We start from the raw sequence: 144,179 nt of genomic DNA on the forward strand, positions 1-144,179 counted from the left end.
AGAGCACAACACATGAGATTACTGTTGGGTCGTAATTGGTGGAAAGGTAATTTCCCGTGAGTAGTAACTAACAAATCTTTATTTTCCTTACTAGTCTTTAACTCTTTATGTAGATTGCCATTGTTTTGATTGTTTTTTTACTATTGCAATAACCTTACCAACATTATTGAAGTTTCAAGTCTCTCTCACACACAAAAAAAAGATGCAATATTTTGTGTCATGAAACACTGTTGTGCGCCCCTTATGTTTCTGAATTAAACAATTTTAAAGTAATACATAAATCTTCATCCCCTATTCATGCCCTCTATCATTCAACCCAAGTCTTCTCTAGATTTCTCAAGGTCAAATTTTTATCTCTTATTTCCCCTTTTTTTTTTTTTTTTTTAACTTACTAAATGAAACTTCTTTTCTAGCTTTTGAGTTGTATTTCGGCTTAGAAATCAAAGTAATAATATAACTTGAAAACCATTTCTAACTTGAACAACTCTCCTATATAAATAATTAATAGTCTCTGGTATGTGGTGGTCAATGCATATTATTGGTCGCCACTTACCAGGTTCAATCACAAAAAATACTTATTACCTCTTACCAGCCAAACATGTATAACTTTGTTCTACATTAGTGCCATTAGAAAGTCCCTGCTATTATGGACCTTATTATGTTCATAGTGATTCTTAGAATATATAAGGCTCATACAAAGTTTAAGTTTTTGAAGTTTAGTCTTTTGGTTTACTAATTACTAAGAGTTGGGGATTCAACCTACTTGGACCAGTTGGATGTGCAAGGCGAGTAGTGTAACATCATGCTCGCGCATCTCAACCCAACTTGGAGGTTGAAGTTCCAATCTTTGATGACCAAGAGTTGGGGATTCAACCTACTTGGACCGGTTGGATGTGTGAGGCGAGTAGTGTAATATCACGCTCGCGCATCTCCATCCAACTTGGGGGTTGAAGTTCCAATCTTTGACGACACTTCGTCTCCATGATTAGATTGTAAAACAAAACCAAACCTTCCTCCAACACTCCAAAGTCTCTCACAAAAATAAAGTGTTTGAACATATCCTCTGTTCTCATAAACAACGTAGGACACCAATCTAATTGTAGAAGTTCAGAGTCAGTAGATATGAATAGCTAGGTTAATACTTTTAGGTATCTGATATATCTAAACTAATGATTAGTATTATTCTTCATGAAGGCGGAGGTGAGGTGATATTTTAAATCTACTCTTTGTTCTTTGTTTATTGAGAGGCCGAGTTCGGAAACTTAGTTAGAAAGTCTCTGCTGTTATGGAGCTTATTATGTTCATAACTATTCTTAGAATGTATAAGGCTCAGTCAAAGTTTAAGTTTTTGAAGTTTAGTCTTTTGGTTTACTTACCAAAAGTTGGGGACTCAACCTACTTGGACTGGTTGGATGCGCATCTCAATCCAACTTGGAGGTTGAAGTTCCAATCTTTGACGACCAAGAGTTGGGGATTCAACCTACTTGAAGCGGTTGGATGTGCGAGGCGAGTAGTGTAACATAACGCTCGCGCATCTCAACCCAACTTGGGGGTTGAAGTTCCAATCTTTGACGACCCTTCGTCTCCATGATTAGATTGTAAAACAAAACCCAACCTTCCTCAAACACTCCAAAGTCTCTCACAAAAAAAGTCTCTGAAGAAGAAAAATCAGTCTCCTCTTTATCAATCGATTTAAATCAACTCTTTGTTCTTTGTTTATTGAGAGGACGGATTCGGAAACTAGATACAACATCGTGTGCCCCTTATGTTTTTGAATTAAACAAAGGTCATCTTTTCTTGGATATGATAGTTGGCGGGGTTAAAGCTTTGCAGTATATGATTAATTACTGCTGACAAAGGGAAACCTCTATTTTTTCATGTGAGTTACCATCTCACTCTTTTTCTTTTAAGAATGGGATACTAGATTAAGATATTTTGAATAAACTGTGGGTTTGCCTTATAATACAATTTTTTTTGCATCTCTCCTTATGTTTTTGAATTAAACAATTTTAAATTAATACATAAATCTTCATCTCCTATTCATGCCCTCTGTCATTCAACCCAAGTCTTCTCTTGATTTCTCAAGGTCGAATTTTTATCTTTATTTCCCCTATTTATTTTTATTTTTTACTTACTAAATGAAACTTCTTTTCTAGCTTTTGAGTTATATTTTGGCTTAGGAATTCAAGTAATAATATAACTTGGAAACCATTTCTAACTTGAACAACTTTCCTATATAAATAATTAATAGTCTCTGGTATGTGGTGGTCAATGCATATTATTGGTCACCACTTACTAGGTTCAATCACAAAAAATACTTATTACCTCTTACTAACCAAACCTGTATAACTTTGTTCTACGTTAGTGCCATTAGAAAGACCCTGCTGTTTTGGAGCTTATTCTGTTCATAGTGATTCTTAGAATATATAAGGCTCATACAAAGTTTAAGTTTTGGAAGTTTAGTCTTTTGGTTTACTTACCAAGAGTTGGGGATTCAACCTACTTGGACCGGTTGGATGTGCGAGGCGAGTAGTGTAACATCATGCTCGCGCATTGTCACACCTCGAATTTCGACAGAATTCGGAAAAACAATATTTGTTCCCGACTCTTTGATTTTTGAGTTGTGATGCACTCTCAACTCCCAAAAACCTATAATCAGTTTAAATTCGCGGATAATTAAAAACTAATAAAAATTTCAAATAAACAAAAGTTCTCTTCATTACAAAAATTCACAAATCTGATTAAGTTACAAATCTCCTTTCAACCCTCTTTAGTTATAATTACAACTGAAAATATAAAACAGCATTCGTCTCTACTAAAATCTATTACACCTTAAGGGAAAACAAAACATATCCTGAATGCGACGTTAATGCAAACCACAAACAGCAACCAACCTTCTACAACATGAAACATGTCAAGACTTATCAACTATGTTCATTTAATGAACACACCCGATAAGCAAACATGCAAATCGGGTCAGCATTATAAACAATACTAGTGTGAGTAGCCCTAAAATACAATATATACTTATACATATATTTACACACTAAATAAGGCAGTTAGTTCCTCCACCGAGGCGCCTTAACATCCAACGAATAATATAACATCCTTAAGTACAATAATTAAGGCAGGTAGTTCCTCTACTGAGGCGCCTTAGCTTCCCAACAATAATGCAAAGGCATTTAGTTCCTCCACCGAGGCGCCTTAGGTTCTAACTAAACTACTAACCAGCCAAGCATATTCTATACTTACCGCATTTCATGCTCAATTACAGAGTGGGTCATCTCTGCACAAGTAATTAGGTTGACCCACCCTTCTGCAAAACCATATACAATCATATATTTAAAGATATATCATTAACCAACATATTACCATAATTATATTATTTAAGGCTTTCTTTGCGTGTCCTTAAAATCACGTCGTATCTATGTCTTACCTAGTTTCTCTGGCTACCACAATCGCTACCCAACGCCGAACATGTACATGCCTCCCCTCACATAATGAAGCACTCTGTGTGTAGCTACCCTAAGCGGGATATCGCATACCAGGTAACCCTCACACGAAAGCCATTATGTGAGTACTGCCACTATTCAGCATAAAATATCGCGTGTCTCGTTCTAATTTTGCGAACGGAATAATCAAGCCACTATTCGCTCGCCCGAAAGGGCCATTCAGATTCACTGAAACGCCAGAAGGGCCAATCAAATTACTTACGCCCGAAGGGCCATTCAGATTCACTGAAACGCCAGAAAGGCCAATCATATCAAATACGCCCTTCACATGGGCCAATCACATGAGTTGTGGTAGCTAGGTTCCAGGATTTTCGTTACGTAATTTATTCATGCGTCATATATTTATATCTCATAACCATTCCACTATATCACGTGCAGGTCAAATATCTTATTGCACTAAGCCACAATATTTAGAAATATCTCAATATATCTCATAATCACTTTCATTCTTTCACGTGCCAATATATTATTGCACTACGCCACAATCCCATGGGAAATATCCACAAATACTCTACTACCTCCTAGTAGCATCTCACAGATAAAAGTAATGGAGCGTTTATACATTTATTTCTCCAAAACTATTGCATTTAATATATATATCCCAACATATTATATAATGTCACAATTGCTTCAAACGTATCGCATAACATTTTTATAGTGTTTTAGGAATATTATATCTCCTAAAGTTTCTATCTCGTCACGTGTCAAAATATACACAATATCAACGTCAAATCTTTCTTAGATAATGACAACCAAATTTATACAAGCTTCCATAGCATTTTAGCATTTGATTTGTCCATACAATTTACAACATAAAACGTAGCACAATTAAATAGTCAAAAGTCTACAATCAAAGCCCAAAACCAAACCCAAAAGTCCAAATATCGAAAGACCCATTTGGATCTATATTAAGTCATATGGACTGCCCCAAACAATATTAGAAACTGGCCCCAAACAATTAAGTGATTCGGCCCAAATAAAGCTAATAGGTTTCGGCCCAAGCCAACAAAAAAATGCAACTTAAACTGGCCCAAAACTTTAATTAGTTCGGCCCACAAAACTGAACCTAAACTGGCCCAAAGGAAACTAAGGTGGTCCGGCCCAACAACAAACTAATAGAACTGGCCCAAACCAAACTGATTTAGTTCCGGCCCAACTAACAATACTAAAGGCTTTGGCCCAAAGCCCAAGCCCAACCGGTCATCTTCCTCACAGCAGCTCCACCATCGCACCAGCTCGCGCGCCGGCCACCTCCATCTCCACTCGTCCTCCCCTCTTAACCCACCGATTTTTCTCCTTAAGAAAACCCCTACAACTTTAACAAAAGTCAAAAACCTATAAGCATTAAATCAAACTCTTCATCAACCTAGATCTCGCGACCTCCATTAGTTGCTTCTACAAGCTTCGACAGCCCCATCCGATCTAGCATTCAATCACCCATCACTAACCAACCTCAAACCAACCAATTAAACATCACTACAACAACAAGAGTTCAAAATAAAAATAAAAACGGACAGGCGACGCCATTGATACCGGATTCCAAGCTTCGACCGCCCCATCTAACCCAACATTCAATCACCCCATTATAACCCATCATAATCCAACTAACCAACAACATAACCCACCAAAACAAACAACATAATAAAGGGCAGTACCAATTCGAGCTCGCGCCTCCATTAACGCCTGTTCAGAGCTTCAACATCCCACCCAATTTCAACCCAACAGCACCCAACCACCGATTCTAAACCCGACATCCATCTCTAAACTCCCTACATCAACCAAATAAAAAACAACCCACACAACAACAATATAACAATTTCAACAGTATACAGTACAAATGTTAGTTTGGGCTTCGGCGCCGCCCTTAACAGTCCCTTCGTAGTTTCGACAGTCCTACAATCTAACCAGTTTTAAACAATAACGAGACAAATAATGACTCTAAACTGAACGGAAACATTGTAATACAGTCAAGTTAAAGCTATCTCGGTGTACCGATGTGAAAATGAAAACTAAACTACTTACCTATCTTAAAACTCCACGAATTCATCATAGTCCGAACCGTTACGCTCCACTCTCTAGCAAATCAAGTTTCCTTATCTCCGCCTCCATTTTTATTTTATTTTTATCTAGAAAACCCTATTCTTTGGAAAAATATGAATATATACCTGGGTTTGAAACCTAAGCCCAACACAGACTCGGGCCCAGAAATCAGGCCCACGTATCCCAAATCCAGTCCAACAAATTTTAAATAAATAAATTAATAAATATGAATTTTAAATACGGGCGTTACACGCATCTCAACCCAACTTGGAGGTTGAAGTTCCAATCTTTGATGACTAAGAGTTGGGGATTCAACCTACTTGAATCGGTTAGATGTGCGAGGCGAGTAGTGTAACATCACGCTCACGCATCTCAACCCAACTTGGGGTTGAAGTTCCAATCTTTAACGACACTTCATCTCTATGATTAGATTGTAAAACAAAACCCAACCTTCCTCAAACACTCCAAAGTCTCTCACAAAAAAAAGTCTTTGAACATATCCTCTGTTCTCATAAACAATGTAGGACACCAATCTAATTGTAGAAGTTCAGAGTCAGTAGATATGAATAACTAGGTTAATACTTTTAGGTATCTGATATATCTAAACTGATGATTAGTATTATTCTCCCATGAAGGCGGAGCTAAGGTGATATTTTAAATATACTCTTTGTTCTTTGTTTATTGAGAGGACGGGTTCAGAAACTTAGTTAGAAAGTCTCTGCTGTTATGGAGCTTATTTTGTTCATAGTTATTCTTAGAATGTATAAGGCTCAGTCAAAGTTTAAGTTTTTGAAGTTTAGTCTTTTGGTTTACTTACCAAGAGTTGGGGATTCAACATACTTGGACCGGTTGGATGTGTGAAACGAATAGTATAATATCACGCTCGTGCATCTCAATCCAACTTGGAGGTTGAAGTTCCAATCTTTAACGACCAAGAGTTGGGGATTCAACCTACTTGGACCAGTTGGATGTGCAAAGCGAGTAGTGTAACATCACGCTCGCGCATCTCAACCCAACTTGGGGGTTAAAGTTCCAATATTTGATGACACTTCGTCTCCATGATTAGATTGTAAAACGAAACCCAATCTTATATCCTCAAACACTCCAAAGTCTCTCACAAAAAAAAAGTCTCTGAAGAAGAAAAATTAGTCTCCTCTTCCTGTTATTAATATGGAAAGTTATTTCTATTGCTTTTATTTTTGTTTTTGTTTCATGGCTTATCAATTGATTTAAATTAACTCTTTATTCTTTGTTTATTGAGAGGATGGATTCGGAAACTAGGTACAGCATCGTGCGCCCCTTATGTTTCTGAATTAAACAAATGTCATCTTTTTTTGGATATGATAGTTGGCAGGGTTAAAGCTTTTCAGTATATGATTAATTATTGCTGACAAAGGAAAATCTCTATTTTTTCATGTGAGTTACCATCTCACTCTTTTTCTTTTAAGAATGGGATACTAGATTAAGATGTTTTGAAGAAATTGTGGGTTTGCCTTATAATACAATTTTTTTTGCATCTCTTTTAGATTTGCTTAACATAGTGGAATGTCTTATTTATATTCTCTTTTCTCCGGAAATAATAACCCAAAAATAGAAACAAAACCCCTCATTTTCCTTGAATCTCCCTCTTCAGATTCCTCTCACTCAATCCATTGACGCAAAAATAATTCCAAATAAAAAAAATGGGTTTTGAAGAAAGAAGGTGAAACAGTGAATGGGTAATTTCGTGTTCTCATGATTGATAAGTGCTCAAAAAGTGCAATTTAACCCTCGATTATGCCTCTTGTTTAGCTATCTTAGTAGACTAATAGTGTTTGTAAGTTATGTTTTATGATTCTACAGGTGAAAAAGAGAGTTTTGTGGAATATTAGAGAAAAAGGGGTAAAACGGAGCAATTCGGAGCATTAAAGATCACATGGGAAGCCCGTGGACAATCATGGAGAAGGCCAAGGAATTGAAGCTATTAAATATGCGACTTGGACCTATTTTAAAGCCTATTTGGAAGCCCAAGGCCAAAGGATTCGTTGCTTGGACCAAAGCCCACAAAAGAGGATAGAAGGATAGAGCAAAAAAGGGAAAATAGACTTCCGCGTCTGGGACGCATGGATCGTGCATCCAGACGCATTGCTTGCATCTGAGATGCATGGATCGTGCGTCCAGACACATGAAACGACACTGTAGCCACTTCCTTCTCAGTTTTGGAGACGAAGTTGGACTCTGAAAGAAGTTGATTTGTATTAGGAAACAAATGGCGGTTTGGAATGCTTTTAGAACTCATTGTAACCCCTATAAATAGAAGGCCTAAGTGCCTCATGTAATGGGCCAATTCACTTATATTCTTTTCTCCAGAACTTGAGGCAAAGAGAGATTAATAATAAAAGATTCGGTTTTAACTAGCCGAGTCTTAATAAATTAGTCTTTCTAGTCTTATGTTCTTCGACTCTTCTTCTTCTCATTCTTCGTGTTCTTCCTTCTTTATAGAAGACTAATATTCTCCTTCAAGGGAGGAGATGAAGTCGGTGCTTAAGATGTAATGATTCTTTTGGTTCATGGTGTTCTTCGATCAGGTTAGTTATTTATGTTTTTAGTTATTAGTTCCATTGCCCACACCAGGGGATGGAAGTATAGAATAGGGTTTATGTTTTGCAATATTAATATCATGCTAGTGTTCTTTACTTTTCTTCTATTAGTATAGTTCTTTAGAGTTAAAGAAGTATTCTTTGTGTTACCTTAGAAGGAGTAGCTCAGGGAGTGGCTGCTTAGGGGAAATATTTTTTGTGTTTGTTTTAAGTGGTGATTCATTGAATTGCCGCCCTATTAGGAAGTACTCATTGATGTTGCTCTCGGTAATACATTGAATGGCTGCCCGAGCTTACATAGAAGAAAATAAGATATTAATAGCATAAACATAGGAACAACCTTAAGTAGAGTTAATTGATAACGATGTTTTGTCCAAGAGGGCATCGGCACTCGCTCGATTGCCTAATTATAGTCTACTTGTAAGAACAACGATGAAGCAGAAGGTCATAAGTCAAAAGTATTGGTGGATTCTAATATCTTGAATTCCCTCTTTTATAAATTCTCAATAGTTTAGTTAGTTTAGTTTAGTTTAGTATTAGAATCTAAAATCTCTACAATCATAGTTTTTTATCCCTCAAACCCCCTTTCCAATCTTGTCTTTCACATAACATACACTTAAAAGTGGAACGATACCCTATTCATCTTTTACTTATTGAGGGATAATTAGATTTTGCTACACTTCTATTTTGTTCAATGACTATCATCCATCTACATCATCTATCTACATCATCCATATCTCATCTCACAAACAAAAAGAGGCTAGGTCAATGATCACGACAAACAGACCCTGAAGAATGGACATGGAAGCTCAACGGTCCGTTTCTCTGCGGCTTAACCGTAGAGGGAAATGTTCACAAGTTCTTAGAGTTGAAGAAGAAGAAGAAGAAGAAGAAAAATGAAAGTGGGGTGTTTTTTTCAAAGAGTTCTAAGGATGGGTTTTCTACTATGGAAGATGAAAAGGGTTTGGAAGTGGGAGTGGGGAAAAGTAATAAGGAGGAGGAGATTGGAAATGGCCTAGTACATTTAAATTCTCAATCAGGTATCTTTTGTTTTATTCATTTTTTGATGTTTTGAATTTCATAGTGGGGATTTTTCTTTTTACTGTCACATTAAAAAGATTGAGAATCACTGTTAGAAATCAATCATAGAGAAGATTATATCTTTAAAAATAGATTAGTGCACAGTGAGGACTGATCAACAAAGTAATATCTGTAAGAATGCATATGTTCAACATATAAAGAAGCACCATTTTCAAGTCTGGATAGCTAAGGTGGGTGGTGGATTTTAATCATTCCTATTTTCATGTGCAACAGACGCAGGTGATATGGGGTGGCCTTTTGTTAAACTTTCAAGTCTAATGATCCTGAATCCTTCATCAATGGCTTTGTCAAGAGGTTAGTCTGTTTCTCTCTCCCTCTATTTCTGTCTAGAATTCATGAAAACATAGGTTAATGATTTCAAATGTTGTTGGCGTTTGATTGAAGATAAATGGCAACTAAAAGTGATGCTGGTATGCACTCACAACTTTGCTTTAGCATTGCCCTTTACAAATAATAGAAATAGTTTAGGCAAATTGGCATATTTCACCCTCGAACTTGTCAAGTTTTACCACTTACCCCCCTAAAGTTCAGTTTAGGCAATTTTAACCCTGTACTTGTAAAACGTATCCACCTTCATATTTCGGTACATTTCCGGCACCGAAGAGTGACGTGGAGGAGTGGAATTATATTTTATGACGTGGAATTTCTAATTTTGCCCGCGTGTCAAATTCTAATTTTGCCACGCCGAGAAAATATAATTCCACGTCACTTTTCAGGTGCCGGAAATGAACTGGAAAAATGGAGCTGGATACGTTTTACATGTCCAGGGTTAAAATTGCCTAAAGTGAAGTTCAGGGGGGTAAGTGGTAAAACTTGACAAGTTCGAGGGTGAAAATTGCCTTTTTGCCAATAGTTTATATAATTATTCAAAGCTGAATTTTTATCCTATTGAACATTGTTGAAGAAGCTACTCTTCAACACCAGTTTATATTGCATGGTGCCTTGGATATCGTTCAGGACCTTGCATGGACTACAAGTGTTATGTGAGTTGTCATCACCTGTTTCTTTATAAGATGTTATATATTATATAGTGGAGCTCTTAGACGGACACCCGCTTATGGATTCGACTCAAAAAATAGGAAATCATGTGGTTTTGATACTTTAAGTTTCTTTTTATATAAATGGATGAACAAATGGAACAACAATGTAAGTTCTTTGTTCTTTTGTTACCTCTGCTCATGTGCTACTATTTATTTGATTTTATGGGTGGTTATATATTAATTGTATTGGAGTTATAAGTTTACGGGTTTTTGGTTTGTTATTTTTGTGTTTTCTTAGTGTAGGATATTTCTATTGCTGTTATGCTCCCACTCATCATATAAGGTTGGGGCATGCACACCAATTGCCGGGTTCAAGTGGATGAAATGAGGTTCTTTTCACACTCATATTTTTCTGTTACATTTTCTATTACACAAATTTTGTACTTGGTAGTGTCGTATAATTTATCACTACTTGATTCACCTGCATGGTTAGAAGGAAATGGCTGGAGTCATGCAATAACAAGCTTTGCTAGAGAAAGCTGCACAAGACATAGCAGTTAAAGCAATGAGTGAATTCGCAAACCATCAAGCAAAGCATCAGGTGAGGATGCTATCAAGGCATGACTGTTGTGCAATTTTATGATTTTTTCAAATTGCTTATCTGTTCGCTTAATAAGTGCTACTTTCACATTTGTTTGCCATTTTCACATCCATTTAACTTTTTTTGAGCTTTTTTTCCCCCTAAATGTGCATTTAACCATTTGTATTATTTCTTACAGTCTCAAATTTTATGTAATGGGGTAATGGGGTAATTTGTTGATACTGTGATTCAATGGTTATTCAGTATTTTTTGGTTTCTAACTCGACAATTATTCTTTTAACATTAATTGAATTTCTTTTATTTTGATCAGATTGAATTTCTTTTATCAATTTGACTATTGTGAATTATTGTGGGGAGAAAATGCGGAAGAATTCAAACCCGAGGGGTTTTCAAAAGGAATTTCGAAAGTGCTGAAGAATCAAAAGGTAGATTAACTCTTCTTTCTTCTTGGTTGCTGTGTGAGCCAGTTTCATGACCACTAATATCACATGTAGAAGAGTTCCAAGAATATAACACTGAGAGAAAATAAAGGCACAAGAGGTGAACCCAAAAAGGAGTAAGAGAGATACAAGTGGACCTGGTATGGTATTTGGGCAAAGAGATGGGCCCAATATCATAGAGGTTCAAGGACTTTGACCTAAAAGGAAGAAGAGAGAGAGAGAGAAGGAAAAGAAAAAAAGGAGGAGGTGGCAAGAAAGGGAGAGAGAGGAGAGAGGAGATAGGAGAGAGGAGAGAGAAGAGAAGAGAACTACGAGATAGCTTGGTCCTCCTAGAAGTCTCGGGGGTACGTAGGCAGCCCCAAATGGATTCAGCTGAGAGGTTCAAAGTGGAGGATGTCCCATCTTCGCTAAGGGATAGAGGAGAGAGGAGATGTGAGGTTAAGGGGTATAAATTGGCTTGATTGAGGGAAGAGATAGGAGGTTAAAGGGTATGAATTGGGTTCACACAGTTGCAATTGGTTAAATTTCTTTTTTGTGTGTGTCAATGTTTTCTTATGTTCATAAATGTTTTGTTTGGACTTTTTCCGTGTGTTACTTCACGTTTTGAAACTTCTACATGTAGACTACACTAAATCACATAAGAAAATATTGGACATTTGATTTGTTAAGTACATGATTAAGGGTGTCATAGGATAGTTGAAGTTTGTGTACCATAGAATGTGTTGTGGAGTTTGCCTCAAGCACTAAACTATGCATTGTGAGAGTTGGCAACTATTTAGTGTTACATCTGGGGATGCCATCTAATGTGTCTTATTTTGGTGGGTGGAGAGTTCAAGTGTAAACCTCTTGATGAACTCTTAGTGTGAACCTCCTGAATCCAGTTTATTGACACTTCCAATCTTTTTATTTTTTCTTATTTGTCGACATTTTTAGACTTGGATAATCTAATGTGGTGTTCAAGTGTGTTTGCATTCAGTGACCAAGTATATATATCAATATTTAGAACCTATGGGACATGGTTGTGAAGTCATGAGCATGATTGTCTGTTACATATGGGAAAAGTATACGAGATGAAAGGTAGGCTTTCTACCTACTTTTGATTTTTCGTAAGTTTGAAAAGTAGGCTTTGTACTGTGTAGTATGTTTGTATGGCCGAATTGAAGTGTGAAAATATATATCAAAGACCAATAATATTGAGCAATTGAGAATGCTCCTAAGAAGCCATCACCACCCCTTTTTTCTCTAATGTGGACACGTTATCCCCTTTTTACTCTAACGTGGACACATCAATTTTTTTTAGATTCGGCAGGAAAAAAAGGAATTCCACGCCTTATTTATGTATTTTCAATTGTTTGCCCCTATTCTAGACCTACAAAACCTATTCTAAACCCAGACTTTTTACACCTAAAAAAAATAGCCGAATGGTCTTCTTCCTCTCATAAAAAAAAAACAGCATTCCTACGGAATGAGATTAAGAACTAAGTATTCAACTCCAGATTTACATTCTCTCTATTCTTCATCCAAAATTTGAAAAATTCATCATCGACAAAAAATGGTGTATGAAAGTTCATTCTTTAAAAGAGAGAGAGAGAGACCTATTTCGATGGATTATTTGTGCTATGTCTCGATTGATCCAGAAATCTTCAAATCCGTCAAAAGACTTTTATTTCTAGCTTAGGTGGAGCTTATTTTCTAAAATATACAAGGTTTGTCTTCTAATTCAAACTTTTTCTTCAATCTTCAATAGTATTAACTAATGAGCTAATTTTAGTAAATGGGGCTGTGTGAGTTTTTTATCTTTGGTGGTTTTATGTTGATTTCCAATTGATTTATGAGGTTTTTTTTTGAAATTTTATTTATTGTGATTTTCACTTCATTCCTTAGCTTTCTGTGATTTGTTGTAGCTCATTATAATTGAGTGATGCATGTTAACTCAGATGCATAAACAACCCACATTTGATCGTTTTTAATATAGTCTTCCTTCCTATCATTGTCAAAAACATAAAACTCTGGATCAGGCACTTCAATGCTGGCATTTGACTTACACGTGTCATCGATTTCGAATTCTTCATCGTTTTCCGAGCTCACAGTTTCTTCTCTGCTGCTCTTACATGGTTCAACTTTGGCATACCCATTACGAGAGATTTCTTCCAAAGGAGCACTTTCTTTTGGTTTCTTCAATTTCCTTTCCTTTTTGAAATCAACTGGAAAACCATCTGGCTTCACAGTTTCCGACCCCTCTTCTTTCGAAGTTGCTTCACTCTGATTTTCTACAACCGTTGATGGTTTAGTGTGCTTTTGAGAACCCACAAGGTCATTATCACTATCTTCATTATATATTACCTGGCGCTTCTGACGAGCAGACCTCCGAGTGTTGAGGCCTTCAGGGATTCCACAATTTTGGTCCACAGACTCACTGCCTTCTACATCATCAGGAACTTCAATATCATCACTGCTGCTGCTACTTGAAGTATCACAACTTCCACTTGATTCTGATTCTGACTTACTCCTCTTACTGCCCACATTGCATACTTCTGCTTCAAACTTGCACCTGCTTGGGCCTTCCATTTTTTTCTTCCATATTCGCATCCCTATCTTCTTTGCCTTTGGTTTTAAATACACCATTAACATTGGATGTGCCTGCTTTATGCCCTTGAAATCCTATGTTGGGCGGAAAATCCTGAACAGTACTTTGTGATCGCACTTTATGACCATCCTGCCCAACCACATTCTATTGGGGAGCTGCGGGCTGAGTGCAGGGAGCTCCTGATGGTACTCCTCTTGGTACACCTTGAACATTCAAATTATAAGCTATAAAGGGCTTGAAGCAATTTTGACATCGAAGAGCTCTATTTAGTAAATCATTGTAATATTGATATCTCATAGTACAGAAAGGACAGGCAATCCAGAAAGTCAGTTGCTCCTTTGTTGGTTGGGTCGGTTGCGGCAGTTGCAGCTGAAGGTTAACTTTTGCATATTGTGTTCTACCCCTATTCCCATAACTGTTACCTACCACATGTTGCTTACGAACAGGACATGGCCGTTGTTGGGGCAGTTGCGATCTTCCTTTAAAGGCCTTATATTTCATGTCAAAGAGTGATCGTTTCGCTCGATCTGTAAGCACCCTATGTGCTTCTCCAATTAACTTAAAAGCAGTGTCTGCACCATGCAAACTGTTTTTATTAGGATGGGGTAGGAGGGCAAGTTTCCTGTACTGCTTCTTAATGGATGCCTCATCTGACGTCACTTCAACTTGAAGGATACCATACCAATCCATATCATTACCCGCAACCTTTTATTCAGCAGAACAGTGTACATCACAGACTGTCATTATTTGGGAGATGCCATCTAGATACACCCATACCCCTTGCTTAGTATAAGCGTGTTTAGTAATCCCTCAATATTTATTATGACTTCAGGTACCTCATGTTGTTTCTCAAGTCCTAATATGTAACCTTTTCCCGGTCCTTTTCCCATATAATGTTTCCATATAGCCATGAGTGTTGATATTCCCCTTTTGATGTTCCATTGTTTTACTTATACCCACCCACTGACTGTGTGTTGCTATAGGTTGCGCCAAGTAATGTTCATGTGACGTGATACAAAATGTGGGCTGCTACTATCTGAATATAATTATGGTAAGTTACAAGTTCTTTGCATGTTATCCAATAGTTATTGGGAAATTGTACGTCGTGTGTGTGTGTGTGTATACTTAAAATCAATATACGGTGTATGCCATCCACGCAATGATCTTTTGTATTGGTTAGTAATTTAGAATTGTTGACTGGTTTTCATTGTACTTTGTGTGGTAGAAACTGGATTGTGGAATATATTGATCAACTTAGAGAACTACAAGAAATGATATTTGTGGCCTCTACTATTTACCTCCCTTCAAAACCTTATTAGGCTTAATTTACTTAATTTTCATGAAGTAATGCTCAACTATGAATTACTTAGAAACTTTATGTTTTTAGGCGGTCTCATCCACTCTATGTCTAAGAGGTTTAAACAAATGTGTTCGTAATATTTTTCAATTCCTATTTTCAGCCAATACTGCAATAAGAACGTGAAAGATGAAATGAAATTAAAAATACAAAAATCTAAAAATAGATTGTAAAAAACATATAGAGATGAGATGCAAGTATTTGACCATTTTATAAAATTGTTGTCAAAATTACAAATAAGTAAACAATAGCTGATGAAAAGGAAGAGGAAAAAACAAACAAATAGCCTAGAAAAAAAAACTACTTAGGGGTGTGATGGAAGATATACTATATCAACTTAAGATGGAAGAAAGAAAAAGAGGTGCAACTATTAAACTTACCGGTTTTGAACCACCTTGCAATATCAAAATATTGTTCTTTAGGTGAAAGCAATGTACTTACACCTTGACTTCTAATTAATCTTTTATTAAATTGAGAAACTGTATGTAAACCAAGACATCACCCAAAATCAATGGATAAATGAAGCCACGTGTATAAGAAACTTTACATCTCAATAGCATAAAACTTGGAAAACAAAAGAAATGCTGAGAATAGGAGAAGTGTATAACAAATTGGAGTGAACTTAGACAATAATCATTCAAAATGGCAGTAACAAAGCCATTTAATTAGTAAGCAATAAGTGACAAAAACACCTCGATAAATCAGCATTTTCTAGAAAACCTTCAAATTTTTATCATAGTGAAAATAGTTTAATAAATAGGCGTTCTGAATGTAAAAGAAGATGACTCAGTGTGTATATCAGCAGAACGCCTTGGCAACAACATGTGAAGAGATGAAAAACAACAACACAAACTCTTATTCCAATGATCGAAGAGATTGTGTTGTTTGTCCTAAACCTTGAAGACTTGGTGTTTTGAATCATTCCATGAACAATCCAATTAGAACTCTAAGATGACAACTCAGGTAAATATCCACACTTTTATGTTTTTTTTTTGGATGAATATGAAATTTTATAATTAAATTGTCTACTTCTTTTTTTGTGAAACAGTCACCAAGTTGAGCTTAACGAATCAAAAGCAGGAATGGATCTCATGGAGCTTATTCTCTCCAAAGTAAGTTTTTCCCTCCATTCTTCCAGAATAAAATGGAAACAAAACCATTCGTCAAACCTTATAACCTAAAAAGAAAAAATAAAGCAATCAATTTTGTTTTGTGATGACGAATATCAATTAGAAGGAGAAACAATTATAAGGTTTTTTAGCACAGGCCATGGATGTTATTGTTGATCATTAATGGTGATAATAATTAGTACAAAGTTTTTTTTTTTTTGATATTAAGTAACAAAAACTTAGTTGGAAATGGTCGGTTTGATCATGTTTGGGTGTCTTAGTGTTGGGCTGTTGTGGCTCAAAAAAGGCTAAAGAATGGAAACTACTATGATGAGCTCCAATATCGGATTGAAGTTCAAATGCTCAGCATTGCTTCCGATTGATCATCTCAGGCTCATTTGATGTAGCATATATGCTAAATATCAAAAGGCTTTTGGTTCAGCCCTACGTGTCCAATGCTAGCATTGCTTCCTGTATTAAAGGTAAAGAGCCATTAGAAATTATGACTCTATTGTATGTAATATTGTTAAGTTTTTCTTATAGGATCCATTAATGTTATTCCTCTTACAGGAGAGCTAGACTTTGTAACCTTCAGCAAGTACTTCATCATTGGTTAGAGTCTTCTTCTTTTTATTTTTTTATTTTTTTATTACCACTTCTCTTTTCATGTGTTCTAAGTATGCATTGACACCAAATTTATCTCCTTCATTCTAAGTATCATTGACATCATATCAGTATAGATGCTATAATTATTTCAGAGGTGTGTTAGCCACGGCAAATCAAAGTGTAAAAAAGGTTACGCAATACAACGCGACCACGGTGATGAGCTTGAGTCCACAAACTTTATTTATGCTTGAGTTGATTATTGAACCCAGCTATTTCCTGCTTTGGATATAAGATCAAGCTGAAGGGACAAACTTAAGAACCATTACAAGTAGTTCACGGATGGGTTCGGATATTGAAGCCCAATCTATAACTGTAACTTAGTTAAAGGAGATGAATACGACAAAAGGTGAAAATGCACCTAAGGTATTACATTTTCCATGTCCTAGCTATTCAAGTACGACGTAAGCAGTCATTCAATAAACATTCTAGATATTTGTTAAGTAACGTTTCATTCTATGTTTTCTGTTTGAGTAGGCAAGGAAGACATACACAATATCTAAACAGCGAGAAAGATGGACAGAGGAAGTGCATAAGAAGTTTCTCGAAGCTATGAAACTATATAGTCGAGCTTGGCGTCGAATAGAAGGTAGCATTTGATATGAGCTGATAATCTCTGGAAGCTTTGTTCCGCGTCCATACCATATCTCTAAATTGTTTTTCTTGACTTTGCAGAGCACGTGGGTACCAAAACTGCTATTTAGATTCAAAGTCATGCCAAAAAAATTATCTCTAAGATTTATTGCCCCTTCTTATTATACATGTTTCTACCATAGATATTTTAAGTAAATCGATATGATGCTTATGACCCGTGAACATTTTTATATTAGGCAGATATTTATGGGTGGTATATATGAGTTCTCATTGCTCAGTTTGATGTTATTGATCCAGGTGGTCAGAGAATATGACGTCACACAGTGAAGGATATCCATCTATTTCAGGTTAGCCATCTAAGGTAAGATGTTTAAGATCAACGATCTTTATGCAGAGGTCACACAGTTTCATTCCCCCTAAAGGCTATGGATCTTCTTGATTTACTTCTGCAGTCATCTGACCAAAGAAGCTCTGATCCCTGATTTATTTTTGTTAAACACTAAAATACCAATGTGTAACAAGAAACTGGCGACCAAATATGGCATCAAACATGGCACTTGAATAGCTACTAATATATGTTTTTTTTTTGCTTATAACAAAATATCCAATCGCTAATGGAACCATGTTATGAATAACTTATATACTTTTCTGCAGGTTACTACAAAGTCACCGATGCCTTTGGATTAACAAAGTTGCAAATCTATGTCAGAATAGGGAGTGTCAATTGTGCATTAAATAAATGTTACTGCCAAGGGAAGAGAAGAACTATGGAAGTGTCGAGCAAGGTATGCTTTGGTTTCTTAGTGGCTTACTTTTGGTCCCTCTTCAAAAACTGATAAAAACTAAAATATCTTTTTTTTAAAATTTATTTTATTTGTAGCTGGATTGAATTTTGTAAGTATATGTGTTGATTGATTCAAATGATGAGTTTTCCTATGAAACTGATGCCATTGTTGCACTAAAAGTTTGTTTTAGCATTGTTGATATATAATTAGGATTTCCGAAAGCAGTCAAAAATGAAAAATAAAACTAATTGTACCTAAATGCTAGACCTTCCTAGGTGTTGCAAGCTGCTAATGTTTATTGTCGTTTTTTGTTACTATTAAGATTTGAGGCCAAGGTCAATAGATCCTATGATATTATTTGATTAATGCTTTTAGTGAACTTAGTTTGTCTACACATTGGGCTAATTGTGCATTTCTCTTTCTATGTAAATCTTGAGTGGAGATTATTAATGATTTCATTAAAATGTATAATTGGTACAAGTTTAATTTATAGCATCAATCTCTTCCATGCTAAATTCAAGGTATCCCAAGTCTTTTTGATGCGTCTATCTCACCAGCTCTACGTCCTTATATGCGCAACACATGCATCTGACTTTTTAACTGAATATATACCATGACTTGACATGCAATGATTCTTTAGGTTGTCCGGATCACTCGCTATGTATAGTTATTTTTTTCATTTTTTATATATTTTAAGATTTCTATTATGTTAAGTCGATCCATATTACTGAATAAATTAGTTTGTTTTTTGGATTTAATTAGTGTTAGTGAGATAATTTAGTTTGTTCTTTGGATTTGATTGGTGTTAGTAGGTGATAAGAGCCCAAAACTGTAGTTTTAACCTCTTAGCAGTCATACTTTTAGACCAATTATGTGAGTAATAAGTAAGAGTTAATACCGATTACGTGTTTTATGTATTTCGGGCTTCAAAGTCAATTATGCGAGGAATGTGCCACTTTGATGAGATAAAGGAGCAATGGTTGGTTACTAAGGAGTTAGGTGATTAAAGGCCAAGATTCAAGAAGACAAAGCCTTTGTAAAGCACTGGTCAAAAGATGAAAAGTCAAAGTCCACGCAAAAGTAAACAAACAAAGTCAACAGAACTTAGAAGACCATATCTTTAGACTCGGACCTCGAATTGGGCCTACCTTATGTCAAAACGACCGGCTCGGAAAGAGCTTTCAAATGGTCCAAGCCTTGACCCAATAAAAGGAGCAGAAGTGGACGAAAAGTCTGTTGAAGCGAACTGCAGCTGAAGAGGCCTTTTGGATTTGAAAGAATTGGGTTTTGGGCACGATTCTGCGCCCAAAAAACATGGCTCCAAGCCCATGCACAATTTTTGGATCTGAATGTATAAAAACCAAAGCTTCACTCTTTGTTAATGGTAGCTAGTTAGACCTAAATTAAGATATAGAATTCTAGATCTAGTTTTATTAATTAATTAAGTTTTAGTTCAATTTCAATTCCTATTTTAGATTAAATCTTTGAATCATTGTTCCTGATTGATTAGATAAATAAAATAGTTAGTTTGTCAATTTCGAATTTGGTCATTTCCATTCTAGATCTAATTTCAATTCTTGTTCTTATTTCATTCCAGCCATTAAATTAGATTCATTATTGTTTAAGTAAGTAAATCTCAATTTCTTATATTATGTTTAGTTTTAATCTAATGGGAAATGTTAGTTTGATGACTCAAGGCTAAAACCTCCATTAGAGGGGTTGATGAAGCCTTGATGAAAACTTAGTGGTTAGTATAGAATTGGTTGTAGAATCTATTCCACTCTAGAAGGTCGTGTTTCGCCATGAGAATGGGTGGGCGACCTCACATGCTAGTTAGTACTTGGTAGAAATGCCATGAACACTAGGGATTAGACTCGAAATTCTTGCCGTGAACACGTAAGAATCGAGATACGACAATCTATACTAGGTTATTAAGTTGGAATCAAGGTGGATTTAATTCCCCTCTATTTCTTTATCTAGATTCAAACAATCGTAATTCCGTAGCTTTCGTAGATTAACTTTAGTTTATATTTTATCTTGTTATTTATTATATCTTGTTATTTAAATTAACGCGTCTTGTTAGCATAACATTTCGTAAAGCTCTCATTAGACTTAAGACTGATTTCTTAGACTTAGAAAACAATCCATGCTAGGGAACTAGGAGTGGAACGAACTTCCTACTCCACTTAGTGCAATTCGCATCGAGAGTAGAAGCTTTGATAATTGAGATTTAAAAGAAAAGTTTTAGTTTACTTACAGATTGAATTCATCGTTCATTTCGTAGGTAAACTATTCATTTTACAATTATTAGTAGGATGGTGGACGTGCTAAAGGAACCGGTGTATTATGGTGATATTACAATCACTTTCATTATGGGAATTGTACTTGATTAATTTTTGTGTGTCTTATAGGATTTGAATGAAGCAATTGTGAAAGGGGTGGTTAAAACTTGGCCTTTTTTACATAACATGAGAAAATTCTTACTGGAATGAATGAAGCAATTACCTCTATAATTTAAAGTTGTCGATGCTATGGTCTTCACAGTTCACACATGAAAGAGAAAACATAGATAATTAATTTCCAAGTACGAACATAACATGTCTCAATAACTCACATTTCAGTATGATGAGTGATTAGCGGAAAAAGGAAGATTTCTGAATTTGTCTCTAATTAGTCCACATCATCACAGGGCACAATCAAACAATTTATGGAGGCAACTGCAAACCAACTGCTTTTCTTTTGTAAATCTTTCATTGTTATGATAATAATTTTTTGTATCTTGAAAATGTGTCACGAGGACATTGTTGTGGGTGCTTCTGGAGACTCGGCGCCTACCACGTTAAAGTGGGCAATAATGAGATATGATGCAAAAATGCGGATATAATGAGGAAAGCCCAAGCATAACTAGAAGCAGTTGTAAGACTGAACAATGTGCTAGAAGACTCATTTGTCCAAGTTGCACTACTTGGATGCTATTTTGAAGGAGGCTTTCAGGTTGCATCCTGCAGTGCCTCTTTTGGTTCCTTAGAGCCCAAACAAGCGATTAATGCGGTTGGCGGTTATACTGTCCCTAAGGGTGCAAGAGTATTTTTCAACGTATGGGCGATGCACAGAGACCCCCAAGCTTGGGAAAACCCCTTAGTGTTTGATCCTGAGAGATTCCTAGTAGTAAAGGATGTAACTACAAGGGAAATTATTTTCATTATCTCCCATTTGGTTCTGGGAGAAGGATATGTGCAGGGATTCCCTTAGCTAAAAGAATGTTAATATATGTATTGGCTTCACTCTTGCACTCATTTAATTGGAAGTTGCTAGAAGGGACTAAGCTGGATTTATCAGAGAAGTTTGGGATTGTTTTAAAGAAAAGAATACCATTGGTTGCCATTCCTAGCACAAGATTGTTAAATCATAGCAGAACCCCTCTGACATTTGTGTCTTGCAAAATTCTTTCCAGGAGAATGTCTATCATAGAAGAGAGTTTTGGGTATCCTGCATAAATATTTCTTTGACAAAACTTGATGCGGTCACTACTAAAAATATGGTTTTTTGCCACGGTCAGTTGTGGTGGCAAAAAGCCCAAAATTCGTGGCAACATGTGTTTTGCCACGAAAAAACTTTTAGCCTCGCTCGAGGCAAAAAATGGTGTGGAAAGAAGTTTGTTGCCATGACTTTTGCCACTGCTGCAAGAGAGTGAACATTTAGCCGCGACCATGTCGTGGCAAAACATTGTTTTTTATTTGAATTAATTTAATTGTCAAAATAAATTAATTTATTTTTGTCACAGGCACGACCGCTGCAAAAAGTATTTATTGCCACAAGTCGTGGCAATAAATGTTTCTCCCGCCATTATTTTTTGTTTTTTTTGCAGCAAATGGCCGTGGCAAGACATTCTTTTGGTTTTTTTTTGCAACAAATGGCCGCGGCAAGAGATTATTTTTGGTTTTTTTTTTTGCAGCAAATTGCCGTGGCAAGACATTCTTTTGGGTTTTTTTTTGCAACAAATAGCCGCGGCAAGACATTATTTTTGGTTTTTTTTGCAGCAAATGGCCGTGGCAAAACATTACTTTTGGGTTTTTTTTTATAGCAAATGGTCATGGCAAAAAGTGTTGTATATATAATAATAATAATAATAATAATTTGTGTACTAAAACCACATGGAGTTATGAATGAGAATCTAAACTTAAATTTCATTTCACATGGAAGCTACATAAACCAATTCCAATCACTACCAAAAATAAGAGAAATAACAATCCATCTTTCGAGTATTTCAGTATCACACAAACAAAAGTATCAAACTATCTACACAAAAATTCTTGTGATGAAAAGTCCAAAACCAAACGAAGACGATAATAATAGTGCCATATTCAGCCTATTAAGCCAAAATCATAAAAACTATGAAGTTTCGAATCAATCATGCATGTACAATAAGCCATCGTTGTGCATTTATTTTTCTGCGTAAACAAACAACAAGAAAAGTTTAGAAATAACAAGAAAGACATAAACCGAAGACAATAATTAAAAGTTTATCACTCCAACAGTGCTTAGTCATCTACCAAGCTTAGCATATGCTTCATTAGTGTCGACTCTATAAACCAAAATGTTCACTATAAGTTTTGTAGCTATTTCATACCTATGACCCGAAAGACCAAGGATGATAGCCACTCCCTGCCCTTTTTTCTCACCTGCCCAAAGGAAAAAGGAACAAGTCAAGACCAATCGCTACTTGTAACATATCTAGAATTCTAGATTCTAGACAAAACAGAGTAGATGTAGATGCAATTCCATAATTAGAAACTGAATAATACAAATAGATAATATTATAATGTAGCAAACACATGGATTATGACGTAGTTGACAATACCCAATAATCGGCCTTAAACCCCATCAGTTATTCTACTTTAAGTAGTTGAAAACAAGATACTACACAAATAATCACCGCAAATGAAACAAGATACTCTTTTTGCATGCGACTTCCGTAAATGAAAAACAAAAGGTAATTTATACAAAAAGATCAAACTTCTTCTTTAGCCAAAACACTTTCAAATCGAAACAAAACTTAGGAGGCTACCCAATCTCATTATCAGTCTCTGTATCAGTTATAAAGGTGATCATTTCAGTAAAAGAATATATATTACTTTGCTTCTTTGTATTATTGTAAACTATAATAAAAGTATTGCTCCATCCCCCCTTTCTTAAAACCAAGATCAACCAGACATTGCAAACAATGCCTACTTATTAATCGTCTACCCAATAACTTCTCAAATTACGGAAGTTTTTCAATAAGATAGGTCAATTGATGAACAAAACAATAACCGCGACTTCAAAGTAAATCCCTCAAAGTTTACCTTTTCAAGTTGTAAATATCCAAAACTATAAAATAGTAGATAACTGAAAACATAGCAAATCTAGAGAGCATAAGAGAAAAGGTCCCAAGGGAAACTCTTGACAAGAAACAAAAACGACAAAAATGCATAATGGATCGGTGAACTATCTCTAATCATCATTCTCATCATCATCTCGCTCTGCGGCAGCAGAGTTCAGCAGCATTCAATCTTTTTTCGCGGGGCGGACGGCTCTATCTTGATTCCACTTCAAGTATGGATCCCGATTGATTGCTTTTTCTCTAAGATCTGTTTTCACAAATCGATGCTCGTGTACGGGCAAAATTGGGCATTGAGACATCGAGATCACCGAGATTTGTTTCATGCCACCGCGCTTAATAAGTCAAATCGCTTTCTACCCACAAAAAGGCGGGGTTTGATAAACATAGGTGCTTTCAAACGGCGGTCCATTCAAAGAAAGAAAGTAGATGTCCCGGGTTGAATAAACTTCTTGCTTCTTCAATCCTACGATCTCACAAGAAGGCAATGCGGCAGCCGTATTAAACTTACTTCCCTCCCTGTGAAGAAGAGCGGGCTTGACAATCGGTCGCGTGACCCGATCGAAGGTCTCCTCTCATCATATGTTAGCTTCTTCAAGTTGAACCTCTTGTGTGCCTACGGAGCCTCTTTCTCCGATTTCTATGCTATTGGATCAGCACGAATACCAGCATGTACCTTTCTGTATAGTTCTTCTATCCCATCAGCTTCAATGCCTTTCTTGATGTACTCAGAGAAATGGGTCTGGTACTTCTCTAGCTCATCCTCTATTAGCATCATCATATAAGCAGCAACATGGCCACCATAGACATACTTTCGGTGAACCCCTGCATCCAACTGCTTATTCTCTTTCTTAAATCCAGCAAATCTCTTGTCACTGTGAGGAATGTCAAGCCCACCATCCAATGCACTCTTAAGTCTAGTTTCTAATACTTGGCGACTAGCACGAACGGTGGATGCATTTGTGTATTTGCAAGGGTTAGTAACTTAGTATTGCTCTACCGCAGGTAAAAACTTAGCATGGACATATTGAAGATTACAGCGACTGCATCGCAGAACTCACTAGACCTTCCGAAGTTTCGCATTTCTTTCCTAGGCGACAAATGAATGAAACTACATAACCAAAACAAGAAGCCATAACACAATAAAATTGCCCAAGCATAACACAATATTGTTTTGAACAACACCTAGATTGCAAGATTGAGCTTCGACTTCAAGAACAGTTGCACCGATGCTTGAGGCCAACAAAAAATAACATACTAAACAGAAGTTCCCTTTCATCTTCTACTTCTCTTACCTTCCCAGATCCTAAGTGCAAGTGTTGTAATGCCCACTCGCAGAGAAGGGGCATAAGTGAGTCTATATACAAGGAACAAACTCGCCTCTAAATCGAGATTATTATCTTATCACGCGGTTAGATGAGCTTTTGAAATCGATAACTATCCCAGTAGCTAAAATACCATAATAATAATTACATAGCAAGATGCCCTCCGGTGCATTCGTTACTCTATATCAATTTAATCTAAGATCCTGGTGTTCATCCCGTTCCCCACAATTCCTGACTACACCACGAGAATATAAAAAAGCTTCTATAAAAGCACCAAGACAGCGTCATAGTCAACTAGTCTCAATCAAGAACATAACAATAGCTTACTATATTTTAAAGGCATCATGGCAACAGACTGATATGTGTGGCACATGAATATCTAGAAGTCAAAGACTCTATGTGAGAGTTTTACAAGACCAGTTTTGTTCCCGATATGCCGGTTAAGTATCCCATTGTTCGATGTTATTGAAATTGGGTCATCATTTTCTTCATGAAGAAAGCCAGCAAGTAGCTTAAACGAGACTGCGATAGTAGTTCAAGCACAACCCTGCTCTAGCACCTCTTCCCAATTGAGTAGGAGTACTGAAACTTCAATCCAAAAAAATGGGTTTATACTCAAGGAACTATTAGGCCATCATAGTATTTCAAACCAGTAATATTCGTGTATTTGTATGTATTAATTATACTTAAGGAAAAAAAAAAACACACACACACACACACACACACACAACAACAACAACAACAACCAAACTAGCTAACTAACACTAATTAGGTGAAGGTCTGTAGGGCACAATTATGTTTGCCAATAGAGTACCCAGTGAAATGCGAACCAACCCTTGTAACGATAAAATAGTAACTCTAGCTTGCTCTAGACATGGACACCACCTGGCACATGGTTAATAGTAAAAACTGATATAAGTTACTTATGTGAATAGGTATACATAGTATTTACTAGTCTAGATCATCGTACATACTTATCATTATTGTAATTGATTTTAAACCACATTAATAATGTGTGAAGCAACTTTCCTTTTTGCATAAGTAATATAAGGTAAGTATAAGCAGATCAATACCTGCTATCTTACACTATCAACTACCCACAATCAAATCTATGATCATCCTTGTGTCTCCTGGCTAAAACACGATCCAAGTTGTCAGAAGGGGGTTGTGAAATAAAACTCAATTCAAGTTACTGGTTACAGACTTACAGGTCCCAACATAGCCTATTTTGAAAACCTACCCTCAATTATTCCAAAGATAGGTCTCCCTCAGAATCTCCAACCAGTGCTCCTCCATGCTAGTACATCAAGACTGCTGTTCAAGGATCTAGTATCAATTTTTTTTTTAAACTACTAGAGGTGCACAACTTTATTTTTTTTATTTTCTCTCCCAAGTTTCTCTTTATTTTTTCAACCAACTTACTTGCTTTTCTTTTGCTTGTTTACTCATTTGTGGTTGTCTTGCTTTCCCTATTTTTTCACTTATTTATTTCTCCATTTGGTTCTATTACTTCTGCAGTTCTCTTAACTTGGGTGCTCAATTCTATTTAGAGCAATCGGTTCAAATCATCAACAAAACAACTTTAAAATCCATATACTACAATTGTCTTTTTGTGTGTATATTGGACTTGAATGCAAACCAAACCAGGTTGCAGGGTATTGAGTTTATGTGGCCTTTCAATAATCTAAAATAAGTTTTACAACATTATAGACCATTTCGAGCCATTTTAAGCACTTTTGAACCACAGATCTCCTGCATTTGGGAACTGTAATAGAAATTTAAGGATGAAGTGCTTCTATCCCATTAAATTTTCATACAAGAGTAGGAAACTACGATCAACACCGAATTTGAATAACAAGAGCAACTTAAGCAACTACTAGAGCTGGAAAACGTGGAATGAAAGAATGTTTCATAATAAGATAACTTACATTCCAAAATTGGTGAAATCAATGATAGAGGATACAAGGATTAAGTTGATGGCATTTGACATAAAGATGGAGAGAGGACCAGAAACATAACAGTTCATGGATACTTGGAATGTTGATGATCAAATCGAGAGGAAGCAACAGAAATTATGCAGTTGGAACAAAGCAGAAGTGGCTGTAAATAATCTCAACACAGATGGTCCTCTTCAAGGGATGTTGGGTGGATGGGCAGCAGTCATTTGCAATGAGGAAGAAGAAGTGGCTGCAGCAAGTCATGGAAAGGCCAGCAAGAAATCCATAGAGCTGATTAAGATGCAAGCGATTGGAGGCGAGGGACTTCGGTAAAGGCACGGCATCAAAAAAGATTAGGGTGCAAATTGATTCGGGACCATGATATTTTTCTTAACAAAGGAAATCAGAACATCAAAAGTTGATAAGGAGGGTCTTAAATATAGATTCCGACATGGACCAGGATATTTTTTGCCTCCATTCTCATGAGGGAAATAATCAGAACAACTTGTAACCCATTTGTTTGCTATTTATACAAAATTACCCTTTAAAAAAAAAAAAAGTTTTAGTATGTGGTTTTTAACTAGGCCGTCGAAAAAGGGATCAAAATGGCTATTTCAGGGAATCGTGAAATATCGTGATGATTCATTCAGCAAATGTAATCTCTTTTTCAAAATGAAATCGTTACCCATCCATTCTGAGGAGCATTACCCAAATGAGAGAGAAACTAGAGAAGTTCACTATTACTCATGTATATCGAGAAACAACTTGTAACCCATTTGTTTGTATTTACGGTTACTATGTAGAATTAGTTCCTAGCCCTTTTTTAGGATGTAAAGAAAATCATAAAAAAACTTTATTTGTAACAAGCTTATTAATCTTTTATTGGTTTAGGGGACCTCTATAACAACCTCGCTTGCCCATCAAAAAAAAAAAAATTATTCACATCGGAAATTTTATCTAGTTGGCATCACAATTGTCAAGTGGTGCGCCACTCGACTTCTATTTGATATAAGCAGTTTGATCAATCTACTGAATTACATTCTTAGCTAGGGTACAAAAGGGAAGTTTATTGAAACCCGGTGTATCGGGTTTCGACTTGAACTCTAAGCAACTACTTAAATACTATTTGGACTCAAAGTTGCAAGTACTTGATATGCATCCGGGAAGGTTTTTAACAGGGGTGAAGATAACTTCTGAGACTCTAAGAGACCATTTCAGATTATAAAGAAAAAGAACATTCATAGACAAGAAACTAAGCATGTTTACGCATACCCTCATTGATACCATTTGGGCAAAATTAGCCACCTTTTGCATAAGTCGTGTTTCCATGTCCAAGATCTCGTGCATCCACTGCCTCTTCATCTCATCTATTTCATGTAAGCCTTTGCTCATCTTTCTCTTGTGCTTGCCTCTTAATCTCTTCAATCTCAAGTCGTCTTTCCTCCTCCTTCTCTTGTGCTACTCTTTGCATTTCAGCCAACCGGCTTTTCAGGTCATTCACACGATTGTCCGAAGATAGTCGGAGCCAAAGTAGGCTGGTTGGGGTTACACCTCGTCCCTTCAACCTCACACGCCCATGCCGCTCACGGAGGCATCACTTCCCTATAGATCTCATCTGAGAGAGGTAGTTGTGTCCCATGTTCATCTATACCTGCTAGGTCTTTCATTTTGTGCTTCGTATTCCAAAAAAAAATTACACACAGGATATTAAATACAGCCGAGTATGATATTTAAACTGAAGCTATTACTAAGATGAAATTGTTACATACAATGTATTCTCTTGATTGATCATCAAGAGGCGTCATGCGTTGTGAACTTGTGTGAGTCCTCACAAAAGATCTCCTAGGGAAGGGGTGCTCGGCCTCGACTCTAACCAAATATAAAGAAATTTATTAATTGTTAATCACTAGTCAAATTCAATGCCGCAGTAGGAAAATAAAAATAATAAGCATATGTACCATTATCTCTTCAAACTGGGGAAAACTTATTCTTCCAGCAGCATGCTTCGCTATTTGCTTAGCACGGTTAGCCCTGTTACATTTAGAAATTGCCTATACAAAAAGATCTCCTAGTTAGTATTGTACCCTATAAAATACTTAAGCTAAACATTACACTTTTTCTTACTTGATGCTCCGGAGTATCCCAAAACTCCATAAGTTGAACCCACTCCTGTTGCGATAGTTGCTCTGGCCTATGGCTTATACGTTCTTCATATGTGGCATAGCAGGTATAAAAGTTCCTTTTCCATTTACTCTTTTTGTTTCTGAATTCGTCCCCAGAAATCAGAGCCAAAGTGGGCTCCTTCCGGGTCTTATCAAGTTCCCATTTATCCTAAAACGAGAGACAAAAAGATCTACTAAGAAATGAAATAGACAGTTTTTTTAAATTAGTGCAAGTGTGTGCAGATCCAAATGTCCATACCTTAATGTTATCCCATAACCACTCTTTGTCGCCTACATCTTGGAGCTCCCAATTTTTTGTCCAATCAAATCGATGTGACGTTGCCATTAATACTCCAAGAGATTCAGAGAACAAGCTTGGATGTTTCCGAGGTCCCACCGGTTGTCTGCGCCTTTCCATACCAATTCCAACTTTGAGCCATTTGGTTGGTCAAATACCTTAGGAAGGGTAGAAGTGCCCTTACCCACTTTCCAGCTGTACACAAGCCCAAAGCTACATTAATTAAACATAAGACAATAATGAACTAGAATGTTTAGTTAAACTTACCGCTCTCGTCACCATTAGGATCCTCTCGAAATCGTTTGACCATTGCACCTGTCTAAATTGTCACATAAAGCAATTCATCAAGTAAATCCATCAAGGAAGACACTAGATAATAACCACTCCCAAAACAAAAAAAAAAAAAAAAAAAATAGCACAAAAACGAGTTTGTTCCCACAAAAAAAAAACAGCACAAAAAATAAGTTTGTTCCCACAAAAAAAAATAGCACAAAAAACTACATATAATCATCGTCACTGTCATTGTCTTCATCACAATCACTATCAATATCTTCATCACAATCACTATCATTGATGAAGTCTTCATCACATTCGACACCGTCAATGATATCTTCATCAATAGTATCCGCAACAACTTCTACTCCAACAATCTCACTCCTAGTCCAACCGTTAATGTCGTGTGTGTTGTCAACTATGTTATCCACATCTTGCTGCATGCAAGACGTGTTATCTTCAGTTGACTCAACTACTGAACCCATATCATACAAGTCCCTTGGAAGCGTCTTTAACACAACTTCGCCAATTATCATCCAAATTATCTTGGAGATAAAAAATTTGTTCAACTTGAGATGCTAAAATAAGCGGTTCACTTTCGTAGCTAAGGTTCGTGTAAAGTTCACGATGAGTGAACCCATATTCATCTATTTTCATTCTGCTTGGCGAGTCATAACATCCCACCAATCACACTTGAACAGAAACACTCTATTCTCCTTGCAATAACGCAACTCAACTATGTCATTCAACACACCATAATAACCCACACTACCGGTCTTTGGGTTCATGTCTTTCCTTTCATAAAGCTTGACCTTTCTGCCGATACAAAAACTCCACTATTCTGAGTTTTCCTTCGTGACTCACGAGCTTTTGTGTGAAATCTGTATCCATTTGCAATACAGCCCTTGAAACAAGAAGCAAATCAACTAGGACCATATGCTAAACTCTCGAAGTTGCTTTTGACCAACTCCCCATCCTTTTTCATTTCTTTGGACCTATTCAGGATAAGGAGAAAAAAAAATAATGTTGAACCGGTAAACATAAGCAATCAAGTAGCAAGTAGCTCAATCAAAAGAAAGAAGACAAAAAATGGCTTCTTTTGCAACAAACAACATGGTGAATATTGGACTTTTATTACAAGGTTTGAGGCTCAGACCTCAGAACACTCTATCTCAAGCAGAATATAAATTGTTGTACATGAGTAATTATTATAAGGTTTGAAATTTTGAATAGCCCTAATAACTTTACTACTATTGATAACACAACTAGATCAAGTAAAGCCATTATAGTAGATCGACATTAGATCAAGATATACTTTGAAGCAAAGAAAAAGAGCTATTACAACTAATTACTCGGTAATGCAGAGAGACATTCTCTGTCTTCCACTCTCCAGGACCCAAAAGAAAAGGAAACAACTAATGCAGGAGGGAGGGGGAGAGAGATTTACTAACATCTTCCTATTTTTTCCTTGTTCTTTGTGTTAGACAGACTAATTACCAATGCTCTAGGAACCTGCAACTAAATTCCAAGTAGAACAAACATCCCTAAATAAGAAACTAAATCTAAACTGTACTAAACATCCTCTAAATATCCTTAAATCAGCTAAACATAAATATAAATAAAACAAGTAGAATCCTTCTTGAGGCATGTTACTAAACTGTGAAATCATATTGCTATCTACAAAACTACTTTGGAAAAAAGTAAATAGAGTACATAAACTGATATACATAATCTAACTGCATACAATTAACACTTACTTGGTTTTCAAACCATTTACCAAACCGTTCATTATGAATACGGTCCACATTCCTAGCACTTGCCCGCCGCCCGAGCTCATCCCTAATCACTTGTTTGTGTTTCCTGTACAAAACATTATTGCATTTACGACATAGGTTTATAAATAATATTTCTTTTAACTAAGGCACAATTTCAATAAAGTGGACTTACTCAATAAATGGTACCACTTCCTCATAATTGATTAGCACATACAAACGAGCTTGTTCCCACTCATCGTCTGTTAAAGTCCTAAACGTTCCTTTCCCAAAAGCACGACTGTATCCTGAAAAAATAGAAAACTGTCCATCCAATCCAACAACTCGGAACTCTTCATTCCTCCCTATCCGGTTGAACTTAGTCTCCATCCCATCATCTAAGTATCTTGAGCAGAAAGTCATTCATTCATCGCCAAGATACCCTTCAAAGAATGGATCCCTCCTCGTCTACTCTTATTACGAACATACTTCTTCAAAGTGTACAAGTACTGAATAAATATAAAAGATGACAAAATTTAAGTTCAAATTTTAACAAAATACAAACAAAAGTAACCATTACTATTATCTTTACTTCATCGACCTTTTCGATTGGGTACATCCATCGATAGTACACTGGTCCACCGAGCTTAGCTTGACCAGCTAAATGAATAGGCAAGTGCACCATAACATCAAAAATGATGGAGGAAATATCATTTTCATTTTGCATAGTGTGTGTGACAATCGGTACTCAAGGCGTTCCAACTCGCAACCCATAATACTTTTGAACACAACTGCTTGTAGAAATTAGAGAGTTCAACAAGAACTAATGTAACTTCCTTAGGTAAGATTCCACGTATTGCAACCGAAGCGGTTGTTGCACTAGAACATGCCAATCATGGCTTTTTAGGCCGGTATTTTGCATTCTTTCACTGAACATGACGCGATATATTTGATGAAAAATTATCCGAACTTTAATACCTTTCAAGAATTGACAAAGCTTCCTCTTCTCACCAAGGACAAGGTAAAGGGGAGGGGGGGATATAGTATTTGTTACCCTCTTTAGCTATCGGATGAAGTGACTTTCGCGATACCCATTAACACCAAATCTTGTCTTGACTTCAGTTATCCTTTGATTTCTTCTCTAAATTCAGCAGTGTCCCAAGCCAACTTTCACCGTTGTTCTTTTCAATGTGCATGACATCTAGATTATGGAGTAAACAAAGGTATTTCCAATATGGGAGCTCAAAAAATACACTAATCTTCTTTCAATTGTGTGGCAAAGAATTATCCTCTCGACTTCTCTTTTGTCCAATAACCTTATCACTATTCACCTTACCAAATGTGATTTGGTCGAATCCATCTAATTGAGCAAGTACATCACTTCCAGTAAAGGGGCTTGGGGCAACTCCCATTTCTGTCTTGTTATCAAAAGAACTCTTATTCTTTCGATATCTATGATCAAGTGGCAGGAATTTACGACTTCCCATATAACAAAACTTTTTCCCATTTTGTAACCATTTTGAGCAAGTCTTCTCATGGCAAGAGGGACAGGCAAGTTGTCCTTTAGTGCTCCATCGGACAAATTAGCAAATCTTTGGGAAGTCATTAATAGTCCACAAAACAGCTGCATGCATTTTAAAATTTTGTTTTGAAGAGGCATCATCATACGTCTCAACTCCCTTCTCCCACAACTCCTTTAACTCATCAATCAATGGTTGCAAGTACACGTCAATGTTATTTCCGAGGATTGCTAGGGCGAGAATTAGCAATGACATGATGAGAAAAAGGTTGCTTCATACACATCCAAGGCGCAGATTATACGGAACTAGAATAACGGGCCAAGTGCTATGAATAGAACTAAGACTACCAAAAGGATTGAAGCCATCACTAGCCATTCGAAGTCCGACATTGCGAGATTCTAAACCAAATGAAGGATATCTTTGGTCTAAGCTTTTCCATTCCTTGAGTCAAATTTGGATGCCTCAAAGCACCATCTTTCGTGACAATCATAAGCATGCCATCTCATATCTTTAGAAGTTTTTTGAGCACATAAATAATCTTTGGAGTCTTGGCTTTATAGGAAAGTATCGCAAAACCTTAGCGACCTTTTTCTTAGGTTTTGCAGATGAACTAACTCTATTTTCTGTACACTCAAGTCGTGATCCATCTTGACTCACCACATACATCACAGCTTATCCTTGTCCATGACTGGTTTATTATCCTTCCAATACAACATACAATCATTAGGACATCGTCTATCTTAATGCACTCCATCCCAAGATCCCGAAGTTGTTTTTTATTCATAATGATTCTTGGGCATATTGATGTCATTTGGAAGTGAATCATTTAATACCTCAAGCAACATGTCAAGCGAATGATTACTCCGGCCGTTAAGACACTTTACATGAAGCAATCGTACTAGAAAAGACAATTTTGAACTCTTAGTACAGCCAGGGTACAAGGGTGTGTCTGCTTCCTTCAACAACTTGTAAAACTTATGTGCTTCTTCATTTGGCTCATCCGTTCGAGTGTCACTGGAACTAGACTCATTTGTATTCGAACTAGGTGGTATGTCATTGTCTATACCAACCATGTTTTGAAATCCTAATGCATCTTGCAACATTGTATTCATATTATCACCCTGATTAGACTCGGTATTTACCTCCACACTCTCCCCATGCTTTGTCCAACGGACATAACTCCGTAGTATACCACGATTCTTTATATGATGTTCCACTATATGTTTAGGCAATAACATTAGATTAAGGCATCCTACACATGGGCAGTAAATCTCACCACCAAGTTCCTTAATTCGATTATTCCAAGCAAACTCGATAAATTTCTCACAACCAAGTATATACTTACGACTGCATCTTCCTAGAGTCGGATCCATCCAACTTTTATCCATTTAAAAACTGAACTACAACTACATAAAAAAAAAATAAGACAATCTTGTTCAAAGAAGAATATCATATCCTACATCAAGTTCAAAAATTAATATATTCACTAACATATCCTAACATAACATAGGAGAACCAATAAAAAAAAAAGACTGTGACAATGCCATATTAACTGTCCAAATGTGGGATTTACCACCAAATATTGGTCTCACATAGAAGAAAGCAATAGCCATGAAAACATAACTAGAACTCAATACGAGGAAAGCTAAAGCTTTAAATTTGAAAAGTCGAACTTTTTATCCAAAAATAACGTAAATTGGATTAAAACCTCATATATATATATACAATATTCTAACAATAGAAAAGTCGAATCAATTGATCAAATATTCTTACGATATTTAGATTTAAATAAAATAATGAACTGCTTCAAATCACAAAAAAATATACGATTTCTTAAACAAATCTCTAAAATAAAATGTGGGGAAGAAGATGATGGATTACCTGAAGGTAAAGTAAGCAATGGAGAAGGAGGCGTATGAAGAAGAAGAAGAAGAAGAAGAAGGCAACGGCGGTGAAGAAGAAGGCAAAGCGGTGGCAAAGAATCGGGTGAAGAAGAAGGTGGGTGTGTGGCCCGGTGAAAAGTATTTGGGTTTTCGGTTTCTTCTTTTTCTTTTGTTATTTGAGATTCAACTTTCACCAAAATAAACGAGCGAAAGAACCGCGGGAACGCTAACATCTATTTTCTATTTTCTGATTTTTTTTTTTAATGAAAATAATTATTTAATGTTTTAAATAGCCTTTTTGCAGCCATCGACGCCAAACACTTAATTAAAGCCTCGTACAAAATTTGTTCGCTACGAAAGGTCTGACTTAAAGCCACGACCACATTGAAACGGTTGCAAAAAATGCACCTTTTGCAACAAAAGGATAATCACGAGGCAAAAAGGTACTTCTTGCCACATATTTAGTTTGTCGTGGCAACAAGTAAGATATAGCCACCAAACCCCTAGCCGCGGCAATATGTCCGAGGCTAAAAGTCACTTTTTTGGTAGTGTGAAAGCAGACTTCATTTGGTTAGAAAAAGATTTCACAATTGCTCCCCAAACACGTTCAGTTAACATCAAATCACCTTCCTGCACCAGAACACCTGAATTTCGTAAAACCATAGAAACCACCCTGAAGCATAATTTTGGAGGGTACATTGGATTTAACAACATCATACAGGCGATCATAGAGTAAAATGGCACTGTCGTGAAGCTGTGATAAAAAAAACACAGGCGTTTATTTTGAGTAGGAAAAATAGTGAATTCTATAAACTGTCCACAGCTCAAACTAACTTCGGGTATTGTGAACTCATCTTAATACCATAGTACGTGGCATAGTGTCATAATCAAGGAAATCGGTCAATTCTCCAGCAACATGACCATAATCGACATGGATGTGTTGCAATCTTTCGTATCATAATCTCTATGATAATCAGGAGTTAGGAATTCAAGGTAGCAGAATCTTAATTTCATAACCTATGTCGGAATCTTCAATTCTTCACCAACATAACTATATGGATGCCCCAATAAAAAAAAACTATATGGATGTTCTTGAAAATAGTTGGTTCAGTACTGATAAGCAGGCAATCCTGGTATACATCCAACTATGGTAGTTATATGTAATAGCTGAACACAAATATTTCAATGACTTGAGTACCATTTGAAAAAAGTGTCAATATAGACATACATCCAAGTTAAATGAGGATATCATATCCCACCCATCTTGCAACTTGAATCCAATCGAAACTCTCTATTCCACTATAGAATTCAGTTGGGTGAGATTTCTAATCATGTGTGACCTTTGGGATCTTGGCTTAAGGTCCCTCTCTATGGAGACATTATTTGTATTTTTTATGATGAAAAAAACTAAAATACAAGGTAACACCGTAATTGAAAATTACCTGATTTAATGGTACGGTTTAATTGAACATTACAATATTAAACCTCTAATGGGTAAATTGAACGTACCCGTATTTGACTGTTGGACACAACATTTAAGTTCTTACTGATCTTAGAGAAATGCATTTAGGGATACAAATGCTCAATTTCTTTTGAATATTGGTTTTTGACTAAGTAGCGAAGAATGTACATATATTAGATATTCAAGTAGACTTTCGGCTATTGAATTGTTAGCTATCAATGTAACAGGCCTGGCCAACAAAATCCTAATCTCCAATTTACATCTAATTTGGAATCAAGATTTACTTAAGTATTCTTCACTTTCTTCACTTTCTTTGGTAACGACTATATATTAGCATATCGAGTTGGGGTTAGAATATCATTATACTGTATCTTTTTTAATATTTTTTTTTCAATAATTAATTGAATATTTGAATTTAATATCAATTGCACCTATGACTCTTGAAGTATTCTAATTGGCATACATTGATCAAACAACCACATTGGTAGATTTATAGGTTCAAGCTATCTAACATATTTTTCATTTTCGTAATTTCGTAAATATCAACTTCTAATCATTACGTGTTATGGAACCATTGTGCGCAATGAATATAATTCGGTTATCCCTTAAACATATGGTATGTTTTGAGTACGTGTTCTATTCTTTGATTGTTGCGTTATATTTTGATGTAGTTTATATAGGTGAGGATGATAAGCATTGTTATATATCTTGGACAATAATAACCCAAAAATAGAAATTAACTTAAACCCTTCAAACAAAATATACAATGAATCATTAGCTATCAATATAAATATATTATTTATTCAAGTGGACTCTAGGCTTTTGAGCCATTGACTATCTATGTAGTAAGTCCGGCCATTTGCCAGGCCAAATGATTAGTATTGTAAGTTATGAAACTTTTTTTTTTTTTTAATTTTTACAATGAGCACCAAATAAAGATGTAACAGCGCATTGGCGCCGGTCCGGAATGCTAGTTATTATTATTATTATTATTTGTAAATAAAAGCCCACATTCAACGTTTCTCTTCTTACCTTTAATTATTGTAACTAACCCTGGGGTTGCCAGAAAGCCTAGAATGAAAATTCTACAATTTACCACTGGCAAGATGATGGACGGTTAAAGTTTGCATTTTAAATTTATCTTTTTCTTCAAAACATGAATCTACCACAGCGATGCGAATATATAATACTTTAAAATCGAATTAAAAAACCAAAAAAGTCACTAGACCCTACATGGGATCGTCACAAATTTATAACATATATACCGTTACATTGTTTAGTTTCGAAGACATCTGAAGTTCTAAAAGATTTTTTCCTCTTTGTTGCCGAAATTCTCCATATCAACCTTGAAAGCAGGCAAGGCTGTCTTAGGCAATGACACTAGAACCTTAAAGCCATCCTTCTTTATCTCATTAATGGAAGAATAAGGTAAGAAGAAACAAATCTCACTGCTGCCAAGAAGGTTCCGCGAGAGTGGCAATACAGTCACAGGACCTCCCCATCCAAAATCCACAGTAGAATGGCCCAAGTGTCTCCAATCTGTGAACCCACTCACTTCTTTCCCCGCTGTAATCCCCTCTTCATAATATAACTCTTGAAAGTCAATAAATGATCTTACATATTCTTCGGTACAGTTGCGCTTGCTCTTCTTGATAAGTTCAGCTGTTGTCCATAGTGGTTGCCCGACAAGCTCTTTGGCACTGAGTTGTACATACATTGTGACACACCCGTTTCCCCAGTAGCCTATAGGTAGCGAAGGCTTCAGTAACTTTCGTATGTTCATTGAGTAAGCAAATTTTACCTTGTGATCTTCTGGTATTTCAGCGGCTCTCACTCTGCTCCAATTCAACCAAATACAGCAAGTGAAAGCATTATTAGACAAAAATGAAAGCTAAAAAATTGTGCGGAATAATATGTCCTAGTTACCAAATACCAAGTCATATACATCCAATGATCTATATCCCCAAAATCTATAGTATAAAGAAGACTCTTGGAAAAAATTACATGCATATGAACACTAATTGTATATTTGACACTTACAGTAGAATGTTTTCGTGGAACATGTCTCACTCACACAACTGAGTGAGTTATAGTCGACATATTCTAAAATGTTAATTACTTGAGAGACTTCATAACGTATGCTACCATAGAAATCCCTGTCTAAAATGTATAATTTGCAATTTTACTGTTTTAGAAAGCAATTAGCAGAAGCACGTAAATGATATCTTCATATAGCCTATTAATATTCGAAATTGTGCATAAGTATACTAAATGCAGTAATCTCATCTGATTCTTGCATGTGTAATTTGTGCATAAGTATACTAAATGCAGGAATCTCATCCCTTGTGTGATGGAGGGCCCAGATTCCATACCGCAGGTACACCCTGCGTATACTAGATTTTGCAATTAAAATTAACAAAAACTGTATTCTAGCTAGTTACTCCCCCTATTGCTTTTGACACCAATATAATTTACCCCTATCCAAAATTGCACATAGAAAATGAGATTCGACATTAGCACATCACACCATAGTACAAAATATCGCGATATTTCACAAAATATTGCGATATATATCGAGATTTCAAAGAAGGATATGATAATATCCAGGATATGTGAATTATACATTCAAATAACTCAAGTGTAAATATCAATGATATATCCTCAAAAATCGCGATATATTCACGATATGCCGATATTTTACAAATATTACGAAATTTACAGATTTTTTATTCTAACAAAATTGACAATTACTCTTCAATTTCTCTTCTTCCTCACTATTTTACACTTCAAAAACTGAAAGACCTCAAGACATACTTAATTAGCTATCTTCCAAGACTCAGAGTCAAAATTTCGTCATCTTCTACTAATCTTATTGATCTAAAAAAGAGAAACAAGTTAGAGTTTGTGATTGGTTGAATTAAGAGGAGAAGAAAGTTGGAGTTTTTGTTAAGTTGAATAAAAAGGAGATTTAAGGCTTATTGATGAAGAGATAATATATAATTGAACCCCATCTTCTCTTTCAATTTTTTTTTTTTTTTTCTTTTATTATTATTTTTTTGAATAAAGCGAAAAGTTCATTTTTTTTCTTATTTTTTGGATCTGATCTAAAACTCCAAAGTTTTGATAGACTTGAATTAATTCAATTCTATTTTATTTTTATTTTATTTTGAAAATCCGGATCAATCCATTGATAGATGCTAAATATTTAAAAACTTTCTATTATTTTTTATAGAAAGACTAATTAACAATCACATTAATAATTTTCTTTCCTTATTTTTAATCTTTTCCCTTTTATTCTTTTCAATTATCTTTTTGTGTTTGAATCACTTTCTTACAATAGAACCTTTTGATTCCAAATGCATCCTTCTAAAGGAACTAAGAATCTTTGGATTCAATTGTTCTGTTTTTTTTCCCCATTACATGTCAATATTTTATACTATGCCATGATATATTGTCGATTTTTACAAAATTATTTATGTAAGATATCGACACAGGGAGCGATATATCGACGATATATATCGTCATTTCGTAGTTCTATATTTACCCATATCGTGTTACTTTTTTTTTTGAAATATTTAGAGGCCTAAACCCACACCGATTACATTGAAAGACCCTAGCCCGAAGGCTTACATTGCCCGAAGGCTCATCAACTCCAAAAGGAACCTAGCCCGAAGGCTCTCGCTGATGCGCCAGTTTTTAGTAGACCTAACCGCCTCCACCTTGTCTATGAAGATTTGCTTTTGCTTCTTGGTCCACCCATCGTAGCAGCATCTTGTCTCTAGCCCGAAAGCTCACTTGGCCCAAAGGCCTATCACATAATTACACAAAAAAAAAATCCTCTCCCATGAGAAGAGGGGTACACAACCAATTGAGCTAGAAGCTCTTGTGTATATATCGTGATACTTTGTTCTATGCATCGCACAACAACTACTAAAAGACTACAAACAAAAGAAGGTCCACTAACAACTAGCTTTTAGTATAGCTAGTGATGTGGAATGGCTATAACTGCCTCCACCTTGGCTAAGCTAATGGACATCCTAGAAAAAGAAAAAAAAGACATATAAAATATATATATATATATATATATATATATATATATATATATATATAGGGCGCGCAGGGTGTACAAATGGGCAGGCATGAGAGCCCTTGGAAGTTGTTTTTTGGAGCAATACACCAGTACTCTCTGCTGATATGAGTGGCCTAGATGTTATACGCCACTCTCTCTCCTGCGCACACTAGTTTATATATATTCTACGTTGTAATGAAGCGCAGGAGAGCTGTGGAAAATCTGTGCGCACAAAAGACTTCATTTATATTTCTTAGGACTTTTTTGTCTCGAGTATCCATCGAAAATTATAATAGAGTCAGCTAAATATTATTGTAATATTGAAGAGGTTGTAAGGGCTAAAAGGTAAATATGAAGGCTGATTATTATTGTAATATTAAAGAGATTGTAAAGGCTAAAAGGTAAATACGAAGGCTAACTTGATAATTGGCATGGGCCAATTTTTTGATTGAGTTGTCTCAATCAAGATAATGTCTTTAGACTATTCTATTTCTATTTGGCATCTTAAATTATAAAATAAGTATTTAGATATTATACTAATAATGGGTATACTTTAGGGGCAAAAATGTCTTAAGATTTTTGTGAAATTTTTGGAAAAAGTGTAAAACAGACGAATTGTAGTATGTGCTCAAAATAATATATATATATATATATATATATATATATATATATATATATATATATATATATATATATATATATATATATAGTTCGTCTACTCGAGGATATCCTCAAAAACAAATTCATATTCTCTCTCTTTCTTTTTGTTTTTGATTTTCGGACTGTTGGATCTCAGATCCAAGACACACTCATTCCTACAGGGATATCTTTGGGGTAGCCCAAATCATATATATATATTATGATATGATTTGATGTTGATTACCGAAAAAGAAAGAAAGAAACAACTAGCTTCATAAGATAGATCTACACCATACCTGGCCCGCCAAATAAAAGCACCCAAAGCTTCAAAAGTAGTAAATCTTGATCCAGATTTCTCATAAAGAATCGCCTTGAATAGCTCCACTGACTCATCACTCACATGAAGGCATTCCCGAACTACATGCTCACTTGGTTTACTATAAGCTGAAAACTCTTTGTCCAACCTCAAAAACTCATGAAATGGCACTTCAACACGTGGTGGGTCTCTAGGCCCGAGTAAACTCGCCCGGTTCCATACAGCTTCAACCAAAGGCTGAGTTGCACCGCGAGCAAACTCAGCCATTACGTTAAAAAACTGGGTCGACCCAAGTCCATCACAAATTGAGTGATAAATCGACGCACCCAAACTAAAACCCCCACATGCAAAAACCGTGACCTGGAGAACAAACGGGTGGAGTAATGCATCTACTGAGTTCGGATCGGGAACGAGTTGTTCAAGAAAAGGATCGGCCGGGTTATCTAGATAACTCACTGAGTCAAGTGTCCGGTTCGTAGTGGCATGTATTAGTGGTGCACCTTGCCCAATGGTGCAAAATAGCTCAAGGCGGGAATCATTTGTACGGTGACGAAGTGTTCCAGCGAAGGGGTAGTAGTGGAAAAGAGCCTTGGATAGACATTCAGTGATGACGTGGACTGGATTTGCTGAGTTGGCATGGGTAGTAGTGTTAGCGTAGGCACGGACGTATCGGAAGTTTACTTGAACGTTACGATCGTTGTCGATGTGGGAAAGAGTGAGAGTGTGCTCTTGATCAAATGGTGGATGAGAGGGGGAAACGAGGATTGTTTCTTTGATTTCTACTTCCATTACAAAATGCAAGATTAGTACATGGATATTTTTTGGTTGTTTTGCGGTGGTATTTATAAGTGGTTGTGTTTGGTGCGCATCACCTACCGAAGAAGTATATGTATGGTTTTAATAGTAGTTGGAGCGATGTGGAACATGCCTTAACCTCACCTGCTGTTAGTGCAGACTGTAAGGTCAACCAACTTCACAAAGGTGCTCACAAATGACAAGAAATTAAGAAATTGACAATAGAACTACCATGACTTTTGAAGTTTTGAGCCATGTACTTGTTTTGAAGGTGCTTACTATGTATAATCTCTTTGCTGTATTTTAATGAATGAAGTCTTTTGGTTGAGCTATGTACTTGTTGATTTACCAAACATTCGAATGTTATGATTGCCAATTGCATGAAATTTCTGTTGTTCGAAAAAAAATGTGTTTTCAGGTCTGGTATTGTGGGTTTGGACTTTGGACTAGTGAATCACCAATCTTGTCCAGAATAAGTTATTGGACCGGGCTTACTAAATGGGCTTGGACCAAAAATAAGGACAATTCGGTCACTTAAAAAAGTCTAACTATAACAACAAATGCGCCTCATTTCTTCTTCCGTCTATAAATAAAGAACTGATTTGAAGCACATCCTCATTTCTTTTCCTTCATTCTCCATTCTTCTTCTTCAGACAACTCTCAAAACTCCACTCACCGTATAAATCTCAATTCAACAAACCAGGTAACTTTCACTGAACACAGATCATTTTATAATTCTAGAACGTTTTTAAAAACTTGAATCCTTCACAGATCATTTCAATTTACCGATTTATCTGGTTTTTTTAAGAATCATATCGTTTCATAGATCACTAGTGAAATTTACTAAAGAAATTAGAATAAATCGTTTGTTTCACCTGATTTTTGTATTTGTAAGTCATAGATGTTGTAATTTTCTTTGTTAATTGCATAGATCAGACGAGTTTTAGCTAAATTTGAGAAAATATATGAGTTATATATACCGTATTGTTTCATGAATCAATTGATATGTGATTTGGTTAGTTTCGGTTCAATTTTAGTGTAATGGAAAATGATATAGATCGGATTGTTTCGTTAGTGAAGAAACTGTGATTATAGGTTATGAATAAATGTAATGTTGTTGTGATTTGTAATTTATACGATTTATACATGATTCTTGTTTGAGAATTTCGGTAATTGAGTTCATAGACTACATAGAGATCTGTAAAAATCTTCATTTGTTTGAGAAAAGGAAAATGATGGTTTGTGCTGTGTCATCGTTAATTTTGGATGTTAATTGTCTCAGAATTTATGGCTCTTTGTTGGTTTTTCCACTAGTTGACCTTGATAACATGTAGGCGTAGCAAAATATCAACCTGCTTTTGGGTGAAATGGCGGAATCAAAGAAGGAAGATACTTCAGCATCAAAACCACAGAAGAAAAGTTCGATTCTAGGTTTGTTCTCTTACATCAGTGTATTCTTATCTTGTAAATGTGTTGACTTTACAATCGTGAAACATTGGAAATAAGTCAATAACTGATGATTTTAGAGACTTTGGTTAAGATGAATGAAAATAAAATATCACGTTCGTTTTTGTTTTCACTTAGAATGGAAGCTAAATAGTTTGTGTTTTTGATGTTGGAACTGACTTTGAAATTGTACTGAGCTACCTCTAGATACAGATGATTTTGGAAAAGAATTTCTCAGCTCCTGGAAAACAATGTCTGTGTCTGAAGATGATGGGTTGGATTTTAAACAAGAGGCTGTAACAAAGGGAAAGAAAAGCGCTTTTAATTTTGACAAACTGTGAGTATTTCAAAATATTGATGGTATTAACTTTTCTTGCTATCAATTATGTTAAACTTGTAACCCTCCACAATAAGAAAGTTAGGTATTGCGATATTTCAACCGAAGTGTGTTGTTGGATCTGTTAGGAAGCTGCTCATTGACATTGTTTGTCATTTTATTTTCTTGATTTCCATTATATATGAGATGATTGTGAAGTACTTTTTAAGTATAGTCCCTTGTTGTTTCCTTTGACACTGTGTAAGCCATAGCTCTTGCTTGGAGATGTGTTTTAGAAAAACTACTTAAAAAACTGATATGCAATAGTTTAATGAGATTTTAACGAGGGAACATTGCATTAGAAGCTTTGGTGGTTATCACCATAACAAGGCTGATTATTAAGGTGAAGAAACATGGATTCGGTGATCGTCATTGTCAAAATTAATGTTTACAATCTTCTTGTGATCAATATTCTGTTTGTGGACTTGCATCTCTCCATAATAAGAAATTTAGGTATTGGAATATTTCAGTCGAAGTGCATTGTTGGATCTGAGATCTGTTAAGAGGGCTGCTCATATGCGTTTTTGTCAATATATTTTTCTTGATATCCAATGTATAGGGTACTTTCGAAATACTTTGAAGTATACTGTCATGATGTTGCTTTTAATACTTGTAGAACATTTGCTTTAAGATGTGTCTAGAAACACTACTTAAAAAACTGATATGAATTAGTATAATGACATGTTACACGAGATGGAATTTTATCATAAGTTTTGGTAGTGATGGCTGTAAATATTACTTATAAATTAATACTGTGAAGAAAGTAGAGACTGTTCGATACATGACACTAACCTACTAATATGTTCTCCAGGGATATGGATTTTTCTCTTGATGGGGATTTCAGCAAAAAGATGTCGTCATTTAATGTAGACATGTCAGACCTAGATTTTTCTAGCCCACCGAAGAAGCTTTCGAAACCCAAGGAAAGAAGCACAGAAGAATCTATCAATGGAAAACAGGGAGAGAAAAAAAGCCGCTTCTCCTTTTCTTTTGATTTCAATGAGTACGTATCCTATATGGCTGTATGACCGAATGATAGTTTGTATGTCCGATTCTAAGCTAATCAAAATGTTCTTCTGGTTTAAAGTTTAAACAAATTCGAGCATTGAAGTTCAATTATCATGTAATTAACAGTTTGCAACTCATTGAATCAAGTGAGTCTAACAGGCCTTAATAAAGCTCAACTTTTGGGTTTCTGTCTTATATACAGGTTGGACAGCTTTGATTTTGGTTCAGACTTGATGAAAGGTGAAAAGAAATCCGACAAAGCTTCAGATAATAAAGGATTCAATTCTCCAGGAAAAGAAGATAGCGTTCAAGCTCTCAGAAGCAAACCTGTTGCAAGTATCGATGCACCTGAAGATAGTGACACACATAAATTACCTACATCACAGAATGCAAGCAGTTCAGAATCTGAGCAGTTGATTGGAGGCGTTGGAAAATTTAATTCCACAAATGGTTCTCCTTCCACATCTGCCAATTTTGGAAATGTAAGCCCATCTCATAGTACAGAAGCATCTCTAGAAAAAGAAATAATTGTCAGTGAGAAAGAAACAAACCAATGTAGTCAACAGTCACAGAAGACGGTCTCCACCGAATCAAATGCTGAAGACACTATCCAGGAGTCATCTATTGAATTGATATCTAAGGCAGGTTTTGATCAAGAGGCTAATCCTGAACTAGAGGGAGAAGTTTGCTCTTCAGCCACAGCAGAGAATACCAATCCAGTTGAGGCACTGAATATTAGCGTCAAATTGTGTAACCAGGAATCTTCACCCACAGCACGCATGTCAGGACCCAAGAGCACTAAGAATGATTGTGATAAGATGTTGGTAGACCAAAGTGGTGTGGAAGATACACCAGGAGATCAATCTATGCAAGGTAGTAAAGATATTAAACATTCTACTGGTGGGAATTTTGCACAGAAGATGCTTCACAGCACAAGAACTGCAAACGAAAGCAACGCAAAAGCCAAGCATCTGCTTGCACCAAGGTCAGCCACGGTCAATTTTTTTTTCTTTTGCTAGCATGCGTGTACATTTTATTTTGGTTTACCCAATGAGAAACTAGCATTTATGAACTAACAAAATTAGAGAACTAAAAGATGTGTCAGTACTCGATACAATATTATTGTTTTGCTGGAATTAGCTCTTACAAGTTATGATGATAAGCAGGGTTCAGTATTCTTGTAATTCCTTCTGATATTATAACTTAATGCAGTCTACGCAAAGTTCATCAGCCTACTAAAGAAAAGGAAAGCGGAATTATACAGTCAAAGTATTTCAATAGACCAGTAGATACTGTATCCCAACAGAATGCTGCATCAAATTCAAAGAACACCTCTTCTATCGGAAACAAAAAAATTGAGAGTCTGCTTTTAAGTTCTGCAGATCCAAGAAGGTGCTCTTTTTTTTTTTTCTTTTTATTCTGTTGTACTTAATTTTCTTTATTTGCTATGTCATGGTTCTGATGATATTCTTCATCACTTAAACAGGCAGGAAGGTAATGCTAATGATGCACAAGCTGGGAACCCGAAGGTTGATACATCAAAATCACATGATCCAGCTGTAGCAAAAGGCAGCTCTGTCATATTGGGAAATGGAAACAACGATAATGATCATGAAATTTCTAGTGGGTAAGCCATACTTTAGTTCTAATTTCTACACACAAAAATGATGACCTATCCTTGCATGATTATGGTTGATTTCAATCATATCAGATACCATGTTTTCTAAAGTTGTAGTCCTGAGTTCCTGACTACCGAGTTTGATAAACTATATAGTGTAAGTTTCTAGAGGAATGGACCAAAAAGTAGAGAGAACTCTTCCATCATAGTATTGGTTATTTAATTAAGTTTTTGGGTGTATAACGCTTCCTGCTCAATAGAAGAAAAGAAGGTTATTTCCAGTACATGAGTAACTAAGCTCAGTTCGTTGTTTTCATCTTATCTTATTGAAGTTTTAAGAATGTGTAAAGGGATGAGAATGCTAAATTTCTAATTGAAGGAGAGGATGGCGTACTATGTCTGGACAGTGAAACTAGAGTGTTAAACTAGAGGTCCTTTTGAATTTTCACTTTCAGTAAGTTTCTGATATTTCAAATGTGTGGAAAGAAGTTTGCTTCGATGCACTTTCGCTCATCTTACAGTTGCTGTGAATTAATTCCACTAACGTTTTTCCGCGGGGTCAGAGTTACAGTTGTTTGTGAACCTTGCAATGGATGAAGATACAAATGTCTGAACATGCCTCTTGCAATTGTGCTAGATACCATAACTGCGGTTATTGAGGAGCACGTCATTGCACTCTTGATCACCCTGAACATACCTTTTGCAGTTGTGGATAACATCACTAAATACCATTATTATGGTTATTGCACTTTTGATCAGATAAGACATCTCTCATGGTTTGTTTCTACAGCTTGGCCAGAAGAGTATTTGTCAAGAATTTACGTAATAAGATTAACTAATGTTTCATTTTCAGAACGTAGTTACATATTGCTCTATGCTTTTATAGTAATTGTCCGTCTTGCTCTACACACATAAAAGTTTTCATTTTGTTGTTGACACACTTGATGAAGAAACATCATTTTCTTGATAGGAAAGTAGTGAGCCTGATTCAAGTTCTTTGCAGTTTTCAAGTTCATTCAACAAGCATATCCGTCCAGACAACAAAATTGAGTACTCCAAAAAGTCTCAATTCAAAACTTGTTTCCAGCATTGCATCGATCAGAAGCTCGAAAAGCATTCTTGATGAAGGGAATAAGCTTTCTCTTCTGCATGTTGCCAAGAAGACGCTAGAATCAAGCTCTTTGAAGTTGCCAAAGTATGCATGGAGTTTATTCTTTTCGTGCCAATATATTTCAAGTCTTCGGGAAGTTGATTGGTGTCTGCATGCTTCTACAGGCTTGTACCACCGATCGATCAGTCACATTCTAAGGTCCAGACAGAAATAAAGTCAATGACATGCTCTGGGAGAAATTCAGAAATTCCTTGTGCAACAGCTAATATGGATCGTACTGTCACTGTAGAGATCCAACGAATCTCAAGTCCATCAATGAAGCGAAAAATGGTTGAGGTACTTATTTTATTATTGTTATTATTAGTATAATTTTTTTTTTTTTTTTTTTTTATACTTTTTTTCGTGTTATGCCTTTATAGTATTTTTGCAGCTCTATTTTATCTTCTAAATGCTTCTGAGTAGTACACTAGTACTACATTAACTTCTGAAAAGGCTGTAATTGCCAAATCGGCATGGGATCATGGACGTGTAGTTCCATCTAATCTACCTGTGTTAAAATCTTATCTTACTTTAACTGATGGAGACCCCAACACTAGTAGGTGACATTATCATGGAAAAAGAAAAGAGTTCGTGTGGTAAGAATAATATTTAAGCCACTTTTCCCCAAGAATTTATAGTATTAGTATAATTTTTTTTTTTTTTTTTTTTATACTTTTTTTCGTGTTATGCCTTTATAGTATTTTTGCAGCTCTATTTTATCTTCTAAATGCTTCTGAGTAGTACACTAGTACTACATTAACTTCTGAAAAGGCTGTAATTGCCAAATCGGCATGGGATCATGGACGTGTAGTTCCATCTAATCTACCTGTGTTAAAATCTTATCTTATTTTAACTGATGGAGACCCCAACACTAGTAGGTGACATTATCAAGGAAAAAGAAAAGAGTTCGTGTGGTAAGAATAATATTTAAGCCACTTTTCCCCAAGAATTTATAGTATTTATCACATTGCATCAGCTCGTCATCTGATTTAACTTGTGTGAATTGTAAATCCACGTTAGTTGTGAGAAGAAGCTGTCTTTATTGGCTTCTACGAATAACATATGCCAAGTGCGATTCAAACATGTTTATGTCAATCAGTACAGATGGTCTAATGTGGTTAGAAGTTACAATTCTTGCAAAAAACAGTCGGTCAACATAAAAAAAACAAATAAAAAAAATGGAAATAAAGCCTATATATCAGTATATGAGATTGTCATTATCAATCAATTGAAACAACAGAACAAATGCAAGTTTGATCACCCATGCAAAAGGTAAAAACTTTTCCGGCATTCTGGCCAAGTTGCCTTCAAGTTTCTGATATTTAAGTTGCCAAAAGACTAGAGAAAACATTAAAGTTACTGGATGAGGGAGAGGCTTGGAGGGTGGAGGAAGCAAAAACGATAACTTGGTCCGATGACAATCAGTACGATGATGATTTGGAGGACGATGAGGAAGATAGCATAATCGATTTCGAGTACTCATGGCTAGGGGTGTGCACAGGTCGGTTCGGGTTGGGTTTGGGACTAAACCGACAACCGAACTGACCCTATCGGTTTTCACATATTCATAACCGAACCGACCAGAAACTGACCAGTTCGGTTCGGTCGGTTTTGTCGGTTTTATGCACACCCCTACTCAGGGCTTTCAGGGGTGGAGGAGTGGGACATGTAGTAGGTATGGACGTATGGTTGTTGTGAATTTGAGGAGGGAGGAGGGACTGAATGGGGGGACTGCGTCAGGAAAGGAAATGACACTTTTCTGATGTTCCACCATGGTGTGGTGGTTCCTAGGTTTTTGCACCCTTTCTGTTTTCGCTTTCAGGCCTTCTCTGGCTACTGTACTCTGTTTGTTTTCTTCGTGCGTTTGCTTTTGTTTCTACCTTATTTCGACATGGGGGGATTGGATGTACTTATTTTGGGTTTGGTCTTTCTTAGCTAATGGTCTTGGTGTTGATGTAATGTCTACAATTATGCCAATTTACTGTCTCTTACTTATCAACAAAAAGCTTTTGATTAACGTATCCAGTGTAAACGCCTTTATAAAAAACATATAAATTGTCAGTAGTATAAGAAGGATATTGCATAATTGGAATTGACATGACATGGTAAATTAGCAAATGATCTTGACTGTTTATGTGCTATGACAGCATGATGGGCATATATTCTTGATCGCCATCAATTGCTTACAAACTATAGAGTCACATGTGCTTTTACTTACCCATATGATCACCCCTCAATTGCGTACAAACTGTCCAGATCATGTGTGTGTCTGTGCAGACACATGCAAATATTTTCTGCTAAAATAAAGTGACCAGGAAACTGAAATCATCCAGGTTCATGTTAGTCCATGCTAATTTTGATCTGATTTTCCAGTTCCTAAAAATTATTGGTATCATCCTTTTTTCGCTGAAAGCTGATTAACGATTTTGCAGGAGTCAAAAGAAGATCCAGTGACCTCATTTCCGTCGAAAAGAATTACATCATCACCCACTGAATGCAGGTAGGTGGATATCATTTATCGTGTATTTAATAAATTATGTCTTTTAATTGATAAACTTTCTCAATTTTGGAATCTATAGGGATACTCGGGGAAGTTTAGACAGAGTTGCTACAAAGCGGGTAACTCTTTAATTAGAATTGTGCATTCTTCTGCAAAATACTGCTGATATAATTTAGGCTTTATAAGTCTGAAGCCTGTTATCCAATTGAACTTTGACCATCTTTGTCTCCTCTGCTTAGGTCCGCAGCTCTGAGAATCTGCTAGATGGGTACAACTCCTCCCCAACTTTTGATGTTCATCGAGACGAATGTTTGAAAGAGCTAGAAGTTCCTCTATTGATTGAAAATGATGGAAATGTCGAAAAGGCCGAAGCGTATACAAAGGAACTTGAAGATGTAAGTAACCTATGGACTTTACACTGGTTATATTATGTTGCTAAGGGTGTAAAGACATCAAGTATTGAATAAATAAGTTTGGGAGAAACTTCCAAACTCATAGTTTACTATTATTTTCTTTCCATTTTCCCTTTCTTCTTTAATTGCAAGTAAACTTGTAGTCATTGAGGAGAAGGATCCTGAAATATTAATCTGTTTCAAGGTTTTAAAAGTAAGTATTGAAGAGATCGGTAAAACCTTTGGGTGATGATACCAGAGGTCTGGGGAACCCCGCCAGCATCAAAGAGTTACTGATCTCATTTAAAACAGGCTTACCAATCAAAAAAAAAAAAAAATCATTGGTTCAAGACTTCAGGCCAAATATTCCATACTTTCTATCTATCGTTTCAGAAAAAAATTGTTCAAGATGGACTTCTCCACATGTTGTTCTGTTTTGCTTGCAAGCAAGCATTTGAAGGATTTGGTGATACTTGGTGTTCATTGCAGAAACTTTGACAAAATATTGAGATAAAAATGCATGCTCATCTGCGCACCTGCATGCTCATCTTCTAAGTCATTCCAATCTGTTTTTTGTTTTTATTGTGTTTATGTAGACTGCTTCAACATATTATATAAACTCATGCTATCTGTTCATGAAGTATTTTATATTTTATATTTAGTATTCGTAACTTATTCGCACAAGAAATAGCTGGATTTTATAGTTTTACAGTGTTGCAATATCAGATCTGATTTTATTCTTGCAGATATGTAACATGTTGAAAAAGAAACACGAGGAGGCCAAGGAGCTACTGGTTCGTGCTATTGTTAGCAACAATAATCTGCTGATGCTGAATCATCCCATCTATGAGGAGAAGATATCCTTCTATATATTTACTTTTCGTATATATGTAGTTAAACAAATCATTTTTTGTAAGGTGTGAATTTGGTTTTCCCTTGACAAACTAAACATCCGCATGATCCAGAGGTTTGCTGCTCGCATATCATCTCCAGTGCTACAAAGTTGATCAGCTGATATAACCTTTTGAATTTGAAGGTACAATTCACGTTCATGCATTTTTTTAAGCCCATTTTTTTCTTAATACTGACACGTAAACCTTATTGCTAGTGCTAATTATACACACCTCTTTCCTTCTGTAGGTCTGCTGTCCGTATCAAATTTTGTTTTGTGCAGTACTTGAACCTGGCAGAGGTTCTTTTACAAGAGAGAATTGTTGTGGAGAAGCACTGAATTTGAAGTGGTTCCGTATTACACAAACATTACTTAAAGGTTCGCCATTTGTGATTGATTTGATTAGCTTAGGAATTTGGTTGACTCTTGCTATACCTTTGTTAAGTTCCTTGGTTGTGGCATAAGCATTCACCAAAAGCACAGAACAATGTCATTTTGGATAAATAAGAAAAAGTTACTGAAACTTGAGTTTTCGTACCTGGTTCATAACATAGTGAGTTGTCTTTTAGGGATTCTTTAGTTCTGTTAGCATGTCTGAATGGGAAAACAGGTCGTATCTGGGTATCTGTTAGTGTGAACTTCTTTCGATTCTTTTGTCCCTTATTTTAAGTTTTGAAATGTCAGAACAGTGAATATCTGGTTCCCCAAAGAACATAGATATTGGCAATATAATGGTGATATATTCATAATTGGTTACGCCGTATATATACTATACTGGGAAGACCAGAAAATGGTATCCGCAATAATAACCATAATTCTGTAGTTTGGAGTCAAAATCATGTTCCTAACACCATTTGTCCTTCAAGATGAACTAAACATAGAGAATGATGTTGGAAATACTCAAATGCATGCAACTGATGTGATTGTGATTTCCAATGTCTTTTAGATATGATTTACGTCCTCCCTGGTTGCCTGATGTCATATGTCAACTCTCTAATCAGGATGTCAATTAGCATGTATGTTGTTTAAATGGTGCTTCCAATCGGAATGTTGAAGTTTTGAATAATATGTTATCGCTTGAGGATGTTTTAATATTGCTGGAGATCTTTCCTATACCCCAGAGGTCTTAATGAGTGTCAAAGGCTTGGCTTGCATGCATGATTTTTTACTTTTGTGGTTTACCATCAGCCATCTGAAGCAAAGTATGACATATAGACAGCAAAGGTTGGCAAATATAATCAAACCGACTGTCCTGCTATAAATAGCTGCTACAAGGGCTCGGTTTTCTGTCAGAATATTCCGTTCATCCTGGATTCTTGATCCGCGCAGTTGACATTTGACCTTTCTTACATAGTTACATCCATATCACTTGTTCTTGGTTATCCCCTTATTTGTGTACCCTACGGCTGTTCTTGCCTGGAAATTTTCTATGTAAACTTGAACTAAACTGGTCAGGTTTCAAGTAGTTAAGGACTTTAAGGGAGTTTGCTGCCAAGGTGCAAAGCAAGTGAAAAACCTTTGTTGTAATTTCAAACCTAAAGACTTAGGACATCACGGCCATCACCAATGCAGAGCTTCCAAACCCAGGACCATGTCAGTTGTTTGGAGGGCAACTCAAGAAGAAGATAGAGTAGTGAAATTCTATATTGGTGGCTGTTCTAGCGGAGAAGATAAGTGCTCCTCTAAACCAGTGAAATAAGCAGTGTTATCAGACCCGGCCCAGCTGGCTGAACCAGTGACCCGCTCCTTAAACCGGGTTGGGTTGATGAATAGATCGCTTAATCAATTGACCTAGTGCTAATCCGTCAACTCATCCGGGTTTTTGTGAAAACCGACAACCCAAACGGTTGTTATAAACCCAGGTGGGTTACTAAAGTCTTGAATAAGAAGTTAAAAACGTGGGCTGGACTAAAAATAAGAAGTTAATGAAGTTCTTCTGTTCTTGGCTACTTCTTGCCACTCATGGAATAAAATAATCACTCATGGAGATTTCATCAGCTATCATCACACTTGACTAGTAGGTATTAATCAATGTCTTCCATTTAATTTTTTAAAACATGCAGTCATGCACTATTAAATATTTAAATATTATATAACGCCCCGAGACCTATCACACATCCCGAGAATGTGGAGATGAATCTCGAGGCGGTTGCTATCCCAATTCTATTGAAATTTCGGTAGAGTTTTCTTTGTTTAATCGACGTTTCATATACGAAAACCTGTCATAAAACCTGGACATCGCATAATACCCTTCCAACAACTATATATATGTAAAATCTTAACTTTATACACAACAGTGATGTCCATATACATATAAAAAAATGTTTAAGATTAACTACACTCCAATACATCGGTTATTACATCCAAAATGAGCTAGCTCTCAATATATACAACCAAAGCATAAACTAGACTCTATACAACCCAAAATGAACTTGACTCTGCCCCTCGTCAAGCATAGGGGAAACTATCCAAATCCCCATAACCATCCTCACTAGTGGTAGGGAAAGCCTCCTCCGCATCTGGCTCGGCTGAAATGTTAATGTAGGATGAGCAAACAACTATGCCCAGTAGAAACGCACATAACCAATAAATAGACTACTTATAGCAAAACATTTAAAACATGCAGGTTTCCATAATAATATCCAAATATCGTGACTATATAATACATCACTAACTAGCAGAAATCATTTCGATATGCCTCGTTAATATTCAAAATATAGTTTTCACAAACATCATACAACTATTGTGGCCGCTGCATCCTATTAGAATGGTGAGGGTACGACTGGTACTCAGCCCCAATCACAGGCATATCTCGGTTCAGTACTTCCCAGTGTGAACCATGCACCGTTGTTTTCCTGATTTTATCTAAGGGAAATCGAATGTTTGTTGTTCCTACACACAAAATCCCCAAAGTTTTTAGGGCTTCGGTGGGCCTTGTGACCCTTTAACCCTATCTCACGGCTGTCACCTAACTTACGGTGGTCAACCGTTCGGACGACCGTAGACCGCTTCGGGATCGATACACATCCAGGAGTGGACTAAACTCTCACTCCTCGCGTCGAAACCTCATCGAGGTAATATGTAACCTCACACAAGCTAAGCACCATACAGCGTGACACGTACAAACATGGTTATCTAGAAAAGTAGAAAAGGAATTCCCGGACTACATCCAGTGATGCATCCTTTTAAAGGTGGCCCACCACCTCGAAAGGTATACACCACAGTTGGAATCCTAGAGCGAACTGTCGTCTCTGAAAATGCGACAACAGTTCCTTCTTTATAGGAATTTACAATTCCTTTTCTAAATTCCCTCGTAATAAGCATAGTAATATATATATATACTCGTATTACCGGTTATTTCCAAATACTATAGATACATATTTAATTTTTCTTTTAAAATTGTTGGTTCTGTATGTGTGAGTTTCTGGATTCCCCACCGTCGATTCAATACAACCTATGACTCCCAAACGGGCCAGTCATAGTAAGTGACAACCGATGATTCCCAAACGGCGAATCATCGTAAATAACAACGAACTATCCATGGAATAATCCAGAACCTCACACATAGTTACAAACAACCGAGTAATCCTTACCCACATTACAAAATCCATCTCTCTGTCTCCTTGCTGAGACAAGAGATGAGAACCCTTCCCAAAACCAGTTTTTTTCTTTTAACGAAAGAAAACAATCCCAGCTACCCAGATTTCACAAAAATTCATTTCACACGAAAACTATCCATATATCTAGTTTATATCGGGGAAAATAAAATGCAAAACATGAATATCACATATACATACATGGTTGATATGCAAACTATCTCTTATCAATTTAAACAATTCAAATCATGCATGAAAATAAGCAGGCTATATATTGGTATGTAGGTTCCTACCTTAGCAAGCTCCGTTCTTCTCAAGCCCACTTAACCGAATCAAGCCCGCTTCACTGAATCCAGTCTTATTTAACTCCTATAACATCATATACATATACGGCGGTTATTAGAATTTATCGAACGAACGAGAACTTCTTATCTAACGTAAGTCGAAAAGAATCTCGACGCTAAGAATTTGGTTTTAGGAAATTTTTCCTCTAACTACAGTTAGCAGAGCTACAAGCCATTTCTAGCACTGTACCTCACGTCAACACCAATCCTATCCATTCCAAATTCCAACTACAACAAATTCAACCCCCTTCAATTTGCATTAATTCTAGCAATATTTACTGTTGTATTCCTTATCAATCGTTTATTACTCAATCTATTCTTAAACAATTATAAACCGGCATGAACTGCTCAAAAATAGAGTGGATAATCAAAATTCTTACCAAGTCAGTAAAAATCGCTCCTTTAGCTTTCTTCTCCACAAATTCGCTAAGCCATATCCCTCGAATTAGCTATTGCCGACATTAAAAACCACCCCATTTCAATTATCTTTCATCAATACAACCAACTCCATCGAAATCGAGTTTAAACTATTTACTGGAGGCGAAATTAAACTCACCTTTCGCTTGATTTCACTTTGGTACGCTGGAAATTCGAACTTCCACACTTAAGTTTAAGGTTTCTAAGGATTGGGTGTAAAAAATTTGGGTTTGAATCGATGAAATTGGGAGAATTGATTCTCTCTCTCTTAGGGTTTAAGTGTTGGGCGAAATTGGAGAAATTGGGTGCGATAGATTTTTGGGCGATTTTTGGTTTGTGTGATTTTGTTCTATTTTTGTCTTTACCTGTTTAGTTAGTTAAGGCCCAAGCCTAAAATGTCTAAATTAGGCCTGAAGTTATAATTAAACTCCTAACTGCTAACTAATTTGACTTAGCGTCGTAAATATTTTTTCGGCCCATCCAGCTTAATTTAATTTCCTACATTCTATCCCACCGCATGCTATAACGATAACCCACTCATGTATGTAAGCTGTTAACTCGTGGTAGCATCTAACGCAGAAAAGCCACTAACCGACATTTTGTCTAATTTTCGCATATGAGTTGCTTACCTCACGTGGCTTATGAGTCGGATTTAGGTTTCATTAAGTTATGTAAGTTTGAAATGTAAACCCGACCGACCAAGTACCTAATTGTCCCTAGGTTTGATATGTAATTTACAAAAATACCCTTAACGAGAATTTGAGTCTTTACATATTAGCTTTAAATATTAGTTACTATTGTTCTCTTTCTTTTACGTTCTCTTTTGTTCATTTAATTTTGTTTTTGAACCATATTAATCGTATTAGTAGGGTGCTTTTGAACTTGAGTTTTGAAATCAAGCCTTCGTGCTAAAACTGTTTGACAAAATTCCTATGTGAAATGCTCATTCTATTTTATTCGGAGTTTCGACATAGAGTTATAATGTCTTCTCCTGGTTCAATGCCTATTGATTCAACTTCGACACCAAACCCAATCTCAACCCAAAGTGGAGGCCGAGGCAAGACTGATCCTGCATGGGCATATTGTCGAGAGGATTCTACCTCCTCAAAAAAGGGAAAGAATTTGATATGTATATATTGTCAGAAAATTGTTAGGGGTGGTGGTATCAATAGAATCAAACACACTTGGCATGGCTTAAAGGCGAAATTGAAGCATGTCGTAAATGTCCTTCACATGTTACATTCCAAATGAATTCACACTTGGAAGAAACTGCCAAGAAGAAAAAAAAAAAAGAGAAAAGTTCAGGAAGAGTATTATGGGTCGGGGCTAAAGGATCATGAAGAGCAAGAGTACATGCAAACAGATGAAGATGTTCAAGAAACTCCACCATCATCTGTGCCACATATTTCTAAAGGAGGAGGCGTTTCTACTAAAGGAAGTCAAAGTAAACAAATACCCATGACTGATAGTGGAAGGAAATTTAACTAATTGGCTTTTACTTTCCTCCGAGGACTACTCCAGGTTCCCAGCCAACCATTAGAAGTGTACAGCAAAGTAAGGAGGTGAAAAAGAGATGTGACCTTGCAGTGTCAAGGTGGATGCTTGACACTTCGATTCCCTTTAATGCTGCTAATTCAATGTTTTATCAACCTATGTTCGACGCGGTTACATCTTATGGCAGTGGCTATAAGGGACCTGGTTTCCATAACCTTCGTGGGCCTTTGCTTAATGAAAATGTTGAAGAGGTTAGAAAATTTGTCGATAGTTTTCGCAGCACATGGAAGGAAACTGGTTGTACAATCATGGCTGATGGGTGGACAGACCAGCGTAGGAGAACCCTCATCAATTTTTTGGTGTATTGTCCTTGTGGTACTGCATATTTGAAATCCGTTGATGCTTCTGATGCTTCTAAGACAGCACCTATGCTATACAAATTATTTCGAGAGGTGGTCTTATTTGTTGGTGCAGAAAATGTGATGCACATTGTAACTGACAATGCTGCAAATTATGTTGCTGCTGGGAGGTTGTTAGAACGAGAGTTTCGCACGCTATATTGGTCACCTTGTGCAGCTCATTGCTTGAATTTGATGATGCAGGATATTGGAAAGCTAGTTGAGGTATGTGAAGTGGTGTCCCACACTTCCAAAATCACCAAGTATGTATATAATCATTGTTATCCTTTACACTTAATGAGAAAGCACACCGGTGGAAAGGAAATACTCCGTCCCGCTCCTACACGTTATGCAACCAATTTCATTGCTTTGCAAAGCATTTTGGCACAAAAAGATGCTCTTCAGGCCATGGTAACGTCTAGAGAGTGGAGTAGCTCAGCATATGCCAAGGAGAAACAAGCAAAAGAGTTTGTGAAAAATGTATTGGATCCAAATTTTTGGAAAGAATGTGCGATTATTGTCCAACTCACTGAGCCCCTTGTTAGAGTGTTGCGGATTGTTGATAGTGATGATAGGCCAGCAATGGGCTATTTGTATGAGGCTATGCGTAAAGCTAAGGAAGAGTTGCTTAAAATATTTAGAAAAAAGAAGAGAAAGGTAGATCCTTACATAGTGATCATTGATTCTCGTTGGGACTACCAACTTCACAAAGATCTGCATGCTGCTGGTTATTAGTTGAACCCAAGTATACAATATAGTGATGGGATGGATAAAACCACTGTTTTAGGGCTTTTGGATGTCATTGAGAGGTATTCCTATGGAAATTCTAATTTGAGAAGTAAATTAACAAAGGAATTGAAGACATTTAGAAATGCAGAAGGAAACTTTGGGCGGATAAGTGCTATTTGTGCTCGCAATAAAGAGATACATGGTAAGAGATTTCTTTTCAAATCTTCTAAAATACATTCTACATACTTGAAGTTTATTTGATATTAATGTTTCAATTGTGCTTGTTTATTACTTTGTTGTAGATGAATGGTGGCTTTCTTATGGAACTAGTGCTCCTAATTTACAGAAATTAGCAATTCGTGTTCTAAGCCAAACTTGTAGTTCTTCGGGTTGTGAACGAAATTGGAGTGTGTTCGAGCACATCCACACCAAAAAAAGGAATCGATTGGAGCATCAAAGGCTTAATGACCTTGTTTATGTTCGTTACAACCTAAGATTGCAGGAAAGGTACACATGAGTTTTACTTCTTTACTGCTATTTTATTATTTTGCTAAACTTTGGTTCATTAGTTGACCTCTAAGGCTCTAATGGTGTATTGCAGAAATTACATGAAGGGTAGGAATTATGATCCAATAGAATTTGAGGATTTTGCTGAAAATTGGGTTTTAGAAAATCCCTCCACACTTTTAACTGTTGATGAATTGGAAAGTTTTCGGCAAGATTTATAGGCATGCACTCTTCAAGCTAACTTAAGCAATGGTAATTCACTCATTCCAATGCAATGTTTAGTACTTTAGTCTTTTTTATTATGAGAAATACAAAACTTAATAGTTTGTCTTTGTCTATTCTATTTGAACCTATGTAGTTGAGATTTTAAACTTAGATGACTTGGATGGCATTGATGACAATGATGATGGTGGAGATGAAGCTAGAGTTGAAGAGGAAAATAGAGATGCAGTTACTGATCTTAATACTAATGCTCAAGACTGAGTTGTTGGAGATGATGGAATTACTGATCTCACAACAAATGTTCAAGACTGGGTTGGTCAAGGTGGAGGTGTTAATGGAGTTGTTAATCCATCTTTTGGTACCACATAATGGAACAATTTTAATCATGCATAGATTCATAGTGCACTTGGCAGTGTCCTTACTGTTTGAGCTTTCTTTTAAAATGATTATACTACAATTACATAGCAAACATTTGTGTTTTTGTCACATTTCAAATAGTTTCATAACTATTATTATTTATTAAAAATTTAATTAACAACCCGCTGGTTGGACCAGTGACCCAGTGGCCCAGACCGGCTTGGGTCTAATAAGTAATAACACTGGAATTACTGATCTCACAACAAATGTTTAAGACTGGGTTGGTCAAGGCGGAGGTGTTAATGGAGTTGCTAATCCATCTTTTGGTACCACATAATGGAACAATTTTAATCATGCATAGATTCATAGTGCACTTGGCAGTGTCATTACTATTTGAGCTTTCTTTTAAAATGATTATATTACAATTACATAGCGAACATTTGTGTTTTTGTCACATTTCAAATAGTTTCATAACTATTATTATTTATTAAAAATTTAATTAACAACCTGCTGGTTGGACTAGTGATCTAGTCCCTAGACTGAGTTGATGCCCGGGTTGGGTCTGATAACACTGGAAATAAGACCAAAAGAAAATGAAGTCCCCTTGTGGAGTTAAGTGAGGTCACGTGCTTTGGTCTTTAATTAGCCTTTTAAGTCCTTTAAAACCATAATTAGCCTTTAATTCCTTTAAAACCATTAGAAATGAAGTCAGTTATCTAGGATTATAAATTTGGAGGCCCATTTAAGGGCTGAATTGGAGGCTGTATATTGGAGTGGTCCTCCAAATTTGAAGATAAAAGCCCGGATACACCCCGTTGGTGATTCCCTTATACGTATGTTCCTATTTCCAAATTCCAACTTTTTAGGGAGTGAGTTTGGATGTATAGTAGGCAGATCCTTACATCCCTATCCTAGTCCATCATTATCCCCCTGTTCAACACTTCAACCTAAATTTACTGGGAAAAACTAGCACAGCCAACTAATAATGCCGATATGTAGGGGTGGAATTTGAGCTATGTGAAAAGTGAAATATCAAGTATGAAACTCGACATCATTACCAACTCAAAACAGTCAAAAATCTTTGGATTCCCGGTTTACTGTCATCCCGCGCAAGCGCGCGCAACCTTTGTAAAATAAGTTGACGTAGAAATCGAAGTCAAAACTACCGCGAAATTTTCAATTCCCTTCTTTTGGCTCTTCTTGCTGCCAAAATTGAACATTATTTTCGCTCTCTCTCCATTAATTTCAAGGTTGAGAGATTCACTATTAAATGAAAATTGAGATTTCAAACTGAAACAAAAAATTTCACTCTTTCACTTAAAAAAAATGAAACCTCTCAAAAATAAAATGCAAATTCAATCTCACCTCCAAAAGAACCCAAACTCGCCATTAGAAATACCCCCCTCTATCTTCATAGCTCAAGCATCTCTCTTCTCCCACTCCCTCTAGTCTCTATTCAGTCTATTGTTTGCATCAATGGAGCTTAAATCTCTTTATGAACACAACAACAAAGAAAACCTCCCTCCTCTATGTTCCAAGCAAACCAACCCCATTTCTTCCATCCACAAGAAGAGAATACCCAGAAGGCCTCTTGAAGACATTACCCATCTCTTCTACCCATCTATTCAACAAAAACCATCTTCAGAAAATATTAAGTCTTGTTCTTTATCTAGTTTGGGTACCTTTTCAAATCCTCGGAAGGGAAAAGCAATTCAAGTTAATACTGATTCATTGCGTAGAACCCGTTCAGAGTCTTTGAGGAAAGGCTTTAGATAATGAGAAAAAAATGTACTGGCAAGAGAAGTTGTGTGTGGGTTGGGGAGAATAATGAGATATTCACATTGTTCACCATTTAAAATAGGACGTTGAATGGCTTTTTTATACGAAACCAATACATACATTAAAGAAGTGTAAAACTCATTTTGTTTAGATTTTAGTTATTTACAATAATAATAACTTGTTGAATGATGTGATACAATTTCTTTTCTTTAGGGCATCTCCAATGGGGGGTGTAAAATTACACTTCCACCTAGGCTCCACGTAGGTGCCATTAAGATTTTACACCTCTAATTATATAGACAGATAACTCATAAATATCCACATTCTATACTTTCCAATGAAAAGAGTGTAAAAAATTTCACATTTTCCAAGTGACGCCCCTCTTTAATTTAAATGGGACGCTTGTTGAAGTTAAAAAAAAAATAAAGTGAGTGGCGTACAAGTTTTAAGTTAAGACCAGACGTTATTTTTGACGTCAGGGCTTTTTATTACCATATTATCTCTCTATTATTAATACACTATTACCTAGTTTAACACCCCCATTGGAGGAGAGTTTTTTGATATTTGAGGTGTAAAATTTCCACTCTATACGGTTTACACCCCCCATTGGAGATGCCCTTACCATATTATCAATTTATTTTTCAGTCATTCTTTTCCGGGCAATTTCTTTTCAATGTTTGCTTCAAATCTTGAAAACCATGAGAGTAAATTGGAGAACGATTGCTTTCTTTCTTGTTGATTCCAAGGATCAACAATTGCCAGACGTATTTGCTGAATATAATTGACTTGATTAAGAATTCAACACGAATATTCTGGCATGCAACTCCTAGCATTAGTAGCCATAAGTTACACATGGATGCAAAAGAAAGACTAACTCACAGCGTAGTCCAACATTTTCCACGTCATGAATTCCAATTAATGCGAAAAGACATTTAACTGTCTAAATGCCAAAAGTCCAGATGTTTGAACGTTGAACGGTCCTTATTACTCACAAGTCACAACTAATCCAAATTCCAAACTCTTTCCCGGCAAAACCCAACCCTTCTTCATCTCCTCACCTCAAGACTGGAGAAGAAGAAGAAGAAGATCAGCCTCATAGTAATAGACCGAACCTTCAAATGATCGATATACCCTCCAAATTCCCCTTCTTCGTTCTTTTCTTCCTCCATCTCTTCTCTCTACCCTTTCCCGTCAACTCTCAATCCATAAACCAAGAAGAAACAATTTTACTGAAACTAAAACAACAATGGAACAATCCACCTTCAATCAGTTCATGGAACACATCCAAGTACTGCAACTGGACAGGTGTCACATGTACAGACAATTCCATCACTGGACTTACACTCAGCAACATAAACATCACGGACAAAATACCACCCTTCATTTGCGACCTCGAAAACCTCACTCACATCAACCTCTCTTTCAACTACATCCCAGGAGAATTCCCAAAAGCATTTTACAACTGTTCCAAACTTCAAACTCTAGACCTTTCCCAAAACTACTTCGTTGGTCCAATTCCAGCTGATATCAGTCGCCTTTCTACGACGCTACAATCTTTGAATCTCCAAGCGAACAACTTCTCGGGTGATATACCAGCGTCTCTAGGCAATTTACCATATTTAAAACAACTCTTTTTAACTCAAAATCAGTTCAATGCAACTTTTGCAAGGGATATTGGTAATTTATCGAATCTTGAGGAGCTTGGTATTGCTAATAATAGTTTTCTTCCCTGGGAAATTCCCAAGGAGTTCAGCAAACTGAAGAAATTGAGGTATTTATTTATGGCTAATACAAATTTGATCGGCGAGATTCCGATTGAAATCGGTGAATTATTCGATCTTGAACGATTAGATCTATCGAGGAATACTTTGACAGGGGAAATTCCCGATAGTTTGTTTTTATTGAAGAACTTAACATATTTTTCTCTATATGAAAACGAATTATCGGGTGAGATTCCTAAAAACATTGAAACGATGAAACTGGTCGAGATTGACCTTTCGGTAAATGAGTTGATCGGAACTATACCTGAAGGTTTTGGTAAATGTCAGCATTTGATGTATTTCCAGCTGTTTTCGAATCGATTAAGTGGAGAAATACCGGCTAGTATTGGTCAGATTCCGTCGTTGATAGGTACCCGTCTTTTTAAAAACAATTTGAGTGGCATTTTGCCTCCAGAGTTTGGACTACATTCGATGCTTGAGGAATTTGAAGTGAACGAAAACCAGTTTACTGGCAATTTGCCAGAGAGTTTATGTGCTAGAGGTGTTTTGGTTGGTTTGGTGGCCTTTTCGAATCAGTTGACTGGAGGTTTACCGAAATCGTTTGAGAACTGCAGTAGTTTGTCGGCTGTCCAGCTTTATAATAGTAGGTTTTTGGGTGAGGTTCCTGTTGGATTCTGGTCATTGAAAAATTTGTCAGTGGTGATAATAAGCGATAACGCCTTCTATGGCGAGCTTCCTAAACGTTTGTCAATGAGTTTGTTACAGTTGGAGATCAGTAACAATAGATTTTCTGGTAGAATCCCCTCGACGATCAGTTCTCTATTGGTGTTCAAGGCTAGTAACAACCTCTTTGCAGGTGAGATCCCACAAGTATTGGGCAGTGAAGGAGGGTTACTCACTGTTCTCGATTTATCTAACAACCGTTTATCAGGAGCCATTCCACCTGAAATCTGGGGTTTAAATCTCGCTTGGCTCAACCTCTCTTCGAACAAATTCACTGGGAGGATCCCCGTCGGATTAGATAATTCAGTGTATGACAAAAGCTTCTTGAATAACAAAGGACTCTGCGGTCGCAACTTGCGCAGCAACTGCATTTCTAAACCCCAACTCCTCCCCATGATTCTAGTTCCTTCTGGAGCTATTCTGCTAGCAGTGTTCCTGGCTTTGTTCGCATTCAAATGCCACCAGAGGAGAATGCACGGAGGAGATCTTTCGTCCTATAAGCTGACCTACTTTCAAAAAGTAGACTTCACAATATCAAACATATTATCTAACTTGACTGAGAACAATCTGATAGGAAGTGGAGGTTCAGGAAAGGTATACCGTGTTGAGACAAATCGGAGTTCTGTTGCTGTTAAAAAGATTTTCAGTAACCGGACCTTAGATCTGACACTGGAAAAAGAATTTGACAGAGAGGTTCAGATCTTGGGGACGATTCGCCATTCCAACATAGTGAAGTTGCTTTGCTACATTTCAAATGAGAAGTCGAAGTTTATAGTCTATGAATACATGGAGTGTTAGAATAGTTGTATGAACACAGCAACTAAAGTAGAACAGAAGGAACAGTAGCAATGAAGAAACAAGGACGGCAGATGAATCGGGAATAACCAAGGCTTTTGCGGATTTAGTCCTTAAGGAAAGATTTCACCCCTTCCAATGGTGCGTAAAGGCAAGCAATGATGGCGTTTTCCTCACAGATTCAATGGTTAACAATGTTTGATCGACTTTGCACTAGAACGCACTACCTTCAGAAACAAGAATATAATTTCTCAAGGCGGCGGTGAAGAAGAAGAAAAAAAAGGGCTGGTTTGAGTTTTACGTTTCTCCGAGTTGAGTTTCGATCAAGCAAAGTCTATTCTCTCTATGGACTCACATAAAGTCCTATTTATAGAGGTTAGGAGGAAGAGAGACCAACTCTAATAGAACACCGAAACTTGCCGCTCAAGAAAAAAGGCAAAACAAGTTTAAGGCTATTGGTCAAACCACTACCCACAATAGTAAGCCCAAGCCCGGGCCGAACCCTACCCGATGTGGTGGATAACCAATGTGGGACTATCTACTATGCACTAAAGTAGAGAGAACACCATTTGTTCATCTCCTCCACTTTGCACCACACACTAGTATTTAGAAATACACAAGAGATTCCAACAATCCCCATTATTTCAAAATACTAATAGTCCCCATTATTTTGGAATAGAATATTACAAAAAAGAAATGGGTTAACGAAATGCCGAGAGAATCGAAAAACAATGCATAAGATAAGATCTTGGTGATTTACGGGCTTGAACGGTCATAGGGTAACATGTCTTATAATACGTGAAAGTGGTGGATTTAAAAATCTTTGAACCAACATTCCCTTATAGTAAAATAGAGGACATGCACCCACATTTGCTCTTTCATTATATGCCCGTCTCAGGGCGATTGTTGCTTTTTTGCCCCTTCAAACTCTGTGTTCCATGAATGCTCTAGAGTACTTGCACGAATACTCATAAGAACCGACCAGTTCTACATTCACGTAGGTGGATATCCATCAAGTGTACATTGCAGGTTAAAATACAATATCTCATTATAAAAAAATGGACTATGGATTCCAATAAGAGTAAAATAACTCATCCTTTCTCATTGCAATTCAAGTTATACTAAGTATACAAAAAATGCTATCTAGTCATAAGGTGGGACGTCTCAAAGAAAGACAATAGCATACCGGGTTTGGCGAGGTGACTTGTTTTTCCCTTTGAACCTAATTCATGGGATCTCCAATCACATAGGTGGGGTTGACCTTTCGAGTAAATGTTAAGCCTCTATCTAAGGCAAAAGTCCCATCCCCCTCGACGTATAACCACTTGCCTCCAAAGAAGTGGTGCGGTTAGACATGTGGCCAAACTAAGTCCAACCTAACATAATCTCTAGTAGCTGCTTGATTAAGTTATAGCTCAACTTACATGTATTCTTTTCCCATTGCACATAAGATAACATGTCTTAGCTATTGCAATGAGACAGTTGCAAAACATATACACATCAGGAGGCTGTTTAGAGCCAATGAGAAGATTTGCCAAGAGGTTGCTAACCCACTCGGCATCATCACATGCCTTTTCTAAAGGCGATTATTTTTGAATGATATCCAAGATACTCAATTTCCACCAAAGGTAAACACATAAACATTCTTTGGATCCGGTTTATAACATATTACCCTTCTAACAATGATGGAAATCTACTAAATAATCCATAATCAATGGCTCTGCTATAGTACTTGGATAATCGACAATATACATCAAAGTTCCTTATAAGGACACAATGGGTTATCAGTTCAATTATGCCATTAATGTAGGCAATGTCATGTCTCACATACATTATCCATCAAGTACAATTGGCTACCATTGATATTGACATATTTAGTATGAGAAAACACAAGGAGATTATTTTTCATAAGATGGATATTTGCCACAAAAAGATGTTAACACATGCTTACTATCATAATACCCATACTTTTCAATGAAAAATATGGCTACTAAGTGCTATAACAATATAATGAGACCAACATGAGTTTTAATTCCTATATTCACGGTCATTCAATTCTCAGAAGTGCCCGAAATTCCCTATACCATCCGCCGGTCCTGGTTTAAGGATGCGATGTGGCCTTCAACCATATTCAAACGTCAACATCTTGACAATGGACTCCGCTAGATTCTGAGAAATGAGTTTAACAACATAATAAACTATCATTTTCAATGACGGTTTATGATGTGTTTCAAATAGAATTTCTCTGTCTCATACACATTCTCAATGCTAGCACTCATGATATTAAATCATCTAAACAAAAGAGATTAACACATATGTCTTGCTTTTACTCTAAAGAAAGTACACATTTTTTTTATCAACAACGGTACTTTGACATCCATATGACACTAATATGTTGTTGAATTGCTCATTCCATTTATAGGCTTGAATCAACTTATACAAAGATTTAACTAAATTATATACCTTGACTCATCGGTACTATTTGGTATCAGTAGTTTCGACAACCTTTCAACTAGAGTCTTTAGAATTCGTAGAAGAAATTCTAGTTATATGAGCAAGGTTTCAAAATAGTATAAATCTTGTCTCGATTGAAACCCCTTGGCTATTATTATTAACATTGTATTTTGCAATACAACTATCACATTTTAGTTTTCTCTTAAAGATCCAATTCAACCTATAGATCCCCCAATAAATCAAGAGTCCGGTTTAGAGGAGTTGTATCCTTCAAAAAGGACACTACTCATGCCGAAACAACTTCCTTATAGGTTAATGAATCTTCCTCAAGAAACATATAAACATCATCACCGTGAATGGTGGAAATATTCATTGATAGTCTTCCAAATTTCTTGTGCAGAAATAATGGGATTATCTTATGTAGTTCATTATGAACATTCAACCACTTTATGCCAATTTCTCAGAAAACACAACCTCAAATAAAATCAGCATATAAGACATTCAATAATAGTGTGGTATCTACAAAATTGTTATCACTCAAGACAACTGAAAACAAACATCACTATTATGAGTTTCACCAATGAACATCTACTAGATAATTCTAGGTCTCAAAAAGACTTCTTTTAGATTCATTCACAATAGCCTTGGCAAGACACCCCCCACATTTTGAAGCATTTTTGGATAGGCCCAAGACTTTTCCATACTTTGTAGTTCAATGTCTTTCCAATTATCTTGTGAGATGAACTATGGTAAAACAGTGTTATGCATATAGGTTACCACCCCCCACAGTTCAATAGTTACTCAACCTAATCAAACTTACATGTAAAACACATTATATCGCTACAAACACTAAAAGAAACAACAACAATAAAATGCACTCTTATGACAAGAATATACTTTACTCAAGTCTATGATTCTGGATCATATTAAACATAGTCATATTATGTTCATGTTATCTATATGAAAGGAAATCCACAAAAGATTCTAATGAATCTTAAAGAATAGAAGAATTAGATGAAAAGGGTTTTACCCGAGATAATATCATTATCATCCTTCTTTTCATCATTCAACATTCCAACTGTCATAGGGAGACAATCCACGCACTTGTACATCACCTTGGCTATTTATCCATAGTCATAGGAGGATAATGCCTAATAAGACAATCTACAAGCGTTACATCTCCTTGTCTATGGAGGATATTGTCTAATTAAGAAGACAAACCATTACCTTACATCTCCTTGACTAAATTAGGTTTAAGAGGATATTGACTGTTTCCCATATTGTTTCCTCTCATAGACAATGATGCTCATTACTTAATAATATATGACATGGTTAAACTTCATGTCAAAGTTAAATAATGCATTCATGCCAAACATGGTAAATATCATATCATAGGTTCAGGAAAAGTAAATTTTAACTGTACCCCTCACAACAAAAAGTATACGATATTTAAGCAAATCTAGCCACTGAATATGCAAAACAACTGAGGACTCCACCTCCTCTTTTTACATGAGCTCAAGTAAGATAGAATACCTTATCAACAAGACCTCAAGTACTACCACAACATCTAATGACTCAACCCATTAATGTTTTCAACTAGAAAAATTTACCAATAAACTATTATTAAGTTTAAAGTAAATCCACGATGATTAATATCCAAAACTAGCATGCTACACAACTTTAACATATGCTATATTGGATATAAGCTACAAGTTACTTCATCTAACATGTATTTTCACAACAGTACAATTATAATCATCGTCTAACAACACGTTTACTCAATAAAGGTAAGCAATTATGCAATGAATACATTATAATTACTATCTAAGATTTGAGTGTGGTTGATATTAACTATCTTAAGGTCTCTCTTAGACCATCTACATACATCTACATATGTACAAAGAAAATTAATATTAAACTACTTCTAGTCAAACCAATTAATTTCTTAGTGATAAACACGTATAATTTGTTGACTAGGTTATTAAAGAAGTTTAAGCTTAGGGATTTCCCTCCTAAGAAAACTAGCATGCAACTCAAGGCAAGAATATCACCATATAATCAAACCAAAAGAATTGCAAAGAGTGAAAGAATACGATACCTAACCGATTGAAAAACCGGATTACCATATTTTTCTCATTCTAGAAAAATAGTTCAAAAGAATTGTAATTCTAAACCAGCTCAGGACGAATTGGGTATCAAGCCTTATACCACTGGAAAGCTCTTTGAATCAGCTATCCAACACAAGAAGCGGATTGCAAAACCGAGCTCTGAGCTAAAAGTTATAGCAGTTTCCGTAACGAGTGACCTTGGCTGTCAAAAAAGACGAACTTTGACGTTTTTCTTGATAGAAATCTCATATTTGACTCCCATAAACGTAGGAGAAAGGTCTACAACCATATAGGGTTTGATAAACCACAAAAGATCAATAAATATTCAATCTTTAATTGGTTTCCCTACCAAAAACGAAATTATTATAAAATTTCTAAAGTCATAACCCAATAACACAAACAATAACTCAAAGTAAAAGACTTATCTTTTGATTGTCGATTAAAGCACTCTCCTTTGTTCTACTACAAAACTCTTTCCTTAAGATTGTTAGAATAGTTGTATGAACACAAAGAACTAAAGTAGAAACGAAGGAACAGTAGCAATGAAGAAACAAGGACCAAAGATGGCAGGAATAAATCCAAGGCGGATTTAGTCAGCCTTAAGGAAAGATTTCGCCCCTTCCAATGGTGCGAGAAATGCAACAGTGGCGTCTTCCTCCACAGGATTCAATGGTTAACAGCAGCCCGACTTTGCACTAGAACGGACTACCCTCTAGAACGGCAATATAACTCTCTCGGGCGGCCGGGGAAGAAGAGAAGAAGAAAAATTTGGTTTGAGTTTTCTGTTTCTCTGAGTTGAGTTTCTGATCAGGTCTATTGTCTCTATGGACTCACACTCCTATTTATAGAGGTTAGGAGGAAGAGAGACCAACTCCTAATAGAACACTGAAACTTGCTGCTCAAGAAAAAGGCAAAACAAGTTTAGGCTATTGGTCAAACCACTACCCACAATAGTAAGCCCAAGCCCAGGCCCGAACCCTACCCGATGTGGTGGATAACCAATGTGGGACAATCTACTATGCACTAAAGTAGAAAGAACACCATTTGTTCATCTCCTCCACTTTGTACACACACACTAGTATTTAGAAATACACAAGAGATTCCAACATGGAGAACCGCAGCTTGGATCGATTGCTCCATAGAAAGAAAAGGGCGCCACTTCTTACCAATTCAATTCGCCGTTCTGTGCTGGATTGGCCCAGGAGGATGCACATTGCAGTAGGAGCTGCCCAAGGCCTCTGCTATATGCACCACAACTCCTTTCCATCAATCATTCACCGAGATGTGAAGTCGAGCAATATTTTGTTGGACTCTGATTTTAATGCGAAAATTGCAAATTTTGGCCTTGCGAAAATGTTGGGAAAGAAAGGGGAAGCATATACAATGTCCTCCTTCGCAGGCTCTTTTGGATACATGGCTCCAGGTACGTGAGGCTAGTTTAAAATATAAACCACTTTCCCCTTTCTCTGGTTTTTTATGATTCCCTTCACTCATTCTTCTGATCTGGGTTCCAGAGTATGCTTACACAACCAGATTAACTGAGAAGATCGATGTTTATAGCTTCGGAGTAGTGCTCTTGGAGCTAGTGATCGGAAGGGAAGCCAAAAAAGGAGATGAACATACATGTCTAGCTGAATGGGCGTGGCGTATGTTCCAAGAAGGCAACGTGATTGACAGTGCACTCGACGAGGACGTGAAAAAACCTTGTTTCTTGGATGAAATGAGATTGGTTTTCAGATTGGGGCTAATGTGCACTGGGACACGCCCTCAAGTAGGCCTTCCATGGAAGTTGTATTGCAAATTTTTCAGTCTGGCTCTTTAATAATGGTCTACAAAGAAAATAAAGTTCAGATTGAGAATAATGATGTTGCGACTACTCTTCTGAATGCTACCACTGACGACTTCGCTAGTGAAAAAGGAAATCAGAGGAAGCAATTTTATAGCGTGTAATGTTTGAGCGTTCTTTACATATCTTGTTTGAGATGACATGGCTGTGCAAGACAAAGTCAAGCGAGTCTTGGCTCCAATATCCCTTTTTTAATATCTACTATCTACTATCTATATACTAAGGGTGTGTTTGTTATGATGGAAACACTATGGAAAGGAAAGGAAAATAAGAGTGGTCCACCTTTTCCATAGTTTTTAATGCGTTTGTTTACCCATGGAAAGGAAATGGGCTTTTCCATATGGAAACAAATGGAAAAGGTTTTGTTTCTTTAGCTAACCCCTGAAAATTTTGTGGAAAGGAAAGGAAAGGAAATAGATAGATAGGGACTTACTACTAATACACCCCACCCAACAATACAATTATTCCTTTCCATAGCTTTTGCAAACAAACATGATTATTCCTTTCCACAGTTTTTACTTTCCTTTCCCCAATTTACCAAACACATACCATTTAAAATTATTTCCTTTCCATTCCATTCCATAGTGGACCACCCATTTTATTTCCTTTCCTTTCCATGCGTTAAAATTTAACAAACACACCCTAAAGCAGAGACCTCTAGGTGAGATTTTTCTCTCTCCTAGGTGGCACTCTAATATCAAAGTTTTTGAGTATGGTACGCCACGTGGCACTCTAATATCAAAGCTTTTGAATCTAATTGAAACCCTTCCTACACTAATTGAAACACACGTTTAATTAAGGAATACAAGTCTAAATCTGCTAAAATATAGGTCTAAAAAATCTACTTAATTTGTATTAAATATACGTTTAACCCATCTGCAGCTTGGGTCCAGGCTTGGAAGGAGGCACTGTTGAGGGCCGGAATTTGAGTTCCCAACTTGATCAGCATGGAGAAGGTGTTCCACATCCAAACTATCGGTTTTTGAAGTGCTTAACTTCAGTGCTGTCAATCACTTTTTCTACAGCTACAGAAGATGGTGATTCTCGGTTAATGTCAGGCAACTCTTCTGTCATTCTGCTTCCAACTTTTTCTCTCTGCTTTGTTGGGTTAACCATTACTAGATGTTGTCTGACATTGGTAACCTGCAAATTTGAAGATGGTTATGAACGAATTTTGAAGCTTTACTGAAAAACCCACACATGCACCAAGCTTGAGAGTGTAAATGGGGCATGTTTCTGGTGAATTGAAGGTTTAGGAGGGGGAGGAAGACATGGTATTGGAGTCTAGAGGTGTTGGAGTTATAATTGGTGGATATGTAACTGGAGGTGTTGGAACATAAGGTGGAGTCACCACAAGAGGGTTGAGCACCACAATTGGTGGAGATGGTGGACTCACAGGAGGTTTCGGCAAATAAGGTGGCTTTACCACTAGAGGAGGCTTAGGTGACTGTGTCGGTGGAGGTGGTGGCTTGATGATAGGACGCTTTGCCATGTTTGGCGGCTTCACTATTGGAGATGTTTAGGGTACTGGAGGTGGTGGGCACATCTTGACTACTACAGGATGTTTTGGCACATATGGTGGCTTCACCACCGGAGGCTTTATGGGCACATGAGGTGGCGTCATTACAGGGTGTTTGGGTACATGAAGAGGCTTGACGATGGGTAGTTTCGCTACTGGAGGGGGCTTATTTGGTGCTTTTTGTGGCTTTGATTTTGTGGGATGTTTAGGAGGCAATTTTGGCGGCAACGTTGCATGTTTAGTAGTGGGGATGGACAAGGACAAGGACAAGGACAAGAAAGAAATGTGAGAATAGCACCCAATAAGTTCAAGAGGATAAATAGGAAATGAGCCAAAACAAAATTCCCCATAATGAAGATCAAAAGAATTACACCAAGCTTTTAGATTTGATATACGTTACATTTGTTATTTGTTGTGGCCTTCGAAACTTTTTGTATATATAATCCTATTACATTTTTTTTAATCATATTACAAAAGACTTAATAAACTTGAATAATATTTTAAAAATTGATATCAATCAATTATAGATGCAACTATGCATATTGTAAGAAGTGTCCTTTCTAATGACCATTATATAGTCGCGCGTTAATTCTTAGCATTCAATTACAAATTTTAATTTATATAAAAAAATGCAGTTAGAAATCACTGATGATCCCACATAGCAATAATTCTACACTACTAACACAGAAAAGCTGACACAGTTGATTGACACAATGACATGACACTGCAACATCAGTGTTGCACCATAAAGACCCACAACTGCAACATCAATATTGTACCAAAAAATATCACCGCAACATCAAAACTGTACCATGAAAACAACTCCAACATTAATATTACACTGAGAAATATCACTGCAGCGTCAATATTGCAACATGAAAAATCAATGGAATGGATGGTTTACTATGAAGAAAAGATGAGAATGGAAAATAGAAAAATAGTATTGGAAAGATGATATTTGAAAGAGAAGGAGCGTTTTGAGAGAGAGAATAGATTTTTGGCTCCTATTTTCTCCACTGCAACATCAATGTTGCAACATGTCGCGTCACTGTGTATTGACTGTGTCATTTTTCCTGTGTCAGTGTATTAGTATTACTATCCCATATAGTGAATCATGTATAATTTTTTTTTTATGGCATGTTTGCAATGACACTATAGAAGGATCGATAAAGGTTAGTATTACACACCACTTTGGATAAGCATTAAACTAACGTCAAAAAATAATTAACAGGAAATCGTACAACTGCATTGAACTAACCTTAAAGAATAATTAATAGAAAATAAAAAATGGATGTAAATGCCTTGAACTGTTCTCAAATACTAATTAACGGGAAATATGAAACTGGATGCAATAGCATTTGACTAACATAAAAAAATAATTAACGGTAAATTGGAAACTGGACATAAATACATTGAACTAACGTTAAAAAAAAGTAATTAACGGCAAATCGAAAATTGGATGTAACTACATTGAACTAATCTCGAAACAGAATATTTAATGGAAAATCGAAAACTGGATGCAACTGCACGGACCTAAACTCGAAGAATAATTGGAAATTGGATGCAAATGCACTGAATAAACCTAAAAATAAATAAATAAATAACAACAAAAAATGGAAACTAGAAGCGCACAACTGCGTTGAATTAACTTCAAAGAATAATTAACGGGGAGTTGGAAACTAGAGGCAAATGCAAATGTAATGAACTAACCTCAAATAATATTTAACAAGAAATCGGAAATTGGTCGCAAATGTATTTTACTAAACTCAAAGAATTAATAACTAATGGGAAATTGGAAACTGGATGCAACAAAATTGAACTAACCTCAAAGAATATTTAACAGGAAATCGGAAACTGGATGCAACTGTATTGAACAAACCTCAAATAATAATTCATGAGGAATCGGAAACTGGATGCAACTGCATTAAACTAACCTCAAAGAATAATTAATAGAAAATTGATCAGAAACTGGATGCAACTATAGTTAACTAACCTTAAAATAAATAAATAAATAAATAAATAAATAAAATAAAAATAATCGGAAATCATAAAGTGGATGCAACTTCACTGAACTACTACCGTCAAAGAATAATTAATGGCAAATCGAAAACTAAATGCAAACACATTGAACAAACTTCAAAAAAGAATAATTAACCGCGAATCAGAAACTCAATGCTACCATGAACTAACCTCGAAGAAGATTAATTAACAGGAAATCGGAAACTGGGTGTAACTGCACAAAACTAAACTCAAAGAATTATAAACGGGAAATAAAAAAACTTGATACAACTACGTTGAACTAACCTCAACGAATAATTAACAGGAAATCGAAGACTAAATACAACTGCATTGAGCTAACCTCAAAGAATAATTAACAATAAATCGGAAACTAGATGCAACTGCATAAACTAACAGTTAACGGGAAATTGGAAACTGAATGCAAATTGCATTGAACTAACTTCAAAGAAAAATTAACAGGAAATCGAAACTGAATGTTAATGCATTGAACTGACATTAACCTCAGAGAATAATTAACAGAAAATCGGAAATTGGTTGCAAATGCATTGAACTAACCTCAAATATTAATTAATGGGAAATCGAAAACTGAATGCAACTGCATTGAACTGACCTCAAATAATAATTAACAAGAAATCGAAAACTGAATGCAAATGCAATGAACTAACCTCAAATAATAATTAATGGAAATCATAAACTTGATTCAAATGCAATGAACTAACCTAAAAGAATAATTAACGGAAATCAAAAATTGGATGCAACTACTTTGAACTAACTTCAAAACATAGTTGTATTATATGTAGTGGGAATGTCTCGACAAGTATAATTTTGCATTTAAAATAATGTTTATCATATCTCTTTTTATATAATTGGGAATGTTTTACTATTCAAGTAGCTTCAATAATATATTCACTTCATTGGATATTCTCACAAAACTTTAATCAAACTTCTATTATTAAACAACAAAAAGAAGTCCATTTGATTATTAGATTGTTCAAATCTAAAAATTAATGGCCATTACTCATTTTACCCACCCAATCTTACGTTAACATGCACTTTGACATGTTCACATTGACGAAAGACATATATAACGACATGATCTTCTCAGTTATTCATGTTGAAATTGAATAAGTATATTTTGTATGTATACAAACAATCACCTAGAAAAAGAGAAAATACTTGGGGGAGTATTCTAAGTAGGTGAAGGCATTTTCTTGAAAGATAAATTTTTTTTTGTATTCATCGATTCATTGTAGAACATGTTCATGTGATAAATATTTTCAAGTGGGAGTAGTGTATTCTTTGAGGATATGGAAACAATCAATCTGTTTTAATTTAGTGATTTGATAGATACATATTTTAGTGATTTGTACACATTAGTAATTAGAATGACATTAGTAAGCCGAGCGATGACGATTTACCGCTAAATCATTATAAATCTAAGAAAACTATTATACAAGCTAGATTGAGTGTAAGATAATTCAATTTGAAAATTAGAAAATTACAGATTAATATCCTAGACCACAAAGTGAAGATGCTATTTCAATTTGATCCCTTAGTTGCCAAGTACTTATGCACCATAATCGCTGCTCATTAACATGTTTATTTTGAATAAAAATATGTTCTGATTCGAAAATTTGTGTGAGACATTTTGTAAAGCATTTTTAGCACGCAAAATATTTAATAGATCCCGGGTGTATGCCTGGGTCCAAAATCTAGTTTTATCTAATAAAAAGGTTTGGTGTGGAGCCGTAAAACCCATCTAAAATGTTAATTTGAAAGAATGTTGATTTGGTCAACAATGACTACTTTGTGGGTGTGGGCTCAGCTTTTATTATTCGGTTGGTTGGGGGTCTTTTGGGCCTAATTTGAAACAATGTCGTGGGCACGGGCTATATACTAGTATCTAATAAAAAGGCTTGGTGTAGGGCCATAGGCCCCCATCTTGCGGCTATAATGTTTCTCACCCATCTTGCGGCTATAATGTTTCTCACAAGTTATGACATGACAGATCCAAAGTCTTATAGGATATGTACAGTTTAAAATGTTAATTTGAAAGAGTACTGGATAATGATTGTTTTGTAGGCTGGGCTTTTATCATTCGGTTGGTTGGGGTTCTTTTGGGCCTAATTTGAAATAATGTCGTGGGCATGAGCTATATACTAGTATATATATAAGATAGAAAAGTAGTTGTTCTATATGAAGAAATCCGCCTCAATCTACTCATGTTTTCAGTCCCATATGAAGTATCTAGACAATATAATACAAAATATCGCAATATATCGCGAAAATATTGAGAAATCAGAGATGGGCATATAAATATTACGATATTCATTTGGATATATACCAGTGTGAATATCGGCGATATTTGTGGATATATCATGATATTTTGATGATACAGTGGGTATGACAATATATATCACCACATAATTGAATTTATTGAGATTTTGCTACGATATAACAAGTTTTTGTTTTTATCCACGATATTTTCAAATATAATTGGTGGTGCTGGTGGCGATTGGAAAGAAAGTGGAGAGTTTATTGCAAACCGACGAACGAACTCTAAAGGCTAGAAAAAAAAAATGTTTTCCTACTCTACCCTCTCCCACACTAGTTTGCCAAAATAATTGCAAACCAACAAATTTTGATGGCCAGAAAAAGGTGTTCTCCTTTTTCTACACTCTCCCACACCTCTCAAATCAAACTCAAACTCGATCAAGTGAGCACGAATCGGCTTTTCCAAGCTTACTACATACCGAAATCGTTTATTTATGAATTATTGCTTTGTTCAGAGGTAATTGGGTGATTTGTCAACTTTAGTCAATGTTTCATTTTTATTTGATTTTTCTAGATATCAAATCTTCATTGATGCCAGAGGTTTTTCATATCATCATTTTCCTTCTGGTAGAACACCAATCCGAAAGTGTGATTGTTGTAAGTCCTGACTTTTGATTGTAAAAGTTCATTTCGTTCTATATATGTTAATTTCATGGATGCAGCTCCTTGTTACACAACTTTAATGTGTGCATTTCGAATTTTCAACCGAGCTTTGTTTTCGCTATATTAATTTATTGAAAATGTTCCTTGTTACAACAACTTAGAGGATGTTTGGTTTCGATCTGTTGTCTTGTGTTTCGGCTTATGGTCAGTACTTTGCAATGAAGTTCACTCCTTAGTTCCATTTGGCTCACTTCTGTTTGGGTGGGAAATTGAGCAAATAGTTGACGTCTAGTACAGATATACTTCTAAAATTTCTATGAGAAACTCACTGCTACCACTTATATAAATTTGTATCTAGACAATCCTCTCTCTCTCGCCTTTTGCATGTCCTTTTTAAATTTTCGCCCCAGTTATGATCTCATTAGTGATGATTATAATTTTGTGTAATTTCTTAATTTTGAGACTTATAATTTGGTGCAATTTCTTTTACACTGGAAGATAGTTTGTTTTTGTTTTTCTATTTTATTCTCAACAACTTTGTCGTGTTAAATAATGTAGTTTTGTTTGTCAGTAATGGTCTAAATTTTGAATTGGCCGGCTATGGAGTTGAATTTTTAGTTATCTCTGTCTACCAGCTTATGTTTATGTATAGTTGTCTATGTCGCGCTCAAGTTATTGACCTGATGAGCAATGGTACGGTTGCGTTGTTTCTAGTTAAAGAAAAATCTATGTGCTAGTCTTATACTAATTAATATTTTTTTAGGTTATGATGGCCAATTCATTGTTATATTTGGTTAGCGATTAGTCTGTTTAGTCGATTCCATAGGCTTACCAAACTTTCTAAGGTGGTGTCTATTGTGTGAACTATATGGGTTGTCATTAGGTAGTTGGTACTTGAGGTCGGATGGTGAGATGGGGATGCATGAAAAGTTAGTCTCAAATAGTTTATATTTGATACGCAACTTTAAGTTTACTGTGGATCGTATTAAAATAGTTTTAAGTTATGGAGTGATATTTGAAACTTCATATCAAAGTGGAATCTTGGTCTTTCTGATTGAATCCAATTCTGGATGATAGTTTAGTGAGTCGTCTATCCAACGCAGCACGTCTCGTTCAATTTGGATGTGGGTGGAAAAAGAAATGCACTCCAAAATACTGCGCGTAAGAAAATTTTGCTAGTTAGAAAAACTGTTTCTGCACAATGTTAGACCTCAGTTTTGATATGTCTAGAAGGAGAGATAGGTTTTTGGTAAAACATGAAAACTTAAGATCCGTGAGTCTACTTTCTAACCCAATTGGCCTCAACACGTTCTGAGGCCCGTGGAGATAAATATGGCACCTAGACGTTGGGTTGACAGAAAAACAGTGTGTCAGAAATCAGTTTCTTCACACTGTGTTCGAGCCAAGTTTTCGCTTATTTAGAATGAGATCAAGTTTATTTGTAAAACATAAAGAAGTAAGTTCTGTGTGTTAGATTTTTAACGCAAAAAGCCTTGATGCTTTTGGACATCTGTGGAAAGAGTTGTGCTATCCCAAAGATATCCCGTCAGAATTTTCGTTTGTTAAAAATTAGGATTGTTACCAAGTTTGCGCTATAATTATTTCTAGTTAGGCTGAGATTGGGACATCAGGTTGTACATGAAAAAGTAAGTGTATATATCATAGTTTTCAAATAATCAAGTGAGGTATCATTTGGTTGACTGTAGGAAAAGTTATTGTATTGGTAAGTCAGTTAAAAAACCTACTGTGTTCTATTTTTCATATGCATGAACTTAATTTGAGAGATATTTCTAAAAATGAACTAAGATTTTCTTCAATCATTCTTGGATGTTTTGTACGCTGTTTGTAACCTACTTTTAGATAGTGGTTTTCATTTGGAACAACATGGTTCATAAGATAGTTTTTGGTGACCCGAAGATATAGTATAATTCATTTTTGAGCAATTTTGACTTATAGGTTCATTGTGCATCATTAGGGATAGAACTTCATTTATTTTATAGTGGTACTATTTGGAGCTTATTTTTATTCGTTTTGAGATGATATAAGTTGTTGGTTTCTTTAAGTGTAAATGTTATGATATGATATAGCGCGCAAACGTATATAGATAATGTCTTCTCGGTGTTTTGTGGTCCTAGTAGATATCCCGACAATGATGGATGCCTGTTACTGAGAGTGGACATGTGAGTCTAGCAATCCATAACGAATGCACAGACTCGAGCTCTTCCACATGTGAGTCCAGAATGTCACCAAAGTAGTAATTTGTTGTATTTCATGTACTATAATTTTATTTTGTATCAAATATTTTATTTCATGTAGTGTAGCTTTCCTTTATTTTATTTTGTTGTGGAAGTAGATATGTAATGTTATTTATGTGTTTGTTGAATATCTTGGAAGTGGATATGTAAGTTGTATATATGTAATATTTATTTTATTGTTAAAGTTGAGTAGTGGAGTATATATATATATATATATACATATTTTGGAAATGTTGATAAATGAGAATTGTATTGTTTTAATTTTCAGGTTATGACTACAGAATTTACGTATTTTAAATATAAAAAATACAGAGGAGACTCTGCCGGATTTTATATATAAAAAAAATGATGATTTGTCGTTGATTTTAATTAATGAAAATTGAACGTAGTCCTATTAACGCCTTGTAATTTTTTAATCCTGAGGCGTTACAATCCGTGATTATGAACGTAGTCGGTGGATATTTGTAGATATTTATCGATATATCTACGATATTTGCAGATGCGCAATTTAAATTATGTAATATCCCCATAAAATAAAAGGGGATTATCCGTGATACATATAAATCAGGATTTTGTACTGTGTATATGTATCCTTGGCAAATTGGTGGGGGGACTGGGGGCATCCCGAAGGTACGGAAACGCGATTTGTTAGTGAGGTGCATGTGTGCAACTCAGAGCGTTGTTTATTAAGCACAAGGAAACTGATGGTGCAAAAAAGGTTGTACGCATCCACCAAAAAATGTTCCTCTCTCCATCTCTCAATCCAATACTCCATTTCCATCAATCTCCTCCTTCACCGAAACAAGTTTCATTTATCACTACACTTCATTCCCATGCAAAAATTCCCCATTCTTCTTTCTCCTTTCTCTCTCGTTTAAAACTCTCCAAACACTTGTCCATTTCCTCAACAATAAAATGTTTCTGCACGTCTTCGAATTCATTCGAACTGGAGCTGGGGCGTTTATTATCTTTATTACCTGTTTATATGAAGCAGAAAGTGTGTGAGCATTCAGAGTTTCATCAACTTATTGAGGTTGTCTTGGATTTGGGTCGAAAGCCTCTTGCCCGGTTCCCCTCTGGAGATTTTGTATTATCGGATAAACCAATTAGTTCTCGGGATATCGAGTATGCTACATCTCAGGTAATATATTAAACTGATATTGACACTATCTATGAACCATAACATGTTGTGCTGTCGACTGTAACATCAATAATTACACGAGTGAAGAGGGGAAAGCTTGGGTGCTTTGCTTTGTATTGCATTGTGAATAAAACTGGAGAGTTTCATCGAAGAGTTTATATAAATTAAGTTAGAAATAATTCCTTTAGATGTTAAGGTGGTTAGATTGGGATTCCCTTCTATGTTATGTACTTGGTTTAATCATGTACCTTTTGGCCCAAGGGCATTTCTTCCTATTAAGAGATTGTCATTTGGGCAGGAGAGTGGGTTTAATTTGTTGATGGGATATTACAGCCATCAATTTTGAGGCCAATTTTAGTCTATGACTTGAATTTTTATTTGAATCGTGTGTGGCATAACAAGTCTACATAGGTTCAACTGTTCAACAGGGAAGCAAAAATAGAGAACATAGAAATCAATAAATTTAAAAGACCTCCATCCTTCTTGATCAATCCCCTCCTTGCTCCTTCCCAAGTTGTCATAGCTCATAACTATGAACTATTAATTGATCATATACGACTGCATAAGATTCAGCGAAATTGTACTTCTGCTTGAAAGTTTGATAACTTCGGCATAGCCTTTTGTTATTGTAGTCAACTTATCCACAAATAATTCATGGGTCATTCTTGAAATCATTGAAACTCTGTAGCTCTTCTTATTAGTATTATCTTCCAAGATACAAGAAGATACGCTGTGTTTTTTTTCATCCAACAATGTTTTTATTTTTATATAGCTCGAGGTACAATCTGCTTATCATCCCTTAAACCCAGTGGTTTTTGTAAAATAAAAGTATTGCCACAGCATATATGATTAACTTGGTAGTACCTTATATTGCAGGTTGGTGACTTTGCCATTGACAACCGTGCTGGCATCAGCCGAACATTACATCGCATCAGTGCCATCCGAAACCGTAAGGGTGCAATCATTGGCTTAACTTGTCGTGTTGGTCGTGCAATATCAGGAAGTGCTAATTTGTTGAAGGATTTGGTTAATGACGGATCTTCTCTATTACTCATAGGACCTCCAGGAGTCGGAAAGACCACAATTATTAGGTAATTGTTATTATTATGTTTTTGATTTACCAGCTGCTCAAGCATTTCCACTTATTAGCTGTTCAAGGGGTTTATAATGCACTGTTGGTTGCGTATCAAATGTAATGGTAGGCTTTTAGAGTTTCCGTTGTTTACAAACTATAGTGCTTTATCTTGACTTGGAGGAGTTTCTCATGCATTTCTACATGCTTCAATAATTTCCTAGTAAAAGAGCATCTGGCTAAGTATGCATACTGTACCTTACTATGTCCTAATTGTAGGAACTTCGCATTTGGTCTCTGGTAAATGCAGGCTGTTAGTTAACGGTAGATCTAAATATTGTTGGCTGAAATCTACAATTACATTTTTGCAGGGAAATCGCTCGTATGATTGCAGATGAGTACAAGAAACGTGTGATGATTGTTGATACCTCAAATGAGATTGGAGGGGATGGTGATATACCTCATGCAGGAATTGGTAACGCTCGGAGGATGCAAGTGCCAAACACTGATATGCAGCATAAGGTCTACTAAATATAAACAGCTATTTGTTTGTTATGTACATGCCACTGTGTATCACGATATCTGTCATACAGAATCCTGCTATTCATCTAATGGAAGAAACTGCATAGCGTGTAGACATGCCTCTTGCATGCTGCGTGGGACATGCGCCCAATGAATCTATTAGCCCCCTTTTTCGTTTTTTCCTTTTTTTTTAACATACATCATTTGGTGATTGAAGATCCTGATGACTACCACTAGATATGCTCTTTATCAAAAACTGATTTGTGAATCTAAAGTTATGGCATTTAGTAATATAAAATCTGTTCTACACTTCTACAGAGGTTCTTGAATGATCTGACGTGTTGAACATATGTGCCTTAATTTAGCGTTTTGCCAAGCATATGCACCTTGTAATTTTTTTTCTTGTTTGGGAATTGTACGTAATTTTTGTTTCTTGAAGGTTTCAGTTTCATTTGACGATTTTCTGGCCCCATGTTATCTAATAACAACCTAGTGTGTTTTAATTGACTCAGATGTCCTCAATTGGTTTAACTTCTTAACTTATTACAAGACCTGGGTTGACATCCACAAGGCAATTTTTACTAGTATAACTTAGATTATTATATGTATAGTTATAGGATGAAGCTGAGCCCTTTGTTCTATAGGCAGCTAAGCTCCTGGATGCCCATGTTTCAGAAATGCTCTTATGCCTTCGTTATTCCTTTGTTGTTAATTTTGTAATAAATGCTAGAGTATTTTGTAAAGTAGAGGTCATCAAATGTCAAAAAAATTTAAGTTATCATTCATATGTTGCCTTTTCTGATGTATGTTTCATGTCATACAATCCAGGTATTGATAGAAGCAGTGGAGAATCATATGCCCCAAGTGATTGTAATTGATGAAATTGGTACGAAACTAGAAGCAATGGCTGCAAGCACAATTGCACAACGTGGAATTCAGCTAGTTGCCACAGCCCATGGAGTAACCATAGAGAATCTGATAATGAATCCTTCTCTAGAAATGCTTGTTGGTGGGGTACAAGTAAGAAATTTGTTGTCCGTTGATGCACGGATTTTAATTTTTACTTGTATCAACTTAAAATATGTGGTGCGTTTGGATGCATGTCTTCTACTTCTGTCTTAGGGTCTCAAACAATTCACAGTTTAGGATTTCACCTAAGTTTACTATAGTCTTGATCAGGCAAATTGGTTAACGACATGAATTTTTCCATCTAGTCTCGTTTGCACCTGTTATTCTTTTTCTTCCTTCTGCTAGAGTTCTTTTACATGCAGACATTTATTTCCTTCGGGCGTAATGTCCCATAAGTAAAAGAATTCTACATCCTTCAATATCAACAACTCGGATAGACAGTGTGGCAAACAGGTCCTTGTTAGTTTGTTGAATCCCGTTCAAGCTTGGTACTCAAGTAATTGCTTGTTAGTATTAATCATAATCATATTTGAATTCGAGAGTTCTAAAGTAATTCCCCCATGATCTATATAGTATAAGTGTATAACCTATTAGAGTTCATGATGTTTCTTGCTTTTGTTCTCACCATAATTGTTGGTTTCTGTGCAAGAGTGTCACACTAGGGGATGATGAGGCTAGCCGCAGGGGTGTTCAGAAGACTGTGCTTGAGAGGAAAGGGCCCTCTACGTTTGCTTGTGGTGTGGAAATTATTTCCAAGACTGAATTATGTGTTCATCGGAATTTAGAAGCAACGGTGGATGCTGTCCTATCAGGTGATAGTTTTTTTCAACTCTAGTAGTCTTACTTATGTCTCTTATATCCTCTGGAAAGTGGGCGTTACATTATTCTATCGTCGCCTTATTATTTGTTATGCCAATTTATTTTGTTGACAAAGGTCGATCAGCAATGTTTGAAGTACGCAAAACAAACACTGATGGAGCAGCAGATCAAACATTCACTCTACAGAGGGAACCACTGAATGACAATTTCTTAACAAAGCAAGATCTGGTCATGGCTGATGAGCTGATAGAGATGGATGAAGAATTAATGATGATAAACGAGTTCACTTCCGAATCTGCTGCAGACATGGTTGAAAGATCATTCAAACAGGAGGCATCTATCCGTCTGTATGTTTACGGGGTAAGATCTTAGTACATTGGAATATCTTTAAAATTTTTGTTTTGTGGGAAATGGCATTACCATGGAAGAATTTTTTGAAACACACACTCTCCCTCTCTCTCTCTCTCACGGTGTTCCCTATTTGCAATTCATCTTTACACATTTATTTATGCTGGTTCTCTCATATTCATGTAAAGATTGGCCACAAGTATACTTTGCATGCAGTTGGAAGCTTGTCCCACTTTTTCGGAAGAAGAATGATTTTTCTTGTCAATGTTTTGCAGTAGGTTATGGGTAATAAAAAACTGTTAAAAGTGGAACTTATAGGGTGCGCAGTTATTCTAGATCCTGGAGACAAGCGTGATTCAAGGGATTAGACAACTAAAGGAAGATGATGCGGTTGAGTTAACTGACAATATTAGTGAAGCAGATGCAATGCTTGCGTTGCAGTCCAGGCTCAAAAAGAATACTCGGATTCAAGCTGTTGCTAAATCTCACAATATACCCATCTATGTGACCAAGGTAATACTGCATTTTTATTTGTCTCTCTATTTTTCTACTTCTTTTTATTATTCAATTGTCAATGTGATCATCTTGACTTTATGTACTTTTCTTTACAGACAAGCTCATTGGTGCAGATAACTAAGGCCATACGAGTATTATTGAGTGAACATGCAGATGGAATGAAGTATGTTGTAGCAGAAGACAAGATGTCTTCATCAGAGCAAATTGATGCATTAGAGGTAAGCATTACCTTTTCAATGAATTAGTTTGGATAAAATTTGCTTCTAGCAGGTTCCTGTGTGATCTGTTTAAATATTATCAATGACCATAAACACAGATTTATTATTTTGTTTCAATTATTATAAAATTACATTACCTTATAAGGTTTGTCTGGCGCCAACTGTAATAGTCATGTTAGTCGTTTGTACTTGGAACCTTGGTGACACTGTTTTTATTTTGCAGGAGGCCAGATTGGCTATTGAACAGGTTGTTATTCCTAAACGAGAGCCTGTTGAGCTGCTCCCAAGGTCGCTCTGTATTATGTCTCTTCAGATGGAGCTTATTCAAAAATATCAGTTGCAGTCAGAGAAAGTTGGTAAGGAAACAAACATTCGACTACGTATACTTCCACTTCAGGCCAAGACTGATAAGGACAAACAAGGTAGTGAACAGATGGAGCCAGATAGAAGACTTGATTATAGTGGTCTAAGTGGTGACCTGAACGGTTCAGTCTACAATGTGGAGAGATTACCTTTGCTACCTGATTAACTCCAAAAATGTATTCCGTATAACAGTTTTTCAATTGTAATTTTAGGAGCAGCCGTTGTCGATTTTGTTGGCCATGGTTGTCTACCACAATGTCTGTCCACTTTATGTTGGGGTTGGTATCATCATTAATTAATACAAACAAACAATTGTAACAGTCTTGCTGAAAACATCAAAGGCCAATAGGTGCAATATAGAGTCTATTTCCGTAAATGTTGGACCAGAATTCGTCTTCATACAATTAATCTTTGATAGATAAAACATCTTCAAGCAAAGTGGCAAAGTCAGTAACAGATTTGTAATGATCTTCGTTTTAACAAAGCAACTAGCGTCCTGTCCAGGCACCTTAAGACGATGTAGCCGACCTTGCTTCGATAATGGACAAGAGGTATATAAAAAGTTGGATAGAACAATGTCATGTAACCCATGAAAGTGTGAAACACCCGTGAATGCCACAAGGAATGGAGACGAATCGAAAAGAGCAATTTCACTAAAGCGTAGCTCGTCGAGCCTCCAATATTTAAATTTTATTGTTTCTTTAAGGTTTTATAACCCTAAAGAATAACACATAGGATACAGGTTTTTTGAGCCACTCCATTGGAAGTGAATCTATTTGCGATCACTGAAGATGCAGCAACGGTTTGATGATTATGACATCTTCACAGGCGGGCATTATTTGACTAGATATTTCACTTCGTAAACACAATGCCTGAGGGGAACATCGGCCTTCCAGATTCATGTACATTCAGAACAAGGTTTTTTTTCCAACTTTTACCCAGATTTGAAGTTTTAGCCTATTGTAATCTTTGTCTTTAATGAAAATGCCAAGAAAGTATATTGAAAATCTACATTTTAGCATGATCAAAGTAGTTTCTCTTTAACTTCTTATTCATCGTTTCTTGTCCTTATTCTATAGCAAGTCCTTGTAAGATTTGTTGGTTTGGTAAGTAAACAAACCTCAGTGCCTACAAGTCATTGGCAGAAAGAAGCTGCTGACTGTGAACTGAAAAACAAACATAACTACTTTGGAGATAAGAAAGGATCTAATCAATCTTTTCTGGATACCCTTTATTGTAAACATAACTTTCATTGTAATCTCAATCGAAAACTTTGTGTGTGCTTAACTGCTTATTAACTTTATTCTTGTCTCGTTCATCTGCTTTTAAAGATCGATCATTCTAGGATTCTACCTCGTACATTTTGGAAAAACACTATACTTAAATGAGATGAAATAGCTTGACCAACCATTTTAAAGAATATCAAATTGCACATTATTATATTGTACTAGACTATTAGGTCGACTTTTTTTTTTTTTGGATGATTATTAGGTCGACAATATTACTAACTAATGATAAACCAATTAACTAACATTATAAACAGTTTCCTGCTTCCACTTTAATTTCTGTAACTAATAAACCATAGAAACGATGTTGCTTTATCAAAATAATCAGAATGGTGTTGTTTGACTGCATACAACTAAACAAGGTTTAAAGGTTTATGTAAATGGAACCATTCACGTGTCACCGGGTCACATTAAGAGATGAACAAAGAATGGTGTATAATGAGAAGGAAGATCATTGAAAACCAATGGTAATTCACGTCCATAAAAATATCAATAATGGACAGCTCATATGAGCAAAAAGTTGGTGGAATTTCTCTTAGAAAGATCACAACATAATACTACAAGACAAGCGTAAATTAACTCCAATTGAAACAAGAGGCCGCATTTTTGTTCGTTTATAAATTTCTCTCAGTTACACTAGCTAGTAATTAATAGCTTTGAGAAAAATGACAAGATTGAAAGTCTTGTTGTGTATTATCGTAATCATGCTTTCAGTTTATACATCTGAACCGCGCCCTCTCAATCAGTCTTCAGAGAGGAGGAGGATGGAATATCTTCGTGAGCTAATTGATATTGGAGAAGTAACTAATTATGGGACGAAAACTAAGAGCCTGTGCGAGCCCAAAAGGCGAAGTCCTGAGGGACCAGACCCACAACATCACTCAGAATTCAGTCCTTAATTAATCTACTATCTATATACTAAAACAGAGACCTTTAAAGAAGGATTTTCTCTCTCCTATGTGGCACTCTAATATGAGAGTTAGCTTTTTTTTTTCTATCTTATGTTAAGACTCTAATATGAAAGATAATATTTTCTAATAGTCTCCCCGTAGATGGAACTTTTGGAGAGTTTGAGTGTATTTCTAATTATATTATATTTTCAGAGTTTAAGTGTATTTTCAATTCTTATATATTTGATCAAATAAAAAAATTACTAAAAAAATAGGTGATTTGTAGAAATCTGAATCAAACACTTTTAGTGTTCCAATTCTTATATATTTGATCAAATAAAAAAATGCTAAAAACTAGGTGATTTGTATAAACTAATTTCCTATTACAAATCATACAATTTTAGTATTTATGATAAAACACCTAATTTATTTGAATATATCCTTAATATGGCTTCAAAACATAGTTAAAAACAATTATACAAAATATATAATAGAAAATGAAAAAAAAAATAACGCAAAGCAATAATGATAAATATTTTAAAATATATATAATATTGAATGAAACTAACGACAAAAACAATTAATGGGGGAACGGAAAACTGGATGCAAATGCATCGAACTAACCTCAAATAATATTTCGGAAATCGAAAATCGGATGCAAATGCAAGCATTAAACTAATCTTTAAAAAGTAATTAATATAAAATCAAAATATGGATACAACTGCATTAAACTAATCTCAAAGAATAATTAACAGAAAATCAAAACTTGGATACAAATACATCAAACTAACATCAAAAAATAATTGTCGGAAAATCGAAACCTGGATGCAAATGCATTGAGCTAACCCTCAAATATTAAATTAATTGGGAAATCGTTGGATTTAAATCGTATTGAACTAACCTCAAAGAAAAAAATTAATTATAAATTGGGAATATAATGCAAATCGTGGAACTAATCTAAAAAAAATAATTAACGGAAATCGAAAACCGGAGCTGCATTGAACTAATCTCAAAAAATATATTGGATGCAAAACCTCAAAAATAATTAACGGAAATCGAAACCTGGATGCAAACTCGTTGAACTAACCTCAAACAATAATTAACGGAAATCGGAAACTAAATGCAAATGCAACTTTATCAAATAATAAACACGAAATCGAAAACTTGATGCAAATACATTAAACTAATCTCACGAGAATAATTAACGGAAATCGAAATTGGATGCAAATGCATTGAGGCCCGACCTCAAAGAACAATTAATAGAAAATTGGGAATTTGATGCAAATGTATTGAACTAACCGAAAAAGAATAATTAACGATCAATCGAACTGGATGCAATTTTGCAATGAACCGATCTCAAAAAATAAATAATGGGAATTGAAAATTGGATGCTGCATTGAACTAACCTCAAAATATAAATAACGAAAAATGAAACTAGAAACAAATACATTAAACTAACCTCAAAAACATAGTTGGTTTATATGTTATGGGAATGTCTCGATAAGTATAGTTTTGCATTTAAAATGATGTTTATCTTATCTCTTTCCAGATGATTAGGAACTCCTTGCTATTCAAGTAGCTTTAATATATATGAACTTACTTTATTAGGAATCTCAAAAAATTCAATTAAACTTCTATTATTAAACAAAACAAATGAAGTTGAAGAATTTTATCAAAGGTTTTTTTTTTTTTTTTAATGGAGAGTGAGGTTTTCACGTTATAAGAAATTTGGTTGAGTGATCAATATAATATTAATATATAATAGTTATGCATATTTGCAAATATTTTTTAGAATAATTAATATAACAACACCCATTCATAGATAATCTTTGAAGATTCCACATAGTGAGTCATGCATAATTTAAATAATAATTAACGAGAAATCGGAAACTAGATAATCTTCGATGATCCCACATAGTAAATTAAGCATAATTTACTTTTTATGTCATGTTTTCAAGGACACTACAAATGGATCAGTAGAAGTTGGTATTACACACCACATTGGATAATTATAAGGAAATTGGAAATTTGATTCAAATACATAACTGAGCTCAAGGAGTAATTAATGGGAAATCATAAAGTTTATGCAAATTGCATTAAACTAATGACAGAGAGTAACTAACGGATAATTAGAAATTGAATGCAAATCCTTGAAAAATATTTATCGGAAAAATCGGAAACGGTATGCAAATACATCAAACAAACCTCAAATAATAATTAATGAGAAAATCCGAAACCGAATGCGAATGCATTGAACTTTACTCAAAAAATAATTAACATAAAATCAAAACCGAATGCTTGCATTGAACTAACCTCATAAAATAATTGGTGGGAAATCGAAAACTAAATGCAAATGCATTGAAATAACCTCAAAGAATAGTTAACGGAAAATAAAAAACTGGATATAATTATATCGAACTAACCTCAAAGCATAAATAATCAGAAACTAGATGCAGATGTATTAAACTAACATTAAAGAGTTATTAACGGAAAATCGGAAACTTGATCCAAATGCAATGAACTAATATCAAAGACTAATTAATGAAACATTAAAAAATGGATGAAACTGCACTGAACTAACCTAAATGAATAATTAACGGGAAATTATAAATTTGATGTAACTGCATTGAACTAACCTCAAAAAATAATTAACCGGAAATCAGAAACTTGATGCAAATGCATTGAACTAACCTCAAAGAACAATTAACATAAAATCTAAAATTATATGCAACTGCATTGAACTAATATAAAAGAATAATTAACGGAAAACTAAAACCGGATGCAACTGCATTAAACTAAAATCGAGATTAACTAACGGAAATCAAAAATTGGATGCAAATGCATTGAAATAACATAAAAAATGGTTAACTAGAAATCGAAAAGTCGGATGTAATCGCATCGCCTTGACCTCAAGGCATAAATATCCACTTTTTAGCTTTCTCATATGAATAATTACAAGTAATTATGAACCCAAAATAAAAAGTGAGTTTATAAAAGCGGACTCTTACATGTATGCAAACCTGTGTATAGAAATTGTAAACTATCGAACTAACCTAGAAAAAACAATTAGGAAATCGAAACCTGGATGCAAATATATTGAACTAACCTCAAAGTGTAATTAACGGGAGATTGGAACCGGATGCAAATGCAATGAACTAATCTCAAAGACTAATTAACTAAACATCAAAAACTGGATGCAATCAGTCATTACTAAATTAACTTTAATGAATAACTAATAGGAAATCATAAAGTGGATGTAAAACCTGAACTAACCTCAAATAATAATTAACGGAAATCGAAAACTTGATGCAACTGCATTGTACTAACTTCAAAGAATAATTAATGAGAAATTAGAAACGGGATGCAACATACTATATTAAACTAACCTCAAAGAATAATTAATGGAAAATCATAAACTTGGTGCAAATGCATTGAATTAATAATCCTAAAACATATTTGTATTTTATGTAGGGGGAATAAATGTCTCGACAAATATAGTTTTGCATTTTAAGCAGTGTTTATTATAATTATTTTTATTGTGATTGGGAATATCTTGCTATTCAAGTATCTTCAATATTATCTTCGCCGCATTGGGCATTCTCACAAAACTTTAATTATTAAACCTAACAATAAAAAAAAAAAGTCGATTAGTTTTATCAAGATTTGGTGCTTCCTTTTTATAGAGAGTGGTGCAAGAAATTTAAATGAGTAATTAATATAATTTTCATATCTTATAACTATGCATAGTTGCTAATATTTTTTAGAATAATTTAATATAACGGCACCCGTTCGTAGGACACGTTCATATGATAAATCTTTTCAAGTGGGAGTAGTGTATTATTTGAGGATATGAAAATAATCAATCTGTTTTAGTGATTTGTACACATTAGTCACGTAAAGTTTAACGGTGATGATTTACCGCTAAATCACCATAAATCTAATAAAACTATTATACAAGCTAGATCGAGTTTAAAATAATTTTATTTGAAAATTACAGATTAATATTATAAACCACAAAGTGAATAGACTATCTCAATTTGATCCCTTAAACTTATGCACCATAATCATTTGTTCATTAACGTATTTCGGTTTATTTTCAATAAAAATATATTCTGATTCAAAAATTTGCCGCTAAATCACCATAAATCTAAGAAAACTATTATACAAGCTAGATCGAGTTTAATATAATTCTATTTGAAAATTATGGATTAATATCCTAAACCACAAAGTGAATAGGCTATCTCAATTTGATCCCTTAGTTTCCAAGTACTTATGCATCATAATCGCTGCTCATTAACGTATTTCGGTTTATTTTTAATAAAAATATATTATGATTCAAAAATTTGCCGCTAAATCACCATAAATATAATAAAATTATTATACAAGATAGATCGAGTTTAAGATAATTCTATTTGAAAATTACGGATTAATATCCTAAACCACAAAGTGATGAGGCTATCTCAATTTGATTACTTATGTACCATAATCGTTGGTCATTAATGTATTTCGGTTTATTTTCAATAAAAATATATTATCGATTGAAAATGTGTGTGAGACATTTTGTAAAGCATTTTCAGCCCACAAAATATTTAATAGATCCCGGGCGTATGTCCGGGTCCAAAATCTAGTAGCTTCTATTATCAGAGCTTCTGATGGCAATACCGGGAAAGTGGGAAGGGATTTTGCTTTGCTTCATAATAAATATCACGAAAATAATATGGAACCATGTTATGCGGATCATTTCTTATGGTTGCCAATATATAATATTACTGCTCCATTACGGCTTTATTTTGTTACTGATTAGGAGATTTGTGTGTTTGTGTTGTTAGAAGACTATGCACGTTTGCTCTGCAGTAAAGTTCACTGGATGTGATCTGCTCCTGCAAGAGTGCATCTGGAAACGAGAAATTTATACACTCTACAGGAAAAGTGAAGTCAAAGGCACTAGCTATCTTTTCCAACTTGAATACACAATACTTCATAGAGTGAGTTGACTTATAAACATCTATTTTTAAACATTAAAACTCATATAATTAGGTTTATCCAAACATAGAACTAAAAGTGCTTGCTCTTATCTGCTCACTGGAAAATTAAAGAAGTAAAAGTGCTGCTCATCCTTGACCAAAGTAAATACAAGTAAAATCAGTGCTTAGACAACGACAGGGAGATTTAGTGAGTATAAACTTAAACTATTATTTGACTTTCAATTAAGCTCTCATTGCAAAAGTACAAATGTGATGCTAAGTATTATCGAAAAAAAAAAATGTGATGCTATGCTCGATTATAGCTTAGGCTATTTGACAAGATAGAACATGATAGAGTCGCTTTTAAGTGTATTCCATCTCATCTAAATCTTCACAACCGCTTTCGATCCTAGCTGTGGTACTAGCTTGTACGCTTACAATGATCCAATAGAAAATTTCCCTTGCTAAGAGCATCTCTGCTAATCCTGACCTCAACCTCAAAACCACCAGCAAATCAGACACACATACACAGAGTCAAATAAAAATGTAGCTTGGATTTCACTCACTCCTTCTCTTGCGTTATGTCGCAGAACCACTCCACATTTTGGGGCATATATGTTACAACTATACTTCAATATAGTTGGCATAACCTGGGTTTTCACTGCTGTACGTAGTACTACTACATTGTTAAATTGCCACGGTATCACCTAGCTAGGCTTACCGCTTACAAGAAAGGGCACTTAGACATGAAGACAAAGATGCTTTAATATGAAATCACATCATCATATCAAGCTTGAAAAGAAGTAAACTTTTTTTAGTGGGAAAGTGCTTAAAAGTATTGTAGAAAACCTAACCGGCCAACTAGTTCCTCATTTGTTCACTATAAAAGTTTACCAAGAAAAGCAGGTAACTTACCAGGAAAATCTATATGATATATACATTTTTTTTTTGGTAACTAGCTATATGATAAAGATGATAAATAGGCATGATATACGAATGCCAAGTGTGAAAAATAACTATTCTAATTGCCCAACTCAAATCTGAAAATAGTTACTTAGGCCTCAGATCACCCCAAGACATATTCTGCTTTTGTTCTTTTCTGGTGCTAGTCACTTCAAAATAAATTATAGGCATTAAAATTCTAGTTAATTCTCCACTTGGTTAATTTAAATATGAAAAGACAAGGTTTCCATGTCTATATATAGCCACTCGTACCAACAAGCTTTACACTCATACATTGGGACTTAAGAAGACAATGAGGAAATTAATGTGTTGGGTGTGTGTTATTTTGATCTTGCTCTGGGTTCCATGGACCCAATACCGACTCAGTCGACTCATCTCGACGAGTGAGTTAAGTCAGTCATTTGGAAGATTGGCAGAAAACAAAGCAGTATTCAAGGTACAGTCTAGGAAAGCAATGGGCCCTGAAAGCCTAAATGAGTCAAAGCGGCGGAGTCCGGCAGGACCCGACCCACAACATCATGTTGTGGATCCTTCTTGAAGAACTCTTCAGTTTTCCATGCTTTGCAAAACATAGTAGCTAGGTCTACTTGGATATGATGTTTACATTTCAAAGCGCAGTTATTAGACCAAACTCTGTATTGTAAGTCATTTTTGGTGTATTCCATCTTGGAAGATTTCGCAAATGCAATGCATATAAGTGGCAAAAATAAAACAGTTCAAAACCGTTCACATTCTCTCTTTTTCATTTTCTTGCCAATTGAATTTACAGTAGAGCGCCTTATGTAGGAGTCCCCCCCCCGGAACGTAATTTGTTGTTGCAGAAGGCAATATTCTACTACTATATTTTTATTACCCCCCCGGAACGTAATGATCCTATGGTTTCAAAGTCGATCTGGGATCCATGTGAATGATGTATAAGAGCAATTGGAGTACTCCATCTGGTTGTATAGTAATACCATGCCACAGAAAATAAAATTTTACATGCACTTGTTAGAGAATTTCATCTTAAGAAGTGTGTCATTTTTTAAATAAAATCTCAGTGATTAGTCCATTTCCATTATTGTACCTAATAAAAATTACAATACTAGATAACTGGTGCTCAAAAAAAGGTTACATTTATTAGATAAGATGAAAAACTACTTTAACATGACGGGGGGAAAGAAAAAATGCAAGGGGAATGCAGTGTCTCTTATAGTATTGTAATTCTTATTGATGATGGAATCCTTCATCACTTAAAAAAAAAAAATAAATAAATAAATAAATAAAAAATTAAGAGAATCCTTCAGACATTCACTACCTTTAGAATCATTCGTCGGCAATTGGATTTTATTAAAGAGCATTTATTGTCTCCTCTCATACAATATTCAAAAGAACTGAAAAAAAAAGCTACTGTTAGTAAGGACAAATATACATATCTGGATCACTTCAGGCGTTTTTCCTAAGAATAATAGTACTGTTATGTGTTAAAAATATACGGCTTCATAAAGACGCATAGAAAAGTAGCCGAGGATGTCATTTTTTTGTTTTTTTTACTTTTAGATGTTAGCGTTGCATACGTATCTTATTGTTCTCTTGTGTGTTATATATGCTCTTTTTTATCTTAACTACAGTGCCTCTATTAATAAAAAACACATTACGTAAATCATCATGCACAAATGTGTTTGAAACTTTGAATATGCTAAATTAAGGCGAGTAGGCAAAATATATCTGTTTCCGGTCCAATACAGATATATAGTGAATGAAGATCAGAGGATGTTCTGATGTTTCAAAAGTACAATTCCCTTTGATACTGCTCCATTTATACTGCTTGTCTGCTTTGATCTCTGGCCTCCCAATTTTACTGAAATACATATATGAACCCTGTACGGACGATGGACTACCTCAGATAATTGGTTTTTAGTGGCCACTTAAATTTAAATGCGCGCAATTAGCAGAGCATATTAACAAGTAGTGGTATCATTAGTACAGCACTTGTACTCGCGATCCTGCCATGAGCGTACTTCATATTCAAGGTTTCCATGTTTTCTCAAATATAAGTATTGTTGGCTTTGCTAGGAAGCGAAAGGGCACCACCACCCCTGTCATTTTCAATTCATTTTTATGTTTATTAAAGATTGAATGGAAAGATACGTCACAAATCACAAATGTTGAAGAGAAAAAGGGAATGAGGCAATTTAGCCTAAATAGTATCATTAATGGTTGGAGGAATAATTAAACTTGATGGAGGAATATATGGGTTCAATCGGATTTAAAGGCTTCAGTTCAAGCATTCAACAACAAAAAACTTCACTGGACACTCAAAAGAAGAAGGGGGGAGAAAGCAAGAAACAATTCAGAATGGGTTAACATCTCTGCACTGTGGAGGGAGGTGAATTTCAGTGCTAGGAAGGGTGCTATGTTGAGCAACAGAGAAAGACAATGGTAATGCAGTAAGCCTATATTCCTAATTAACAAGGCAGGAAAACCAAGACTACACTTATTACAGGGTCACCTGAACCAGCAATGTTCGCTAGCAGACCCAGCTGATCATGTCAGACTCTATTTCCTCCATCTGTAACTGGGAATGGTCACATGTAAACCACTTCCTACTTCCTTAAATTCATTGTAATACCTTTCTTTTGCTATATTAATCAATTAACCTTTTGACAAAAATAAAAAATAAAAAAATAGTATCATTAATGGAAAAATATGTGCTTCAAAGAACAAGTAGGAGAAAAGAGCTGACGAGTACATACTAGTGGAACCATATATGAATACCCGAACAATAAATAATGGTTATATGAACTCCACCTTATATTGACTCCAAAGTTACTCAACTCTTAAATGTGGACTTACGAGATGAATTGAGGGCTAATTTTTTGTAAAGATATATATCACATGATGAAGAATACCCCACAAAAAATAAGCTCAATTGACAAAGTTGTATATCTAAACGATTCTAAAAATAAGTTGTTGGATAATTTAATAACATTCTAAACGATTTTTGATAAAGTTGTATATTTTCAAATGAATCAATTTTTTGTGAGGATGATCTCTATTACGTGGAGAAAATCTTCACAAAAAATTAGCTTCTAATTCATTGTATTTAGTGGTGGAATAACTTTGGAGTCAGTTTAAATGGAATTCCTATATAACCATCCCCTTTTGGCTGAAGTAATATATATTAGGAGGTAAACACGTTAGTACACGTCAACCGTACCACGCAAAAATCAATCATTTATTTGCTCATCTCCGCTTGGACCAACTGGCCGTAGGTAGACATGCATATATGTCATGTCATATGTATATTTTTCTGCAGACGGGGGGGGGGAATATTGCGAAGTTGACGTATCGGACATCACTTTCTTAATTTAGAAGTATTAAAATAACATTAGTTTGCTAACAAAAAAAGTATTCATGGAATTGTAGCAAAATGATTGGAATTGCAGTTTTAACTTTTAACAATGAAAAAAGTTCGAGTTCCATTACATCATTGAGTAATCATTTATGTCTGCCAATTAACCTATTTGAAGTCAACCACATGTCTCTATCGAGTATCGAGTATCGAGTTCTAGTTACTTTTGTTTGTTACCCAGTAATACATAAGTGCATAGAGGCGAGTACTGCATAATGTGCACGCACTGTACTCCGAGCTTACAAAAACAGGCTACCCATATCACTTGAAGTTCGCTAAGTTTGATTCATAGCATGATGTTGTGGATCAGGTCCACCAGGGCTTGGGCGCTTAGACTCATCATACCTTCTTGTTTTCTGGCTATTCCTCAAAACTACCTTCAAGATTTCTTTGGAATTCTTGGTGTTGGACCGTCCGAATGATTTGGCCAACGTTCTCCCCTCCATGAATGGATGAAGCAAACGAGATTCGGACTGTGAAAGAATAAGCAAAACGAGCATAATGCACAGCCAAAACCTTGCGGTAGCCATCCTCCCGAGTTCTCTAGTTAGTCCCAATTCTGAAACCATGGGAGATTCTATATATATACACAATACAATCTGTACGAACCAAATAACCTTTCTTTTGTTTTGTAGCTTATGACGAGCGAATGAAACAAATTATGTCCAGTTGGAATAGTAATTAAGCATCAGTGGATCAAAACCATCACCACCAGCCAAAAGATCAAAACCATCATCACTACAAAAACAATCAAATGACTAGATATATATTTGCACGACCAATATAAAACACATAAATACAGTATGACTCTCAGGTTTACTCGATCTTGTCGCTGTGTCAACTCGCCGAATTATGTGACATTATTGCTTGTTTAGTCATGGGATTGGATTCATTTCTCATTTGTATGTCTCAGAAATTCTTTCCGCATACCGACATACATTCAGCAAGTCAGCAGCCAAAGGTTACCTCCTTTAAAAATCCAAATTCTATATCCATATTTTTGTCTTGTGTATGTCCATACAAATTTTGTTGTCGCCAAATGAATCCAAAGCTTTTTTGTCTTTTGTGTACCTTTGCTTGTCAGAGTTTACCCACTTAGAAATTGAGTGGATTGCACGCTGGGGTTCGTTGCGCAAAATGTAAGGGTACCAGATGTAACTCGGCAGTCGGCACGTAGATGTGGCTAACTATTGATGTGGCTTACTAGAAAGGAAGAAATAGTTTATTATCGAAAAAAAAAAGAAAAAGAAAGAAAGAAAAGAATTGCTAGCGTCCTCACCCTTTATGGAGGTAGGACCGTTCTATCTCTTGAAAAACAAAACAATTTGACTGACTGACCTATTCTAGTGGTTCTATTTCAATTCTAAGACAATATAGTGAGTTGACTCAATTGACTCACTTTCTTTTTTCTCCACAGTGGGCACTATTTTTTTCACCTATCTTTTTCCCCCTCCCCCACCGCCACCATCATATGCCCTCCAACCACCACTGCCTACTATAAACACATATGAGCCATTTTTGCCTTCTATCACCATTAATTAATTTTTGAGGTTATATAAAGAAAACCCACCACAAGAGCATAAAATTAGATGCCCCAACACTTTTTATTCTTAATTGAGAATATACATAGAGATCTCAAAAGAAAAAATATAGGGAAAGAAAGTGAACTAAAGAATCATGTCCAAAATAAAAAAAAAAACGATTTTGGGTATTTGCCACATAATTTGAACTAAAAATGTTCAAAATGGGAAAAGCAATCTGAAAATCTTAGTTTTAGCTCCTTTAATTAATGTCACTGTATATTGGTAGTATCACTTGTGGAGGTGGTGGTGTTTAGAGAGAGTCAAAAGGATGGTGGAGAAGAAGTTGAAAGGAGTAAGAGAGAGAGTGTGTGTAATGTGTACAGATGGAAAAGAAGAGAATAGAAATGACCAGTTCTACAATTGCCTGGTTAATTTTCTTTTGTTTTTTATGAGGTAGAATGGTCCTACCCCATAAAGAGCGAGGACGCTAGCAATTCTCAAGGAAGAAATGGTTAAGGCGACTAATTTGTGCATTAACCATTTTGAATGTAAAATGAATAGAAAGGTATGCACATTTGAAAGAACAACGAATTATACTTTAAGTGCATTACTTCACCTACAATACACGATTAATAAGTGGTCTCGTATTTTCAGTCCCTGAATTACTAATGTAGAATAAGTAGAGATTTAAAAGAAAAAGATGCAAAAATCTCAATTAGTAAAAAAGTGAAGAAAAAAAAAAAATATAGACGAATTAGAACAATAAGTAAGAAGAAAATAGAGATTTAGAGTAGAAAACTAGATAATAACAAAGATAACTCAATTAAAAGATTCTTGAATAATAATCAAATCATAATAATCATAATGGGTTAATTGACAAAATACTAGAGAAACCATATTTATAGATATGGTTTATTGGACTCTAAACAATGCAATGTAGAAACTAATACTAATTCTACTTCGACACAAAAATTAAGAAATAACTTAACTACTAATTAAAACTTTTCTATAACCAACTAGAGATAAGTATTCTATCCTACATCATTTTCCTCTTCTTTGAAACAACTCGTCCTTGTGTGGACCCTTCTTTTGGCTAGGTCCATTTACCGCAAGTAAGACATTTAAAGAAACTAAAGAGATAAAGATGGAACCATAAATCAAGGGATTTGGCCATAAAATAAGGAACTGATTCCTTATTCCCAAAACGATAAGAACCACTCTCAAGAGGAGGGTTTCTCAGCTCACACACACTCTCATCATGTACAAAGAAAGATCATAATTCTCAAGGGAGATCTCAACTCTTGTAACTAACTAGAAATCAAACACCATTAATGAAGATCAGTGTGGATGTAGGCATTTTTTTGGCCGAACCATGATAAAGTTTGTGTCTTGTACTATTTATCTTTCTTACTGTTTTATGTATTATTTGTGGCGTTGTGTGAAAAATAGATTATCTTCATCAACAAAATATGTGTCGGACCAGTTTAAATTTGGTCTTGACAGTGGCGCCGTCTGTGGAGAGAAGACGAGAAGTTAATGTTCTCTCCACGATTTATCAAATAAAAAATCAGAATCTTCATTAATGGCTTTCGGATCAGATCAAATACTCTAGTATATATCCAAGTTGTTATCTATCAGTCGTATGGTCTACATGATATTGGGCTACATGGCCTACATGTGAGTGGTACGGTAACGATTTGCTACTTTGAAATGGAGATGCGAAATCTTGCATCATGCTTTACTGATTCAAACCCGAGAACTCGAAATTGATCTCAAGTACCATCAACAAGATAAGCAGATAACTCTAATGTGATCCATGGTTATCGGCTATAGGTGCAAGTGTTATCATATCAGATAAGTATCTCATTCTCCAATCATAATATTTAGTATGCATGCTACCAAGTGACTTATTGTTTTTTTTTTTGTGAAATATCTAGGGGTTCAGCCCCCAAACTTTATTAACTTCAGGTTCTCAAGTACATAATACCTTCCTTATCCCTTGTGATCAGTACATGCATTTTTTGATCCATCGGGGGAAGGAAGAGCAAAATACCATTACACTCGTCTCGATTTAGTTTCGATAAGTAGTCGGCTACTTGGTTACCTTCCCGAAAAAGACATGGACAAAGGATAGTTGGTCAAACTTGAACTCACGGCTTGAATCTGCAGCTACCGGGTTCCTATAGTACCACGGTGGCTTCCCCTTTCTTTGTTAATATCCGGACCCCCGCATAGAGTCGATTGCACTTGAATCGTCTAATCCTCGGTTTGTACCGCACCTTCCGGCCCCTTTAGGGACAGACTAGAAGTTCTGGTAAATCACCGATAACTTCTTTGAATTTCCCATCGCCATTTTCACTTCCCCATCGCTATCCCTCAAGGCGCCTCCATAGCCTACCATCCCTCTTGCACCGACCCATCGTGTTAAGAACCACCGCCTCCCACGGCTTTTCCCATTTAACCCATCTTTCCTCTTTTATATTATTCTTGTTACCACGAGTCCCAACCTTTCCATCAGCACTTTAGTTCCCCGTCATCCCCGGACCGATACCAGCGTTTTCCCCATGTATATCTTCATGCTATTTATGACCTTTTGGCTTACCTCATCAGCTGCCTTGAATCGGTTCTTCTTTAACCTCCAATTTCGTTCAGTCCAAATAGCTTGCACTGCTGCACATGTAAACGCTCGAATCACTTCCGACACCATGTTATTCTTTCTACTTAATCTCATTAAGTAGTACCATTCATCATGAGATGCTCTTACTGCAACTGGTAATCCCATCGCCCTCTTGAACTCTTCCCATACTAACTTCGAGTAGGAGCACTCAAAAAAAAGATGGGCTGAACTCTCCTCATGGTTTCCACACAAACATCACTTTGTGGTTCTTATTACCTTCTTTGCCACCAGTCGGTTCTGTGTTGGGAGGGCTTCGGAGAACAGTTGCCAAACTATGAAAGAATGCTTTGGTACTGAGTACTTCCCCCATACTATCTTGAACCATTTGACTTTACTCCTCACATTTTTTAGGACTGAGTACGCTGAAGCTGTAGAGAATTCTCCTGAGCTGTTAGGCGTCCATGTGACCTGGTCCTCTGTGATGTAGGAGTTGATCTCCGTTTCCATAATCCATTTCTTTACCTCGCACTCCTGTAGGTTAGTGATTACCCTTGCCCAGCCACCATCAGCCATCACGTCCGCCACCTTTGCATCTTATGGTATTGCATTTGCTAGTAATGCTCTAGCTTGACTATTAAGGAACAGTGGGCCTGAACACCATGGGTCATGCCAGAAGCTGGTACCATTTCCATTTGCAATACAGTATCTGGTGAACTTCCATGAAATCTCTCTATGTTTCATTATGCCCCTCCACACCCATGAACAGTCCCTCAGAGCTTTCATAGTCCAAAAGTGTTTCTGCTTGATGTGATGTTGCCATGCCCATTTGACCCATAAACAGTCCAATTTCTGTGCAAGCTTAAACACCAAGCCACAGTATGCAGCTTTATTCCACACTCTAGGGTCAACAAGGCCAATCCCTCCTTGTTCTTTATCTAGTCTGAGAGTCGCACTACTCGCATGATGCATCTTTTTTTCCATGCTTGGGCCAACCCATATAAACCTGTTGCATATCTTTGTCACCTTTTCTATCACAGTCTTCAGAAGCACAAAGATATGAGCCCAATACGTTTGAAAAGAAGCTAGCACTGATTTCACCAATTGCACTCATCCCGCTCTGTTGAGCTCCTTATTCTTCCAGTTGGATATTCTAGCCGATAACTTCTCTATTAGCGGCAAACATTCTCTTACTCCAAGTCTCGTTGCGGTGAGGGGGATACCTAGGTAGGTAACAGGTGGTGCGACCACTGAGATATTCAGAACTGCTACCAACTCAAGCCCCTCTGCTTCATTCATGCTACCTGTGAGTAGTGTAGTCTTATCATTGCTGAAATGAAGCCCTGTTGCATCAGCAAAAATTTTCAGTGTATCCCTTATGGCCTTCATAGATTCAATATTACCTTTACAGAATATTAGCACATCGTCCGCAAAACAGAGGTGTGATATTTCTAACTTCCTGCACTTTGAATGAGCACTGAGTCTATTCATCTGCAAATCTTGGTGGAGAAGAGAACTCAAGATTTCCATAACAAGAACAAACAAATACGAGAGATCTTTGGGTCACCGCCGCATGAAACCTCTTCTTCCTTCAAAATATCCTTCCAGCATCCCATTCACCATAACTGAATATGTAGGGGTAGTATAGCACATTTTAGCCCATTCTATGAACAAACAAGGAAACTTGAATCGGCCCAAGATAGCTTCGAGAGCTTGCCATGAGACAGAGTCATACGCCTTTTTAATATCAAGTTTTATTGCACACCGCTTTTGACCCTGCTTTCTCGAATACCCCCTTAACAACTCATGAGCTAGCAGAAGATTGTCTTGAATTGACCTCCCCGGTATAAAGGCTGATTGGGAATTTGAGATAAGCCCCGATATGCACATCTTCATCCTGTTGGTTATCACTTTCGACACACATTTATACAAAATGTTACAACAAGCTATGGGTCGGAACGAGCCAACTGAGTATGCGTTTTTCATCTTCGGTATGAGACTGAGAAATGTGGAATTAATGCCTCCAAGAATTTTCCTGTGCTTGAATATATACTGGATAGATCTGATAAACTCTGCTCAAATCACATCCCAGCTTTTTTTGAAGAAACAGGCATTAAAGCCGTCAGGGCCTGGTGATTTATTGTCCTCCATATCAAACAAAGCTTCCTTAATCTCTACTGCTGTAATAGGGCCAATAAGAGAGTTACTTGTGTCCTGATCGATCTCCTTTACTATGAGGGTATTAAGAAACCCAGGGTCACAGTAAGCTTCCGAGGGCACTCCCAATAGATCCGAATAGTACTGAAGAAAGGCATTTGCTACTTGGACCTTCCCCTCTCTTTTTGTTCCTTGTGCATCTGTTATAACCCCTACAAAGTTTCGGGTTTTTTTCTCCTTTAGCGCATTGAAAAAATATACACTGCACCTATCCCCGAAGCATAACCAATCAATATCCGTTTTATGAAAAATGTCCGCTTCCTCCATTTTTATCAAGCTACATAGCTTATCTCGCAGCTCGTACTCTTGAGCACTAAGGGCACAGTCCAACGGATACTGATGTAGCAAGTCTTGCACTAACTGGAGTTGCATTCTTGCTTCTTCGACCCTCCTTTGAATATCACTACTCAAGGACCTTGCCCACCCTTTCAAAACTGCCTTTAAGCATTTCAGTTTTCTAGTCATCATGAATGGTGGGCTACCATGCTCTGGAATATCCCAACACTCCTTCAGCGATGCCTGGAAGTCCTTATGTAGCAGCCAAAAATTGCAAAACCTGAATGGGGGATGGTTTCTTTCTGGACTAAAGAACGACATAACCAGCGGGCAGTGATCTGATAATCCCCGAGTTAAAACTTCCACTCTTGTGGCTAAGGTTTGGTGACCGGGCGGCATTGACTAAACATCTATCGGTTCGACCATTTTCTCATGCTTGCCCCCTCCACTATTCCAAGTGTAGTAACAACCCGACACATTGTGATCAAATAACCCCGCTACATTCAAACAAGCGGCAAACGGCCGAAGTTTCTCTCGGATGTCTGACTCTATCCCCTATTCTTTCTTGGGAGAATAACACATTGTTGAAATCTCCATAACACACCACGCCCATGGATGCCTACACTTAAGGCCTTTATCTCCTCCCACAAAATCTGCCTATCTTTGTCGCTTATTACTCGTGATACACGATAGTTAACAAAAAACTGAAACCATACTGCACACTTGTTGCCTTACAGTGCACAAATTGACTCCCTTCCACCTCCTTTTGAACAGCCAAGATACTTTGGTCCCAACAGATCCAAATGTGACCATACTCATCACTTGTATAGTTATGCTCCAACATCCATTGCGGACACACTGTACTTTTAGTTTTCGCCATTTTCTCTATTCGAACCTTTGTTTCCAACAGTCCCATGCAACTAATTTTGTTCTCTTTTATAAACTTACTCAACTGCTTTGCTTTCATACAGTCGTTTACTCCCCTAACATTCCAACTACAAACTCTAATCATAAGGATTATCGGCATTTTTCTTTCCACTCCCTTTGTTCTTCCCCCTTCCTCTCTTTCCTGACTCAGGCTGCGTGTTCTGCTCTACTCTTTGTTTCTGGGCTCTTGTTTGCATTGTAGTCCTCTCCACTTCTTCTATTTCTGGTCTAGTCGTTACCACCTTGTCCCCAAACAACTCTGACTCAGCATCAGATATATCATCATCTTCCAGGTCTGCCAGTTCCTCAAAAATATTTCTCTCTGCACAAAATAAGTTTGCTTCAGGGTGTAGGCCTCTCATTTGCTGTATAGGCGTGTGTATCGCTCCTCGGCCTTGAGTCTCAGAAGAATGTTCTCCAAAATAGCTCTCCACGCATCCTGGGGACACTACATTAATATTGCTGAGTGATAAAATCTCATTCTGTGTCTGTTGGGCCTGCTGGCCATTGTCCTCCACGCTACTCAGTCTCATCTCTCCACTGTCATCATTCCCATTCACCACCCTTTGTTCAGGATTTATGATAGCAACTGCTAGCGCCTCTGTTCCTTCACATTGATTACCCTGTATAGTTTCAGTTACATTACCCGTTTGGCTCATATTTCCTCCTCCTATGCTGTCTGATGTTGTTGTTTCAGCCCCATTTCGCTGCACTGCCCTTTGTCGCCATACCCTAGTCCTTCTTCCATTACACTGCTCTGCCGCATGTCCAAACTTGTTACAGTTTGTGCAAGACTTTGGCTTCCATGGGTACTCCAATGGTATCACAACCTCCCGGTTCCCAACCTTAACTGTTATTGCGTCTTTATATTCATAGTTCACTGGGAACTCGATACAAAATCTCGCAAAGGATAATCGTTTTCTTTTCGCTGTTGCGTCGTCCATAAACATAGGCGTGCCTCCCACTAAGCTCGCAAGGTATGACAGCCCATCAAAAGTCCACATTTCTTTTGGTACATTCAGCAGCTTGACCCATAGAGGTATGGACGCTACCTTGTTTTTGTAGTTATCTACCTCGACTGTCCATGGCTTAACTACAAACACTCAGCCCGCAATAAATATCGGCCCTTCATCCAGCACCATTTGGCGATCTTCCGAGCTCGTAAAACTCATATAAAAGAGTTCCTTGTCTGTGGTGATATCAAAAGACCCTTTCAATTTCCACTTTTTCTCCAAAAATTCCTTTACAGTAAAAAAGGACATTCTCTTATCCAGAAATACCCCACCAGATAATCGTCCCATTCCTTTATGCCTTGTTCCAGTAAATTTGTCGAGAATTGAGCCACTCCCTCAACAAAGATGGGAGCAAACGACTTAAAGGCCACATTGGACTCTACAGATCCTGCCCTACCAAACAAAGAGCTCCAAGAGTTGCTTCGAGAATCCGCTTCCCTGTTTGGGTTGCTAGAGGAAGCCATAATCTAGTTCCAAACCAGATAAAAACCAATATGCATAAACCAATAAACCCCAGCTACTCCTTTGAATCTCTGCGGACTCTATCTATACGTAGATGAGGATTTTACCAACAGAGAAGAGGAGGAAACACCTTTCACCGGCCACTAGCAACCACACTCTGTTGACAGAGGGGGATTTTACTATTAGTGGAAAGAAACAGAGAGAACAAAAAGATATATCCTACGAGAGGTTTTGTTTTGTCTACTTTAGGCAAATAAAGCTGGGTACCCGATCACAACATCAATCTATGTTATGTTGTTACCGATCGCCCTAAAAACGGTCCCCATTAGTTGAAATGATCTACTATGATCTACTTGTGACTTATTGTTGATATTCAAGTACACTTGATTTCTGTCACTATTATTGTGTGATGTCCCTTAGCTTGTTTATTCTTTAGAAAATTTCGTATTCATTGTCAAATATTAAGGAGCCTTAGTTTAAATCCACTTGCATATGGAGAGCCATATTTCATAAACCTTTCCAAATGTTTGAGTATGCAAATTCTAATAATGTGGATTACATTTCCTGTTTTGATATAAAACATTACTGTGTATTCTTGTGATTAAGAATAAAAAAAAAATTACTCTGCATATATATATATATATATATATATATATATATATATATATATATATATATATATCGCTAAGGAGTGACGACCATCTCATTTGTGTAAAAGAAACATTTTCTATATATCACATAAAGTTATTTGAGGCTTGAGCCATAGTCTGGACAGAACCAACACTCACTAGTTAACGTTTTATCCATAATAACATTGGTGGTTGAGGACCATACTTGCTATATATTTGTCGACAAAGGCAACGCACAGTTGTTACAGTAGTGATTCATGGCCATATTTTTCCTATGGTTACTCACTGCAACTCCTTTCATTTTTTATTGCATGTAAACTCGGTCGTTGAGCAGCTTGCTTATTTATTTATATGTGAGCCCAACCTACCAGCTGGGGGCTAATTCTTGATGTTTAAATCACTTCGATTTTGACCATATTTATTGCGTTTATTTTCTTGGTCTTTTAACAATTTTTGTAGGAGGTCTCAAGCGATTCCTATTTTACTCAAGTCTAAGAACATGCAGTGGATACAAAGAACTCCATCCTACAAACAAGTAGCAGCATAAGAAGTGATGATATGTCTCTGCCATTGTGCTTATAAGAGCATATCTTCGTTGGTTTTTCTATGTTGCAGAAGAGAAATCAAGGACATCTTCTACACCCTAGGCTAACATCGTGCTCTGGCTATAAGACTTGCTTATGTTGTGAAAGCATTGGGGGTCTAACCTCAGACACCTCCTATGCCCCACGAGTTCACAGGCTCCGGGCTAGCTCATGACTTGCCCACTCCTCCAAAGGTATATGGGGTCTAACCGGAGACACCTTTTTACACTGTGCGGGCTCAAAGGAAGTTCTGGACCATGACTAACCCACGTCGCTAAAAGGACATAGGGATCTAAGCTAAGATGTCTTCTATGCCGCATGGGTACACAGAAGTAACTCCTACTCTTTCTGTGCTATCTGAGGATTCTCAAACACTCGAGTCATAAATGACTCAAGCATCCGAGAAGGGGGCTATGTGTGGACCCTTCTTTTAGCTAGGTCCATTTACCGTAAGGCAGACATTTAAGGAAACTAAAGAGATAAAGATGGAACCATAAATCAAGGGATTTGGCCATAAAAGAAGGAACCAATTCCTTATTCCCAAAAGGATAAGATCCACATTCTCAAGAGGAGGGTTTCTCAGCTCACACACACACTCTCATCATGTACAAAGAAAGATCATCATTCTCAAGGGAGATCTCAACTCTTGTAACCAACTAGAAATCAAACACCATTAATGAAGATTAGTGTGGATGTAGGCATTTTTTTGGCCGAACAACGATAAAGTTTGTGTCTTGTACTATTTATCTTTCTTGCTGTTTTACGTATTATTTGTGGTGTTGTGTGAAAAATGGATTATCTTCATCAACAAAATATGTGTCGGACCAGTTTAAATTTGGTCTTGACAGTCCTCGAGTTGAAAATTGGAGAAAACAACCCGCGTGTTTAGAAATTAGGTTCGCACGATATTTTTCTTTGAAAAAACTCGCCCTTGAGTTATGCATGGGAATTATGAGAGCTTTATTTCCAAAATTCTTAAAAATTATGTCTCCTAGAGCTTTCCATCTCTTCTTGTGTCTTCTTTTCTTTTCATTCTGAGACGGTCTTCTAAAAATTATAGTTCAGGAACACGTGGAAGTAGAATTATGAAGTTTTGAATTTGAAAATTTGATTTTCCAAGCAAGTTCTTGATATCACTAGCAACAACTAACTTGTTGCAGTATTCAGCAAATGGGTCTTCAAATTCAAAATGTTTCAGTACAACTTCAACCATTATAGTATCCTCTTCTTTAAAAGAACTCACCTTCAAGTCGTCTTCATGAGGTGAATCTTCTTTTCTATCAATATATATCCACTTCAAAAGGTTTCTCCCAACAAAATTTTGATTTTCAACAAGGCAATTATGGACATCTTCCTTAACTTCAACAGTGACTGCAACTATATCTTTGGTGGGTGGAGGATTTGGGTTGATGGGTTGAGGTTTTGGGTTAGAAATTTTAGGTGGAGGTGTAGGTAATATGGGTGTAGAAATTAGTGGTGGTGTAGGTAATATGATAGTTGATATTGGTGGTGGTGTGGGTAATATGGGTGTTGATATTGGTATTGGTTGCGGTGTAGGTAATAGTGGTGGAAATGTTTGGAGAAGTGACGGTGGAGGCTTAAATATACTAGGATTTTCAGCTCTAGGAAGAAAAACACACCTTAACATACCACAATGCCAACAATAAATAGAATTATATCGATTATTGTTCATGTTAGTCCAAACACGATATGCTTCTCTAACAAGAAGTTCATCAATAATAATTGTTTTGGATTTATCTGTATATCTATGTTTTGAAAATTATTCTTCAACTAAGTGAATCCAATAAACAATATGATACTGACCTTCAAAGTATGGAAGTCTGAATTTTGGATGGAGTTGAAAACCATTGCATTGATTTTCCTTGAATTTTGCATGATCAGAGCAAGATCTCTATGGAGATGAGGTCGAGTAACAAGAGTGATAAGAGTAAAAATAGTGTTTTACTACTATTAATGCCAATAACACTAATAATATGTAATATTACCTATTCTTATGTTTATATCAAATTTTCTCTTACTCTCTAAACATAATCATACAATATACGAGTAAGGATTTGTTCTACTCTTAATTGTTCAAGAACATATGCGAATTCAACTAATGGAAAACAAGGAAATAATGGTGAGAGTAAAGTTGATAGATGTAAATTTATATTACGAAACTAAACTTATGAATTTAACTTATACTAATTTATCTAGGCAATAAAATATGTGATTCAATGAATGAGAAAATATAGAGTGAATGAATAATCCACTTAATAAATTATCTAGATATAAAAATCAAGTTATTTCATTGTAAAGTTATAATCTTTTGTCTTCCCTTAATATTCCAACAAAAGATTCCAACTTTATTGATCCCTAGTAATAACATACATCTTTATAGTTATTACTACTACCATGAAGAAGAATTATGGTTAAACATCTCTGTCTAACCCTAATAATTATTGGGTTAATTCAATACACACTTTATTCCTAAATATGCATAAGAAACTAAAAATGTTAAGCATTCACAATGAACAACCATCTTTACACATCAAAACTCCTTATTAGGTTTCATACTCATCCCCTCTAAGGCTCTAATGAGGAGATTAACCTAACTTCATTGGAGTAACAACTACACTAAAATTAAAAGAAGACATAATTTAAAGAGAGAAATTGAATTAGATAAAAGCTTGGTGTTTAATGGAGTTGGAGGCTAATATTTGAAAACTTAAATTATATTAAACTATTGGGGAAGAAGATAGATATGTTTTTGCCCTAAACCTCTTTAGGTTACAATTTTGTGTATGGGCTTGGGAGCTGTGTTTTGGGCCACTAAATCAAGCCCAAAACCTAAATACTTACATCCAAAATGGCCATAACTACTAAAATTTATTGCAATACCCTTTTTGTCCACATTTACTACTCTTTCTGAGCTAGTCGTTTTGACATAAAATAGGCCCAATTCCGAGATCTGAGTCCAAAGATACGGCCTGTTGAAGTTCTGTTGACTTTATGTTATTTTTTTTTGCCCTAGTTGACTTTGACTTTCCAGCTTTGACTAGGCTTTAAAATGTTTTTTCTCCTTGAAACTTGAGCTTTAACCATAGAACTTCTCTAGCAATCATTTTGACTCATTTCTCCTGCAAAAGATATGTATTTATGCACATATTTAACTTCAAGACCTGAAATACACAAAAACAAGTAAACAGTAATAAACTCCTATTATTATAAACATAATTGCCCTAAATGAAATACTATTAAGAGTTTTAAACTACAGTTTTAGGTGCTTATCAAAGAGCAATAAAAATAATGACATCACCCATAGTGTACCATAAATCAAGGTGTGATAATAAGGAGTGGGTAGAAGAACTCATTTTTATTTGTTTTTTTTCTTGTCAAACTCAAAATTTGTTTAAATCTAACACCTTAGACAAAAATTGATGTATCTTTTTACTCCGATGTCGAAACGTATATTTGTTTTTTTTTCTTAGAAACTAGATTCAACAAGCTTCGTATTGATATATGGCTCGCAACCTAATTCAAAGTATGGCTTTTTTTTTTGTGGTGAAGGGGTGGAGAACGAAATTTTTTAAGTGAGTTGAAAGTGAAAGTGAGCGGAATCGATTTGATGATGAAAAAAAACTAATGGTGATGAGGTGGTGGGCATATAAAAATAGGGTGGTGATTGACCACTTTCTAGATGGGAATTGAGAAAATGGGCATATAAAAATAGGGTGGTGATTGATCACTTTCTAGATGAGAATTGAGAAAGTGTGGCTTTGAATACCAATTAATGTAGAACAAGTCGAGATTTAGAAGAAAGAGATACATAAATCTAAATTAGTAGAGAAGTGAAGAAGAAAGATAATAAATATAGACGAATTAGAACAATAAGTAATAAAAAGATGAAAATTTAGAGTAGAAAGATAGATAATAACAAAGATAACTCAATTGAGAGATTCTTGAATAATAATCAAATCATAATAATCATAATGGTTTTATTCACAAAATACTAGAGAAGCCATATTTATAGATATGGTTTCTAGGACTCTAAGCAATGCAATATAGAAACTAATACTAATTCTAATTCGACCACAAATTAAAAAATAACTTAACTACTAATTAAAATACTTCTAGAACTAACTAGAGATAGGTATCCTATCCTACATCAATTACTGATTCACAAGTAAAATGATGGCCATCACTCTAACACGATAGGGTGTTAATATTTTCACCGCTAACAATGATAAGCTAACCCCCAAAAAGTACACATTTCCAAATGTACCCTTCTATGTAACAGTGAACAAACGGCTAACAACATTTACTTTTTTTTTTTTTTTCTAGAGTTGGGAATTGAAGTGTAGGAATATGTTGTGCGTGGTTCACTGGAGATGAAATATTTAATTTTGTCAACCTGTGTGTGATACATTGGAACTATTCAACAACATGTTCACTTTACTCGCGTTAATGTGAATTTGAAGTTTGGAAACAAAGACATTTACTCGTGATGGTGTGAATTTGAAGTTTGAAAACAAAGACAAAAGTATTCCCCACCACTTCATTAACCACATTCGTTAATGATATCATCTTTTGATAACTAGCTACCAGGTTTTGATCTGTTAACATTTGCAATTTCCCGAGTGTTAGTTGGTGTATGAGAATCATATTTTGTTATTAATATGAAAAATAAATTTCTTGATAGTTTGACTCAAATTAAGTTAATGATCTCTTATTGTGGCTTTAGCCGTCTACTTAGAGCAAGCGGGATTAGGGAGATTTAAAGTATATATCCATGAAATAAAATAAAATTCTAAGTTAGCAAATTATATTACCATGAAATAAAATTACAAAAGGTTGGCTTAATTAGGAAATGGTTCCAAATTAACCTTAATCAAATCTGAAGTACACAAAATCTAGCGTTTCCCACTTGGAAATCCATGCTGGTTTGCCTAGATAAAGAAACTGTTCTTGTAGGTTGAGGGCCAGGCTATGTGTTGCGGCTTGATTAGCTAAGAAGTTAACTTCGCGCCACGTATGTGAGATCAACACATAGCTTAACTTCTGTTTACAAGTTTTCCAACGAGGTCTCACTTCCCACGGAAGCTCTGAAGTACCAAAAGCGATGATTGCCACCTTTGAGTCTGACTCTATCCATAGCTTGTGCCAACCCTTGTCAATAACCACTTCTATACTTTCTATAATTCCCATATACTCTATACTTCTCTTCTAGCTCCCCTTTCTTTAGTGTAGAGTAGGTATTGTAGTTTAGGGTTAAGTTTATTCTTGTAGCCACCATTAAACCTTCTTCAATTCAATTCAAGTTCTTTGTTATTATGTCTTATTATTATTGTTTAATTAGTTTGAATCCAATGATATTAGGCTAATCCCCCCCATTAGAGAGAGTGATTATGAAACCTAATGAGGAATAGATTGCTTAGTAGAATTATTTAATTATGTATGTGTTTCAATGAGTTTAGTTTATTGTATGACTTACAAAATAAACATATAGTAAATTAAACTAGGGATTGTTATGATTAAGTCGAGAGATTCGGTTGTAATAATCCTAGCTACATGCTAGTAATAATGACTATAGGGATGTAGGTTGTTGTTAGGGATGATAAAGTTTAAGACTTTAGGTTGGATCATTGCAGAAAATCCCTAAATAAGATTACTTTTCAATGAATAATTCGATTTTTGCATGAAACTAATCATTAGGTGGATTTATTACTCTCTCAATATCTTTCTCTCATAGTTAATTCACTGTTTTTGTACCTTAGTTTATTGTTTTACCATCTCATATTACTCTCTCATTAGTGAATAGTTTGATTAGTCTAAATTCGTGTCAAGTACATGCAAGCAATAGTGAATTGAAAATGATTACTCCCATATAACAATTGTTTTAGAAAGTATTAATATAGATTTATTAGAATGAATTAGCATGTTTAAACACTATTTTCACATCTACTTTTCTTCCTTTATCAACCTCTGCCACATAACTCATCGCCGTCCCTATGTTCTTGCAAACCACCAATAACATATTCCGATAAACTGATCCGTATCCAGCTGGACCTGGATTTCCATGTAAGGCCCCATCGGTGTTTACCTTTATGATGTCGTCATCTGGGGGATTCCATTTACAGTTTTTGATTTTAGGTACTTTACTTTGGCCCCAACTTCCATCTTTGAAGCACTTCCATATCTGAGTGCCAACTGTGTCCTTTTGATAGAGCATAAGAGTAATGAATCTACTTCCATTTAATATCTGCTTTGCATTCGGACATATATTTTTTTCTTTTCCTCTAAAACAATTCCATTTATGTGCACCCACATTGTGACCATGCCAACCACCACTGGCGCATTCCATAAGTGTTTGATGATCAGACTTTGATTCTTGCTCATCAACAGAGTCTCTTTAAAGTTAGAGAACACCTTACTGAAGGTAAACATCTTAGCTAACTAGTCCCAAAGTTGCCTTGAAAAATTACATTCCCAAATAACATGTTGTAAGTCTTCTATAGCACATCCCAAGTAGCATTTAGAGACGCCTTTTATCCCTTTACCTTTTAAGTATGTATCTGTTGCGGCGCATTTATGTAGAAGTTAAGCTTCCAAGCAATGGCCCAGAGTTTTGGGGTAACATAAGAATTCCATAGAAATTTATCCCACCATACCTTTTGATTTTTAAATCTAATTTCCTCGTATGCGGACCTCATCGAGAACATTCCCTTCTGATTTGGCTTCCAAATTCTATAGCCCTTCGATGATGGATTGTTTCTAGGTAGGTGAGGCATACCTATTGCCACCATCAAATCCTTCAGCTGGGTTGGTACCACCCACCTTCTATATGAAATAATGTGACTCACAGTAGCCTTGCATCGTTTCATCTGCTTTGGACTTAACTGAAGATTTGTTTGAATAGATTGTTGCCTGCACCAATTATCTCCCCATAAATCTATCCTTGTTCCATCTCCAATGACCCATTGATTCCTAGATTTTATTTCTTTCCAAGCCCATTTCAAACCTGGCCATACAGTGGATTGAGTGTAATATTCAATAGATTCACCATCCCTTGTCATATATTTGCTTCTCATAAAAACAAAAAACTCATCCTCTTTAATTAGAAAGCATATGCCAGCACAGTTTCATGATCAATGCCAAGTTTATCTCCTTTAATTTTCTAATACCCAAGCCTCCTTTCGAGATGGGCTTGCATACCTTGTTCCAAGCTACAGTCACTAATTTCTTCGTGGTGGGATTACCAGTCCACAAAAAATTCTTTAGAAAATTTTCAGCCTCCATAATGGTACTTGCCAGCTATTTATAGACATCCATGTTGTATACTGGTATACTAGTAAGCACTGAGTTCACTAGAATACTCCTTCCCTACAAGGAAAGAAGCTTCCCTTTCCACCCAGTCGCTCTCTTCTTGATCTTGTCTAAAAGAGGACTCACTCTGCTTTATGTACCCTTCCCTGAAACAACGACACCCTTAGGTAGTTCTCTGGAAGAGTTCCACCTTTGACACCCAGAATCGCTTGGATTTCTCTTTGTCTAGTCCAGTGCATACCACCTGCAAATAGTTTGCTCTCCTCTTTATTCATAATTTGCCCTGAAGCCATCTGATAAGTCTCTAGAAGTTGTGCAATATTTCCCCAATACTTTCTCCACCCCCTTTTGAGAAAATAATAATGTCATCCACATACAAGAGATGTGAGGGGTGAGGGGGCAGGAATACCTTTAGCTTTAGTTAGAGGTCGAGTAAGTTTTAACTCCCTAAGCTTGTTTAGACCTCTACTCAAAGAGTCTTCGGCTAGAGCATGCAAAAAGGAGGGGAGATAAGGGAACTCCTTGTCTCAAACCCCTCTCCACTAGAATATAATCCACATGTCCACCATTAATCAAAACAGATAGCCTTGCCGACTTGAGGATAGCTTGAGACATGTTAATCCACTTCTGACAAAAACTAAAATTTTCCATGACTGTATTGAGGAACTCCAAACTCATGGTGTCATACGCTTGGGAAATATCCACTTTGATGGCTATACTCCCCCCTTCTGTCTTGTTGTCGAGGGCATTTATCATTTCAGATGCTAAGCAGATACTTGCTTGTGAAGATCTATCTTGTATGAAGCCACTTTGTTCATCAGAGACCATTCCAAAGATATGAACATTAAGTCTGAGTTGCATGATCTTAGAAAACAACTTGATGATAAAGTTACTCATACAAATTGGTCTAAACTGTGATAGCTCTAAAGAGCTTTTATATTTTGGAATCAAAGATATAAAACATGCATTAGCTCCAATAGTAATAATACCTTCCTTGAAAAATGACACCGTACCACTGCCTCGATGACATCCTTCTTTATTATCTCCCAACAATTGACATAGAAATGCCCTTGATAGCCATTTGGACCAGGGCAACTATCATAGTCCATGGCTTTTACCGATTCTAATATTTCCAGAGGAGTGGGGACTGAGCACAAAAATTCATTTACTTATTGAGACACACTCTACGGAATAAGATTGAGTAGGTCCTCACTGATCGAGGTCTCTTTCTTCTTGAATTGTTCAGTGTAGTATGCTATTACATATTGCTTTATGTCCTCCTAATTCGATAAAACCGTGCTCTCTTCATTTTGTATTTTCTAGGATCATGGACTTTTAAAGACTAAGTTTACATAGCCTATGATAATAAGCTGTGTTTCTTTCACTACCTATCATCCAGCTGGCTTTACTTTTCATCTTTAAGTAAGTGTCCTTAACTGAATAGGCTTCTTCTAAAAGATCTTCCTTATTGACCATTTCTTTATACCATGTAGTATTACTTGGGTCTTCATCTGTGCTTCCTCCATTGCCATTTTTGCAGAAACAACCCTCTGTTCAATATTTCCGAAGACAAACTTGTTCCACTCTCTTAACTCTATCTTAAGCATCTTTAGTTTTTGAGTGAAACGGTAAATGGGGGAGCCTCTCATGAAACCTGGCCATTTCTCTTGCACCAACCTCTTGAAATCTTGATGAGACGTCCATGCCATACATATTGAATCTGAATGGAAAATTATCAGGTTTGGGAATATTAGTCATACTTCCCATAAGTGGTGCATGATCATCTGACCATTTTCTGCTGCCTACCTTGTATTTCCATCCTTCAAACTTCAATAGCCATTCTTCATTGAAAAACATTTTGTCTAACTTTGCAATTACTCTTCTTTTTCCTTTTTGATTGTTGGACCAAGTGAACTTGCTTCCCACATAATTGCTTTGAATGAGTTCATTTTGATTTACCTAATTGTGAAAATCCTGCATGGCGGCCCTGGGTGGCGGTCGAACTCCTTTCTTTTCTTCATTGAGCAGCACAACGTTAAAATCTCCAACCACAATCCATGGAGCATTAGGTTTGACAGATTCTAACTCAGTCCACAAAACTTTTCTTATTCTGGCCAAACAACTAGCATGAACAGTAGAAATAAAACAACCTTAGCTTCCACCGATACGTACAGTAATCTGTTGTGTTGAGGCTTGCACTTTCGATCATCGGTGTCATTGTGCACAAAATTATAATCTAAATAAGTCAGTCCTAAAGTTTGTCGGCTTGAGTAGCGGTTCCATCAAACATACAATGTTTGGTTGAAATTGCGCTAACATCTCTTTTATTCTCACTAAAGTTTTCTCCTTACAAACACCTCTAACATTCCCACATAAAATCTTCATATTGAGGGTGTGGAGGAGGGTACTTGCATTGCTCTTGACCTTGTAGAAGGATGAGAAACACTGCTTTCTGTTTTCTTAGGCTTCCCTCCACCCGCAAGTGTTTTGGGTAAATCACTTTGCTTTGCCAGGTTCCTTTTCACTTGAGACGCCTCTTTAACAACTTGTAGAGATATATGTTTTCATGATTACATTAAAGAAATGTAGAGAAGGAAGCAAAGAAAGAGAAGGGTATAATGGACCCTTTATATTTTGTGCGGTGAGCTTATAGAGGTGTTACGGTGCAAATATTAGCACCCAACACAATATTAATTATCTCTGTTGGGCTCCAATAGCAACTAGGCTTACCAATGGTATCGAGTTTCAACTAAAAAGCCTCGATGTTGTTAAGGATAGGAGCCAAATAAAATACTAATTGAAGCATTGCTATATATGTTGCTATTCAGTGTGGGAATTTTGTTCCACACACCTTTTATATATATATATATATATATATATATATATAAAAGGTGTGTGGAATACCTTGACAACTTATTTTGACAGCTTATCTTGACATCCAAAACCTAAAAGTGAATTTGTATATTAAACTAAGGGCTGATTTTTGGTAGAGAAGATCTTTCTATCTTGGATAGAATCTCTGCCAAAACTCGTCTCAATTGGATATGTCTAGTTTTATTAAAAAGAGTGCTAAATTGTGGTCCGTTAGATAAATATTGAACTTTAACACAACTTTTGACAAAGTTAGACATGTTCAATTGTCTTGATAATTTGTGGAGATGATCTCTATTGTATGGAAAACATATTCCCAAAAAATAAGCTCTTAGTTCATTGTGTAAGTTGTGGATGTCAAGATAAGCTGTCAAGGTAGCCACCCCCATATATATATGCAGTCTTTCTCTAATTAAAAAGTAGCTACTTAAGTTAACTTAAAATAAGTACGTAAGTAAAACTTCACCTACAAAATGAATTCAAACTTATATTTTTGTGGATATGATATAATCAATATTAAGATCATCTCCACAAAATTTCAGCTCATTCGGAAATCTCTAACATTGACGAAAAACGATTACAAAAACTCGACATTTTTTTACCGTTAGATTTCTTTTTAAAGATGACAACAATTTTTATCTATTTTTGAGGTTTTTAAATGAGCTGAAATTTTGGGAAAATAATCATTATGGTGAGTGCTTAATAACCACAAAAAATTATATTTGAATTCATTTTGTAGGTGAAGTTTTGCGTACGTACTTATTTTAAATTAACTTAAGTAACTACTTTTTAGAGAAGGACTGTATATATATACTAGTATATGCCCGTGCCTCCCGGCACAGAGAAGCGCGACGTGCCTTCGGCACTAACTATGTAACCACCTGTGGAAAATGGTAACGACCGTTTGAAAACGGCACCAACACAACATTGTTACTTAAATATGTCAAATGTAATGGTAAAGCACACAATGATTTTTCATATAAAACCACGAACTTCATGTAAGAAGATATATAAAACCACTACTTAATGGTTAGTCTATTAGACATGGGAAAATTAGAAAAGTAATACATAAATAGTCTGAAGGAAATGTAAAATAGCTTGCTAAAACATTGAAATAAGAACTCCTCTAAGTACAGTGCTTGGTTTGAAGGATCCTCGATTGGCACAGACAAATTCAACGCGTATTTGGGACTAACTTGAGCCTCATTCGACACTACCAATAACATCCGAAGAAGAAAACCATGATGTGCAGGAAGTTTGGATAGAACCTTGTTGGTTTTTTTTTGACTCTCCACTGTTCTGAATCTTGTAAGAAGGCTGGGCATACAATTAACTTTGATTGAATCCAGCAAGTGTGTCAACAAAAATGCATTAAATGGATATATAAAGATGCAAAATTTTGTCCATCTTCTAAATGTACTTAAACATAAAACAACACCAATACAAGCATATATCAATAAGATATGAGAAGCATAATAGATAAAACAGTGTTCCACCAAAGTGAGGGTACATTGAGGAGAAGTCCAGCAAAAGATTACAAAGAAGGGGCCATAAGAGCACCCCACAAAAGTATGCCCTGAGGAGAAATATCATTATTTACTATCACAACTTGTTCATAAACCCCATGAGGACCTTAATTTGAGTTGCAAAGGTAAGCACCTCTATTGTAAACCCCATGCCTGAAGAACACTTAATTGAAGAATTAAGTAATTGTCTTGTATGTCTGCTTGGAAAGCATTGAATAAGAGCATAAGTAGAAAGTACAAATATTATCTAGCAAAAGAAGGAACTGAATATTCAAAGTGAAACAAAGATAGAAGGCGATGTTATAGTAAAATTAAATAGAAACTGACCACGTTGCAAAACATGTTGTGAAAGACTCTTGGCTAGTATGAACAAAAATTGAATATCTATTCAACTACACGAAGTAAATTTTTTAAATAAAGTGAGTGCAAATAGATCTTTTTTTTTGCACGCAAGTAGGGATATTTTATTAATCTAATAAAGAATGTTTCATCGAGAGTAGAAAGCTTACATCCAAATTAAGGTGAAAATAGTAGTACTTCCAAGTTTAGTTAAACCAGTAGTAAGTCCTATAGGGGCTTTCTAGGCTAGTGACAAAACTTGGTCTGGTAGAGCTCCACCATTCCTCACCTTGGTTCAGAGTTGATCCCATCTTGGCTACTGCATCAGCGCTAAAATTTGCTTCTTAGTAGGTGTGTGACAGTTTCCAACTGGTGAGTTTTTGTGTTGCTCGAAGCCATCTTGCTCGAGTGCAAATAGATTGACTTGTTGAATAAGTAAATGTAAACAACCATGAAAAGAAAATAAAACTAATAATAAGGAAAAGAAACTACTTATGCACTGACCTGACAAATGTTTAAAGCAAGACTTCAGGGTATACGACATTTGTAGTAAGCTTTTCAACATTTGGAGGTAGAAGAATACTTATGTGGGCTGCGGAAGTGCACCTGGATAATGCCACATATAACTGGTCATGGCTGAAAACTTCAGTTCGAAGATCGATTCCCATAAACTTCACGGATTGTCCTTGTGATTTATTTATAGTCATGGAATAAGCCAAACGGATGAGAAATTTTCTTCTTGTCATATTGAAAGGAAAATCTGAAGAGGATGGTGACAAAGAGATCCTTGGAATAAATACACGGTTACCCGATTTTTCACCTATAAGAATTTTGGCCCAAATAACGTGTGGTTGACATTGCAACACCATCAAGCGAGTCCCGTTGCATAACCCATCTCTGGGGGCAATATTGGGCAGCAACATTTTTGGAAAACCCTCTTTTAGCTTGAGTCGAAATGGTGGCAGACCCATGGGATCAAGTGAGTTTAGGTACTCATTTGGATACTGATTAATATTTCTTGGATTATTTACATCTGCCTCATCCAACTTATTAGCAGCCAGAAAAGTCTTAGTTTCTCCTGGGAACATACGTAAAGTTGCTGCATTAATGGCATTGACATCATCATTCATCGCATAAAGAATTGTCCGCTCAGTTAAATAGTCAAGGGTGATATTGGAAGTTTCATCCAAATGAGGATAAGTAGCAAAAATCAGGTCCTGAAGATTTATGCAATGATGGATCGTTGAGGGTAGCTCAATAACTGCTTCAGGATCATTTCCAACCTAATGACATAAAATGTGAAATAGAATATTTTGAGAATTCTAATAGAGAGGAATATTATAAATTAGGACAGAAATGTTCGTACCTTTGTTAAGAACTCTGCAAATAGTAAATTCTCATAAGTGCCACACTCTAATCTCATGTTTTGTACCAGGATGAGAACATTGACGTGATTCCAAAGAAAAGAGAATCGCAAGGAAGCATAACAATTTGCTATCGGGTCCCTCTGGGTATAACTGGTAGGCATTGACGGAAGTCAGCACCAAGAACTACAGTAATCCCCCTGAATGGGTTGTCATTGTCTCGAATATGACAAAGTGTGCGATCAACAGCTTCAAAACATAATTTGTTTTGCATCGGGACCTCATCCCATATGATTAGGTTAGCTTGTCTGAATAATTCTGCTTGTGGTGAATGCTTACTGAATTACCCACATACAGTAGCAGTTTTGTTCTTCTGCAAGGCCTTAATAACTTCCTCCCAATGCGGGTTTGCAGTCATGGTGAGGAATATATCTGGATGGTTGTTGAACCGAGTTATAGCCATTGAGTCCTAGAATATCTCAAACATATGCCTTGGATTGCTGAGGTATGATGCTGGTAGAACTACGCGCCTTCCAACTTGATCTGGATTTAAGGTTTCCGCTAGGACATCAGTGAGATTTTGATATAATTCAGCACAAAGTACATATTGCCTAAATATGTAGTACCGTAATCTGTTTTGTTCAGTGGCAGCCCATGCATCAACTAAGAATTCCTGAAATAGTTTTTTCCCTCGCAGAATAGAAGAATATTTGTTGGGGCGCTGAAACAGCAGGTAAGAATAGAAGTCCATTTGTGTGAGGCGGTCAGCAGTGGTACTACATAAACACCTCAGATCTGGTGACCACCCAAGCTCTCCATGAGGAAACATTAACACATAGTGCAAAGGTAAGTAAGCTGGATGACATTCACTGATATGAACAAATTCAGTTCCCCCTTTAAGATAAATCATAATGTCTCGCATACTGTCACGCTCACTGCCATCTCCAAGTAAAATAACAACAATCTCATCAGCTGATGGCAAGTTGTAGCAGCATCTGTCAGTGGCCGCACTGTAATGTAAATAAGCATGGATGTTGAGATTTTCATCATTCCCAACAGAAGCCGATCTAAGAACCTCGTATGCATGGAGGAAAGTGTCAGATAAACGGCATATTGGAGCATAGTTTCGTGTAGGATCCTAAGAACATCTACATCCAGATTAGGATTCCAAAGCTGTCAAATATCCAATGCTACACTTGGATCATAAATATAGAGTTGAGAGTACATTGCCTGTCTGCCTGGATCGGGAATAAGAGCTCTTGTTCGGTGTCGTAGTTCTCCATGTATAGTGAAAGGTTGTGGACCTCAGCCAACAAAGACACGTTTATTAGCACCTAGACTTGTAAATGCAAACGCCTGATTGTATTGTCTTCTATACTTTTGAAAAGACTTTGACTTGCCATCATCTCCCTCGTACAAAGCTTTAAGGGCAGCAGACAACGTCTGCAATGGAGGCATTTTTATTTTCCCTTGCAAACAGCAAGTCCCAAACCGAGGATTTGCTAGCGATGATCTACTCAACCGTTCATCTTTCAAATGAAGTGCATGGCAGAAAGGACACTGAACATTCATTTCCCCTAAGGAGTGTCGTCCTTGTTCAATTGGACGGTTAAAAACATTATAAGAAAGTACATCATCTTCATCGTTTGTCATGTCATCATTTCCATCATATTGAACGGTATCTTGTAGTGGTTGTTGTCTACATAATAGCGAACGTGTCAGCAAAGTAGATGAAGGTGCAAATATAGTGGTTGTTGTCTACATAATCTATATTAACGTGTCAGCAAATTAGACGAAGGTGCAAATAATGATCAATATTTCGGTAAGAACATGTATATACCTTGCATTTTGGTGATGCGATGTTGAAGCACCATTTGATGTTGTCGGCTGTGGTATCGCATGAAGTAATGATGAGGTTGAAGACTCGGGGGGGCATACGCTATAGAGAATACATGTAAGAGTTGACTATAAAAGTCAAGATCATACATGTAACAAATAATTGCCTATTTAAATACCTTGCATTTTGATGACCCATTGCAGAATCAGTTTGAGCACGTGATGGGAGGACATATGTAAATACCCTTACATGATTAAGATGTCCCACAACTCGTTGAAGAGATTCAGAGGAAGTGAGTAGCTCAAATCCAAGAATAGGTGTAATAGGGCTATGGTGAGTTGGGCATCTCACAGCTTGAGACGGAGTACATAGATTTGGAGGAGGGATATTTTGTGAGGACCCGGGCAGCCGCTGGAAACTAGGTAAGAATGGTGTGGTAGATTGTGAGAACAAACAATGCGAGTTATCGTTTTGTTTAAGGTGTTTTTCTCATTCCCTTCTAACACTTTGTGCCATCATTCTTTTTGCTAATATCTATAGCAAAGGAAACAATATGAAAATCTATATAGCAATAGTTATAAATGTGTTGGAGTAGTGACAACAATTTGAAATTTCAAAAAAAAAATCAGTAAAAAAACGAGACAGAAAGTAAGAGCTCTATAGTAACACGATAGACACTATAATACAAATTGGTGGAGAAATAATTGTAGACGATGGTAGAATAAAACACATTGACAATATTAATAGGGGAAGTTCAATTCAAAGCTGACCTGAGCACCAGATGACGGTTGAAGAGAGGGAGGAATGTCATCCATTGGGTGCTGAACAATTAAGAAATATAAAATAAACAAATAAATAATAGACTTAATTGCAATGCATCAAAGCAATGATGTATAGATAGTAAGTCATGAGGTGACTGAAGTAAGACCTGGAAGGCACGAGGTGGCTGAAGATTTTGGGGTGCGGAATATAAATACATCTTTTTTGGTTTGAAGGTTCCTCAACGGGTGCATTGGGTGCTTGGCCTTATCCACATTTGGTCGGGTGGGTTGCTTAATAAATAAAAGAGAAATAAAAAAAGATTAAGTCAATACTAAGCAATACAGAAGAAGGAAAAAAAAGTTAATAATTAGGAGCAACAGACATCGCACAAGTACGAAGGGTAATAAAATTCATAATAAAATTCATAACAAAATAATAGAAAAGTGTGAGAAGTACCCGAAAAGCAGGTGGTGGTTGAAGGGTCAACCTATCTTGGACTAGATCAGAATTATGCTTCTCATGGTTTGAAGGATCCTCGCGTGGATTCATGGGGCGCTTGCTCTTGTCCGCCATTTGGGAGGCTATAAAGAAAAAGGCATGAACGTAAAATGCATGAAAGCCATAATGGTCCCATAGCAAGTCTTATATTACACTTAACATTTGCACACCTAACGTGAGAGTATTCAGACTGAAATTGACATCACATGAGCTACTCGCATAATAAATCAGTATAGACAAATGACAAAGAATTAACAATTTAAAAGATGACGTACAGACCTTACGGGGTGGCATTGAATGTGTAGGCTCCATAGAAGCAAACTTGCGAAAGTTAAGAAATTAGGCCACATGTACATGTAAAATTTAGGAAGGATTAGCTAGGATCAACACCTAAAATGAAAGATGAAAAGGGTACTATTACTTTTTAATAGAACATAAGATAAAGCCAAATTAAACACTGCTGCTACATGTTATAAAGAACAAAGAAAAAGACAGGGCCGACATCTTTGCAATTTGACAAAATGCAAGTTTTTAACATTAAGAATTCAAGCTTGTGGGGGTAAATCGAAAAGGTGGGTCCTTTTGGTAGAAAACAATCGGTGGGTCATTTTCATGCATAGAATAAAGGAGTTAGAAAGTGAAATAGACAAAATGGGGAAGGAGTTAGAAACATCTGAGTGAGGAAAAACGGGGAAAAAGTCGACCTAATACTAGTTTTTGGTTTAAACACCAATATCCGGTTATGTTTGAAGAACAATAGCTTCTTACTTGATGAGCAGAGCTGTGATATATATATATATATATATATATATATATATATATATATATATATATATATATATATAGAGAGAGAGATATATATACCGTAAAAAACAATACTAGAATTATCTAACTTATTCTTACGTTATCAATTATTTATTTCCTACTCTCACATATATATTTATGTAATATATAGAGTACAGAATCATTCCACTCTTAACTTTCTAGACTTAAACGAATTCAACTAATCAAATATAAGGAAACAATGGTGAGAGCAATATTTATGGATGTGAATTTATACTATGAAACTAAATATATGAATTTAACTTATACTAATTTAGTTAAAGCAATTGAATATGACTTGAATAAAATATAGAGAAGAATAGAGAGAGATGAAATCCAATTTTTTTATTTCTTAACATGCTAGCATATATTTGTGTAGAAAACCCTAGTCTAGATATTCTCACACAAGGTTAAAATATAAAGACTAGACCTTTAATGATCCATAATTACTTTATACTATCTCTAGTCATAAACTAATTAGCATGAGAGAAAGGTTGTTCCCATTCTTATGCCAAACTCAATATTATCTAGTTTAGGTTAAACTCTTCTTATCTCTAAGTCAAGAAAAACCTAAACTTGAAATCCTAAACAACAAATCTATACTAACAAATCAAGTCCTCTCAAAGATTCATTCAAACTCCCTCTAATGGGAGTTTAGCTTTGACTCATGAGACTATCATGAATAAAAGAATGAGAAGAAGACGTAATAGAAAGAGAAGTAATTGAATTGAATAATAATAATAACTTGAAGGTATTTTAATGAAGGTTTTATGGAGACTACAATATTAAACCATAATTACTTAAACTATACTAAACTAAAGAAAGGGGAGAGAGAGAGCTAAATTATTCTAACTAATGGGAGGGAGAGAGCTAAATTATTCTAACTAAATGGGAGATAGAGCTTTTGCTTTCATTCTCTTTATATAGGAGAGGGTTAGGTTTACAATTTCATGCATGTGCTTCGGAGCTGTGTTTTGGGCCACTAAATGAAGCCCAAAACCTAATTACTTAAGTCTAAAAAGGGTTTCTCTGTGGGAATTTATTACAACACACTTTCCATCCACTTTTACTAATTTGATTAGGCCAAGTCTTAGACCATTAGAAAGCGCTTTCCGATCCGGTCATTTTGACATATAATAGGCCTAATTCCGAGGTCTGAGTCCAAAGATACGGCCTGCGGAAGTTCTATTGACTTTTCTGCTCTTTTTCTACCCGCGTTGACTTTGACTTTTCAGCTTTGACTAAGCTTTAAGAAGGCTTTTTCTCCTTGAAACTTGGGCTTTAATCATATCATTTCTCTAGCAAGTAATTTAATTCCTTTATCTTGCAAAAGTGACGTATTTCTTCACATAATTGATTCCAAGACCTGAAATACACAAAAACACGTAAACATTACAAACTCTTATTTATTATAAATATAATTAGCATAAATATAATACTATTAAGGGGTTGAAACTACAGTTTTGGGCTCTTATCAAGCGACATCAATTAAAAGCTAAAGAGAGCGAGAAGAGAGAGATGGTCGGGAGAGTTAGATTAAATTAAATCTAATGAGGGCGGATGTTAATGTGTAAAGCAACACATGGTCCGGTATAAGTTAGATTGTCCATGTCCAAGCCAAGAAAACATTGTTAGAGCCGTAGGATGGGCCCGTGCCTACGGCACGTGAGGCCTCGACGCGCCTGCGGTGCTACCTCGACACGCGACGACCCCCCTCGCACAGACAAATGCCTTGTTAAAATAGTGAAATAAGAACTCCTCTAAGTGCATGTATTGGTTTGAAGGATCCTTATCTGGCACAGACAAACAATAGCTTCTTACCTAATGAACAGAGATGTGATAGAGAGAGAGAGTGAGGGAGTAATATCAACTAAAAGCTAAAGAGAGCGAGAAGAGAGAGACGATCGGGAGATTTAGATTAAATTAAATCCAACGAGGTCGGATGTTGCTGTGTAAAGCAGCAGATGGGCCTTTATGACTTAGATTGTCTATGTCATAAGGCAAGAGAACAGGTTTAGAGGCATAGGATGGAGGCCCTGTGGGCTACACACTGCTATGTATTGTTACATATATATATTGAATTAAGACCCCATTTTCTGTGGATATGATATTCTCAGAATGGATAACATGCCCACAAAATTTCATTATATTTTGATATGTCTAACCTTGCGAAAACTAGTGTTCAATTTTGAACATTTATATAACAGTTTAGAATTTTTCGATTTCATAATAACATTTGAAAATGTTAGACATATTTGAATGAGCTAAAATTTGGTGAGCATGTTATTCATGGTGGGGAGATCATATCTACCCAATATTATTTTTTAATTCAACTTGTAGGATGAGATATGGTGCGGCTTTGTACATTTTGGGAGTCTCTCTCTCTCTCTCTCTCTCTCTCTCTCTCTCTCTCTCTCTCTCTCTCTCTCTCTATATATATATATATATATATATATATATATATATAGTCGATCTTCCTCCAAAGTGTTCATCAGCCAACTAGGTGGCAGTGTAAGCCACTTAGAACCAAGAATTTCGTTCCACACATATAACACCTACACCAGTAGGAACTAACATGGAACTGGACTTTTGGCACCTGATAAATGCTAATTTCAGGTTTGATTTTTTTTAAGTCCTTAGTCCGAAGTCCAAAGTCCAAAGTCCGTAAACGTCCGTTTAGTCAAGTTACCTTACTCACGTGGGTTGGTAGGATAGGTCGAGTAAGGGATCGTCCATACCTTAGGGCTCAACAATGTTCACAACTAGATTTACAACTTTTAGTGAGTAGGATTTTAGGTTATTTAGTTGGTTTAAGTAAATTAACGGTAATGCAAGTAACGTAAAATAATAACGATTGATTTATACGTAAATAAACAGGGATAGAGAAACAGGAAAAGAGTTAACCGTACTCATGCAAGAATCAGTTTCAACAGTTAGAGTACCATATCACTACAACTCTAATTTGTCTTGAGTTCATAGACAAACTTGAGACGGCGTCGAATATCGATCCCTAGTGAGATGCACGCATCTCTGAGCTCATCTCACTAGCATAAGGAGTTGAACTAATATTCTATCTCTAGAATATCATTTCAGCTCCTAGTTCGATTCTACATCAGCTGGACAAATCAGAGAACTATATGACACCATAAAGTCTTGCACGAGACATTTTGGGTCTCTCGCGAGACTGTTTAGGAGCATCATCACTCCAAACTTGGACAGTCTCAATCATTTTGGGATCGAATGAATAATCTACACCTAATTCCTAAGTAGTGATTCTGGAACATTAAAGTGTCAATCCGGATCCTCACATGAGCATCATTAACCCTCCCCCTTGGGAGGATTTTAGCTCATGGTCATGATGGATGGATTGATCTTATTGTATACACTAAACAAGTAATTAAAGAACATGAATTTAACTTGAAAAGAAATGAATTTTATTAAGGTAAAAGACTTACAGTACTTGATGCTGGAAGGATAAGCTACTGGAAGGAGAAAGCAACAATACATAATGGAAATGAAACCAGGAATGTAAAGCTAAAAACTATAGGCTAAAACTAAAAACCAAAAAAGGTAAGGTCCCCTTCTCATATATATAGCTCCTGGTTTTTGTAAACCCCCCCTCTTTTTATTTTCTTTTGTCTTTTGTTTCCCCACAAATTCCAAACCTTGTTTTATAAGGTTTGCCCTTTTCTTCCATAAAAATCCAAGCTTTTGTTTTCATACAAAACAAAACCCATTTAAAGTGTTGTTTGTTTCTCCAAGCAAGGTGTCACACACAAGTGACCATTACTTGCCACTTGTCAATGCTGACTAGTCATTTCTTGTGGTCTCGCAAAGTGGGTCCACGTGTTGTGTCTAGTGGCGGCTCGGATTTTGTCATTTTTACAACTTTCTATCTTTTTGTAGAGCTCGTCGCCCTGGTTGCTCTGGCAGTTCACTAGTCGAAATCGGCGTCCATGTTTGAAAGATGTGAGCTTCGGAAATTTGCTAGTTCTTTACACGTGGACCCATTCTGCACTGGTTTTGTCCCTTTGGAAACTTCGTTTCTAGTCAGGCTTTGTTGGGCTTCACTGGGGCTGAGTGGGAAGACTTCAAGTATGCCAGTGTTTCCGTACTTTGATGTATGTTTTATCATCATATTCACGTTAACTGCGAAAACCTGCAAAAGTACGAAAATATAATTATTTCATGATTATTAAACACATAATTAACCAAAATGTTATGTCTCTCGGGGTTTAGTATTACAGTTTTGGGTGCTTATCAGCACCTGAGGTGCGATTACACCTTTCTGCATAGCTAGGCATCCTTTAGTGCTACTCCTCACTCCTCAGTACTTGTATACATTTTGTAGCTACTGTTGAACCACCTCAGATCGACCTGTAATTTCTTTCTCACAAATATAGTAGAATTTTATTACTGTATGATAACAACTCTATTTTATGTATATATATTTCTAACATTCTACATTACTTGAAACACTTATCAAATGTTGTTATCAACCAAAATTAAGATCAGTGAATTTTGTATGTGTGCTTGTGTGATGAAGTAGACTAGTTTAGAGTATCTCAAATTTTGTTTTTGATGTGGTTTATCCTACATTGTTTAGATTTTGAATGATGGGAGTTTGAAGGAAGAAGGTAGACTCTTAGTTTAGAACTTGTTTAGTTTTTAGTTTATGAATGAAGAACATTGAAAATTTTAGTTGTTGAAGATTGAAATAACTCAAAACATTGAAAGAAAATGATTCAAACAAAGAACAATAAAAGAAAGATTGATTGATTGAAAAATAGGCAAATAACAAGATTGAAATAAAAAAAAATGAAGAACAATAAAGTAAAAGACTTGAAAATGTAAAAGACTATAAATTAAATCCTATATGACACTAGATTAAGTCTAGGTGCATTCTCTACTCCTACAAACCAATGGTTTGGATCCTAAATGCAATGGATGCCTTCTCTCTCCTTCACTTTTAGTTTATATACCCCTATTTTATGCCTTTTACTGATTTGCCCTTATCCATTACCTTTGAGACACCTCACACCTCACACTTCACTTTATGATTTTGTTTTTTCCATTTGCTTTTTGATTTCTTCTTGATCAAGATAGGTTTTGGAGAATGTCATATTTTGAGATAAGGACCTCCATCTCTAGTCTTATGAGTTGAAGACTTTTACCTTTAACTTTGACCTTTGACTTTGACTTTTTTTAACACTTTTTCATAGCAGCTTATGGTCTTCATAATAAGCGTGATTAAGGCTCCTTTTGGTGCTAAGACGCAGCTTTTATGATAAGTGGTCTGAATTGACAATAAAAGCTATGAGTTGTCTTTTCATTAAACATAGGAAAGGCTGTAATGCAGTAAATTAAGGGTAATAAAACGCACATTTGGGAGTTGATCACCACCTCCAAATAGCATCTTACTTGTCCTCAAGCAAGAATGAAAGAAAAAACTAAGATCACAAATGAGTGATTTATAATAAGTTATACTAATCTCGTTTCGCAGAGTATGATTGCATTGACCATATGCAACAATGCCTTAAACCACTTAGAATTCCTTAGTGGACGCGCTTTAAGTAAGCCTCATGAGAGTTTTCCAGTGAAGGTACTTACAAACTTCTTCTCTTTAGTACAAAGGGTCTTGTCTCTTTATTTATTCTCAAAAGTCTATACATCTCATTAGCGGGGAATAAGGACAGGCTCCTTTGAACTTAGAATAACATATATACAGTAATTTAATCATCTAAAGATAAATGTACAAAACATGAGCAATGAAATGCAAAAAACAGAGTCGTTTTCGAGACTTTTGGAGAGCGTCCTTAATATGGGTTCTCACAGGGGGTGTACAATCACAACTCTCTGATAGATTCACTCAAGGTTCGTTCTCTCAAGTGCACTGGGTACTTATATTCCTCGCATACTTAAATGATGTCCAAAGAAATCGGAGTCGATTGATCACGCTTGCCACTTACTATCACACCATCCTATTCCTAATTAAGCTAGATGTCTTTTATTAGGAGTTACAGGGCCAGAGTGATGGTTCAGAAAGATAAAGGAAGGGAAAAAAAAATCTGATAAGTTGAGAAATTGGACCAGAGAAGAACCTCGTTTTGTTCTTTTGCTTCCGAATTGTGATACATTATATTTGCCCTTTGGCTTCGTGACTCCATATGATTTTGAATTTTGGGAGTTCTAACTTTGCTTTTGTTTCTTTTTGTTTTTGTTTTTGATATCGTCTTCTTTTGATTTTGAACTTTTGGGAGATTCGATTTTTGACTCCTTTGATTTTTTTGGAGTTTTGGTTTTTGATGGGTCTTTCTTTTCTTCCCTTTCTTTTTCTTTTCTTTTCGAAGCAAATAACTGTTCTGTTTTGGTACAAGGTCTTCTCTTCTCTTTTTCTGATATCCATCCAGTTCTCAACTCGTTAATTGGGTAAGATTTTTATTGTGTGTTGTATTTCGTTAGGAATTTTTGGTGAAGAATAAAAAGGCTTTTTAGAAAAGAGTGAAGGCTCAAAAGGGATAACTAAAGGAAAACTATATTTTTGGGGTTTTAACGTTTATTTGGCTATATCGATCCAACAAGGGCCTAAATTCTCTCTTAGGATATGGCATGATGATCAAGCAAGTGGACGTGCGGTCTTTCTATCCGGACATCCTTTGTGTCATCACTCAATAGTCATTCAGATGAGGCCGACTTTTTGGCTAGATTCTCATAGGATATGGAACTTAATTGTTCTAGCCTTGGCTTCGGAAACTTATTGTTATATACAAACAAATACTGATGCATGCCATTCATAAAACGATGCATAAACTATTGTATATATATTAGTCTAAGTGCGAAGACAAATCCTTACTCTATTGTTATAATGAGACTTCTAAACTTTTTATTCATCATAGAAAAAGAAACAAAACTTTTTAATATTAAACAGAAAAATATTTTTGGTTTTTTTTTCGAATGTTTTTTTAAAAACTAAGAAATATACTATTATATCTACTATATAGAAAATGCATAGTTTTTACAAAATGCTACTATACCACCCCCCCCCAAATAGAACTATGTTTTGTCCTCAAAGTATGAAGAGATAAAGAAAGAGATTACCATAGAAAGATGAGAAAAAATGGCGATACACCTGTATTATGTTCTTCATGATGAAATTACGCCACCCCCAAATAAATTTGGGGCATGAGTTGTTTGATATAGAACGAGAAATATATGGTTTATTATACTAGGGATAACTATTCTATTATGAAATCTTTTTGGATTTTTTTGTATTTTTGAAAACATGCATGAAAGATATATGGAAAAATTTGGAATGATGTATCTGTTTTACCTTCTACTCATATACCAAATTCCACAAGAAAACAACTAAAACAAACATATATAATATTAATCATATAATTAAATTTGTACTAAACGTCATAATAAAGAAAAATAAAACAACAATAAAACATAAACTATAAACTATCTATACGGACACTAGGGAGCTGCCTAGTCAGAATCCGTGCGTGACTCGTCTCGACATCTAGAGCGGGTCGGGTCCTAGCATGTCTATCACTACGCAGGAGCGCGTCTCTAATACTTTGCAGTGTTCTAGTGACACTGTGTTGAAAACATCGCTGCTCCTGCTGGAAGGACCGTTGCTCCTCCCTGAGGGTCTGCTGTTTTGGCGTGATGTTTCCCTGAGTTTGTTGGAGTTGGTGGAGGTACGAATGTAGAATCCTCTAGCCTATATGGAGGAAGTGAATTCCGTCCATGGGCTGAGTGAACTGTTGAGTGGCATCTTCAGTGAAGTAATCCATTTTCTCAGTCGGGCGTGCTTGCTCGGCGACTTTGGCAGCAGGTGGAAACCATAATTTCTGGACGTAGTGGAAATAGATAGGACCTGTGGTAGTGTCCTTGACCTCCACTAGGGCTTCTGTGGCCTCAAACCCCCAGTGCTGCATGATCTTGGTGACCAGCACTAGTAGAGGAGCGGTGGACTTCTTGGGTTTATAGAGTTGCTCCCAAACGAAGGTGACGATATAGAAGCTGTTCTTCTGCTCTTAAAGAATCCATAGAAGAATCTGAGCATCGCCTTTACCGATATCGAAGAAAGAGTTGGTGAGCCTACTTGGTGTATTGTAGTCAGTCAATCGAGAGAATCTTGCTTAACCGATTCCTTCAGCCGAACTAACTCAAACGCATAGTGAGACTTGTGGTTTTTCACCCCCTCGAGAAGAGTCTCTACCATCATCACATGGATAGTCTTGTTGTCTAGGGACTGTTCTATATGAACATAAGCCTTCAGAGGAATCCCTAGAACTCCACTCACCACCTCCTTGGTGAGCTCAAGCGAGTGACCATCCTTGACAACCGTGATATGATCATCCTCCCTTATAAACATGCAATTATAAAATGAAAGAGTAAGAGAGGGAGAATAAGGCGCACCTTCTAACAAAATAAAAGGTTCCTATCCTCTTCTTCTAATCTCAGCCTTAAAGTGCACTTCAAATAGATCGGAATTGAAGAAGTTTTGAAAATTGTGCTCCGACATGATTTTAAGAACTCGAGCCATTTAGAGTAGCGATTGATAAAATTGGGGTTTTTAGTTGGAATGAGGGTTGAAAATGGAGCAGGCTGTGAAAAAAATTGGGTGGTGGTGTCTATGGGCGAACGGGCGGTCGCGAGCTAGAAGGGGGCGACTAAGGTTAGGGATTTTTGTGAGGAAGAAGATGAATGTGTACTAAGTAGATTTGATGGCACGTGCTTTTTAAATGAAAATGAATTTTTGGCCCGAGCCCAAATGAAATCTAGAAAGTCCGATCTTTCCTCAGTGCCTTGCCAAATTAAAGAGCCGATCCGCACTTCATTACTCGTCTGATCTTGACCCGTGAGGTACCAAAACGATCAGCATCGAAAATACAATGTAACTATATAGGGTACACTCACATCCAACAGTGGATAAAAAGTAAATGATGGAATGAAACAAAAAGGAACTGTAGGGAAATATGTACAAACAACGGAAAGAAAAATTTTAATTAATTTTTTTGGGTTTTTAAATGAGTTTGACTGGAATTTAAAAAGGTGGGTCATTTTAAGTCAGATCCCCAACTAGATGGTTGGATTACTCTCCTCAGTTGTGCTCGATGAGCAGGTGGCTGGCACATGAAAACTTTGAAAATTGAATTTTCACTATGAGATTGAAGACCAGCCTTCTCTCATAGCTCATCTTTTACGTGCGTATGAACTCTTACCTAAACCAGGAATGATTTTTGATATATGTGCCCATATCTTATGCTGCAGTTCTCTAGGAAGTGCTTGCACACGATCATTGAAACTTATTCATTTAGTCTTGCTAGGTGGAGGGTTTTTGTTTGCTACAAAAGACATTTTTTTTAAAGTTTTTGAAAGAGAGAGATTGAGAAGGGGAAAAGATTTTAAACGAAAGAGGAAAGATTTTTTAGAAAGGAAAATTTTGAGAGTTTTGTACAAGTTTGAGTCTTTTAACGTTAAATTCTTGAGACAAAATAGAGAGGTAGAGGCAAAAGATAGAATTAAATAGAGAATAGTATAACTTTGGGTTACTCTATTTGTTTAATTCTCGTTTGGAGATGCCTCATTTTTTTTTTCCAGTTTGTTTTCTCAATCAATATATATATAGAGAGAGAGGTTTTGATAAGAAGATAAATTATATGTGAATCCAGTATCATTTTGGTTACTCCGGGGCGTATAACTTTCATTTTTTATATCATTTAGTTTTGAAAACTATGGAGAGATGTTTTACGAAACTCGTACTCAAAAGCTGTGATCTAGATGCTACTAGCTACTTGAAAATAAACCATAACAGATAATCTTAGGCAACTTTCGTGTCGATTCTATGGCGAACCCAATCTAGACAGACAGAGCTTCAGCTACACGAGTTGGGGGATTTACTCCGTACGACATGGAATGTCTTGACCCGGGCGAATAGCTCAGTAATATAGTCGACCTTTAGTAAGCAAAGCTAATCTCAAACCGCCCCTAGATTGTGTTGTTATAGGGGTTGGTCTGTGTAAAATCCATTGCCCGTTTTGTTTTTGGAAAAATCACATAACTATTGATGTATCGAGAATCATCTATTATAAGCACGGTGAAAACAAACAATTTTATTAAAAAGGAAAAAAAACATTTGTTTTTGGCTTTTTTGTTTTTATGTTCCTAAATTACTATGACAAAAAAAATATAAACTATAAAACTACTAAGAAAAATCACTATGACGAAAGTGATCCTCTCAATAGAAGGTGCTTGAAATTAAGTGATTCTAATTGAGAACCTGCATGGGGTTTGGCTTACCCTAGATTGTCCATTTCCTTGTTTTGCAAGAAAGCGAATCTAGTGAAGAGGACTAGCTCTATTGCTAGATAATATAGTCTCTCCTCTTCTAATCTCTAGTTAGCCCTATTTGGTAGCTATTCCAACCAGAGAGAAAGACGAAGCTCGAAACAACTAGAAATCACCCATAGAAGGAAAAAGTTTTCGAAATCAAGGGCTCTAGCTACTAACCATCCCACGGTATGGCATGCCTATGGAAGACGAGACATGCTAAACAACCATGAGAGGCAACCGTAAGACACCTTCACTCAATCCCCATCGCCCTCTGGTTTGTTTCACATCTCTTCTTTGTAGAGGAAAGACTACTTAGCATTAAAGGTGAAGATTGAAAGAAAAATGTTTATGTAAAAACAGAAAATGTAAAAATAGAAAATAAGTAAATGAAAATAAAGGCAAGAATTGTAAATGACTAGAATATAAAAGTTATTCTAAAAAGAAGTGTAAAATAAAGAAAAGAAAATTTGTATACTTGCTCCATAGGGGTATACTACTCAAAGTCTCAAACTACGAGTAAAAGTGTTAACGTGGAATGCGCAAGATATACTGTGGACTTAAGGCACTTACAATCACACCCTCCATGTGGAGAGGTCCGGTTACCTTATTGATGTATTCCCTTAAAGCAAAAGATGAAATTAAATGGGAAAGGAATACATTTGAAAAGAGGATTTAATCCTCGTAGATGAGATGATTAAGAAAGATTTTTAGCGCTCCAGCTTCGTTCACGTCACTTGTTGCTTCAAAGGCTGTGTTTGTTTGTTTGTTTGTTTAGGGTTTGGAATAGTTTGTCTTGGGAACGCTCCTTTATGGGTTTTCTTTTGGGCTAGCAAGTTCAGAGATTGTTGCATGGATGCTAGGATTTGGGTTTGTTGTTGCATGACTGATAACATTATTTTGGTGGGCTTATCTGTTTGGGCACTAGTTGATGGTGTAATGGGAACTAGGTCTCTTTGGTTGTTGATGGGTGGGTTTTGGTAGTTCTAGTTAAAATGGGATGGAACCAATGCTCTGTTCTGATTGTTGTAGGAACCTTGTCCTTGTCCTTGTCTGAATGTATTTGGTAGTTTGTTAAAACCTGGAGGTGGTTGGTTTTGTGGAATGTTCGTCTATGCGAAGTTTAGATGTTGTCTCCATGGTGCATTTGGTAAATTGAAAGAACATACTTCTTTTGGATGAAGTGATGATAGGTTTGTGATCAAGGGACAGGTGGCATCTATATGATTTAAGCTTAGACAGAAATAGCATGGTGAGGTATTTATGTTCATGATAGGATAAGGGGTTTGGTCTTTTTGTTTGGTTGTGAGGGCATCTATCTTTCTTGTGAGGGTTTCGATTAAGGTTTTGATTTTTGGATTGGATTTCACCTCAAAAATACCACTAGCCTTAGATATACTAGTGATCAGCTTTTAAATGTGCGTTTTATTACCTGTATATTGCTGCATTACAGTCCCTTTTACACTTAACGAAAAGACAACTTATAACTTGTACTGCCTTTTTCAGGTTAAGGAGTATTTCAGACCACTTATCATAAAAGCTGCGTCTTAGCACCAAAAGGAGCCCTAATCACACTTATTAGGAAGACCAGTAGCTACTGTGGAAAAGTGCTGAAAAAGTCAAAGTCAACCGATCAAAGTCAATAGTCAAAGTCCTTAAATCAGAAGACCAATGATGGAGGCCCTTATCTCAAATTATGGAGACTTTATCCCTAAACCTACCATGGTCATGAAGAAACCAAAAAGTAAACGCAAAGCAAAAGCAAAAGCAAAAGTGAAAGGGTGAGGTATCTAGTTTATAATGGAGAAGGGCAAATATGTAATTGCAAAAGTAGGGGTATATAAACAAAAAGCAAAGGAGAGAGAACTCATCCATTATCTTAGGATCCAAACCATTTGATTTGTTTATTTTCTTGTCTTGTTTTTCAATTCATGTTTTTAATTTCTTATTGTTTTATTTTATTTCAATTAACTTGTTATTTCTTTTTCTTTATTTCAATCAAACTTGTTACTTGTTATTTGTTTTAATCTTCAATATTGTTTGTTGCTTTCATTTCAATGTTTTAATCAATCTTCCTTTCATGTTTTCAAGTCATTTCAATCAAACAATCAAAGCTTTTAAGTTCATTAGCTTAGAACCATTCTAATCTTACAAAAGTATACTTTTCTTCTTCATATCTCCCTCACTCAAACTCTAAACAATTTAGGATGAACCTCAACTTCTAATCTAAACTCTTTTGAAGTATACTCACTACAATATTAAAGCTTCAAATGGCGCCGCCGTCAAGGATTGAAGGAGTGAGAGTGATTGGTTGAGAATCTAAGAAGGGAGCATCATTCTCATCTCTCCATTTCTATTTTTTTTTTCAATTTTTTGTCATTTTATTTTTATTGTTTCTTAGTACTGTCTACTTTTTTTACAAATTAGGTTGCGGGACAACAAAGCTGGAGAGGAGCTGATCAAACCAACAAAACCGGCGTCACACCGGGCGTAGGGTCGAAGATCATGGCGGGCGATGGCGAGGCGACCGCGACCTCACCTCTAGTGAAGTATATCTGATGTTTTGGTAGTTCAGTTCATTTGCGACGAGCAGTTGTACTCCAAGCCTAGATTTTGTAATAGAGTAGGAGAAAATAGTCGAACTTGTTTGTAATAGTTAGTGATAAAAAGAAAAAGGAAAAAAAAGGAAAAAATTGGTTTTTGATTGATTCTTATGATGAACATGAGTTAAACTTGGTTTAAGTTACATACTTACCAAAGGATTAGGGTTTTAATTACCTTGGGAAGTTCAAATGTGTGAGGCAAGTTGTGGATCATAGCTCACATACTATGGATCAACTTGGTAATCAACATTCTAAGTCCATTTGACTCTAGTTAATATAAATGATTAATCTAAAACTAGTTAATTATATTAGTATAATCTTAGTTTAGTTTTAAGTTTGAGCTCTTGAAGATAAAGTTGTATAAATTGTCAAAAACCTAACTTGTGGGCTTTTTAAGTGGGCATTTATTGTAACTTAAAACAGGGTAAAGCTCGAAAGGTTGGGCATGATTATCAGATCAACCGCCAACCGACGTCGCCTTCTCCTCAAGCAGCATGTAAGCACGACTTGAGAGGTAAATTCTAAACCTCCTCGAAGACCAAGTAAGAGAATACTTGCGTGTTCAAGCATTCTTATGTGATTGTTTGAAATTTACTTTCCGCGCTGCAATTTACATTCGCACATAAGGCTGAACCCGAGCCATAAAAACCATTGGAACGTCATTACCCAATGTAGGTAAATTGGACGTTGCTTGATTCTTGAAAGCCCTAAACCAAAAAAAATTAATTAAAATCAATCAAGTAGAGCCCAAAGTATTCACGCTCCTCTAGAAAATGACAAAAATATAGCCACGACGATTTAGAGTAATCAGTTACCAGATTCCGGGCTACCTTCCTCACTCCCCTCCCCCATATTCATCGTAAGTGAGATTCTTGGTAGCACACCACTTGGTGAAGTGACTGCCTACTCTTCTGAGACGTGTAGTAGATCCATCCTAGTCTCGCGCCCAATTGTTCCCTTGAACAGGGTATAGTAAAATATAGACCAAAAGCAAATATTTTCAAAAATTCAAAAAAATAAATTTCTACTGTTTATGCATCATCATTGATTGAGCATTCATGTCTTATCAATATGCATCACAACCATCATGAAATTACAATGCAAACCCAAAATCTTGTTCTTTTTGCGGTAGTCCTTGTCACTGGTTATCCCATTGTCCATCATATACCGAATTCAAGTCTAATAGGGAATTCCTTATGATTATGAACCTCAATTTTCAAACTTCCCTAGTACCCCATACCCTCAAGAGTTTTCTAGTCATATCGACAATTCATGGAATTCAACCACAAATAGTCAACCACCATTCATGTATCCATAACACAAACCCATTACCATTCACATCACCATCCATATCAAATTCATATTCCACTACACCATCCATCACAGACCAACTCTATCAGGAAATGGCCAAGCAAACAATACTAACTTAGCAAATAGCAACTACCTTATGTTTTCTCCAATCTGATCCAAATAATGCCACATATGAAACTAATATTCTTCTTACCAGTCCAAAACCCATTCAACAAGAGAAACAAGGTGTTATTATAACCAAGCCAATTGCTAAAAGCCCATCCTGATACTCATGACCAATCAAATCCCCATCACCTTCCACCTGACTATAATGTGAATTCTAGATCTTATGATTATTACTATATGCCTGAAGTTACAATTTCTCTCACATGCCTTAATGCATCATCACTCATATATGAGGAAACTCCGGCAGAAGAAACTCAAGAACATGTATTAGACTCGAAACATTTGGAAAATGGCATTGAAAAAATTTATGAAGATATAGGCAGAGAGAGCAAAGAAAATGAAGTGCTTGGAAGAGAGGGAATAAAATATATGGTGGAAAGTGGATTTCAATTTCGTTTGGCCGTTCAAGACTTATCGATGGAACAAATTTGTGACATCTTTACTATTGCAGATATAAACCACAATCTTGTGGAAATGCCAAAACTAGATGAAGAATTCTGTGAGTCCTCGAGATCATGTGAAGAGCCACCACCTAACCATCACCATCCCAATTTAACTCCTCTTGAAATCCAAACTCCATTAATAAAAAATCTACCCATTTATGAGGACAGCACCACGAAACCATTTCAAAGAAACCTCAAATTCGCACTTAAGCCAATTGCCTTTGATATCATTCATAATTTTCTAAACCTTCCTAGTAAAGAGACTTCGCCCAATATACAAACGCAAGAGTCCATCATTTCAGTAGTTGAGAAACCTGGTATGTCATGTTCCCCATCATCTGAGCTTCATGAAGGATGCCTACTACCAACTTCTCACTCTTCTGGACAAGTAAACTATAACGGGTTATTGTATAAGTTCCATGATGGGTTACACAAGCATCATCATATCATTCTGCATCTTACATTGCACATGCATCATTTCATTCTGTTTAGGGGTGTATGCTTTCATATGTTTTTCTATAAAGATCCCTAACTATTTAGATTATTAGTATATAGTTAACAACATGTCATCCATCTTATGCATAGTCTTGGGGAATTCGACTTAAAATGACCCCATATATAGTCTTGAATATCTGACTATAAAAGATTTATATTGTGTTTTCTCGATGCATTCCATGAGAGTGCATCATTAAGGTAACCGGGCTCTCCTTTTGGAGTGTGTGGTTGTAAGTGTTGGAGCCTTAGTACACGTATATCTCGCATTTTCTTTGTAAAACACTTTTTACTCGTCGTTGGAGTAAGTGTGAACCTGTGGAGTGAGTATACAATTTTTCATTTTTTTATTTTACATTTCTTTTTAAAAAATAGTTGTTTTTCTCCATTCTCATTATAAAAGATTTTCGATACATCAATAATTATGTGATTTTCAAAATGGACAATGGATTCCACATAGACCAACCCTTAGAAGTGCGCAATCTCCATTCTTCTAAGGGCAGTTTGAGGATCAGTTATGTTTTATTAAGGGTCGCCTATATCACCATGCACTTTCTGTCTCAGCTTAAACCATATAGATACCAATTATCCCTTGCTCACCAACATATCATCACATCAAACATCAAATACATTCAGGCAAGGACAAGGTACCTACAACAATCAGAATAGAGCATTGGTTCCCATCCCATTTTAACCAGAACTACCAAAATCCACCAAGGAGACCTAGTTCCACCACCCACTAGTGTCCAATTAGCTAAACCATTCCATTATGTTTTGCGGAGTAAACCCCCCAACACACATAACTTAAGCCACAGTCTGACTGGATTGGGTTCAATAAAGAGCCGACACGAAAGTTGCCTGAGATCACCAGTTATGGTTTGTTTTCAAAAAGTAGTGTTTAGAATCACGGCTTTTGAGTACGAGTATCTTAAAACATCTCTACATATTTTTTCAAAAATTGAAGATATAAAAATGAAAATTATACGCCCCGGAGTAACTAAAATGATACCGAATTAACGTATAATTTTATCTTCCTGTCAAAACCTCTATATGGTTAGAGATATCTTTAGATTGAGAAAAACAATTACTCAAAAAAAAACACACACACACACACACACATTTATTATGTGTTTGTATATATAGCTGTTTACATACTTTTATTTCCCCAATCGTAGTCTAATTATAATCATGCATGCATGTTAGATTTTCTGCATTTTATATGTTTTCAAAAAATACAAAAACCCAAAAAGATTTTATAGTAGAATAAATATCCCTAGTATAATAAACCATGCATGTATTTCTCGTTCTATATCAAACAACCCACGCCCCAAACTTATTTTGGGGTGGCATATTTTCATCATGAAGATCAGAATACAGGTGTATCCCATTTTTGCTTATGTTTCTATGGTAATCTCTTTCCTTATACTTTGAGGACAAGCATAATTCTATATGGTATAGTAACATTTTGCAAAAACTAGGCATTTTCTATATAATAGTATATTTCTTCCTTTCTAAATTTTTTTTTTTGAAAAAGACCAAAAATATTTTTCCGTTTAGTATTAAAAAGTCTTCTTTCTTTTTTCTATGATGAATAAAAAGTTTAGAAGTCTCATTATAGCAATAGAGTAAGGACTTGTTCTTCATACTTAGACTAATATATGTACAATAGTTTCTGCATCTTTCCATGAATGACATGCATCAGCATTTGTTTGTATATAGCAGTGAGTTTTTGAAGCCAAGGTTAGAGCAATTAAGTTTCATATCCTGTGAGAATCTAGCCAAAAGCCTTATCTGAATGATTATTGAGTGATGACACAAAGGATGTCCAGATAGAAAGACCACACGTCAACTTGCTTGATCACCACGCCATATCCTATCAGAGAATTTAGGCCCTTTTTGGATCGATATAGGCAAATAAACGTTAAAAACCCAAAAATCTAGTTTTCCTCTAGTTACCCCTCTTGAGCCTTCACCCTTTCTAAAAGCTTTTTTATTCTTCACTAATAATTTCGATCTAACCCATCACAACACACAATAAAAAGCTTACCTAGCTGATGAGTTGAGAACTGGATGGTCATCAGAAAAAGAGAAGAGAAGACCTAGTACAAAAATAGAACAGTTATTTGCTTCAAAAAGAAAAGGAAAAGAAAGATAAGAAAAGAAAAGAAAGACCCATCAAAAACCAAAACTCTAAAAATCCAAAGGAGACAAAATTTGAATCTCCCAAAAGTTCAAAATCAAAAGGAGAAAATATCAAAAACAAAAAAAAAAACAAAAGCAAAGTTAGAACTCCCAAAAATTTAAAATTATATAGAGTCACAAAGCCAAAGAGCTAAAAGAATGTATCACAATTCGGAAGCAAAAGAACAAAATGAGGTTCTTCTCTGGTTACAAGTATCTTGAAGGCCCAGTTTCTCAACTTATCAAATTTTGTTTTTCCCTTCCTTTTCCTTTCTAAACCATCACCCTAGCTCCGTAACTCCTAATAAAAGACATCTAGCTCGATTAGGAATAGGATGGTGTGATAGTAAGTAGCAAGCGTGATCAATCGACTCCGGTTTCTTTGGACGTCATTTGAGTATGTGAGGAATATAAGTGCATGCTACACTTGAGAGAATGAACTTTGAGTGAATAAATCAATGAGTTGTGATTGCAACACACCCCTATGAGAACCCACCTTAAGGAAGCTCTACAAAAGCCTCGAAAACGACTCTGCTTTTGCATTTCATTGCTCATGTTTTGTACAATTATCTTTAGATGCTTAAATTACTGTACATATGTTATTCTAATAAGTTCAAAGGAGCTTGTCCTTATTCACCGCTAATGAGATGTATGAACTTCTGAGAATAAATAATGAAACAAGACCTTTTGCACTAAATAGAAGAAGTTTGTGAGTACATTCACTAGAAAACTCTCACGAGGCTTAAAGCTCGTCCACTAGGGAATTCCTAGTAGTTTAAGGCCTTGTTATATATGGTCAATGCAATCGCACTCTGCGAAACGAGATTAATGTAACTGATAATAAATCACTCATTTGTGAACTTAATTTTTTCTCTCATCCTTGCTTGGGGACAAGCAAGATGCTATTTGCCGGGGTGATCGGCTCCCAAATATGCATTTTATTTCTCGTATATTGTTGCATTACAGTTCCTCTTACGCTTAACGAAAAGACAACTCATAGTTTTTACTATCTTTTTCAGGTTAAGGAGCCTTTCAGACCACTTATCATAAAAGCTGCGTCTTAGCACCAAAAGCAGCCTTAATCACGCTTATTAGGAAGACCAGTAGCTGTTGTGGAAAAGTGCTAAAAAAGTCAAAGTCAACCGGTCAAAGTCAACATTGAAAGTCCTCAAATCAGAAGATCGACCAATGATGGAGGCTCTTATCTCAAATTATGGAGACTTTATCCCTAAACCTACCTTGGTAATGAAGAAACCAAAAAGTAAAAGCAAAAGTGAAAGGGTGAGGTGTCTAGTTTATAATGGAGAAGGGCAAATCTGTAAATAACAAAAGTTGGGCTATATAAACAAAAAGCAAGGGAGAGAGAACTCATCCATTGTCTTAGAATCCAAACCATTTGGTTTGTTTATTTTCTTGTCTTGTTTTTCAATTCATATTTTTAATTTCTTGTTGTTTTATTTTATTTCAATCAACTTGTTATTTCCTTTTATTTATTTCAATCAAACTTGTTATTTGTTCTTTGTTTTAATCTTCAATATTGTTTGTTGCTTTCATTTCAATATTTTAATCAATCTTCCTTTCATGTTTTCAAGTCATTTCAATCAAGCAATCAAAGCTTTCAAGTTCATTAGCTTAGAACCATTCTAATCCTACAAGAGTCTACCTTTCTTCTTTATATCTTCCTCACTCAAACTCTAAACAATTGAAGATGAACATTAACTTCTAATCTAAACTCTTTTGGAGTATACTCACTACAATATTAAAGCTTCAACTGGGTTTGGATGTTTTGGAATTGTTTATATCGCCCCAATGGATACTCTTTTCAGCTTGGTTTTCAAGAAAGGTTAAAGCTTCGGTTGCAACTCTATCCAAAAAATTACCATTACTC

General features: G+C 36.0%; 5 protein-coding genes and 2 pseudogenes across 7 annotated transcripts; 4 read left to right on the forward strand and 3 right to left on the reverse strand.

The window, feature by feature from the left end:
* Positions 1-13,161: 13,161 nt before the first annotated feature.
* Positions 13,162-14,751, reverse strand: LOC147505502 (uncharacterized; annotated as a pseudogene).
* Positions 14,752-37,519: 22,768 nt separating this feature from the next.
* Positions 37,520-42,469, reverse strand: LOC147505503 (HXXXD-type acyl-transferase family protein). Its single transcript, XM_086558015.1, has 2 exons — positions 41,344-42,469; positions 37,520-38,174 (listed from the first exon to the last, which is right to left on the reverse strand). Exons 1-2 carry the CDS (start codon positions 42,150-42,152, stop codon positions 37,640-37,642), a joined length of 1,344 nt encoding a protein of 447 aa, XP_086414141.1. The 5' UTR covers positions 42,153-42,469; the 3' UTR covers positions 37,520-37,639.
* Positions 42,470-42,722: 253 nt separating this feature from the next.
* Positions 42,723-52,073, forward strand: LOC147505504 (uncharacterized protein At4g18490). 2 transcript variants are annotated; one of them, XM_086558016.1, is made up of 15 exons: positions 42,723-42,861; positions 43,493-43,589; positions 43,812-43,941; positions 44,792-44,983; positions 45,191-45,973; positions 46,201-46,380; positions 46,475-46,615; positions 47,577-47,801; positions 47,882-48,053; positions 50,189-50,256; positions 50,336-50,375; positions 50,496-50,651; positions 51,395-51,505; positions 51,599-51,684; positions 51,789-52,073. In XM_086558016.1, exons 2-14 carry the CDS (start codon positions 43,526-43,528, stop codon positions 51,653-51,655), a joined length of 2,319 nt encoding a protein of 772 aa, XP_086414142.1. In that variant the 5' UTR covers positions 42,723-42,861; positions 43,493-43,525; the 3' UTR covers positions 51,656-51,684; positions 51,789-52,073. The 2 variants fall into 2 exon arrangements, with proteins under 2 accessions (XP_086414142.1, XP_086414143.1); XM_086558017.1 differs by having other exon boundaries at positions 47,610-47,801.
* Positions 52,074-56,878: 4,805 nt separating this feature from the next.
* LOC147505505 (uncharacterized) lies at positions 56,879-59,508 on the forward strand (annotated as a pseudogene).
* A 2,498-nt stretch (positions 59,509-62,006) lies between these two features.
* Positions 62,007-71,134, forward strand: LOC147505506 (uncharacterized). The gene is given in 4 exon segments (XM_086605569.1): positions 62,007-64,613; positions 70,292-70,607; positions 70,699-70,944; positions 70,947-71,134. Coding segments are annotated over 4 exon segments (2,862 nt in total). The 5' UTR covers positions 62,007-62,501.
* A 9,335-nt stretch (positions 71,135-80,469) lies between these two features.
* Positions 80,470-85,988, forward strand: LOC147505507 (P-loop containing nucleoside triphosphate hydrolases superfamily protein). Of its 2 annotated transcripts, none has more exons than XM_086558019.1 (9): positions 80,470-80,901; positions 81,778-81,992; positions 82,345-82,495; positions 83,324-83,515; positions 84,054-84,216; positions 84,339-84,583; positions 84,908-85,084; positions 85,201-85,305; positions 85,529-85,988. In XM_086558019.1, exons 1-9 carry the CDS (start codon positions 80,500-80,502, stop codon positions 85,832-85,834), a joined length of 1,956 nt encoding a protein of 651 aa, XP_086414145.1. In that variant the 5' UTR covers positions 80,470-80,499; the 3' UTR covers positions 85,835-85,988. The 2 variants fall into 2 exon arrangements, with proteins under 2 accessions (XP_086414145.1, XP_086414144.1); XM_086558018.1 differs by having other exon boundaries at positions 80,471-80,901; positions 85,183-85,305.
* Positions 85,989-101,899: 15,911 nt separating this feature from the next.
* Positions 101,900-102,274, reverse strand: LOC147505508 (uncharacterized). Its single transcript, XM_086605570.1, has one exon. The coding sequence runs from the start codon at positions 102,272-102,274 to the stop codon at positions 101,900-101,902; it is 375 nt and encodes a 124-aa protein (XP_086461696.1).
* Between the last annotated feature and the right edge of the window lie 41,905 nt (positions 102,275-144,179).

The sequence above is a fragment of the Coptis chinensis genome, chromosome 4 (assembly GCF_015680905.1).
Source record: "Coptis chinensis isolate HL-2020 chromosome 4, ASM1568090v1, whole genome shotgun sequence".
Classification (NCBI taxonomy): Eukaryota; Viridiplantae; Streptophyta; class Magnoliopsida; order Ranunculales; family Ranunculaceae; genus Coptis; species Coptis chinensis.

Bases quoted from the DNA above. Each gene is read 5' to 3' on its own strand.
- LOC147505503 (XM_086558015.1), bottom strand. From the start codon at position 42,152: ATGGAAGTAGAAATCAAAGAAACAATCCTCGTTTCCCCCTCTCATCCA. The intron at 38,175-41,343 runs GTATGGTGTAGA...GAATTGGAGCAG, and splicing joins GCTTTTATTTGGCGGGCCAG to AGTGAGAGCCGCTGAAATAC.
- LOC147505504 (XM_086558016.1), top strand. From the start codon at position 43,526: ATGGCGGAATCAAAGAAGGAAGATACTTCAGCATCAAAACCACAGAAG. The intron at 45,974-46,200 runs GTCAGCCACGGT...AACTTAATGCAG, and splicing joins AAGCATCTGCTTGCACCAAG to TCTACGCAAAGTTCATCAGC. The intron at 50,376-50,495 runs GTAACTCTTTAA...TCCTCTGCTTAG, and splicing joins ACAGAGTTGCTACAAAGCGG to GTCCGCAGCTCTGAGAATCT.
- LOC147505507 (XM_086558018.1), top strand. From the start codon at position 80,500: ATGTTCCTCTCTCCATCTCTCAATCCAATACTCCATTTCCATCAATCT. The intron at 80,902-81,777 runs GTAATATATTAA...CTTATATTGCAG, and splicing joins TCGAGTATGCTACATCTCAG to GTTGGTGACTTTGCCATTGA. The intron at 84,584-84,907 runs GTAAGATCTTAG...CAGTTATTCTAG, and splicing joins TCCGTCTGTATGTTTACGGG to ATCCTGGAGACAAGCGTGAT.
- LOC147505508 (XM_086605570.1), bottom strand. From the start codon at position 102,274: ATGCATCATGCGAGTAGTGCGACTCTCAGACTAGATAAAGAACAAGGA.